This window comes from Rosa rugosa, chromosome 1 (assembly GCF_958449725.1).
Source record: "Rosa rugosa chromosome 1, drRosRugo1.1, whole genome shotgun sequence".
In the NCBI taxonomy this organism is placed as follows: Eukaryota; Viridiplantae; Streptophyta; class Magnoliopsida; order Rosales; family Rosaceae; genus Rosa; species Rosa rugosa.
In genome coordinates this window covers 68,787,293-68,923,295 of record NC_084820.1, presented here as the reverse complement: position 1 = coordinate 68,923,295, position 136,003 = coordinate 68,787,293, and the positions used below count along the sequence as shown (strand labels likewise).

The window sequence follows — 136,003 nt, the reverse complement described above, 5'->3', positions numbered from 1 at the left end:
TTCCTGTATAGAAAAAGAAATGTAAGAGTTGAGTAAGTAAGATCTTATTGAAAAGTAATGTTGTGTTGGAACAAAGTAATTGCCTCCCTTATTCTAGAAATCAATCTCTAGAGTGGTAATAATATCATAAACCTGATATCAGAGTCTTTTGCAAATTGTAGCACTGCTACAATTTTGAAAAGGTTTTGAAATTAACAGCTTCTGCTATATAAAGAATGCATTTGCCTTCTTTTATGAGGATGGCGTCCCAGCTAGTTTGGGCACCGTGCCCTTGTGAGAGTATAACTACTGCTAGTGTTTTGAGATAGAAGTCAAATGCTGAAGTTTGGCATTTTAACAGTGTTTATGAACTCAGTAATATATGCTAGTGCAGTAATACACTAATACTCACTGGCATAAATGTGATTCTCTATAAAGCTGAGCAAAATCTAAGGCAAGTTTGGCTTCTGCAGAAGGACTCGTGACTTTTAACATCCATGTTGCTGGGTTGTAGTTATCTTTGATTTTTGGAACCCCAGAAATACCCTGCAACCAAAGGGAGGTAAAAGGCAGAGTTGACAGAATTGGCATGTGGAAATAGATGTTCATAAAATTGTATGTGGTCATATAAGTCACCTCAAAGTATTGGATAAGCTTACTCGAATCTTGACCCAGTTCTCCACAGTATATTACTTGTCCTCCTCTTTTCATCAAAAGAAGCTGTACAAAGTTGATATTAATCAAATCACTTTATTTCTTGTCATAATATAGATATTATTCTCAATTACTACAATGAACTCATAACTTTTAGATTTTCTGAATTACATTAGTCAATTACCTCATCGAAAGCTTCAAATATGTCAATACTTGGCTGATGAATAGTGCATACAACAGTCCTCCTTGTACTGACAATATTTTTCACAACTCGCATGACTATTGCAGCTGCTCTGGCATCTAAACCAGACGTGGGTTCGTCCATGAATATAACAGATGGATTTGAAACAAGCTCCACTGCAATTGTTAGCCTTTTACGCTGTTCAGTTGATATACCACTACCACCTGGTATGCCAACTAACTCGTCTTTGATTTCATCAAGCTCTATCATTTGAAGTACTTCTTTCACAAACTCCTGATAAATTAATATGTCAGTTGGAAACATTATGCGATCTTCTATGATCACAGGACTTCTCTTACTCTAGGAAATTTTTGTGCATGACACTATATTGTTACTTCAGAATCCAATTCTAAAGCATTGGTAAATAAATTCCATTTGGATAATTAAGTCTAACAAGACTAGCACCAGGTCTAGGTCTTAAATTGAACTATGCTGTTTGGCATTCATACTAAATGCTTTGTATGTTTAAAGGGACTTACAGCTCTAGTATTTCTGTCAATCTGGGATGGCAAGCGTAACCAAGCTGAGTATGCTACTGACTCTTCTACTGTAAGCTGTGGAGAATGTATGTCACTTTGCTCGCAATACCCAGATATTCTTGCATATGTTTCTTGAACTTTTGGGTACCCTCCAATTCTAATGTCTCCTTCAATAATTCCACCAGTTTTTCTTCCAGAAAGAACATCCATCAGTGTCGTTTTTCCGGCTCCACTAACTCCCATCAAAGCTGTGAGAATTCCAGGTCTAAATGCACCAGTTATATCTTGAAGAAGCTGTAGTCGATTTGGTGGGAAACCTTGCTCTCTCAGTTTCTGGAAATATAAGGGTGATCAAATTGATTTATATCCAACATCCTTAGAAACAGGAATTCATATTAATGCAGTTACCTGGGGTGTATCAATATAGTATTTCACTTTCTCAAATGATATAGTTATGGGCTCAAACGGCAACACCATGCCTGCAGTTTAACAAACCACTACGCAACGTTGATATATAGCATGTTTACTGATACAACAGTCTAACACGCAGACAATATTTTTATTAAATGAGTTCTTCAATGATTTGGAGTACTGGAAAATGCTATCTCACCTGCATTTGTAGATTCTGAAGTAATAATGTCAGTGTCTACACTAGTTACTTCTTTTTCTTGACAGGAATTATCTAAAATTTCTTTATTCTTCAGACGGGAGAATCTTTCATGAGAAATGATAGTCCGAGAACTCCCTGGAGCTGAAATTCAAATTTCAAACAGGTTAGTATCTAAAGAATTTATGGTCAATACTTAGATTTTTGCATATTCTTTCTTGTATGTGCATAGGTGGAGGGAGTTACCCTTTGAATAACTGAGTACGCATGTGAACCCAAGGTTGAAAACCATCCAAAATCCAAGTAAAGCTCCTAATGATATCCAATAGAAGTATTCACTGAAGTTTAGACCCCGGTTAATTAAAGCTTGCTGGCCTATAGTAACATTGGAAGATAAAACCTGTAAGGAATTACAATAAGCGATATTAACACTTAACATATTAAGCTACACTAATCTGATTTAAAATTAATGAAAAGTAGTAGTTCTGCATCACCTTTTGCCACCTTGGAGCATGAAATTCATTTATTGAAGCACCTATTTCTGCAAATGCCAATGGAGAAACCCAAAATCCCCATTCCAACCAAGGAGGTAGAGAAGCTGCATTAGGAATGTGCTTATTAGATTGACTGAAATCCACATATTGCTAAATGATACTCAAGCCATAAATAGCCTCCCTTACATTTTGGAATTATGAAGCCTCCAAATAGAAACATTACTATTAAAGATAAAAGACTGACAGATCCTGCAACAGAAGGATTCCGGACCAAGGATGCAATCAAACGAAATAGTGATATTGCTACTTGATGCACGAGGAACAGAAGAATAAATTGCCTGAAGAACCTGATATTATTGATAACAAAGTTTTAGCATGTGACAAAATCAGTTGTGTCAAAATAAAGGTTTAGCCTAGGAGAACATACCTTTCAGGTTCAGGACTGTAACCAATCACATAATAAGTAAGGGCTGTCCAAAGAAACGCATCTAGCAATGAAAATGGAATTTTCAGGATGGCAGCCGGAATAGAATAAGCCCATGCTGGGTAGAAGTAGATATCTCTTTGCTTATAGAAGACTGCTAGTCTAGAGGCAGTCATTGATACCTCTGCAGTTCCATTGCATAGCAGTCTAAGTAGAGCATAAAACAAAGAACCCATGTAGAACTTTGCATGGATCTCGTCGACTTTCATCCATGTACGTAGAAACATTGTCATTGTTACTAGTGCAATGACCACAAGCTGCACAATGAAATGAGCTAGGTGTGAAAGGTTGATCAATTTAAGTGGGGTGTCTTTTTTTTTTTCCCTTTTTTTTTTATATATTTCACGAAATGCCTCCAGTAGCTGTTACCTGTGCTGATTTGAATACATGAATAAATGAGTTTCTCTTCATGAGAAGCCATTCTCTAGAAAGGCATGCTTTGAATAGTTCCCATTTTCTCAGTGAGTAAATGTTGAATGACAAAGCATGTTTATGGCACACAGATTGATCAAAAGGCTTGCAAAGCTCCTCTTCAAGCTTCTTTCCGACATGGAAGTCCTTAAACATATTTACGAACTTATCAATACTAACATAACTGTAGGGTTGGTCTTTATGGTACCAGTACTTTGCTTGATCCTTTTGAGAAACCACCTATACAGAGAATTCACTGTGAAAATCAATACAGAGCAGATATTCTTGGTAATCTGACAAATTAAATTTGTATATACACAAGAACTCTTGCCTCTTGGAGGAAGTCAGAAATGCCTTTTCGTGGTGGGCTACAAAAACCACATTTCTGAAAGAACTCCACAACATTGTCAGTTGGCCCATGGTATACAACTTTTCCTTCAGCCATCAAGATAATGTCATCAAACAGATGAAAAGTCTCTGGAGTTGGCTGAAGAAGTGAAACCAAAATGGTGGATTCTGTTACATGAGTCAATTGCTGCAGACAAGTTACAATTTGAAATGTAGTGGAGCTGTCTAGGCCTGTTGATATCTCATCCATAAAGAAAGCTCTTGCTGGGCCAATCATCATCTCACCTGTTAAAGGAGAGTATTTTGAAACATTAGTATCTTATGAAAGAAAAAACATTTGGATGTAGTAGAATATGCCCAACTGACACTCGATTAGAATGCAGCAAGGTGGAGAATTTGCAGAACCTGTTGTAAGCCTTTTCTTTTGACCACCAGAAATTCCTCTTTGCATTGCGTCCCCTGCGATTGTATCAGCACAAATGTCCAGCCCAAGGATCTAAGAGAGAAAGAGAAACTGTTAAAGTGTATAGGAAAGACTTGGTCTTTGTGTTAATTTGTAGTTGATAACGAGGAATACCTTTATTATATAGTCTGTCATTAGAGATTTTTTCAACCCTTCAATTGAAATGGCCTGTTAATCAAGTTGTAGAGGCATTAAGCAAGAGATGGGCAAGTTGCTGCTTACTTGGAAACATGACAGGAAAGACTTAGAGCGTGACTATTCTCAAACTTCATACCTTCATATAAGTGTCAATGTCTGGTTCTGGGACAATACCAGCTTGCTTCTCCCTTCGAGCAACTTCTTTCATAATATCTTTAATTACAAAAAAAGCTTCTTAGTTAAATCAAGATGGAGAATCATGAAAATGTGGCCGGAAGTTGAAAAGAATGCCTACCAGCTCTGCTTCCAATGCCCTGGCAACGAGATGAGAAATCCAGTGCTTCCCTCACAGTCATCTCAGAAATATGCAAGTCATATTGACTTATGTAAGCTGATGTCTTCTGAGGAACAAACTCATTGAGCTTATAACCATTGTAGGTTATTTCTCCTTGAACCTAAAATTTTGTGAATAAATTTATCAGATTTTGGATTATATCTACATGCTTGAGCTCATCACTGTGATCAGACAAAAAAAAAAGCTCATCATTGTGAGTTTGAGTCCCACACAGAAGTTGTAGAAATGATATTTTCTTGCTAAATATTCCATACATATAAACTATGCTAGCTAATGCCTGTGTTCATAGTTAGAGAACCTTGAGAGATTGGTTATGTTTTCCTGCAAGTGCCTGTAATAAGGTTGTTTTTCCACAGCCTGGAGGACCAAGTAAAAGAGTCATCCTGCATAAAATGTAGATGTATTTAGACTAATCATCCTCCACACATCTCTTAGGTTTGTCGAAAAACAGAAGAAACCAACTTATCAAGCATGTTTGTTAGAAGAAAAAAACAAATTACCTTGAAGGCTTGATGATGCCACTGACATCTTTGAGAATTTTTAGATTGTATGCTTCAGACTTGCATCCAATTATTTGTGTCATGACCTGTCAAATATTTTGAATCTCATTCTGTATGTAGGACCCAAATCTTTGAGGTACATGGAAAGAAGTAGTACTCCTACTCTATTAGGTAGTTTTGAAAACATCAAATGTGATCCTTGTATCCCTTCCTAACTATTAATTGGAAACAATTTTTGTAATCCTTGATTTGCACAGGGTAAAATATTTTACACTTACAGAGAGAGAGCTTTTGAGCGTGTTCCATAGTGTTGGGAGGGGCTTTCCTTGAACTACTTCACATTCTGCTTCTACAAACAAATTTTGGTATCGTACTTCCACAGTTGGCAATTGCAGTCCCACTCTGAAAAACAAAGGTCAGTCAATTCAGTCCATAGCATATACATATTGGCAATGTTTTATACAAATTACTGTAATGATTATGAGCCGAACATTCTACAAATATTACTTACCTGTCTATTCTTTCTTTGAGTTTCTGTAAGAGGCGTTGATTATCTCCTTCTATTTCCTTGAGAAGTTTATCAATGAACACACGACGTTCCAGGGCTTCTAGCTTTGTAACATCAACTACCCTCTTACTCTTACCTTCATGATCATCGTCCTCCTTGTTACAACCCATGAGTGAAGTTCGAATACGTTCAAATGTGGGCAATCTTTCAATGGCAGCCCACTGCAGCTCAACTTCATCGTCATCATTCTCCTTCATGGACCTGACATCTGAAGTGCTCCTGAAACTTGATGCATGCTGATGAAAAGAAGTCCTCACACTTCTTCCTATCTCTGCAGCCAAATCCATTCCAACTTCCAAGGGGCTCTGCTGCTTCACCTCTTCCTACTGTGTTTGCTAATGCACTCAGATTCTACCTACATATAAGGAGTAAGTCATGGGAGCATTTAAACACTATTAAAAATTGGAAGCAAAGTTTAAAAAGTCAAAACTTTTCATATCGTTTTCTTCAAAATCTTATACAAAATCCTTTGTTAATTGCTATAGATACACATTACTACTTTCAATCAAAAGAACTTTTAGTTAGTTTGTTATTACTTTTTCTAGTTGGTGGCACAATCAAACAAATCATATGCATATGGGAGGGTCCAATTGCTTCAATTAAGCTTATTCTATATCCCATTAAGCCATCTTAGTTAATAATGGAAGTGAGAAGACCACACCCCTGCAAGCATGAGTAGTTCCACCCCTCATATTGTTTGTGTATAATGCTGATGCTGTACTGGAAGGAATATATAAACTACCTTGACTTTTGTGAAATGACAGTTCGTTCCTATTGTATGCACCGAGTCACTGAGATTTGCATTTAAGTAATCCTTAGTCTCCTTGAGGTGATTGGCTGGGTTTTGTAAATTTATCTTCGCCGTAATTGGAATCTGCGATTTGTATATTTTTTCTAAACTAAAGAAAAATTAAACTATAAAGATCCCTATGAAGATGCTCTAAGAAAAAATCAGTTCCAAACAAAAGTCCAGAAATTGGTGTGCTTGCTTGACTATTATAATTCATTCAATCTATTTTCTACTTTTTAAGATCAAAATATACATGCTGAGGGATGGTTAACAACTGAGCAATAACTGAGAAAATATATGCAGATATTTTTAGAAATCAGCACCACTTGGAAATGAGCAAGAAATATTGTATAATATTTTTAAAATCAATTACAGCCAACATGTTTGATTCGATGAAGATGTAGCTTGAAGGCAAATCAAGATTACTTCTAGCAAAACGACAAGGCTCGCATGAAATCTGAAATCTGAAATCTGTCATTTGATGTATTTGAGTTGGTACTCTAGAAGTGAGATTAGCCATCAATAATAGACAACTGAGTTCGATTAACATATTTCGAACTTAATTATTATAATTGAGCTCGTTTAAAATATGCAGTGAAAAAATATTCTCTTTAAGCTTTCATTGTTTAAGCATGCTTTATTTTGTTTTCGTTTACAACTAGCAATAATTTGCTATAGAGAATTCACTTAATTGGTTTAGGCTTAAGTTAGTTATGTCATGGTGTTTTAGATAATAATACCTGAATTGCCTCATATTGTGGCACATAATCGATGAACTTTTTTTTCATCCGATTCATCATTCATTCATATTCACGTCTAATTTGAATGTGATTTTCGTTTAAGTTGTTGATGGAGTCTTAATATGCTGAATGTGAACCTATTAAGTCCTTGTTTGGTTCACGAAATTTGAGTATTCAGAAAGTAAACTCAATCATTTCTTGTATTTGGAATGCAAATGGTTTTCATTTTTCAAAGGAAGGGAAAATGTGCAGGAAATTAGTAGTTCCTCCCCAAGGGATTCATTTTTCCTCATTTCTTTGTATTTATTACTCATTTTTCATTATTTTATTACTGTTTAAGGATATCTCTATTTGTGTTTGGCCCAAACTCTAGGTTACTTGACCTAGTGGTAATAGGGTTAAATTAGAAGGATCTAGATTCCTATTCAATGTACGATTACTTTCTTTGTGCGATTGAGATTCTATACATTGTAATCCTCTATATAAAGAGGTCACTATTATCAATGAGAATACACATCAAATTCCTCTCAAATTCAGTTTCTCTACAACACGTTATCAGCACGAAGCCCTAACCCTGAAAACCCTAATTTCGTAACCTTCAAAATCCTGCAACCACCGCCCCACATATCGAAGCCCTATTCCCAAGGAGCCCAGAACCGGCGGCGGAACCACCGGAACCGGCCCGAAAACCCCTGGACCGGCCATCGGAAAATTTGGACCGGCCCCTGCCTTGTGCCTGCCCTGAGCCTGCCCTCTGCGCATCTGCCGAGTCGCTGCCGAGTCGCTGCCGAGCCCTACGCACCCCTGTGCCTGCACCTGCTGACAGCCCTGCCGAGATCTGCCGAGTGCTGTCGACATCTGCCGAGAAGCCCCGCGGGCATCTGCCGAGTACTGCGCACCCGTGTGCCTGCTTCTGCCGACTGCTGCCGACAGCCCCGCACAGGCCCCTGCCGAGCCCTGCCGAGACCTGCCGACAGCCCCTGCACAAGCCCTGCATAGCCTCCGCATAACTTCTGCACAGCCCCTGCAAGTCACCTGCAGCACCCCCGCACAAGCCCTGCAGCAGCCCTGCACCAACCTGCCTAGCTCCGGCCACCAGTTTCCGGCCACTTTTCCGGCGACCTCCGGCGACCTTTTTCCGGCCATCTTCAACGACTTTTCCGGTCAAGATTTCCGGCTATTTTTCAAGGTAAACTTTTCTAAAAGTTCCCGTTTTTTAAGTTTTTCAATTTCTTCTTCTTTTCTCGGGGACTTCCAACATCCCTTCTTCTACCCCCCTTTCTTCTTCATAGGGGAGACCAAAAGCCGAACTGTGGGGGTTCGTGCTCACTCCGAGCTTAGAGCTTGTAGAGTCCTCCAAACTTAGAGTTTGTTGAGAAGAAAAACGATCGACCACTTACATCGTCGTTTCGATCTAATCCAAAACCCCCTCTTGGAATCGGATTTTCTTGGAAGCGACTACGCTCAGAAAATCCCTAATTTCTTGGAAGCGACTACGCTCAGAAATTTTATAGTTTTTCGTGGTAGCCTTTTTCGCTCCGAAACTAACCCTATTTTCTTGTTGTTTTTCAGGATGAGTAACCTGAACAAGTTGAGCTTCGCTCCACTAGAGACAACAGGCGCAGGATACCACAAGTGGGTCCGTGATGTGCGGCAGCATCTTAAGGCTGATGGGATCCTGAGTACGATCCAAGAGCCAAGTCAGGACGTGCGTACTCCTCAACAAGCTGCTGCTTTTGAAGCAAATAGAGCTACGAGAGAGGCGAATGAAGCCAAAGCCATCATTCTCATGACAAGGCACATGAATGACGCGCTCCAAAATGAGTACCTCAATGAGGAAGACCCAAGAAGACTATGGGTAGAACTCGAGCACCGTTTTGGCAACGTCCGTGATTCCCTGCTTCCAGACTTAGAAGTGAGATGGTCTAGCCTCCGCTTCTGTGATTTCAAGTCTGTACTTGACTACAATTTAGAAGCACTTCGTATCAAGTCTATGATGGAATTCTGTGGACAGAACATCACTGATACGATGTTGATCGAGAAAACTCTTTCCACCTTCCCCGTCTCTGCATTGATGATAGCCAAGAACTATCGGATTGATGTCAATGCCAGACGCATCACAAGATTTCATGAGCTAATTGGTGCCTTGAACGTAGCTGAAAAGCACGACAACATACTTGTGAAGAACTATAACTCCATACCCGTGGGAACCAAGTCAATTCCGGAGTCTAATTATAGTCGCGCCTCCAAGGGAGGACGCAAGGAGCGAAACCCTAAGAGTAGGGATAATTCTGGACATTCTGGTCCATATTCTCGCCCTAAAGAGGAAGGAAATCGCCAAGATAGGCGTGCACGGAACCGTGGAGGTAAACGTGTGAAGAGAGAGAGAGGCCAAGCCTCCGGTTATGGTGGTAACGCCACCAAAGGCAATAACCGTCTACAAAACGCTCCCAGAGCGCCTCGATCAAGGGAACCTGACCATAATGATGCTTGTCTCAGATGTGGATCAAGTGGACATTGGGCAAAGAAGTGTACTGCATCCCAGAACGTTGCAAACGCATACAAGATGTATCGTGAAGCAAGGGAGGCAAATTACATGGAACAAGAAGATCAAGATGGAGATCTCGATCTAAGGGTGGAAGACTACAAGGATCAAGACCCAGAAACTGGCGATTTTGATTAAGTCTTTTTATTTTCCAAGAGATGTAGGCAATTGCCATATTATTTTTATAGTAGATGCCAATGCTATTAGTCTTTCTTCAAAGTAGGCGTACTCAATGTGAGTGTGATGTCTAGGAAGGTTTTGAGATAAGTGGTACTTAAGTGAGCCTCGCTCCACCGACATCTCTCTACTGACCTGGTCACATTTACATTGGAATTACCGAAAGGAGTTCGACGACTACCATTGTTTTGCATTAACTAGTTTATTGGATTAGATTTTCTTTGGTTAAAGAAACGATGATGTAATTCCGTTTGGCTTATTAATAAAAGTTGAGTTCTTTTCTTTATGACTCCTTTTTAATTACGAGCTTTTCTTTTAGGAATGGATGAACTTCAATGTCTTGCGGATAGTGCGACTACGCACACCATTCTACGACATAGGCAATTATTCTTGGAGATGTTGCCTACATATTCATCTGTGACTACGATGGCTGGGCCATCAGGTTTAATTCAAGGACATGGAATGGCCCAATTCCTTTTGCCTAATGGCACCTTGATTAAAGTCACTGAAGCTCTCTACGCTCCTAAGGCAAATCGAACCTTATTGAGCTTTAAAGATATTAGAGCCAACGGATTCCATGCGGAAACGCATAGTGAGAACGGAATAGAATTCCTTTGCATTACCTCTAATGATTGCGGAAGAAAGCGCATCTTAGAGAAGCTTATGTGTCAATCTAGTGGACTTTATGTCACTACAATTCGACCTATTGAATCCAATAATGTCATAAGAGAAGATCTCTTGGATTCAGACACATATTGGCTTTGGCATGACCGACTAGGACATCCTGGTCGTGATATGATGCTCCGTATACTAAAGACTTCACACGGACATCCATTCTTCAGAGTGAGAAGAAGCAAGAATCGAAAATTGATTCCAGGACTTAGCAAGACCGCAACAATTGCAGCATCTGGAGCTGCAGCCGTCTTGGGGCGCCATAAGGCCGCCCAAGTCCCATGTGATGACGCCATTAATGGCGCCAACCATGAGCATGACGCCATGGTTGTTCCTCCTAGTGGCCATGACGCCACACACACCAATTTCCATGGCTCTAACGCCATAATGGGAGATGTAGTCACACACTTTGCTTCTAAAAGCGCTACAGACGCTCAGGCCCAACCAAAATCTTCCTTGGTTGCTTCTAAGGCCCCTCGCTCTTTCTGCATAGCCTATTCCTTCGGGAAATTAGGACCGAGACCGTCCTACGCAAAGGATCCCAAAATACTCATTCCGTTCTTACAGAGAATCCAATGGGATATCTGTGGACCCATTCAACCACCATGCGGACCTTTTAAATACTTTATGGTTTTGGTTGATGCGTCGACACGCTGGTCACATGTCGCGCTACTATCCACTCGAAATGCTGCTTATGCTAAACTCCTCGCCCAGATTATCCGTCTACGGGCTCACTACCCTGACCATCCTATTAAGTCAATTCGACTTGATAATGCTGGGGAGTTTACGTCGAAAACATTCGATGACTATTGCATGTCACTGGGGATTGATGTAGAGCATCCAGTTCCCCATGTTCATACCCAAAATGGTCTCGCAGAAGCCGCTATCAAACGACTACAGATGATAGCACAGACATTGGTTATGCGCACCAATCTCCCTGTTTCTACTTGGGGATATGCAATCTTGCATGCAGCGACGCTAATTCGTCTACGACCCACTGCCACCCAATCTTACTCTGCGTTACAGCTAGTGACTGGGTACGAGCCTGATGTCTCGCACTTACGCATTTTTGGGTGTGCCATTTATGTGCCTATTACGCCGCCACAGCGTACTAAGATGGGTCCCCAACGACGAATGGGTATTTATGTTGGATATGAATCTCCAACGATCGTCCGCTACCTTGAACCCTTGACAGGCGATCTCTTTACCGCTAGATTTGCGGATTGTCACTTTGATGAGACAGTCTTCCCATCGTTAGGGGGAGATAAGAACACATCTGTTCAACAGGAACGACAGGAATTGTCGTGGTCTGTCCCCACTATGTCTCATCTCGATCCCCGTACCGCACAGTCCGAACTTGAAGTGCGAAGAATAATCGAACTCCAGAACGTAGCAGACACTCTGCCTGATGCGTTTTCTGATGTTGCCAAAGTGACGAGATCACACATACCTGCTGCAAACGTGCCTGCAAGGATTGATGTCCCAACTACTGGACATCACGCCTCTCCTGTGACACCAGGAGATGGCGCCATTGCCCAACATGGCAATGATGTGGCATCTATGGCCGCAGGTCCCGCAAGAAAGCGCGGTAGACCGATTGGTTCGAAGGATACTCGCCCTAGAAAGAGAGCGAATGAGGCACAAACAAATCCTTTGATCATCGATACTCAAAATCCGTCCCATGAGAATGTTCCGGATTATGGTTATGTCCAAGAGACATCATTGGGGGACGCCTCAATGTCAGAACCTATCCCTGAGAACGTAGAGATCTCTGTTAATTACACTAGTGTACATGGGACGTGGGAAAGAAACTCCATCATCATTGATGATGTATTCGCGTATTCAGTGGCGCGTGAGATTATTGAGACCGATGACATCGAACCACGCTCCGTTGATGAATGCCAACGTAGAGCTGATTGGCCAAAGTGGAAAAATGCGATCCAGGCAGAACTTGATTCTCTAGCGAAAAGAAAGGTATTCGGACCGGTTGTGCCAATACCGCCCAACACCAAACCAGTTGGTCACAAATGGGTATTCGTTAGAAAGCGTAATGAGAAAAACGAGATTGTAAGGTACAAAGCTCGCCTTGTGGCGCAAGGTTTCTCACAACGCCCTGGAATCGACTACGAGGAGACCTATTCTCCCGTAATGGACGTCATAACGTTTCGCTACCTTGTCAGTTTGGTAGTTTCCGAAAAACTGAACATGCAGCTTATGGATGTGGTTACTGCGTATCTATATGGGGATCTAGATACAGAGATATACATGAAGATTCCAGACGGAATTCAGTTACCCAAATCAAGTGGCTCTAAACCACAGAGCGCGTTTGCGATTAGATTGAAACGCTCACTATATGGTTTGAAACAATCCGGACGGATGTGGTATAACTGTCTAAGTGACTACTTGATTGGAAAGGGATATGTCAACAATGAACTATGCCCATGTGTGTTCATAAAAAGGACAAGTTCCGGATTTGCAATAGTAGCGGTTTATGTCGATGACATGAACATAATTGGCACCCTTAAAGAGTTAAGGGAAACCGCTGAACACTTGAAATCCGAGTTTGAGATGAAAGATCTTGGGAAAACACGGTTTTGCCTCGGTTTAGAACTTGAGCACCGTAGAGATGGTATCCTGATTCATCAATCAGCTTATACCCAAAAGATCCTTAGGCGTTTCAACACTGATAAGATTAAGCCTTCAAGCACCCCAATGGTCGTCCGTAGTCTTGATCCAAAGAAGGATCAATTTCGTCCAAAAGATGACGATGAAGAAGTGCTAGAGGCAGAAGTGCCCTACCTAAGTGCAATAGGCGCATTATTGTACTTAGCTCAATGCACAAGACCGGATATCTCATTCGCTGTGAACTTGCTAGCTAGACATAGCTCTGCGCCTACACGACGCCATTGGACTGGTGTTAAAGATATCTTTCGATACCTAAGTGGTACGATCGATATGGGCTTGTTCTATCCCTACAGAGAGAAGATGGATTCGGACCCATCAAGTGCCAGGGACGCCACACATGGTGGACTGCGTCCCCTATCCCCATCCCAAAACGATATAAGTGTTTTGGAAGGTTTTGCTGATGCTGGGTACCTCTCTGACCCACACAAAGGTCGCTCCCAAACTGGTTATGTTTTCACCATGGGAAAGACCGCGATATCTTGGAGGTCTACAAAACAGACCTTAGTCGCTACTTCTTCGAATCATGCAGAGATTATTGCTCTTCACGAAGCAGTTCGTGAATGTATATGGCTTCGATCCATAGTTACGCATATTCGAAGCAATTGTGGTTTGAAGTCTACCACAGATGAGCCAACGAGCATTTATGAGGATAATGCTGCTTGCATTGAACAAATGAAGCAAGGCTACATCAAAGGCGACAACACCAAGCATATATCTCCCAAATTCTTCTACAATCAGCAACAACAGAAGCTCCTCAAGATCAAAGTGAACCAGGTTCGATCTGAGGACAATGAGGCAGACTTGTTTACTAAGTCATTGCCTAAATCCACGTTCGAGAAACATGTGGCAAGAATTGGCTTGCGGAAATTATCTGAACTCCCATGATCGTAGTCATCAGGGGGAGGCGCAGACATCAGGGGGAGATGTCTACATGTTCACCTCGAAACGTGAAGGGTGTGTTGTGCTCTTTTTCCCCTTCGACCGAGGTTATTTTTGTCCCACTGGGTTTTTGTTACTCGGCAAGGTTTTTAACGAGGCAACGAGAGAAGCACCGCGTTTGGACAACACAAGGGGGAGTGTTTAAGGATATCTCTATTTGTGTTTGGCCCAAACTCTAGGTTACTTGACCTAGTGGTAATAGGGTTAAATTAGAAGGATCTAGATTCCTATTCAATGTACGATTACTTTCCTTGTGCGATTGAGATTCTATACATTGTAATCCTCTATATAAAGAGGCCCCTATTATCAATGAGAATACACAGCAAATTCCTCTCAAATTCAGTTTCTCTACAACAATTACATTAATTATAAAATGTTTAACAATTTTCATAATAACTTGTCATATATTACAAAACATTGGAATGGAAAGTATCCAGGGAAAATTAAATTTCTCATCTCATAAAAAGATAAATGATTTATTTTACTTTACACAAACCAAGCCTGAAGAATAGAGAGAGAGAGAGAGAAGTTACCTTTTATTACCTACACCGGGAAAATTTGGGTGAAAATTTTCCCTTAATTTTGTTATGGTATTTGGGCCGTGGGCTAGTTAACCACGAAGGGCGCCTCCAAAAAAAAAGCAGCAAAGAGAGGGTTATTAGAAGTTTAGAACGAAGAACTAATCTCTTTGTTTTCTTCAACCTCATTGAGCACTAGAAGGTAATTGAACTCATTTTGACTGTCCTTAATTTTATATAAATCTATCGCTAATATCATGCTTCAATTCTGTATATTCTGTTTTCTTTGTGCTCTTGAGCTATTTTTCATGATCAAAGACTCAAACTTTCATATGTAAATGAAAGAAAAATTCATATACTTTTGCTCTCTTTTCTGCATCATCTGCGATTTAGGGTTACCATCTTACCATTTTTTAGCTAATTTTAGACGTACAGGCCCAATGTTAGTGGTACTGAAATAGGACGAAAGAAATTAGGAGAAACACTAGCTTGAACAAACTTTGAAATTGCCAAGTATGATTTGTGAGGCAGCCACTGCAAAAACTCTAGGGAGTTGAGAAACATTAGTACTTATTATCTTTTAATGATGCGAATAAGCTCCAAAGTATATTACAGCAATGACTTTGTAGTGAACTATAGGGAAGTTCAAGTACTCAACTTCAGTAACTGAAAGACATTATTACCTCCTCTGAAAGTTAAGTTTTTCAGTAGCAAGTGCAAACGCAAATGAGAAAACTAGTGGATATGCAAGAAGAACAGTTCCTACAATTCCTAGATCATCATAGTTGTATCCATAGATGGTTTCTAAGAAGGAACTGATAGTCTTTTCTTCCCCGCGGAGTACAATTTCCTTGTTTAGATCTCCGTACTGTGAAATGAGAATACCTTTTAAGGACCACGATAAAGGGCAAATCCAGTAGCCCCAAACCCACCATTTAGGAATGTTCTGCAAGAGGGACGTAAATTAAAATTCCAAATTTTATGCAAATTCTTTTTGTGTTGATTAAGTAGAACTAAAGATAGAGTTGACTTACTGGTTGAGGTATTAGGAATCCCGAGAACAGATTGAACATGGTGTAGCAGAAACTTGCTAATACTGAAGCCACTTGGAAAGTTGGGGTCGCAGAAGCAACCAATATACCGAAGTAAGTGAAGTAGAGCAGCGTACAAAACATAGCATACACATACCAGAATACTTTGTAAAGTGACCAGTGGAAACCAATCGATGGATATGTAATGGTCGAAAACAAAACTGCTTGAAAGAATACATAGGGAAGTTCAATGATCACCTGCAACATATGGAAGAGTTATGTAGAAATCTTTAAACTGCTGAAGCATGGCCTAGGAAAATGATTAGAACCATACCTGTGAAAAAGAATATGCCCATGAGGAGTACATTCCAGCAAACCTTTCTCGGTATACAACATTGCGCTCAGAAGTGACAAATGGTAAAACAGAGGAACAGTTACCAATTCCCATGCATTGTTGTAAAATAAATATTGATCCTAGAATGCTGAAGAACTCCTGTTCACCATTTCTTCAGAACAAAGATAAAAAGTTTTTCAGATGCTAAATATACTAGTCTCTTCTATGTTTAAGTGGGAATGTATTCTAAAACAATAATTAAACGAATGCAAGAAAGGGTGCTTATTCTTTGGGAAGTCATGCATACTTGACTTTTTGGAGGTGGTAGATGACATAGATTATCTGGTACATAATTGGTGTGGTCAAGCCAACATCTTTCCTACATGTCTAGGTGATGATTGCAGATTTTATATGCATTATATGGAAAAATACTATCAAATTGCTTACATTCTCTGTCCTTTCTGCCAAAGAAGTGCTCCAAATATCAAAGAAGATGCAGCAGTAATTGCCAATCGCCCCAGATTATATCTTGGGTTTCTCCAATAGGAGAGATGTCGCTTCCAGAGACATGCTTTAAATTGCTCCCATCCATTTTGTGGGAAGTGAGTAGGAAAATACAATTCCTTTGAGCCTTGTACTGGAAAGCTGAGTTCTCTAACTAGATCATTGTTCTTCCTGAATAGAACAAGAAATGTTCAAGTTGATTCAATAAGCTCTTCAACAATATTAAACAATGTTGTGTGGGGACAAACTAATTGCCTCCCTTTCTCTAGAAATCACACACTAGAGTGGTCTAATATTCTTACAGTCATTTAAAAATTGTAGCACTGCTAAAATTTTGAAAAGGTTTTGAAAATAACAGTAAAGATCTTTCTGCTATATAAAGAAAGCCTTTGCGTTCTTTTACATGGGCTGCATCCCAGCTAGTTTGGGTAAGGTGCCCTTGTGAGAGTGTAACTAGTGCTGATGTTTTGAGATAGAAGTCAAATGCAGGAGTTTGGCATTTTAGCAGTGTTTGTGAACTCAGTAATATATGCTGGTGCAGTAATACACAAATACTCACTGGCATAGATGTGATTCTCTATAAAGCTGAGAAAAATCTAAGGCCAGTTTGGCTTCTGCAGAAGGACTTGTGACTTCTAACATCCATGTTGCTGGGTTGTAATTATCTTTGATTTTTGGAACCCCAGAAATACCCTGCAATAGAAGGGAGTTAGAAGGCAGAGTTGACAGAAATGACATGTGGAAATAGATGTTCATGAAAATTGTGTGTTGTCATATAACTCACCTCAAAGTATTGGATAAGCTTACTTGAATCTTGACCCAGCTCTCCACAGTATATTACTTGTCCTCCTCTTTTCATCAAAATAAGCTGTAAAAAGTTGATATTAATCAAATCACCTTATTTCTTGTCATAATATAGATGTTGTAGAATCAGAAAATGGGCCATGCATTATATACTACATAAGAGATTATTCTCAATCACTACAATGAACTCATAACTTTTACAGGTGCACAATTACATTGGTCAATTACCTCGTCGAATGCTTCAAATATGTCAATACTTGGCTGATGAATAGTACATACAATAGTCCTCCCTGTACTGACGATATTTTTCACAACTCGCATAATTATTGCAGCTGCTCTTGCATCTAAACCAGACGTGGGTTCATCCATGAATATTATTGATGGATTTGAAACAAGCTCTACTGCTATTGTTAACCTTTTACGCTGTTCAGTCGATATACCACTACCACCTGGTATGCCAACTAACTCGTCTTTGATTTCATCAAGCTCTATCATTTGAAGTACTTCTTTCACAAACTCCTGATAAATGGATAGGTCAATTTGAAACATCATGCAATCTTCTATGATCATAGGACTTCTATTTCTCTAGGAAATATGTATTGTTAATAGTTAATACAGCATCATATTCTGTTCCTGGACGCTATTGTTTTGCTAAATTTCTGGTTTTAAGTCTAAAACATTGATACATAAGTTCCATTTGGATAATTAAGTCTAATAACATGCACTAGTACCAGGTCTAGGTCTTAAATTTGAACTATGATGTTTGGCATTCATACTAAATGCTTTATATGTTTAAAGGGACTTACAGCTCTAGTATTTATATCAATCTGGGATGGCAAGCGTAACCAGGCTGAGTATGCTACTGATTCTTCTACTGTAAGCTCTGGAGAATGTATGTCACTTTGCTCGCAATAGCCCGATATTCTGGCATATGTTTCTTGGACTTTTGGGTACCCTCCAATTCTAATGTCTCCTTCAATAATTCCACCAGTTTTTCTTCCTGAAAGAACATCCATCAGTGTCGTTTTTCCAGCTCCACTAACTCCCATCAAAGCTGTTAGAATTCCAGGTCTAAATGCGCCAGTTATATCTTGAAGAAGCTGTAGTCGATTTGGTGGGAAACCTTGCTCTCTCAGTTTCTGGAAATATAAGGGTGATCAAATTGATTTATATCCAACATTCTTAGAAATAGGAATTCATAATAATGTGGTTACCTGGGGTGTATCAATAAAGTAATGCAGTTTGTCAAATGATATACTTATGGGCTCAAAAGGTAACACCATGCCTGCAGTTTAACAAACCATTATGTAACATCAATATAGCAAAGACAGAGACATGATTTTTAGGAAACAAGTTCTTTAATGATTTGAAATATGGTAAAATGATATCTCACCTACATTTGTAGATTCTGAAGAAGTTATGTCAGTATCTACACAAGTTAATTCGTGTTCTTGACAGGAATTGTTTAAAGTATCCTTTTTCTTCAGATGAGAGAATCTTTCATGAGAGATGATAGTCCGAGAACTACCTGGAGCTGTGCAAAATTAAATTTCAAGTACAGGTTAGTATCTAAAGAATTTATGGTCAATTACTTAGATTTTTCAATATTCCTTCTTGTTGGTGCATAGGTGGAGGGAGTTACACTTTGAATAACTGAGTATGCATGTGAATCCAAAGTTGAAAACGATCCAAAATCCAAGTAAAGCTCCTATTGATATCCAATAGAAGTAGTCACTGAAGTTTAGACCATGGTTAATTAGAGCTTGCTGGCCTATAGTGACATTGGAAGATAAAACCTGTAAGAAAAAGGGAGCATTGATATGAACACGTACTTAACATATTAAGCTACACTAATCTGATTTCATTTAATGAAAAGTAGAAGTCCTGCATCACCTTTTGCCACCTTGGAGCATGAAATTCATTTATTGAAGCACCTAGTTCTGCAAAGGCCAATGGAGAAACCCAAAATCCCCATGCCAACCAAGCAGGTAGAGAAGCTGCATTAGGAATGCTTATTAGATTAATTGACTGGAATGCCACATATTTTTAAACAGTTCTACTGAAGTCACAAATAGCCTCCCTTACATTTTGGAATTATAAAGCCACCAAATAGATACATTACTATTAAAGAGAATAGACCGACAGTTCCTGCAACAGAAGGATTTCGGACCAAGGATGCAATCAAACGAAATAGTGATATTGCTACTTGATGCACGAGGAACAAAAGAATAAATTGCCTGAAGAACCTGATATTCATTGATAAAAAAAAGTTTTAGTAAGTCACAAAATCAAATGTATGACAAAGTAAAGGTTTAGCCTAGGAGAATATACCTTTCAGGTTCAGGACTGTAACCAATAACATAATAAGTGAGGGCTGTCCAAAGAAATGCATCTAGCAATGAGAATGGAATCTTTAGAATGGCAGCTGGAAGGGAATAAGCCCATGCAGGATAGAAGTAGAAATCTCTTTGCTTATAGAAGACTGCAAGTCTAGAGGCAGTCATTGATATCTCTGCAATTCCAATGCAGAGCAGTCTAAGTAGAGCATAAAACAAAGAACTCATGTAGTACTTTGCATGGGTCTCGTCGATTTTCATCCATGTACGTGAAAAGATTGTCATTGTTATTAGTGCAATGACCACAAGCTGCACAATGAAATGAGCTAGGTGTGAAAGGTTGATCAATTTAAGTGGGGTTCCTTTTTTCTTTTCTTTGTTTTCACAAAATGCCTCCAGTATCTGTTACCTGTGCTGATTTGAATACATGAACAAATGAGTTTCGCTTCATGAGAAGCCATTCTCTAGAAAGGCATGATTTGAATAGTTCCCATTTTCTCAGTGAGTAAATGTTGAATGACAAAGCATGTTTATGGCACTCAGATTGATCGAAAGGCTTGCAAAGTTCCTCTTCAAGCTTCTTTCCGACATGGAAGTCTTTAAACATATTTACGAACTTATCAACACTGATATAACTATAGGGTTGGTCTTTATGGTACCAGTACTTTGCTTGATCCTTTTGAGAAACCACCTATACAGAGAATCCACTGTGGAAATAATCAATACAGAGCAGATATTCTTGGTAACTTGGCAAATTTAATTTGTATATACACAAGGACTCTTGCCTCTTGGAGGAAGTCAGAAATGCCTTTTCGTGGTGGGCTACGGAAACCACACTCCTGAAAGAACTCCACAACATTGTCACTAGGCCCATGGTATACAACTTTTCCCTCAGCCATCAAGATAATATCATCAAACAGATGAAAAGTCTCTGGTGTTGGCTGAAGAAGTGAAACCAAAATGGTGGATTCTGTTACATGAGTCAACTGCTGCAGACAAGTTACAATTTGAAAAGTAGTGGAGCTGTCTAGGCCTGTTGATATCTCATCCATGAAGAAAGCTCTTGCTGGGCCAATCATCATCTCACCTGTTAAAGGAGAGTATCATGAAACTATAGTTTGTCATGAAAGAAAAAACTTTTCGATGTAGTAGAAAGTGCCCTATTGACTCTTAGTATCTACGTTTTTGTAGTTTCAGCAAGCAGAGGCTTATAGTAAATTTTTTGGATTCTTATTGATGCTATTCAGAGATGAGAACGGTAGGTTAGTAGCAAAGTGGGTAATTTACAGAACCTGTTGTCAGCCTTTTCTTTTGACCACCGGAGATTCCTCTTTGCATTGCATCCCCTACGATTGTATCAGCACAAATATCCAGCCCAAGGATCTAAAAGAGAAAAAGAAACTAGTAACAAATTCTCTGCTAGTTAGAGTGTAGAGGTAAGACTTGGTCTTTGTTTTTCTAGTTCGCAAGGAGGACTACCTTTATTATATAGTCTGTCATTAAAGATTTTTTCAACCCTTCAATTGAAATGGCCTGTTAGTCAAGTTGTAGAGACAGTGAGCTAGAGATGGACAATTTGCTGGCTACTTGATAAGATGACAGGAAAGAATTAGAACGTGACTATTATCAAACGTCATACCTTCATATAAGTGTCAATGTCTGGTTCTGGGACAATACCAGCTTGGTTCTCTCTTCTAGCAACTTCTTTCATAATATCTTTAATGGACAAAAGCTTCTTAGTTAAATCTGGATTAATAATTACAATGGCTAGATGTTGGGAAAAAAAAAAGTAGAAGAAGAAGAAGGCTACCGGCTCTGCTTCCAATACCCTGGCAGCGAGATGAGAAATCCAGTGCTTCCCTCACAGTCATTTCAGAAATATGCAAGTCATATTGACTTATGTAAGCTGATGTCTTCTGAGGAACAAACTCGTTCATCTTATAACCATTGTAGGTTATTTCTCCTTGAACCTAAATATTTGTGAATAAATTTATCAGAATTAGCGAATGAACTTAAGTCATATTCACTCGAGCTCATCATGGTGTTTCTGAGTCAGACACATAAGTTGTAGAAATTATTATTTTGTTGCTACATATTACATCTATTTAAATAATGCTAGCTTATGCCTCTGTCTTTTATGCAGTGGATTAGTAATTGATTAGAGAACCTTGAGAGAGTGGTTTAGTTTTCCTGCAAGTGCCTGTAATAAGGTGGTTTTCCCACAGCTTGGAGGACCAAGTAATAGAGTCATCCTGCATGAAATCCAATGTATTTAAATCCATTCAACTCTTAGTCTAGTCTAGAAACAGAAGAAACCAATTTTTTCAAGCGCTTTTGTATTGAAAATTTACCTTGAAGGCTTGATGATGCCACTGACTTCTTTTAGAATTTCTAGTTTGTATGCTTGAGGCTTGCACCCAAATATCTGTGTCATCACCTGTCAAACATTTTTCATCTTATTCAATATGGAAAGAAGTAGAACTCTACTCTGCTAGGTAGTTTTGAAAATACTATTATGTAGATATCAAATTAATGAACATTCCGGTCATTGAAATTTACAATTCACACACACCAAATTTGATCACTGTATCCTTTCCTATCTCTTAATGGAATTAAATTCTCATAATTCTTTATTTGCACAGGGTGAAATTCTTTTCCTGTTGGGATAGGAAAAAGCACTTACGGAGAGAAAGCTTTTGAGCGTGTTCCATAGTGTTGGGAGCGGCTTTCCTTGAACTACTTCACATTCTGCTTCTACAAACAAATTTTGGTACCGTACTTCCACAGTCGGTAATTGCAATCCCACTCTGAAAATCAAAGGTCAGTCAATTTAGTCCATAGCATATACATATTAGCTATGTTTTATATATAAACTGTAGTGACTAGTGATTATGAGCCGGACATTCTACAAATATTACTTACCTGTCTATTCTTTCTTTGAGTTTCTGTAAGAGGCGTTGATTATCTCCTTCTATGTCCTTGAGAAGATAATCAATGAACACACGACGTTCCAGGGCTCCTAGCTTTGTAACATCAACTACCCTCTTACTCTTACCTTCATGATCATCTTCCTCTTTGTTACAACTGGAGAGTGACGTTTGAATGCGTTCAAATGTGGGCAATCTTTCAATGGCAGCCCACTGCAACTCAACCTCATCGTCATCATTCTCTTTCATGGATCTGACATCTGAAGTGATCCTGAAACTTGATGCATGCTGGTGGAAAGAGGTCCTCACACTTCTTCCTATCTCTGCAACCAAATCCATTTCAACTTCCAAGGGACTCTGCTGCTTCACCTAGCCTCTTCCTACTATGTTTGTGAGTGCATCAGTTGATTCTTCCTATATATAAGGAGTTGTATATTGTGTGTGTAATGTTTATGCTGTACTGAAAGGAATGCATAAACTGCTCAATTTGACTTTGTAATATGACAGTTCGTACCGTACACTGAGTATGCATTGGCTGGGATTTTATCAAATGATTGCGGTTCACAGGGATTCTATCATTGTTTTATATTCAAATTCCTGAATGAGTTGCTAGCATGAATACATGATATTGCAGGGTAGAAAATGAATACACGATTTGTAATCGTTTATTGTATATATGAATGTAGTTGGTTAATGTGTTTCCAGCAAGCATAAATTAATATGCCATGTTTTCCTTCTTTGAGTTCTGTAATAAATCAAGTGATTATCTTTATTTGTTGCTTGCTTAAAATGCTTTACCAGTTTATAAGGCCTCCATGACAAAACTCCATAAAATGGAGGAGGTTCTTGCCTCCTTGCTTGACTATTAGTTTCCATAAAAATTCATATGGCCAATTGAGAAAACCTTTTATGTTTATTTGTATGATTAAAATACACTACAAAGAAGATGCGCACGGGATCTTTAACGACCTAACGAATAAGTTTTGACTGTCAAACTTTTCACTTGTTGGCTGTCAAACTTTTCATATCTGTCAAGCATTTAAAGATGTTGGCTGTCAAACTTTTCATATCGTTTTCATTCGGAATAACCAAGAAAATCATATGCAGATATTTCTAGAAGGCCACACGATTTCGAATTTAGCCGGGAACGTTCTATAATAATTGATTTGACAGCCAACATCTTTGATTCGAGCTTGCAGGCAGATCAAGACTAATTCTTATTAGATTTACACATAAAGTAGCTAAGCAATTGTTTATTTTCTCTCAAATTAGAATACACTATTCTCACTTGTTTAACAAAACGAGAAGGCTGATGAAATCTGGATTGCGTGATTTGATGCATGTATTCAAGTTTTGGTATTCCAGAAGTGATTAGCAATCAGTAGTATATAGACAGTTAAATTTGCTTGTAATTTATTTTCTTTTACGACTACCAATTGCCTACCACAGACCATTGGTCACTTGATTAATTAATTTAAGCTTAAGCTAGTTATCTCATATCAATTTAGCAAATAACACGAGATTGAGAGACGTCCACTATGACTTATGAGAATATACACACTTGAGATATATTGTCGCACATAATCAATAACCTTCTTCATTCAATTCCATATAACACTTTTCAAAAACCACAAAGTACCACATAAATGTAAAAGGTGGAGAATTCATCCAAACCCACCCGAACAACTAAGAGAGTAATTGAGCGGCAACAAAAAAATAAAGGCAGGTTGGAAGGGGAAATATCCCTTGTATGACTTTAGAGGGAGTCTACTCTCACTGAATCTGTTATAAATTTCTTGGGGTTAATTTCAATCAAGGTTATTATATATTGCTCTTATCAATTATTAATTTCCTCCAAAATTTCACAATCAAATTTGAAGCAAATGTTTCACTAACAAAAAAAAATACCATATATAAATTATTCTTATTGATCATTAATTTCCTCTGAAAGCTCGAATGTAACTAGAAGCAAAATATTTTTGGGGCCGTGACCACTTACCCAATTTCAGCTTAAAAATTGCTCACTTACTCCACTAAGAGTTTTTTAACCCCACTTACCCAATCTAACATCTATTGACAGTTTTGCCCCCGATCATTAAATTGAAAACCATCTCTCTCTCTCTCTCTCTCTCTCTCTCTCTCTCTCTCTCTCTCGCTCTCTCTCTCTCTCTCTCTCTCTCTCTCTCTCTCTCTCTCTCTCTAAAATCTGCCTCCTCACCCAAACCACCGTCGTCGGTCTGGCAACAGCTCCCTTGGTGGCTTCTCGGCCATCACCGCCGACCAATCCATCGAGCCCAGGTAGGTCCTCGAGCCCAAGCGCGTGAACTGCCGCGTCGAGTCCAATGACTTCGAAAAGGCCACCGCCGACTGTTACTTCTGGAAGCATCTCGCGGAAATCGAATACCTCCACCTGTTAATGGACCCGAAGGACTTTCTCCGGCTCAAGAACCAGTTGAAGATCAAAACAGTGGACGATACAGAGTCGTTTTGCTTTAGATCGAATGGACTGGTGGAGATCACCAGGCTATCTAAGGACTTGAAGCATAAGGTACCGAACGTGTTGGGAGTGGAGGTGGACCCGATGGGCTAGCCAAGGATCCAGGAGGAGGCGATCTGCTGCAGGCGATGCAAACTATCAAGTCGGCGGTGAAACGTTTCTTCTTCGCGTACAAGCAGGTGCTGGTGGTGAAACGTTTCCTACTTTTCTGGGTGGCCCAATTTATTTATTTTTTCTTGGTAAACTGTGAGCTCCAAGAATGGGGAAGGAAAAAAAAAGTGAACATGTAGAATTAAACATATAAATTGATCAATTGTGTTTGTGGTGTATTCATTTTGGTTTTGGAAGTTTATGCAACTCACTGGAGGGCAATAATATGATTATTGGGGGGCAATAATATGAGTATTGGGGGGCAATAATATGCATATAAATTGATCAATTGTGCCTGTAGTGTATTCATTTTGGTTTTGGGAGTTTATGCAATTCACTGGAGGGCAATAATATGATTATTGGGAGGCAATAATATGAGTATTGGGGGGCAATAATATGAGTATTGGGGGGCAATAATATGATTACTGGGGGGCAATAATATGGTTACTGGGTATTATTAGAGGACAATAAATTCAGACTCCGGAATCCGGTCACCAGTCCGGTAGCCGGATTCCTGATTCCGGTGACCGATCGCCGGATTCCTGATTCCGGTGACCGATCGCCGGATTCCTGATTCCGGTGACCGATCGCCGGATTCCTGTCATTGGTCGCCGGAGTCCGGTCACCGGTCGCCGGAGTCAAGCAAGGTCTCCAATGACTTCTTTCTCAAAGTGACAAAGAAGGAGAGGGCAAAATTGTCCCAAAAATAAATAAAAATGAATTAAAAAATACTAAATTGAGTATTAGGGAAATAATCTCTTAGAGTGTTTGGGTAAGTGGGCAATCTCTTAGAGTGTTTGGGTAAGTGGGCAATTTTTAAGCTAAAATTAGGTAAATGATCATTTCCCCAATATTTTTTTCTCGTTTTTTAGTAGCTCAGCTTCTACTCAATTGTTTTATAACAAGGACCAATACGATTTACTCCAAAAGCTTACATGTGTACAAGAAGCACTTTTTCTCATTTTTTTAGTTGCACAGCTTAGTACTGAACTGTTTTATAACAAGAACGTGACATAATCACATACTAGGCATGCTTCACATATTAGGTATGCTAGACATGAGACATACTTTTAGCCGATATGAGCTATAACGCTGCTCAAAAATGGTTCATCATTGTAGATCTGTTGGCTAGTATATGCCAATAATGACCAACGCCAACCCATCATATACTGAAAATCCAAACCATTGTGTTGAGAGATTTGCAAAGTTAATGACGTATGATTCAGAGAGACGAGTTATGGTATTGTGATGTTTATCATACACTCATTTTATATCTACTTAAACAAAAATTACAATTTATATGAATCAAAATTACAACATTGAGAACGAAGTTACCATATTCATTTACACTATTTACATATAATTAAAACAAAATTACAACATTGACAACAAATTTGTTCAAAAACTTGTAACAATGTTGTAGGTGGTGTAATTACCATTAATAAAACTAAGATTACACAAAATATGACTTGAGTTACTATTTTGACAACAAATTTGTTGTCATATTTATAAATTTGTGTATGATATACGGGTATGTATTATAAAATTTTCCTGATTCAGATCATTCAATTCCTAACATCTCCACTTTACATTTGTAAGGTTAATTAGTTTCCATGAATTAAAGAAAATATTAAAAATGAATTTATAGATACACATCATGCAAACTGCATTTATAAATGCAATGTCAATCTTCCTCCAACAATTGATTAACCGTTCACATTGATCTCTAGCTTATTATTGAAACAAGCGAATGTGCATGCCGGGACACTAAACTATCAAAATTGTGTAACTTTCAACGGTACCAAATCATGAAAGCAAAAGGAAAAACAAATCAAAAGAATGAATTTAAGAAATTGACTCAAACAATGAATAATTATTACTTCAATTGTCTGCTTCTAGAGCTATTTCACACTAGCTTGTTAGACTGAAGCATGCTGCTGCACTCTTGAGGTCGTTCTGGGAGACATGTTCTAACGACTGCGTGGTAGTACCCTTGAAGGCTGACTCGGCACTGCACGTATACAAATTAAATTCATGAGATGTTTAACATTAAAGCATATCATAATTGTAATCATAATATACAATGATCTACCATTACAAGCAGTTTGTCTATATTATCGTATTGATACATTAATGCACTGAATGTGACCCCTCAATAGTTAATACTAAATTATATATATACACACACACACTCAGAATATATACCTCGATTCACAGGCTTCCTTAGAATCTATATACGATTGACGATCATCAGCAATTGTATCAAATGGAATGTCATCATAATCATGAGGAACATCCATTTCTTGTTGAATAGGAAACCCTTGGGATGTCATCAAATTATGTTGAACAGCCACAGCATCAACATTATTGTTCCCATAATAAAACTGCTGAACCCTAAGAGGTTTTACCACACTATCATTGTCATCGATGTAAACCCCATTAATCCCATTCGCCAGATACTCGTTCGCCATCAATGACATCCCACCACCACCGGCGCTGCTACCGGCGGCAGAATTATACTGATGATATTGGTACTGCTGCTGGTAGAGCTGCAGCGCCTCGTGGTCGTTTGTTTGAATCCCTAATTGCAACTGCGAAGATGGACACGAAGGTGAATTGTACTGGTACTGGCACTGGTCCCGGCAGATGGCGAGATGGGACCGGACGTACCGGATCTCATCGAAGGCTTGCTGGAGTTGGAATGTCAATTGGTTGATGATTCCCATGCACCCGGTGACGGGAAACTTGGCTCTCATGTTGGATTCGTAGATAATGGATCGCATCGCCTCTTCTTTCTGCTCCGGGTGAGTCTGCTTGAGGATCTTCATAATATTTGAAACGCCGTAGAGGCGGTGAGCGTTCTGGAACATTTTGGGCTGGTCGGCTGGAAAATGAGGGGCGAGATCGCAGTCCTTGGTGCACCGTCGTCTCTGGTATTTGCACGCAGCACAGGCCTGGCTTGTGCCTCCTTTGATCGTCATGGTCGGAAAATACGAGCATTCATCGACTGTTTTGATTATCATAAATCAAAAATATTCGAAAATTCAAAGAATGTTGTGGAATTGAAGCGATATATAAATGAAAGTGGAGATCTAAAGAGATGGGTAGATGAAAATGGGGTATATATGTGGCTGGGTTTATTAGCTAGGTTTCGGTGGTGATCGATCTGGATTAGAATGAGCTGACCAAGTAAAATTTGAACGTTTCTCTATTCAAAAAGGTGGATCTTGTTTAAACTGAATTTTAAGTATCTCGGAGTCATATGTGTGCGGCAGTTGAACTTACGGTTTAGCTTAGACGCACTGTTTGGTCATTTTTGTTTCTGTATGAGTTAAAATCACTAGTGTGCCCTAGCTTCTTTGACATTTTTGTGGAATAGAAGTCTAGACCTATCTAAAATAGTTAGCTATCCACTAATTGTAGTTAACTCGACCAAAAGAACGTGGTTAATATTTAAGGTTTGTCTTTCCCGTGACCTATATGGTCTTATAAAACGTGCCACAAGGCTTTGTTTTGCTGAGACAAGTTTGAACTGTGGCCTCAATTTTTAGGTCATATATATATAGGGAATTTCAAATTAAGAATTATCCTAGTTATTTGTTTTGGCAAAAAATAAGAACCAAGTATATGTATAATTTTAGAACCAATAGAAGTCTAAAGAACTTCCCTTCTCTAACTTTGTATCCAAATTAAAAAAAAGTAAGTGGGATAAGGTAATACCTTAGTTAAGTGTGATCTATAAGACGATCGAGAAATTCAAATTTCATGGATGGCCGTGATTACTTGACTAAATAGGAGTGGTGAACTACATGTAATTAACTAATTATATAGAGTGAACCAGTTTATTTGGCAAAATTGTAAATACTTGACGACAGTAAATTGCTAAAAAATTTCAAAATAATTTGGTAATACATACTGATGGATATGTTTTTTTTTTTTTTTTTTTTCACATTTTATTTTTAAAGAGGATCAAAGGGTTTCACTCCTGCCCCCATGGTGACTCGAACCCATGACTTCGTACATAGGTACTAGGTAGTAGGTACTGATGGATATGTTAATAGTACTATAGTTGTCACATTATTTGGTCAGCTAATACGATTGATGAGAATGATATAAATTGTATAATTGACACGCGTGCGGAAGACGAAATTGAAAAATAAAAGATGATTTACTTGAGCTAGCTAGCCAGAGTTCACAGATAGACATATAACTAAAGATGATTTACCCGAGATTTTACGATTCTAATTAGTTAAAATATCTGAGAACCACAAATTTCTATACGTTGTAATTAGTTGTCAACTAGTTGTCACACCCCAGTCTAACCCCATATATATGAAAAGACGTGTGTTCATTTCATTATTAATCCATCATAACCATCCTTTCATCTTCAACCCCCACCACCTCAATTTGACCACCCTAATTTGCCCTTTCCTCCGTTCCAAAAATAACCAGAATTTCTACTTCCGATCCGGCTAAAGGCATAACTATTTTCTCCGCACGAAAAAGAAAAAACAGTTACAAGAAATCGCCTCTTCGGCGAGGAAATACTTTCTCGTTGAGAGTAAAGATTTCCTCACTAAAGAAATATTTCGTCGCCAAAAGTAGGGATTATAGTTTCGTCTCTCACAAGTCTCTGACCTAATAGCCTTCATCATCGTTGTTTTGGAGCACAGATTAGGGCCCAGGTTTTTGTTATGGAGTTTTTCAAAAAAGCCAAGGTCGTACGTTTCCGGAGCCACCACAACAAGTACCTATTAGCCGGCGACGACGAAGAGTCCGTTTGGCAAGAGCGTGAGGGACACGTGAGGAACGCAAGATGGAAGGTGGAGATCAACGAGAGCGGAACAGCCATACGTCTGAAGAGCTGTTATGGAAAGTACTTAACGGCGTCAAACACGCCGGGACGACTGGGAATGAAGAGCAAGAAAGTGGTGCAGACGCTGCCAGAGACGTTGGATTCGACCGTTGAGTGGGAGCCAATCAGAGAAGGGTTCAAGGTGAGGCTGAAGATGGCAGGCCATGGCCAGTTTTTGAGAGCCAATGGGGGTGTGCCACCGTGGCGCAACTCCATCACGCATGATACTGCTCACCGGAGCGCGGCAAAGGTATGGGGGTTGTGGGATGTGGACGTGGTGGAGATAGCCATGGATCAACTTCCGGCCCCACCGAAGAAAACAAAGCCGGATGGTGGTGATTCGCAACAACCGGACGCTCCGTCGGAGATTGACATGACATGGTCGGCGCCGAAACAAAATTCAGATAGTAAAGAGAGAAAAATAGGCCGTGGAGTAGTTAGAACCAATGATCTATACTCTTGTTTTTCCATGTGTACTTGTCCAACAGTTTATGATGAGAAAGGATCAAAACAATCTTAATTTGTATGTATATATGGCAAACAAATTAATTTGGCCCAGATCTCAATGCTTTTCAATCTTGGCGAAACATTATGAAGACCTTCACCATACAATCAAAAAACTAAAGCAGCCTTTTGGATTAGTTTACAAAGTGTTCGAGTGTATATTCGTATTCTCTACGTACTTTTAAAAATTGACGTGTCTTAAAACAGTTACATGCAATTAATTTAAAAATAAATAATATATAAAATTGATCATATGGTCTTTTTTTGAATCAAACCCAAATAGGGTGTCAATTGTATTCATCACATGCCAGAATGACCATTACATATTTACATACCATTCTGCTGCCTTCAACTAGACAGATCAAGAAAGTGTGGTACATAGAAATAGGTCCACTCATTATACATTTAATCTGTAGAGACTAGCGTAAATCCTCCTTCAGTACTACTCCAGAGGCACTAGAGACACAAAAAATGCATAGATCCCTAAAAAAGAACTTAGGGAATTATTGAAAGTAAAAACTACTAACATAGGATCCCTAAAACAAAGAGAATTTATATGGGCCTAGGGCAAAAACCCTACAAGCCCAAAATGTCAAGCCCAAGGCAACCCAAGGAAGAGGTCCACACAAGGTTCAACAAGCCCAGCATGGCCCAGTTTCCATCTGCCTCCCATCGCCTCACCACAGCTCCAGGCTAGCGCCACCCCGACCTGCGCCACCACGCACCCCACCGCCATGACAACACCGCCACAGAACCCGCACCCGTACAACCCTTGATTTTGGTAAACCTAAGAATTATTGATCATATGGTCTTTGTGATGTGATGAGTATAAAACTATATATTATTTATGGAAATAGATTCAGTTGTGTCTTGTGTGAAATCATATGTTCTTTGTGATTTCGGTAAACCTAAGAATGAAATCACACAGGAACGACCTCACCAAATTTGGATTGAATTTAGGCTGCATATCCGTGTATTGAGCTAGTGTGTGATGGTGTTGGAGATCACTATATACATATATATATATATATATATATATATATATATATATATATATATATATATACATATATATATATAGACATATATATATATATATATATATATAGGATTTTTCTCAGGTAAGGATGTCCTTAGTTTTTCTTATGGAACGGATTTACTGTTTTCACCCACTTTCCGATCACATTTTTACATCTTAACCGTTCAGTTTTTAGGTCCTAATGTATGAATCACCTCTGCAAAATTTCAGCCAATTTGGTGATCGTTAAGGCGTCCAAAACTGCAATTTACACGAACGAACCGAATCTGTCGAACCGGAACCGTTCGTTTACATTGTTGTAATTTGCAGTTTTGGATGCCTTAATGATCACCAATTTGGCTGAAATTTTGCAGAGGTGATCTATACATTAGGACCTAAAAACTGAACGGTTAAGATGTGAAAATTTGATCGGAAAGTGGGTGAAAACCGGAAATTCGTACCTAAGAAAAACTAAGGACATCCTTAGTGTAGCCGGACTGTATATGTCACGCCCCGAATTTTGAATAACACATTCAAAATCCGAAACATGAATTAAACAACTTAAACAAATAAACGTTCTGAATTCTTTTCTCAGAAACAACTCCACCACTTACACAAAATTTCCAAATCGGTAAACTTCGAGTTAATTATTACAATTCCCTCTTACAAAGTAAAATTGTAAAACTCTAAACGAGCATAACGAACCTCACAACATAAAATCAGAGTATCACAAGCAGCTACTCTACACAGCTCGATCACCTTCCTGATTCTCCTGTCCTGTAGGATTACCCGCTACACCGTTTGAATAGTGTACCGGGAATTGCAACAACACAAAACCCGGTAAGCTTTTTGCAAAGCTCGTATGAGTAAACAAGAAAGAACTGTTGATTTATTAAATTACAATTCAAGTAAAATTCAACAGTATTACGTCTGCAAAGAGACATCAAACCACTCATGGAAAACCACAAGGAATACATTTTCACAATCCTCAAATCACAATACACCACACTGGTCCTGCAAACACCCAACCCACATAACACCACTCTGGTCCATCCCAATAACACGTTAGAGCTCTAACTGCCTCGTTACCTCTGACACCTTGGCCTAGGGTCAAGCAACGGCAAAAATACTTCGGTTAACACTATAACCGTCGCGCTTTGGACATCCCCGTCCTCAGCACCATATACTTCGGTTAATAATAAACCGTCGCGCTTTGGACATCCCCGTCCTCAGCACACAACTTCGGTTAATAATAAACCGTCGCACCTTGGACATCCCCGTCCTCAGCACACAAACACTCCGGTTATCCTTAACCGTCGAACTTCGGACACCTCATCCTCAGAACCTTACATTCTCTAACTCTATACATCCTCCAATGTAAATCATGAATATTAACAAGAACTCATCAATCATGTTCATCACATATAAATATGGTAAGTCACATGTCAATTCATAATAATTTAATCACCCCAATTTCCACACTCTTCAATGTCACACCATTCACATATAATCACGTAAATATATATATACGTAATTATCCGCTCAGGGATAATCACTAATACTAACTATAGTTCACATGCAATAAAACCGAGAAATTCATTTGTATCGTAAAAATCATTTTACTTACCCATGGACCGTAGTTGATCAAGTCCATATGATTTTAAAACAAATATTTATTCCATAAATATTTTCACGCAATTACGACAAAATAAGGTAATTAAATTTATTCGGTTCGTAATATGAACCACGTGAGGTTTACTCACCTCTAAATTCCCGCTGCGTCTTCTTAACAGCTCAAAATACACTTTCACGAATCGTCCGCCAAATCAAACCGTCGATCACCTAATCAGACATGACCTTAACTTAGCCAATAACTCAAAAACAAAATCAAACGACAATCCAACGGTCGGATCGAAATTAAATGATGATCCAACGGTCGGATCCTCACAGATCGCCTTTAGGATCATCCTCCAAAAATCATCACGAAGATCCAACGGTCAGATCTTCCTGAATTGTCCTTACTAACATCTCCGCTAATTTATACGAAAATCCAACGGACGGATTCTCACGAATCGCCTCCCTAATCACTGTTTAGCAATTATACGAAGATCCAACGGTCGGATCTTCGCCCATGACCACACAAAGCCACTGGGACAGTCATAAGATCAACATATCAAAACTACAAGTCCATCGGACGGTCCGATCTTCACATATCACAAATCGAACGATCGAAATCGATCGAAATCGTAAAATTCATAACTTAATCATATGATATCCAAAAATTGTGTATAATATATCAAAATGATCGTATTGAAATATAGAATCTGAAAATGTACAGAAACCATATTTTTGATCCCCGGAGGTGGCCGGAAAGGGCCGCCGGAGTTAGTGGCAGAGCCGCCGCCGACCACCACCAATGGTGTCGGGGCCGGGCTGCTCTTCTTCCTCTCATCATGCTTGACAACTTTCATAACTAGCACGAAGTCTGAAAATGACCGGAAGGAATAGAAATTACCTCAAACCAGTCGGTTGGCCGGAAAAACCCAGAAACCGGCGAGCTCCTAGTTCGACGTAAAAACTGCAACTTCAGGCCTCGATACCTTCTGGAAAGTTGTTCAGATCCTCACTCTGAGTTCACCAGTTCAAGAAACACTCAAAACAACGTCCTGTAGCGCGAGATATATCGATCGAAGCTTCGGTTTTCGATTTGATCGGGTCTGGCTTCCAGCCGCCACCACGAGTAGCGCCGCCGTGCAAGGCCACTTCTGGGAGCTTCAGGACGTTGAGGCGAGTTCGGGGATGAAGTTTGGGGGGAATTGGTGGCCGGAAACACGAGGAGGATGAGTTAGATCGTTTTCGGGTGCAACCGGGTTCGAGCTGGTTTGCCAAACCTTGAGGCTGTGCCGGGGAAAAAGACGACGTCCAGTAGGTAGAGCAGCCTCAGGCGAAGCCAAAGGGAGTGATCCGACGTCTGGAGGTGGTTGATGGAGGAAGAACAGAGTTAGAGAACTAATGCTCTGTTTTTTTTTTGAAGTGAAACAGAGTGAGTGAGAGAGAGATGCTAGTCTGCTTGTTAACTGTCACCAATTATGCATAAACAGGACAAATAAACACATCTCCGAGCTTTACTCCCTAAAATCAGAAAGTTGTCTGCCCCCTTTTTCCTTTATTAACAGTAATTCCACTAAGAGTTGTTAAAACAGGTTATTACAATCTACCCCCCTTAAAGGAATTTCGTCCCGAAATTCAAGCACCCAATTCCGCAAAGAGCTGTGGATACTTCACTCTCATGTCAGACTCTAACTCCCATGATGCATCGCCCTCGTCATGATGACTCCACAACACCTTCACAAGATTAACCTCCTTCCTACGAAGCTTCTTCGTAGACCTATCTAAGATACGAACAGGTTCAACCACAAAGGTTACATCCGTGTTTACCTCAATCGTACCATGATCAATTACATGGGACTCATCTCGGACGTACTTCCTGAGCATAGACACATGAAAGACATTGTGTACACCAGACATGCTAACAGGTAAGGCAAGACGATATGCCACTTTCCCAACCCTTTCTAGAATCTCAAAGGGTCCAACATACCTTGGTGCGAGTTTTCCCTTCTTGCCAAATCTCATTACGCCTTTCATAGGTGAGACCTTCAAGAACACGTAATCACCCGTCTCGAACTCAACTGGTCTTCTCTTTAAATCTGCATAACTCTTCTGTCTACTTTGTGCTATTTGGATCCTATCCCGAATAGTAGTGATCTTCTCTGTAGTCTCCAGAACAAGTGCAGGACCAAAGAGTCCCTTCTCCCCTACTTCTGTCCAACAGATAGGAGTTCTACATGGCCTACAATAAAGAGCCTCATACGGGGCCATGCCGATGCTGGCGTGATAACTGTTGTTGTAGGCAAACTCTATCAATGGTAGGTGATCCGCCCAACTTCCCTTAAAGTCCATCACACAAGCTCTAAGCATATCCTCCATCACCTGATTCACTCTCTCAGTTTGCCCATCTGTCTGTGGATGAAATGCGGTGCTCATAGCTAAAGCTGTGCCCAATGCCTTATGGAATCTACGCCAAAATTCTGAAGTGAAACGAGCATCCCGATCAGAAACAATTGTAACAGGCACACCATGCAGCCTTACTATCTCATTCACATACAACTTACACAACGCATCCCCTGAGTAAGTTTTTGCCACAGGAAGGAAGTGTGCAGACTTCGTCAATCGGTCCACAATCACCCAAATTGAGTCATAACCTTGCCTGGACCTAGGCAATCCAGTCACAAAGTCCATGGAGATATCTTCCCATTTCCACACCGGAATCGGTAATGGTTGTAGCATCCCTGCAGGCCTCTGATGTTCTGCCTTCACTCGCTGACATGTAAGACACTTCGACACATGTTCCGCCACATCCCTCTTCATTCCATACCACCAAAATTGTCTTCGTAGGTCCATATACATTTTAGTACCACCTGGATGTATCGTGTATCAAGATCTATGAGCTTCCCGCATGACCTCCTCCTTGAGGTTATCAACACTTGGAACATACAATCTTCCTCGAAATCTCAACCCCCCATCTGCTCTAGTAGCCCACTCAGAAGGGCCCTCCACATTAGGATTAGCAGTCATCTCTGCAATCCTCGCCTGGGCAAACTCATCAAGTGTCTGCCCCTGAATGATCCTGGAAATCAAGGTAGACTGTAAGGTCATACTACCGAGAAAGATTTCATGTCCACCTCTTGTGGGCATAAGGTCAAATTCGGATGCAGCTTCCAACATGAGCCACTCCTGTACCATAAGCGATGCCATGATTACTCGGGGCTTCCTACTCAAAGCATCTGCCACTACGTTGGCCTTTCCAGGATGATACTCCAAAGTGAAATCATAGTCTTTGATGAGCTCCATCCATCTCCTCTGCCTCATGTTCAACTCCTTTTGGGAGAATAGATATTTCAGACTCTTATGATCAGAAAAGAGTTCGAACTTCTCACCATACAGATAGTGTCTCCAAATCTTCAAGGCAAACACCACTGCAGCTAGCTCTAGATCATGAGTGGGGTAATTCCGCTCATGAACCTTCAGTTGTCTAGAGCCATAAGCAACAACACAACCATTCTGCATCAACACACACCCCAAGCCTTGATGAGATGCATCACTGTAGATAACTAAACCACCACCGCTAGTAGGAATAGTCAACACTGGTGCTGTAGTCAACCTGGTCTTCAGCTCGTTGAAAGCCTTCTCACATTCATCCGTCCATAAAAACTGAGCGTCCTTCCTTGTCAATTTGGTCAAAGCTGAAGCAATACCAGAAAACCCCTTAATGAATCGCCTGTAATACCCTGCCAATCCAAGGAAGCTACGGATTTCCGTAACGGTGGTAGGGCGACTCCAACTCATCACCGCTTCCACCTTCGAAGGATCTACCGAAACTCCATCCTTCGAAACTACATGACCAAGGAACATGACTTCCTTCTGCCAAAAGTCGCACTTCTCAAACTTGGCAAACAATTTCTTCTCTCTCAGCGTCTGTAGTACAATCCGCAAATGCTCCTCATGCTCATTAGACGACCTTGAATAAATCAAGATGTCGTCCACAAACACCACAACAAATTGATCTAAATAAGGACTGAACATACGGTTCATTAAGTCCATGAATGCTGCTGGTGCATTAGTTAGGCCAAAAGGCATGACAAGGAACTCAAAATGTCCATACCTGGTCCTGAACGCCGTTTTCGGAATATCCTCATCCTTCACCCTTAACTGGTGATATCCAGATCTCAAATCAATCTTTGAGAACACAGTAGCCTCTCTAAGCTGATCGAACAAGTCATCAATCCTAGGTAAAGGGTACCTATTCTTGATGGTCACCTTGTTCAGCTGCCGATAATCCACACATAATCGAAGTGAATTATCCTTCTTCTTCACAAACAGCACTGGTGCACCCCAAGGAGATACACTAGCCTGTATGAACCCCTGAGCCAGTAATCCATCAATCTGAACTTTCAACTCCTGAAGTTCAGCTGGAGCCATCCGATAGGGTGCTCTCGATACAGGGGCAGTACCTGGTATCACATCAATGGAGAAGTCCATTACCCTTTTTGGAGGCAACCCTGGTATCTCCTTAAACACATCAGCATATTCTGAAACTACAGGAATCCCTGTAATCTCAGAAATACTACTCCCTGACTCAATATGAGCCAAAATCCCTGCCCTCATGGCAACGTCGGACCTCAGACAACGGTAATGAAACACTGGTTGTCCAGGAATACGGAAGGACACAATCATCCTAAAGCAATCAATCAATGCATGGTTCGGGCTCAACCAATCCATACCCAAAATCACATCATATGTGTGATCCGGAATCACAATCAATGATGCAGAGAACTCTCTACCACCTATCCCAATAGGGCAATCATCACAAAACATATCCAGCTCAAGAGACACACCCAGAGGTGATGTAACACATAATGATCTAGTAAGAGGCATGACAATCAATCCCAACACATCCACTACTGAACTAGATATGAAAGAGTGAGAGGCTCCCGTATCAAACAATACTCTAGCAAGATAGTTATAAACAGATAAGGTACCTTCCACCCCAGTGCCTCTCTGACCGATTGCAAAGACTCTAGCTGGTACTGGAGGTAAGAGCCTTTGCTGATTACCTTGTCCTCCAACACGGGGTCGAGTACAGTCCTTGGCAAGGTGTCCAGTCTGTCCGCAACGAAAGCATCCCTTAGCCCTGGGTTTAGTGCAAGCCCTAGAGAGATGACCCAACTCATCGCAGTTATAACATCTCACAGGCGCTGCAGCTGCAACTTGTCTGACAGGTACGGCCCGAATAGGAGGAAGAGGAGCTGCTGCTACTCTAGCTGGGGCCTGATGGTGGAACTGAGTCTTTTGTCTCTTCCAGTATCCACCCCTAAAGTCTCTGGATCCACTGTTACCTGCCACTGCCTTTCCCTTTCCCTGAAAATCCCTCTCAGCTGTTTCCTTCTCCTTATGAATCAAGTTCTGTTGCTCAATGATCAGAGCCTTTGCTAGAATTTCCTTCATGACCTTCAGTTCCAAAATGGCCACATCACGCTCAATGGAAGCATTCAACCCCCGCTGAAACTTCTTGGCCAAATCCTCAGCATCCATTGATTTCACAAACCTATATAGCCTAGAGAACTCTGCCTCATACTCTGTCACCGTCATCTTCCCTTGTGTTAGTGAGAGAAACTCCCGTTCCAATTTTTCTCTCACTGAAGCTGGAAAGTACTTCTCTCGGAATAGTCTCACAAAACCATCCCAAGTCAGGGTGGTCACATCAATGGTCTTTTGCATACAATTCCACCACACCCTAGCCTCACCCTTTAGCATGAAAGTGGCTAACTTCCTCTTTTCGATCTCATTACAGTCCATCATCTCAAAATAATTCTCCATATCCTCGACCCATTGATCCGCCACCATGTAATCCATGCTTCCATGAAACTTGGCTGCTCCCAGATGATTAATGTCTCTAGCCAATCTCAACAGACGACCAGGGTCAGCCATTTCACCCATGGGCGGAGTAGGTTGTACACCGATAGAAGACTCTACATCATCATCATAAAGCTCCTCTATGGGACGGAACCTGTCTCTATCACCAGTTCTACCTTCTCTTACACCCCCACCACGACGTCTAGGCCCACCCCTCGGAATTTCCATTACCTAGGAAGCATAGTATGTTTGGTTAATACATGTATAACACTCAACATAGTATAAGTCAATACTAGTCCATATTAACCAAGTCGATACTACAAGAAAAGTATTCACGTTCCTAAGACTACTTAGCGGCCTAAACGACTCCTAACACTCACACATACCCAATGACTTAGCCAATACCGAAGAGCACACGATGGGGATCCGCTGCAGACGGGCCATCACTCGGAAAGTATTGACACATCACCAAATATGCACCTTACGCTCTGATACCAAACTGTCACGCCCCGAATTTTGAATAACACATTCAAAATCCGAAACATGAATTAAACAACTTAAACAAATAAACGTTCTGAATTCTTTTCTCAGAAACAACTCCACCACTTACACAAAATTTCCAAATCGGTAAACTTCGAGTTAATTATTACAATTCCCTCTTACAAAGTAAAATTGTAAAACTCTAAACGAGCATAACGAACCTCACAACATAAAATCAGAGTATCACAAGCAGCTACTCTACACAGCTCGATCACCTTCCTGATTCTCCTGTCCTGTAGGATTACCCGCTACACCGTTTGAATAGTGTACCGGGAATTGCAACAACACAAAACCCGGTAAGCTTTTTGCAAAGCTCGTATGAGTAAACAAGAAAGAACTGTTGATTTATTAAATTACAATTCAAGTAAAATTCAACAGTATTACGTCTGCAAAGAGACATCAAACCACTCATGGAAAACCACAAGGAATACATTTTCACAATCCTCAAATCACAATACACCACACTGGTCCTGCAAACACCCAACCCACATAACACCACTCTGGTCCATCCCAATAACACGTTAGAGCTCTAACTGCCTCGTTACCTCTGACACCTTGGCCTAGGGTCAAGCAACGGCAAAAATACTTCGGTTAACACTATAACCGTCGCGCTTTGGACATCCCCGTCCTCAGCACCATATACTTCGGTTAATAATAAACCGTCGCGCTTTGGACATCCCCGTCCTCAGCACACAACTTCGGTTAATAATAAACCGTCGCACCTTGGACATCCCCGTCCTCAGCACACAAACACTCCGGTTATCCTTAACCGTCGAACTTCGGACACCTCATCCTCAGAACCTTACATTCTCTAACTCTATACATCCTCCAATGTAAATCATGAATATTAACAAGAACTCATCAATCATGTTCATCACATATAAATATGGTAAGTCACATGTCAATTCATAATAATTTAATCACCCCAATTTCCACACTCTTCAATGTCACACCATTCACATATAATCACGTAAATATATATATACGTAATTATCCGCTCAGGGATAATCACTAATACTAACTATAGTTCACATGCAATAAAACCGAGAAATTCATTTGTATCGTAAAAATCATTTTACTTACCCATGGACCGTAGTTGATCAAGTCCATATGATTTTAAAACAAATATTTATTCCATAAATATTTTCACGCAATTACGACAAAATAAGGTAATTAAATTTATTCGGTTCGTAATATGAACCACGTGAGGTTTACTCACCTCTAAATTCCCGCTGCGTCTTCTTAACAGCTCAAAATACACTTTCACGAATCGTCCGCCAAATCAAACCGTCGATCACCTAATCAGACATGACCTTAACTTAGCCAATAACTCAAAAACAAAATCAAACGACAATCCAACGGTCGGATCGAAATTAAATGATGATCCAACGGTCGGATCCTCACAGATCGCCTTTAGGATCATCCTCCAAAAATCATCACGAAGATCCAACGGTCAGATCTTCCTGAATTGTCCTTACTAACATCTCCGCTAATTTATACGAAAATCCAACGGACGGATTCTCACGAATCGCCTCCCTAATCACTGTTTAGCAATTATACGAAGATCCAACGGTCGGATCTTCGCCCATGACCACACAAAGCCACTGGGACAGTCATAAGATCAACATATCAAAACTACAAGTCCATCGGACGGTCCGATCTTCACATATCACAAATCGAACGATCGAAATCGATCGAAATCGTAAAATTCATAACTTAATCATATGATATCCAAAAATTGTGTATAATATATCAAAATGATCGTATTGAAATATAGAATCTGAAAATGTACAGAAACCATATTTTTGATCCCCGGAGGTGGCCGGAAAGGGCCGCCGGAGTTAGTGGCAGAGCCGCCGCCGACCACCACCAATGGTGTCGGGGCCGGGCTGCTCTTCTTCCTCTCATCATGCTTGACAACTTTCATAACTAGCACGAAGTCTGAAAATGACCGGAAGGAATAGAAATTACCTCAAACCAGTCGGTTGGCCGGAAAAACCCAGAAACCGGCGAGCTCCTAGTTCGACGTAAAAACTGCAACTTCAGGCCTCGATACCTTCTGGAAAGTTGTTCAGATCCTCACTCTGAGTTCACCAGTTCAAGAAACACTCAAAACAACGTCCTGTAGCGCGAGATATATCGATCGAAGCTTCGGTTTTCGATTTGATCGGGTCTGGCTTCCAGCCGCCACCACGAGTAGCGCCGCCGTGCAAGGCCACTTCTGGGAGCTTCAGGACGTTGAGGCGAGTTCGGGGATGAAGTTTGGGGGGAATTGGTGGCCGGAAACACGAGGAGGATGAGTTAGTTCGTTTTCGGGTGCAACCGGGTTCGAGCTGGTTTGCCAAACCTTGAGGCTGTGCCGGGGAAAAAGACGACGTCCAGTAGGTAGAGCAGCCTCAGGCGAAGCCAAAGGGAGTGATCCGACGTCTGGAGGTGGTTGATGGAGGAAGAACAGAGTTAGAGAACTAATGCTCTGTTTTTTTTTTGAAGTGAAACAGAGTGAGTGAGAGAGAGATGCTAGTCTGCTTGTTAACTGTCACCAATTATGCATAAACAGGACAAATAAACACATCTCCGAGCTTTACTCCCTAAAATCAGAAAGTTGTCTGCCCCCTTTTTCCTTTATTAACATTAATTCCACTAAGAGTTGTTAAAACAGGTTATTACAATATATATATATATGTATGCAGGAACCAAACATTGGGATCAGATATAAAACTCATGAGTGAATGTCTATATTTAGAGAGGGTCTCTCTTAGAATAAATATGGCACAAACTTGGCAGCTACTTTGACTAATGTTGAAACTTTTTTTTTTGATCAAATAAGAACTTCATTAATAATGAACTGCTTATACCGAGTTTTAGACTACATCTCTTACCCAGAAATGGCCTCTAGACTTCCCACTGGAACTCTAAATACTGACTCTAAACTTGCACTACAACTGTATGACAAAGACAAAAAGCACAGGAGCAGTGAACCCTTGACATCTCACCTCTCGTCCAGCTAGTAAGAACTCTAAAACTAGCCAAGTCACTTGTGTCGACACTAAACTCACCCACCAGAGTCCTCCTGACCAGCTTTTGATCAACCAAGCCAACACTCATTGTGACCTAAACTCAACCAAAAGGATTGCCGGACTTTCAGACCTGGGACTAAAGAAAACCCAACACCATCACCACCATATTGTAGACACCATCCATCCACCACTGCTCCAAAACGCCATCGCCTCCGACCCGATCCCAGATAGGAAGGACCCACTAGAAGGCCAAGGATGATTGTCTAGCCAGACTGTTTCGCCACCGCTGCTGACCCAACTCCAGAACAGGAACGATCCCCGAGACCGCGACAGAGAAGATCGTCTCTGCCACACCTTTAGTAGTGTCTTATTACCAACAATAAAATAAAACCAGACCCGAAAACACTAGTAACAGCCAAGCCCGCCACCACGGCAAACCCGATCCACCATCGCACCACCACCAGCGGCGCCCCATCCACCACGATCTCCACCTAACAACCAATCAAACAAAAAGCAGCCCAATACCTGAATCCAGGCCCATGACCAAGCCTAGACCCCATACGGACTGCTCCAGCCCATTAGCAAAACCTGCTCTGCCCTTTCGTCCCTACCATCGTTCCACCACGACCGCAGCGCCTCCACCGGCGTACCACCACACCCGACATAAGCGAGGAGGAGGTTCTGTCAGTGCCCACCCCCGCCATCAGACCCCGACTACCATCAACCAGGCATCGCCGGCCAAGCCCCACCCCCTCCACCACCTCGCACCAGCCTCATCACGGCCGCCTCCAACGACAGATCGCCCATCGCGCATCCCAAATCTGATCCATGAAGAACCAGATCCAATCCGAACTACCCCGCGCTGCCACGGATTTGAGGCCGCCAGTCAATCTCCGATATCGCGCCGATCCAACTCGTTCCAATCCACTCCGCATCAATCCAAACCCCATTGATCTAAGCCAACAACCCCCCACCGATCCACGCCGTAGACAAGCACCGCAAGTCCAGAACCAAACTCCGACTCCCAACTCGGCCTTCCTCTTCCAAATAGCCACCTCGAACACACCAGACTCACACAGAGTGGACAAAGCCCGTCCGACGACGGCGCAGGGCTTGCTCACTTTTTCTCTCTCTATCTAATGTTGAAACTTAAATTGCTTTTTGTGTATTCTAAAAAAAAAAAAAAAAATTTGCTTTTTGTGAAAATCATTTAGTAGTACATTTTTATTCATCGTGCATTCTAGCTAGAAAATATTTTTTTTTTTTTGACAACTGAAATCTTTGTCAAGAAGTGAGTGAAGTTGGATTAATAGTCGCCAAACTGGTGCACAACCATTGACCACCTCTCGACTTCCAGCATTTGCGTTTTCCTAAACTTTGCTATCTAATATTAACCATGTGTTGTCATCAAAAAAAAAAAATATTAACCATGTGTCAATACATCTCCATAACAGTTTCAGTTTCAGTTTCATTTTTTTTTTTTCACATGTGGCATCACCTTATAAGAGCGTTGGTCAGAGCAGCTAGCTTCCACCATATCCGTAGGATATCTATTTTTGTGGTAAATGTCTTTCCTTTTCTTGGACAATCTCAAAATGAAACCAAATTGAGTTCGGAGTCGTTCTCCTCCGGTTTTTGGACGTGTCCTCGGCGTTCAGCTTAGGGTTCAGCTGCGCTCGAGGGCACTGGTCATTTGCCTCTCCTACTCCACATTAACAAACACATCCTTCCTTAATTTCCAATTATTGCATGCATATAAGAACATCAAGCAACTCACTGATTTGCTTCATATAATTCTGGTACACTGCAAGGAAGGTAAATATATACAAACAAGATTCAAAATTCCAAACACAAATCACTCATTTTCAATAGTAATCTTGTTCAAACATATCATGTTATTGTTTCAGAGCGCGTCGGACATGGAATTTTTCAGAAATGCCAAAGTGGTACGGTTACGAAGCCACCATGACAAATATCTATCAGCAAATGAAGATGGAGAGACTGTAACACAAGATAAGGATGGAACAGCCACCAATGCTAGATGGACAGTGGAGTTTGTTAACCATGCAGACACTCTGCGTTTCAAAAGCTGTTACGGAAAATACCTAAAGGCGTCAAGCTTGCCATTCAAACCAGGCTTGAGAGGCATTAACAAAGTCCTGCAAACCAAGCCAAGGAGATTGGATTCTTCTCTGGAATGGGAGCCTGTAAGTGATGGATATCAGGTCAGGCTCAGGACGCCCTACGGTCAATTCTTGTGCGCCAATGGGGGCGTTCCACCTTTGAGAAATTCGATCACGCATGACGCCCCTCAAAAAACTGTGAGGCAGGATTGGATTCTATGGGATGTAGATGTCTTAGAGATGCGTTCAGAAGATGATACAACAAATGATGATGCAGAATCTTCACAATCAGAAGAACCCAGATCTCCACCGGGAGACATTAAAATGCCTTTAGGAAAACGGGACAAAATTCGCAAAGAAGTTAAAGAAAATGTTACTCGCATTTCTGATAAAATATCTTCGATTAAATCGAAAGTAACAGTTAAGGTGAGTCAGAAGAGGCGGCCGCCTAAAGTCCAATATTTTTCCGATAAGAAATAGTCCCAGTTTTCTATCTAAGCATTTTAAATGCTATGACAATGCATGTACGATCGGGGTGAGAGTTGTTTGTTGAAGATAGTGCTACATTAATTTTTTTAATATTTAAATAAACATCGCAAAATCTCAAATCCAGCCTCTGCCTCATCCCAATAATGAAGGGTGAAGATGTAGATTGGTAGGCAGTTTATTTACACATCGATTTGTTCACGCCATCGTCCTCTTCGATCTAAACAACATATCAAACTCAACTTCTTAATTACATTCTTACAAAAAGAACCTAATTGTCTCTTGCATGCATTATTCAAAGAAAAAAAAAACTGCAATGTTCATGTGAACCATAGAATTGAAACACTATGACTGTGCATAGAATGATGTCAAAACATTTGATTTATTCCATTAAAGCCACAACCACAGCAAAACTACCAGTTGCGTCCGCCCTTCATATTGACAACGATAATAGAAACAATCACTATTCATTTATCAATGGTAAAATTATCAGAAGGAAGCTATGAAAGAAAAATTTATTCCACTCATCAGGCTAGCTACTGCCGGTTTTGTAGGTTGTTCGTGATTCTTCTAGCAGCCTTTCATTGCTATGAGCAAGAATCTTGGTCATATGGATATCCTTATGGCCGGCAGAGGCTCTCCACTTTCACTTCCTAGTCCTTGATTGTTGAAGAAGACTCTTAAATCTTGATTGATACGCTAAATGGTCGTATTGAAGTTCCATGACGGATCAAATTCTTAGAGATTTTCTCACATCTCCTTTTGCCATGTTTGGAGGAAAGTCAATTTTCTGGCTAACAGTTTAGGTAATTTATGTCACCCTACTCCTATTGATGTCCTTTGGCAGCATCAATTGCCCTTATTCTTGAGCTCCGCCTTCCAATTTGATCTTTCTGGGGGCGGATATGCTCGTAGTTTTAGTTTGTGGTTTTGTGGGTTTTCTTTGTTCAATTGAAGAAAAAAAATTATCAACATAAAAAATGGAGACAAAATGATACAAATTATAAAAATTCTTCAAAGTACAGCAGTAGCCTTTCGTATGACAAACACCTCTCGATTTTTAGTTGGGTATTTTAAGTAACAATTTAAACTTCAAATATCCCTATATGGACTCCTAGAGATTTTTTTTACTAAATACCAGCTTCTCAACACATGCTAACGCGTATGTCAGTAAGAAGTTGTTTTGTTTGTTTTTTTTTTTTTTTTTTGTGAATTAGGGTATATGTTGAGATTTTAAATTTTAACCTTAAAAGGTTGTTTGGTTGGTGGGAGCCAACCGAGAAATTTTTAGGTGCTACAGTCAAACCAGCTAGGATTGCCAGCTGGTCTAACGCCCCAATAATGTTTTGACACGTGGACTTTTGCATAACACAAATAAAAGGCAGTTCTTTTGTGAAAGGACCCTTTTGGGTCTTCGTTATCATCGACCTGGGTTTTGTCAATGGCTACCGATGCATATCCTCATCTTGCTTATCCATTAATTGAGGTTTCTTTTGCAAATTTGGTGGAAGCAATTGGAATATGGTTCTTTGACCAATTGGAATTGTATGCACACCATTGCAGTTAAGGCTTTAAACAATATATTTAAACTGGATTTGGTGAAACTCTGCATCTACAGGTGAATGAATTTAAGCCTTATTGATTGGATTATTATTGTTTGTTTATCAAATACCAATCAACACTCGTATATCCCTATTGTAATTACTTTCTATATTGGACCAACTTCTTGGAGTTATATTTGACAATTTATCGTCGATCTCATTCGATGTATTGGTACGAATCCTGCAAAGAATAGATTTTGGTGTTGTTGGTCACAACAGCCATTGCTAAATTGTATGACTGTTTCAAGATGATTTTGAGGAGAACTAGATATTGATCGCGACCTGGTGTTGAAAAGGAAATAAAGAAATGGAGGTTGGAAGATGACGATGAACAAAGCACAGAGAGAGAGTCCAAAACTGTCTTTCTACAAATATTATAAGTTAATTAAATATTTATTGAGTCCACGTGTCAAAACATTACTGGGGCTCAGACCAGCTGGCAATCCTAGCTGGTTAGACGGTAGCACCTAAAAATTTCTCTATTGGAGGATTTAATTAGATGAATTACATATGTATTACGGGACAATCCCATGCATAAACAATGGAATCAATCACCTTATCCGTACAAAACCACCTCCTCCCTATTTCCAGCAATTGCTTTTAAACTAATTTTTCATTTCCTTATTAAACAACTAGACTCCAAACACACCCTATGAGCGTGGGTAATTATGTGGGAAGTTATTCCACAGAATGTGGAGAAAATTGCTGCTCATATTTCATTTTTTATTTTTGATTTTTTTTGTTAAATTTTTTTTGTTTTTCTTTTATTTGTGAATTGACCATTTTGTTTTTCTCAAATATTTCAGTTCAAATGTTTTTTAATATTTAAGGAATATTTTGGTAAAATTTTTCTGTTTGGCTGACAAACTCTCTTCTCTTAATAATAGTATAGATAACCATCCCTAGCCTTAATATATCCCCCTCACAGTTTTTCCTCAACTTCCTCAATCTTTGGTCACCTCTGCCTCCAATACCTTCCGGTCATTAACAAGTTAACATCCGCCACAGCTTCCAATTCTTCCATTGAAATTCACATCATTCTTACATTTGATTCAGACAATTATATGTCTCTAAGTTCGATCTTTGTTGTTCTGTGCCTAATTACAGTTATGGATTAATGTTAATGCGACCACCACGCTATGGAGTTTTTCAAAAGAGCTAGAGTGGTACGATTGCGAAGCCACCATGAAAAATATCTATTAGCAGAGGATGATCAAGAGACTGTGTGCCAAGATCGTGATGGAACGGCGAGGAATGCTACATGGACAGTGGAGATTGTCCAAAGTGGAACAGCTTTACGTTTGAAAAGCTGTTATGGAAAATACTTAACAGCTTCTAACATGCCATTCCGTCTAGGATTGAGAGGCAAGAAAGTCCTACAAACCCTGCCAAAGAGACTCGATTCTTCTTTGGAATGGGAGCCTGTAAGGGAGGGATACCGGATTAAGCTCAAGACACCCTATGGTCAATTCTTGCGTGCAAATGGCGGTGTACCACCTTGGAGAAACTCCATCACCCATGATGTCCCTCATAGATCTGCAAGACAAGATTGGGTTTTGTGGGATATAGATGTTGTGGAGCTTAAACGTGATTCTCCAGAACATCCATCAATGGCTGCGGCACAGCCCACTCCTGCAAGGGCACAATCCCCTCCTGCAAAGGCACAATCACCTCCTGCAAAGCCACAGTCCCCTCCTGCAGCGCCACAATCCCCTCCTGCAGTGGCACAACCCCCTACTTCTCCACCACCTGAATTACCTATAGAGATTTCAGAATCGAGCTCTCCGACTAAGATTGAGCTTAGGTCTCCCCAACTTCTCCAAAAAGAGGTTTGTAATTTTTAGTAACAAGATGACTCTATTTTGTCTATATTATGTGAATCTGTGTGGTGATAAATTTTATGGAGTTGATGGTTGTTGTTCATTCTTTAAATGTAGTCAAGGAAGTCAATTGATCATGGTTCGCCAAGGAACAATGGAAGAATGATCTTCTATCATGTAGCAGATGACAAAGGAGAAGCCCATGACGATGGAACAGAAAGTGTTTCCTTTTCATTCAAAGGTAGTGAGGTAGAGGCGTTGAAGAAAAGGTTGAAGGAAGAGACAGGGCTCGAGGAATTTGAAGTATGTTCACGCAATCCACTGAATGGCCAACTTTACCCACTTCGCTTACATCTTCCTCCAAACAACCATGATATGCATGTTGTGGTGGTTCCCTCCTTGAGTCCTTGACCGAAAGGTTAGACATTTTCAAGGTCTTAACAAAACCTTGCTATGTCTGGTCTTCCCTTACAGATATAAGCTAGATATTTATGTCTACGTGCAGCTTCACCCTTTGAAACGACAGAGAACCGCAAACTTATCTTTTTCTTCACAACATATCTGAACCGAAAATAGATCACATAACTAGCAATAGTAAAACAAAAATTTATGTACCTTGAGGTTTCCTCTTATATTGAAGTTGGTTTAACATTGATTGTCTTGTGCCCTTCACAGGATCTGAATCATCACCGGACTGAATTCACACTAGTTGTCAAGAACAACAGAATGATACCCGCTTATTTCGTAGGCTCAGCTTCATACCGTGTAAATGGTGAGGCAGATGGATTAGTAACTTGTTCATATACACCGCTACATCTAGAAGTAGCACATCTTTTCTGCAAAATCCTTCCCACCTAATTTATCAGACAAGTAGAGCATATAAGACAAACCTCATTTAGCACCTAATTTTAGTTCAATTGTATGCTTCGTAATGTCACTTTCAAGTTTATAATTGAGACACCAAGTGAAAGTATATGCAAGTTAACCATGAGTAGTCATTGTTGTCGAAAATTTGCAACCAGAATTGTTGCTACTGAAGTATATACCAGAACCTTCAACTAATGTAGAAGGGGTCCTGAGAATGTCAGGAATCAACAAAACTAAGAGTTTTCGAGATGTTGAAGAAGAAGCACGATTGTATGGCAAAAATGAATCCCTGAATACAATGAACAACTACGTAACTACAGCTAAAGTTCTTTTATATCTGTTTAACTAATTTTACAGTTCCTGAAATGAATCAGCTGATATTAGATCCAACATTGTACAAATCTGAACACGATGTGAATGGGATACATCTCCTGAAACAAACTCATTAACCTTCCCATCCACCTCTAGCATGCTGCAGCCTGGTGTCTTCTTGATTCCATTTTCACCAATCATCTTCCTTATCCTAAGTGCATCTTCACTTCTCCGGGCACCTAAATAAATGTTTGATAACTGAACATAAGCACCGACTTCTTCTCCCCTGTCATCATTTGCTAGCTGTAGAAGTTGTTCGACAGCAATCTCTGCAAGATCTACATTATTGTGGATACGGCACCCACTCAATAAAGCACCCCACACAGAAGCAAGCGGCTTCATGGGCATTCTTCTAATAAGCTCAAATGCATCACTTAATCGACCTGCTTTACACAGCAGGTCTATAACACAACTATAATGCTCGTGTTTGGGCACAATCCCATATTGAGCTTTCATGTTGTCCAACAGAGCCTTGCCCTTCTCAAGCAATCCTGCATGAGTACAGGCCATCAGTACTCCAAGAAGGACAACACCATCAGGCTTGATTCCATCATCTACCTGCATTCTCTCCAAGCAAGAAATTGCTTCTGCCGCATAACCATGCACTCCAAACGCTCCAATCATGGCTGACCACGACACCACATTCCTTTTCGCCATCCCCTCAAACACCTCCACGGCCAAATCAATACAACCACACTTGGCATACATATCAACAAGCGCCGTCCCAATAAACACATCAGAATCCAACCCTTTCCTCTTTGTAACATACTCATGAATCCACTTCCCCTGCCAAAGAGCCCCCAAATGAGCACACGCCGCGAGCCCCGTAGCCACACAAAAATCATCAGGCTCAAACCCACGCACCAACATATCCCGAAAAACCCTCAAAGCCTCAGAAGCCAAGCCACACTTCACATACCCATTCATGATCACATTCCACTGTACCATATCTCTCTCAGAAATTTCATCGAACACCTTGTGTGCATCCCCTAAAACCCTGCATTCCACATACAACCTCACAAGCGCAGTCTGAACATGAGCATCCACTATAACCATCCCATTCTTGACCACCCAACTATGAATCTGCCTCCCCGGAACAATCCAAGCGCAATTTACGCAACCCAAGATGACGAAATGAAACGTAAAATTATCGGGTTCTAAGTCGCTCTGGTTTAACATAAGCCGGAAGTAATGCATGGCCAGATAAGGCTCGGAGCTGGTGGAGTGGGCCCTGATCAGGGTGTTGTACATGTAGGTGTTGGGGGTCTGGACTTGGTTGAAGAGGAGAGAGGCGTATCCGAGATTGCCGGAGTCGGAGAGCGCGCAGAAGGCGATGAGTTTGCTGACGGCGTAGTTGTTGAGGTGGAGGCCGTGGGTGATGAAGACGGCGTGGCTGGGTTTGAGGATGCGCATGTTGGTGCAGCGTTGGGCTAAAGACATGCACCGCTTCCATGCTTGGATTCTGGTGTAGACCAGTTGCTTCATATGCGTCTGCTGCATTCTGGGCGCGCGCGCGCGCTATTGTGTGAGCAATCCAATTCAAATATTTTTTTTTTTTTTTTTTTTGGGTTAGGGCGGATTCCAAACTTTTTTTCAAAGCAAAAAAGATGGTTCAATCCTTGTTTAACAAATCAAAATATTGCGTGGTATAGAGCATCAATGACCTTCTTTTAGATGATTTAATTGTTAATTAAATATTTATTTACATGTTATTTGAACCTTAACAGTTGACCTCTAAAAAGCATTGAAGTTCTAGAGTATTGTGAAATTTTTGATCGAGACATGTTAGATGATTAGATAAACCAAGCGTGAATAGTTTTCATTTTTCAAGAACAAATTGGAAGGGGCTTGGAACAGATTTTGGTAGTTGCGAAGTCTTTGAATGTCAAATATTTTGCTATAACACACGTCTTTTGGATTTGTTCAAACAACCTAAAATATGTTCCAAGCCATCATTGGAGGGGTTCAGAAAAACTGTTGCTGGAGCGAAGCAATTACCCATTCAAACTAGGTTTCTACGATGGGTTGAAATTTGGCCCAATTTATGCCAAAATCTCTTATGTCTTTCGATCACAAATCACTTTTTTTCAATCTCTCGAGATTTTATACACGGTGTTAAGGAAGACCCTACAATCTCACAAAAAGTAATAACATAATCTTAGACACTAATTTTTTTCTTTTTCTTTTTTGAACCTTTTTTTTTAGTAAATGAAGATTTCATTAATCGCATGCCCAAACGGCACTTACAAAATTCCCAGAGACGGGAATCATGCACCATTCGCTTAAGACATCGAAACTCACTTAAACAAGGAGCCTAGCAAACTACAACATTACCATACAAAGAGATTTCAAAACTTCTGTTGCCAATGCGCTCAATTGCGGTGCGTCAGAAGCTTCTACTATCAAGATGTAAAAGAAAACATCATAATCTGCAGGCTAACACCACCTAACTACACCCGTTAGTGCTCATTAAGTAACTAACAAGCATAGATCCCTAAAAAGGGTTATTGAAAGTAAAAACTTACTAACATTCTACAGGCCTAGGTCTAACACTTGGCCTAAAAGACAAAGCAATAACCTAAAGCCCAACTGGAAGAAAAACAGCCCAAGACTCAGCAGACCGTCCCAGCAAAGGCCCAGACACCCTAGGTCACCGCCGCCACCACGGTCACCACCACCAAAACCAGAAAAACAATTGTGGCTCCTTCCCACAACGCCGCCACCCACGAGGCTGAAACAGAATCGGGCAAACTGAAGAAGATCCGAAAATCTAAAGGGTTCGGACAACTCAATCCCCAAAACCGCCACAACTCCAACCGATGTCATCGCCGCTAGGATTTGTACCAAAAGCCGTTCTGTGAATCAGTGCCTACAACCACCATAGCCATGAAACCGCAAGTCTGGAACTCCATTCGACTTCTCTGCTGCAATCTCCAAGCCCAACACTCCTATAAGGCCTTAGGCTTGCAATAGAGAGCAACACTCGTCCAGCAGCGTGAAGCATCACACCATCAACATGGCCAAGGCGACCTCCGATGATGGGGCGCCGCCGCCGGACGAGAAATACCTTTGCGAGGTTCTGGAAACCAAATAGAGGTGCCGATGGTCTTCGTAGGAAGAGTTTGAGAGTTTTCCTTTTCAAACCATTAAGTAGCCATTAGTATGTAGTATAGTAGAAGTTGGTTCAAAACTGCAAACCAATAGCCCAAAGACCAACCATGAACCCTAAAAGCAACCATATTCTATTGCTCAAACAAGAGTTGTTTTGCCTAAAAGTGTAAAAGAAAATTCTTCAAAGGCTTGGAATATGTTTTTTTTGCAGTTGGAAATTAATTTCACACATTTCTATGCTCGTAATTGCATTCTAAACATTAGAATTAAGCTAATCTCCAAACAAATTAATATGTAATTAATCAATTTTTGTTTATATATAAAAAATAAGCGCAGATGTGGATTTTGAAATAAAATGACGCGAAAATGGTAAAAATTGAATTTTCGATGAAATGACGAGATGGTAGATATCTTAACTAAGCAATTAAGCTTAATTGATTAATTAACTAATTAGTAATTAAGCTTAGGGAAAATGCCTCTTTACCTAAATTCTAGAGACATTAGCCCCCCAGCTAATTATTAGTTTTCACCACCAGATGTCTATTTTGTTTCCTAAAACCCAATGAAGTTTTTATTTTTATTTTTTTAGGACTATTTTGCCCTTACCTATTTGTCACATAAATAGAGAAAGTGGAAGAGAGAGATGTCATAGAAGACTTTGCTAGAGTTCGTTGTAAACCTTGCCGGAAGCCGGTCACAGGACCTCGCCCGAGGTCACTAGACTTCACCAGAGATCCCCAAAAAGGTCGTCGGAGATCTCATAAGTCACCGAGATGTCGCTGGAGACTTTATTGTTTGGTTTTAGTTTTAGTTTGCAATTCATTTAGAAATTCACAAATCCGAACAAAACTCTACCTTTCATTGTGCACAACCATCACGAGGCTCTTAGTTTTGAACTTTTGATTACGCTTTGGTGAGAATAAAAGCCGAGCATTGCTAAGGCTTGGTGCCTTACATTAGCGTTTTTGTTTATTTTATTTTATTTTTATTTTTTTCTTTGGTTGTTTCATGTCTATCATGTCATCTGATTCTACAGATTGTGCAGATACAGCCCAGATTGAACCTATCAACTATAAAGTGGCACTGACCATACCTCAATGGAAGCAAGTAATGCAGCAGGAGTTTGATGCACTGCAACAACAACAAACTCGGACCCTTGTGCCTCTACCTCCCCATAAGAACTTAGTATCATGCAAATTGATTTTCAAACTAAAGAGAAATGTTGATGGCTCGATCTCTAAGCACAAGGCCAGGTTAGTTGCAAGGGGGTTTAGTCAAGAATTTGGTGTCGACTATGAAGAAACCTTTTCTCCAGTGGTTAGACATACAACTGTTAGGCTTATTCTCAGTTTGGCTGCTCACTATGGTTGGAGATTACATCAAATGGATGTTAAAAATGCATTCTTACATGGACAACTTAATGAGGAAGTGCATATGTCTCAACCTGGTGGTTTTGAAAGCTCTCAATTTCCTTCACATGTTTGCAAATTACAGAAATCACTCTATGGATTAAAGCAAGCACCAAGGGCATGGAATGAGAGATTTATTGCATTTTTGCCATCTATTAGATTTAAATCATCTCATGCAGATCCATCTCTGTTCATCAAAACATCACTTACCTAATAGGTTTATCTCTTACTTTATTTTGACGATATTATAATTACTAGAGACAATGAACAACTAATCTCAGAGGTCAAAGCTACTATCCAACAAGAATTTGATATGAAAGATTTAGGAGATCTACACTTCTTTCTTGGTTTGGAAATTCAATATGTTGCAGGGGTTCTCTTTCTTTCTCAACATAAATATGCTAAAGACTTGTTACACAAGGCTGGAATGGATGCTTGTCATACTCATCTTACACTCTGCCAATCTGGAATCAAATTGCTCAAGGATGCTGGTACACCTTTATCTTCTAGTGATATTCCTCATTTCAGGAGTTTAGTTGGCTGCTTGCAATACTTAACCTTCACAAGACCTGACATTGCATATAGTGTCAATACTGTGCATCAGTTCTTACATAATCCTTCAGATGTTCATCTCAATGCTGCTAAACGGATACTTAGATATGTCAAAGGCACTATGCATCATGGCATTTTATTCAGAAAGCAATCATCTACTGTGCCTTTGTGCCTGCAAGCCTATTGTGATGCAGATTGGGCAGGAGATCCAAATGATAGAAAGTTCACAACTGGATTTGTTATTCTCCTATATAACTCTCCAGTCTCATGGTGTAGTAAGAAACAAATTGTTGTCTCCAGGTCTTCCACATAGGCCGAGTATCGAAGCATGGTTGACACGACATCCGAATTACAATGGCTCAAACACTTACTTACTGATTTACAAATTTATCTTCCTCAAGTACCTACATTGCATTGTGACAATATATCTGCCTTAGCACTAGCTTCTAATCCAGTTCATCATTCCAAGATGAAACATGTTGAAGTTGATGTTCACTTTACCAGAGATAAAGTCAAGGATGGTTCCATCACACTTCAGTTTGTCTCCACTCAAGAACAACCTGCAGATATTTTTACTAAAGGTCTCTGTTCCCCTCAGCATTCATACTTGTGCAGCAGCTTGATGGTTGTTTCACCACCCATCCAGCTAAAGGGGGGTGTTAGTGCAAGTATAGTAGCTTAAGCAGTAAGAAAAGCTAGTTAGAATGGTTGTTAGCTAATTCTCAGATGAGTGACAAGTGTCATGTTTCTGTATGTTAGATTAGGTCTCTCTCTTACTATAAATACCTACACAGCTGTAATAATTTCATTATGTCCAAAATCCAATATAACAGAAATCTGTTTTGAGATATTTTCTCTCTACTCTTCGTTTTCTTCATGCTTCCCTTCAGAGTAAGTGGCTGTATGGTTTAGTTAATTCTCTATTTTTTTTTATAATGGTTTTAGTTAGGGCAATGATATAGGGCCTCAATGAGGCCTAAAATTTGTGGCCTCAAATCCTAGGTGTCATGCCATGTAAACAAATACAAATTTTATTTTCAATTCCACATGATAAATCTTGCCACATCATACTATTGCAACACCAATTTTACCATTTTATATTTCATTTTAGATGTTAGGGGATGAATCAATTATATTAATGAATTAAATTAGGTGACCAAAAAAAAAAGATAAGCTATTAATTATGTATTAATTTAAGATATGTCTACAAATTCTTTGACAAATATTTTTCTTCATTTAATTAAATTATTTGCTATAATTTTTCTTTCCAAATAGCATCAATATAGTCAAGAAATAGGCATTAACTTTTCTTTCAAATATTGATTAATTTCATCCAAAAAAATAGCATTAATAAATTGAATTTGGAAAATACGTATGTCTAAATTAAGAGGTAAGAAAAAATTCCAACAATTAATTATCATCTACAAATCTAAATATAAGGGAAAAAAACAAACAAAAAATAATAAACTCAAATATAACGTGCCCTAACTACATAAAGAGAGAGAAAAATGAACAAAAGAATATATATAATCATATGAATATGTATTTTTCACATTATATTTTCAAAATTTACAGGAACCCAACAAAGGTTGAATTCATATACATATGTTATACAAATCTATTGATCGAGTGTATGTGCAAATCTAGTGACTGAATTACATGAATTTTTTTCTATTCTTGATTGAAGAAAAAAATTGTTGTTTAAATCTAAGCATGAGTGTAATGAAAAGAAAAAATGAAAAAAAAAAACAAAATAATTTTTGTTTAGAAGAAAGCCAAAATAACTTAGATTTATTATATTTTGGAAGGATAAGATGGTCTTTTTCTCAAGAATTACATGTCATGATTTGATAAATTGGTAATGTGTGTAGGTGACATGACATGACACCTAAGATTGAGGCCACAAATCTTAGCCTCAATGAGGCCACAAATCATTTTCCTTTTAGTTAATCCTTGAGCAATACAAGTGGGTTCTGTTTCATACAGAGTCTTGCATGTGAGCTCACATGGCAACCAAAAATTTATTTATTTATTTTTTTTTTTTTTGAAAAGGGCCGGTGCGGCTGCCCTCACGCCTTCATTAATGAAACTGTCGAATACAAGGGGGGGACATTTAGCCTAAACCCCTGATTACAATAAGCATAAAGAGTACGACCCGAAATGATATCAGGAAACTCTACAAAAAACATGTATTCAAAAAAGCACCAATTAGCAAAGAGCGCACTACTGGCTTCTCCATTTGCTTTAACATTGCGGTGACATAACAGAAAGATCATACCAAAAATTTATTTTCTTACATCTTCGAAATTATGCCTAGATGGTAAGAAAGATCATACAACATTTCCATGACGTGGAAACCAATCACACGATTTTTTTAGCACTAAAAGTAACTATTTTTCAATTTTTCTTTTTAGCAAACTACATATACCCCCTTGATAGGATTTCAAAACACAAAAAACTCCACAACATTTGGTTTTGAACATTTAAGGACAAAAGTTTACACTTAAGGACAATATGCTCTCCACTTGCCACATGTTATGAGTTAATTTACTTTTTTACCCTTAACTACTTATTTTGACTTGTAATCCCTTTATAAGGATTAAATCTTACAAATAAGGACAATCTGCTCTCCACTTGCCACATGTCATGAGTTAATTTACTTTTTTACCTTTAATTACTCATTTTGACTTCTAATCCCTTTATATTACTCTTTTTTTTTCCGAGAATAATCCTTTTATGTTACTTTTTTTTTTCCTTGAGAATAATCCGTTTATGTTATTTTTTTTTCCCCTTAACTACTCATTTTGACTTCTAATCCCTTTATATTACTTTTTTTTCTTTTTCTGAGAATAATCCCTTTATGCTACTTTTTTTTTCTGAGAATAATCTGTTTATATACTTTATATTACTTTTTTTTTTCTGCGAATAATCCATTTATGTTACTTCTCAAAAGCAAAAAAAAAAAAAAAAAAAAAAAAAAAGACATCTTTCTTCTACACGTTGCTAAGAGAAAGAATCTCAGACCTCACTCTCCTACTACTCTCATCTCATCGCCTAATCCTACTATTGCACTCGTCCAATCCTGCTACTGTACTCGCTGCACTCATACTCGTCAAGTTCTGCTACTGCACTCATCATCGCCTAATCCTGCTACTGCACTCGTCCAATCCTGTTATTGCACTTGTACTCTTGTCCTGCTACTGCACTCGTCATCGCTTAATCCTGTTACTGCACTCGTCTAATCTCGCTACTGCACTCGCTGCACTCATACTCGTCCAGTTCTGCTACTGCACTTGTACTATTGTCCTGCTACTGCACTCGTCATCGCTTAATCTTGCTACTGCACTCATACTCGTCCAGTAACAGGAGCAGTAGCAGTAGTAGTAGCACGAGCAGGAGCAGTAACAGGAGTAATTATATCATTTCAATTTGAACAGTAGCAGATCATATCATTGATAGTAGCCGATCATATCATTGAACCAAATAACAATCCCGCTACTGCACTCATACTCTTCCAGTTCTGCTACTGCACTCGTCATCGCCTAATCCTGCTACTTCACTCGTCCAATCCCGCTACTGCACTCATACTCGTCCAGTTCTGCTACTCGTGTTCTGCTACTGCACTCATCATCGCCTAATCCTGCTACTGCACTCATACTCGTCCACTTCTACTACTGCACTTGTACTCGTGTTCTGCTACATTTTCTTTTTCTTAATAACACACAACTACATTCTTGTACTATGCTAAGAACATCAATAGGTTCAAATGCAACCGAAAAAAAGCATGAATTGTATGCATAATATAACAAGTAATAGCAGTAGCAGAAGCAATTAGATCTGTCAATTCATGAATGAAATTGAAGCCTCCGATTAAATCTCGGGTAGCAGAAGCAATAGCAGTAGCAGGAGTAGGATTATGAGCAGTAGCAGGAGCAGTAACACGAACAGTAGCAGTAGCAGTAGCAATAGCAAAATTTAGAGTTTCAAGGCACATATAGAAATAGGTAAATACCCAATGCCTATTCTGCACCATGCTTTCAAATACCTTTATACTATGGTAATTAACAATCATTCTACTATGCCAAAAAAAAATAAAAAACCACGAAATTGTGAACCATACTATACAAATTTGTCAGGGATATGTAAATCCCTTTCTGTCCCACCCTCCAGGGGCTTATTAGTTTATTGCTCATGTTATTGCACGTAATACTTTCCTTCTTCGCCTATTTGACACCTAATCCTCCACACTAATACCATTTACTTCTTCACGTTTCAAGATCCCTCTTCGTTTTCAGGACCATCTCTATTTAATACTTCTACTTTAGAAGGAACCAAAGAAGAAAAGCCATGACTACCTTGCTGATTCACTTGGTTCTTCTAAGCTTTACCTTGTTCCTGCTCTTACCATTTTCCCAGTCTGCAGATGTTAAGTATTGCGGTCAGTCTCTCTTTCACTTTGATTTCTTTCTAACAATTTTCTTTGTTCCTTTTCTAGTATTTTCACCTCCATTTCGGTCTCGGTGCTTTTGCGAACCAGCCTTTGATTCTCGATCGGGTTTCGGCATAGGCTTTCCGGGAGGCGTATCGGATTGTCCTCTGGAACTTGTGCTTCTTCCTCTTCTCTTTGTACCTCATCACCTCGCAATCCACTCCGCTCAGCTGAGTCGTCGTCGCCGGAGCAGCGGTTACGCCGGATTCCACGCCGTTGTGGTTCACATTTCGGATGAACGAATATGAAATGCCGGACAATGAATTTCCGTCGAGAACAACTCCCACATCAAAAGAGGATGACGAGACCTGAAAATCAAAAAATTTAACTGCAAAATCATTATAGAAAATCCAAAAATTTGTTCAAGCAAGAACAAAAATGAGCAAAATGAGCGTTTTGGGGCATGGGGTTTCTGTTTTGGGGTTCTAGGCTTCAAGTTTTAATTTTGGGGGTTGGGTATTAAGGCAATGCGCGTAAATTTTGATAAAAATTAAGTATTTTGGTCATTTTACATTAAAATTGGGAGTCAGGATTGCATCATTTAGCTTTTGGGCCTGGGCTCATGTCCTTATTTGTATAAATCTTTTTGAAAGTGAGTTTTCTGTGTTTATATCTTTGGTCATGTGCTACTATGTAATTTTCTATTTTCTTTTGTTGAAAACCTTGAAAAGGAATTGTTACAGACATCTCACACATCGGAGCCCAAAAGCCCACAGCTCAATAGGCAACGCCTGATGGAGCCTTACCCCAAGGTCCAACGGGTTTCCACGTATTACTGCCACGTCACGACCCCACCATAACATCCATGCTCCCACACACACTTAATAGTCTGTCGTCGTTCATCCATACCAACAGTTCAGTCTAAACAAAAATATACAGAAAGCGCCTATGAGGTATGAGCCTCCCTTTGGCGCGCTTCGTCCTTCCCTCTAGGCTCTTCTCAGAAGCCGCAACTACCGGAAAACGTAACGGTCGTCTTATTTCAACCCTCAAGAAAAGGAAATTTACTTCAGCTGCCACCCACAGAGCTCAACACAAGGTATAACACCAACATCATTTCTCAGACTTTTCATGTTCGTTTTTTATTTTTTATTTTTTATTTTACTGATGGAAATATATATATGTGAATTATTTGATGGGTAGGCAGGTGAAGAGGTATTGGTGGTAGTTGGAGCTGGAGCAGCTGGGGTTTATGGAGCAATTAGAGCTAAAACCCTGGCTCCTAATCTCAATGTGGTGCTCATTGAGAAAGCAAGGCCCCTAGCCAAGGTTTTGTTTTGATTATGTATAGTTTTCATGTTCTGATCATTTCGCATTTGTTTCGGTGTCGATTTGATTTGTATGTATCTACAAACTTAGGTGAAAGTTTCTGGGGGAGGAAGGTGCAATGTGACAAATGGGCATTGTATTGAAGCCATGGTAATACATACATGGGTTTTATATTGAAATTTGAGCATTTTTGATGAAATGGTGTTTAGAGTGATGATTTTGGGTCATAGATGTTGGCAGAAAATTATCCGAGGGGTCATAAAGAATTGAAAGGAGCGTTCTTCAACACGCACGGGCCGGTGGATACCATGACTTGGTTTTCTGACCATGGGGTGGAGCTGAAGGTTGTGTATTATACCACATGTTGTTTTTGCTTGAAATATATTTGTTGTGCATTTTATAATGTGATCTCAACTGATGACAGACTGAGGATGATGGAAGGGTGTTTCCTGTCAGCAACAGTTCGTCTACGATTATTGATTGTCTCATGTCTGAATCGACGCGGTTGGGAGGTATGTTTTGTCCACCAATTGCATGACAATTGCTATTAGATTATATTTTGTTTTGTTTACATTCTTATGTTTCACATCTAAGATTGTCTGCTAATTTTGATACCAAACTATTAAGCTTTTAATTGGAATTCATATAGCAGACTAGTTTCCAGGATGTTAATGTCATTAATCACCAAGTATGTTGTTGTTTCATAATGATAACTAAATGATCTTGTATACTTCTTCCTCAGTCTTATAATAATTTTGTGGTATCCAAATTATGATGCTTGAGTGGCGTTGTTCTAATATTAACTTGCAAGTTGTTTCTGCTGAAATTTGTGTTCCTCAACCAGTTTCTCTGCAGACCGGAAAAGCTGTGATAACTGCATCTCCTACTGATGGTGGAAAATTTCTTCTAGGCATTGAAAAGCGTACACCCAGTTCTGTTGAATATGTTGAAGCTGATTATCTTTTGATTGCCAGCGGTAATGGCAAGCAGGTTGTGATTAACTGTTTTTCCTTTGTGTCGTGACGTTGATAGGTTAATTTCATGACATGACTTTGTTCTTCTTACAGGGTTACAGTCTTGCATCTCAGCTTGGTCATTCAATTGTCGATCCCGTACCAAGTCTATTTACTTTCAAGATTGAGGATCCACAGCTGGCCGACTTGTCAGGGGTAATTATCTTCATAATAATCAAGTGCTTGCAACATATCAAATGTTAACAATCATTGTCTGATGCCTGCTGTTGCTTATATAACATGTAGAATTAAGAGAAACAAGCTTTTCTGTGGTTCTTAACCTTTTCTTTTAACATTCAGATTACATTCCCTAAAGTCAAGGCAAAGCTGAAAACAGAGAATGCCCAAAGGAATATACCACAGCTTACACAGGCATGTTTTATTTTGTTGTCAGCATTTCATATTTCAATAATGCATGTGTCATACAGAAAAGTATTTGGAACTGTAGGTTGGACCTGTGTTAGTCACACACTGGGGATTCAGTGGGCCAGCAATTCTTCGCTTATCTGCTTGGGGTGCCTGTGTTTTATCCTGTACAGGTTACAAAGGCAAGGAAATTTCTTCTTTATTGTTTATCCACTCATTTTTGTGCCCACATTTTTTTTTTCTTAAACTTTGACCGTCTTTTCTCAACTTGGTAGTGTTTGAATGCAGGAACTCTTATTCTGGACTTTACACCTGATGTGCATATAGAAGATGTGAAATCAATCCTCACACAACACAAAAATAAGTTTGTGGTACTCCTTTATCTTTTTACTTTCTGCTGAATTTATATTTTTCTGTTTAACTAAAGGGCATTGCAGAAGTGGAGCTAGTCTGTCTGTGGATTGGTGGATTGTATATATTTGAGACTAATAATTCAAAATGCTTCCTTAGTTCAAAATATAACCAGCATATATAAGTCAGCATTTAAACGAGAACAAATAATTATTTGCAAAACTTTTCTGTGAAATAGTGACGACATATGCCTCAAACTTGAACTTTTTAAAGGTACAAGTTTACATGATGAAACTTGATATAGTCTTCTTAACAATTTTTATTAGGACTTCGACACAATATGATTTTTTTTTTTTTTAAAGCTTCATGGTTCCTTGTATTACCATATGCTGTGTCTGAATTAACAATTCTCTTGATTGTTGCCTATACCCCTGCAGAAGCAAAAGGTAGCTAATTCATATCCTACAGAATTTGGCCTTGTGAAGAGATTTTGGAAATATATATTGGGTCGCCAGGTTTGATATTTTTTCAATTTCTAAGTGTGAACATGATATATTGTAGTTTAAAAGAGAAATTAGCATGATAGATTATCTTTCCAATTTTTCATGGCCAGGGTTTACTTGGTGATATCTTGTGGGCATCCATCTCAAAGGACTCATTAGTTTCTATTGCTCATATGCTAAAGCACTGTGACTTTTCTGTTAAAGGAAAGGTATGATTCTGCAAAACTAATCAGCAAGACCCCCTCTCTCTTTTTCCTTTAAAATATAAATCTTTCAAAATTTACTGATATATATGCTTCTTTGGTGAAGAGTCAATATAAGGATGAATTTGTCACTGCTGGTGGTGTTCCACTTTCTGAGGTCTGTCTGTCTGTCTCTCTCTCTCTGTTCTGATTCATATTTACCATTGGTAATTAATTATGTTTCTTGCTTTGGTAAAGATATCATTGAACACAATGGAAAGCAAAATACAGTCACGCCTATTCTTTGCAGGGGAGGTAGTTGTCATTCACTATTATTTTCCCCTTTATAAAAAAAATAGAGTTCACGTGTATATTCATGCTGTCCTACTTGTGTTACTAAAACATAAAAAAAATTGCAGGTATTGAATGTTGATGGGATAACTGGTGGTTTCAATTTTCAGGTAAAAATCCTGTCCTATAAATGAAATGACATATTACTGTCACACAAATATGCTGTTGGTATATAACTGTAGTATGCTAGAATATCAATTTTAAATTTCCAGAGCTCTACTTGTAAATGAACTCTATCCAAGGTCAGGGAGTGATATGTTTTTGCTATGGAAATATATGCATTGGGTTCCATAGTCAAACATTCTACTCATAACAACCATTACTAGAGGATTTTCATGTAATATCTAGATAAAGTGGTCTTTCAACCTTCTCCCCCAATTCTTTGACCTTTTCAAGCATGTTACATACGTTTCTTTCTTTGTTTGGTAACCGAAATCGCAACTGGCATGGTGCACTAGTCAAAGAGGAAAAAGTTAAAGTATTAACCATGGCATCATTTGGTTTAACATCATGTCAATTGTCGGTCCTGCCTTCCAATTTAGAATTTCATATGTTTAAGCCTACATCTCACCATCTGTTATTTGTTAGTTTAATCGTTGCTCAATTCTCACTGGACTGTTTTGTTTATGTTGCAGAATGCTTGGTCTGGGGGATATATTGCGGGAACTAGTATCGGTAAACAAGCGGTTAGTGCTAAACTCTGTGAGGCGAATTCAGTAAGCAATTTCTAGTGATGATAATGGGAAGACTTGGGACACAAGTATTTGCTAACCAGTGCTGACCTAGTATAGTTGGTTAAACTACCAAATGCTCGTTTTTGAAGTACCCTGTTTAACATGTGAACCCTCCCAACAATATTGTTAGCCAATCTTAATCGTGAACAAATATGTCGACCGACTGCGTTCAATGAACAAATGGACGTTTCTGCGTACAGTATGCTTCATGTTCATGATTTTGAAAGGTGCATATACTAAGGTGAATGGTCGACAAAGTTAATTCTCAATCGATTGCCTTTTTCGCTTTGTATAAAGAGACATTAGTAGCTGTCGACTTCAGTAGCTTGTACATTCTACAGTTCTGCTAAAATTGCTTCCTAGTTCCTACAATGTACTTCATGCATGACCATGCATGCTCTCCCAGAAAGTCGCATTCTGCCCTCTCTACAGTTCAAACTACTGGACCCTGTTCTCCGATCCTGTGCATGCTATTGACTGTATCGACGATTACGAGTGTTGTTGGCGGCGAAGACGACAAAGTGGTCTTGCCACAACTACCGGCTACAGTACCTGAGCCCCGGTAGCAGGAGCCATTCCTTGACTTTTTGACCACGTTGCACTTTGAATCCGTAAGTCTGTAACATGATATTCTCGTGCCTATTAATTTTGAGTTTCCATCTATACTGACTAGTCAACCTTGCGGTCCAACAAAAAATTCCCTGGGCGGTCTGGCAATTGACCAAATGGCCCTTAGACAAGCAAACAAAAAATTAAATCTACAAGGATTTGGTGTCCACACCTCAGTGTGTTTCCTGCCTTTGGATTTGTCCCTATCTTATCATGAAATCCAAGTTCGCAGGTCCAATGTTTGTGTATCATCACTATCATGTGTGATGTGCCCACAAAAAAAAATCTTGGATTCTCACCATTAAATAGTGAACTCATAGCCTCAGGTTTTTCTGCATTACTACAACATAATATTATTCTATAATTTCGATTGAAAATTCTTCTACTGGCCATGAGCATTTATTAGGTGATTTAAGATTGTAAGTTCTATTTATAGTTAATTATTATTAATATTTTTTTTTTAAAGTGTATTTGATGTCATCCGGTCGTTCATTCATGTTGATGTAAGTGCACGTCGGTGCTCTGAATCATCTCCCTAAATTTTAAGAGTTCAACTCTCAAGAGTTGCGCACACATGAGAATTGAATTTACATATGACCTCAAAGAAATACTCTATGCACAAGTAGATTAGCTTAACTTCATCACAACTGATACATGACTGCAGAATTATAGAGAGCTGATCTATTGTTGTAAAGAGTCGTCTACTTTTAATATAAAAACTTCCCGTCCTGTTCCTTTTCTTAAACATTAGATATTAGATATTTATAGGTCTACTTCGAATAGAAAAACAAGACCAAACAGACGATCTGAAACATCAAACCTACCAATCAAATTACTGATAATAAATTAACTCATCCATCAATCAAATCAGTGAATAAATTAACTTACCAGGTAACGCAAGACTCAACCAATCCAACACCACATTATGTCCACATCCCATACTAGTAGTTACGCACATATAAGGTTAAACAAACAAAAAGATGGACCACCATCCCTGAACCCAATTTGGGCACAGTGGAGGACACAACGGAATGGAAAGCATCCAAGAACTTTCCACGTCCTAATCCCTTTCTCTGCATATGCATATTCCAGAATCCTGGAATGTCTATCTCCTACTCTCCTCCCCCCACCATTAAATTAAAATTATTATTAGTTTTCCATTTCCATTTCCATTTCCCCCGCCTATATTTATTTTCTTATTCCGGAAAATTTCTGCTCCACTATCTCTCCCTGGCCGTTAAAGCAACCTCCCCGCCTCTCTCTCCCATATTTCTCGTGACGACTCAACTCAGCTCAACTCGCCCGAGTCGGCGCTCCGAGTTTTCCTCGCCAGATAAGCTTCAACACTGGCATGCTATAAATACCGGACTCTCTCTCTCTCTCGAGTCGGCGGTGAGGTTTTGGATTCTCGAAGCCGGGAAGTGAATACAGAGTGAGGGAGATAATGGAGAAGAAGATTAAGATTGGGGTTTGTGTGATGGAAAAGAAGGTGAAATGCGGCTCCGAGGTTCTCCTTTTCCTTTTTGCGCTTTCGCTTTTACTCCACCGCCGGAAATGTAAGTTCCGATTTCGCAATGTATGGAATGCAATGAACGTTCTCAATTCTCTGTGTGCAGGTGTTCTCGGCGCCGATGGGGCAGATTCTCGAGCGCCTTCAGGAATTTGGCGAATTCGAGGTACCGGAAGGAATTTGAATCTGTATCCTAGTTTTTTTTTGGTTGAGATTGAAGTTTTTGTGAAGGTGAATGTGTATGAAGGAGCGTTATAGTGTTTGTGATATGATCATGATGCAAAATAGTTGTTTGTTTGGTTTTGATTGATTAGGAGTCTGTGGCGGTGCCTATTTTCTGTGTTTCTTATACTTGATTTGAATCTTCCGCGTAGATTACACATTTCGGTGACAAGGTCATTCTGGAAGATCCGGTTGAGAGGTAATTTCGACATGATTTTAGCAGTATGTGTTTTCGAGCATTTTGTGATTGCGAATGCGAAACGGTGAGAAATGTGTGTTGGTTTTTGTGCAAAAACTTCTGACATGAACAGTTACTGATGATGTGACTTGGTGACTGTTTCGGTACATGAATGTTAAGTGATTAATGCGTGCGGTTGTTTGTATGTTTCAGCTGGCCGATTTGTGATTGCTTGATTGCCTTCCATTCCTCTGGCTATCCTCTGGAAAAGGCTGAAGCATATGCTAATTTAAGGAAGTAAGCTCTATGTTTTTCATGTACAGATTCTACTTTGATCCATCTTTCTATGTATGATACGTGCATGTATTTACTGTATGCACAAGTTTTTCCTTGAGTTAATTGATTGGAGTATGATGTACTTTGTCCTTTCTAATTCCAAGTTACCAATTTCTACTGTTATATGTGACACCTTTCTATTTAAAAACAAAGAAAAAAAGGGTTGGTCTGTACTATTTTTTTCTATATGTATCCATGCTAGTGAGAAAGTTTTATTATTATGTTTTTTAAGGTTCAGCCATTAAAAGACCTCTTCACATATTCTCTTCTATTCTGTGAATTCTTGGGCAGTTGTTTAATACTATGTTTGTATATCTGTAAGGAACAGTATTTTCTGATTATCCATTCTTTCTATCCAGACCTTTTCTTGTAAACGAGTTGGAGCCGCAACACCTTCTTCATGACCGAAGGAAGGTATATGAGGTATGCTTCTGAAATCTTATTGTATCAAAAGGTGATACCTCTCCTCTTTTAATGTTTCCTACAATATTTGTTAGAAAATTACTATGTCTTCATGTATGAACTTAATGTTTCATTTTCCTGTGTGTTCTCCTGGTCGGTTACTGACTGGAGAAACCTTAGTCAAGCACCTTTGCATCTAGATCCAAGGGCAGAAAAAAAAAAAAAATTTAATGTTTGAGTAGATTTGTGTTCACTGTTGGATGCAGATCCAACAGTGATTGACCAAGGTTGCCTAGTAACTGACCTGGAGAACTCTTCTGTTCTTTTATATTCCCTATTGAGTATATTTTGTTTATAAAAATGGAATGTCAAAAGCTGATGCATTACTTTGGTGCATTGAAGCGTCTTGAAATGTTTGGAATTCCTGTTCCGAGATATGCCCTTGTAAATAGAGAAGCACCATATCAAGAGCTTGACTATTTTGTTGAGGAAGAAGATTTTGTTGAGGTTCATGGTCAACGTTTCTGGAAGCCATTTGTGGAGAAGCCTGTTGAGGGTCAGCTTTTTACTTCTGCTGATAAATAAGTTATTGTGTCCAAGCTGATTTTTTTTTTTTGTCATTTATTTTGGTGCACAAGTATTCTATGGTTCTTTCTTGTTCAAACCTTGTTTTTTGCTAAATCCTTGAACCAAGATACTATTGTGATGAGTTTGTTGATCATAAGGTTCTATATTTTTCTCTCTTTGCTGCTTTTGTGTTATATATATATAGTATATAATACTACAGTTACTTTGTTCTCTGCAATTTCTCAATTCGACTCTGTTTAAGCTTCGCGTCAATTTTCTGATGTTGCTTTTCAAATCAAAGATACTGACACTTGTGTTTGCTTCTATGAAGGGAATGATCACAGTATAATGATATATTACCCTAGCTCGGCAGGTGGAGGAATGAAGGAGTTGTTTAGGAAGGTGTGTTGCAACTGTGCATTACAGGATATAGCTCTAAAAGAGAGTTTATGTTTGTGTGCATGTGCATTTTTGTAAACAAGTATTTGAAGCCAATTTAATATTCTACAAGGTTAGGAAGGTCTTGGTTGTAGTCTGTCTAGATTTACTTTAATTGCATCTTTCTGCCGAAACCAAACTTACCCACTTTGTGGTCAAATGTATTTGCGGGTACTCTTGACAATTGAAAATGAAAAACTGGTTTTAAATATGTGTACATGGGTCAACCTTACTATATGTTAGTCATACATAGCTATCAAGTAAAATATGAGCAGTTTAGTTTTCAACCTTCTGACGTGTAATCATAGCATTTCAACTTGCAGATCATTCATAATTAGTTTGATATTGTGTTTATGAGTTCTATTCTATGTTCATTGCCAAGTTCATCCGTAAATGTTTTTGTTGTCTGATTTAGGTTGGTAACCGATCTAGTGAGTTCCATCCAGAGGTGAGAAGAGTGAGACGAGAAGGCTCCTATATATATGAGGAATTCATGCCAACTGGAGGCACAGATGTCAAGGTTGTATGATTTGGGTTTGCGTTCGAGATCTTTCATATTTTCTTTTTTTTGAAACTAATAAGATAATGAGGTTAAATGTTTCAGAAAACTTCCCATAGAATAAGTGAAATGCACTTCCGTTACTATTTTGCATCCCTCCTTTTTTTTTTACCTGATACTTAATCAAATAAATGGTAAACATTTCAATTACCATGCCTTGATATTACTGACAGCATGGAATGGGGGCTTCCATATGAACTGTTGAAAAGTATTGCTCGCTATTCTATCAGCACATATTTCCTGCTAAATTTTTGACATGCTCCAATATATATATGCTTTGTTATATGAAAAGTGTAAACTAAGAATGGGAACTGTAAGACATGGCTTTCCTCTGTCCACGATACATCCTGCCCTCGTCATGCTTTTATCTAAATGAATATGGGGGCTTTCTCTTGACCCTCAAGCCATTTCTGGTTTGTTTTATTCCCTCGTTTTGTCAAATTAAAGATAAACTTTTTCCGGAGTATTGTTGTTATACCCATGCTAGATTAGTGAATTACTTTTCTCCATGGTAGTTTCTGCAGACATTGCTATATTTATGCAATCATTCACTTTTGTTTCTCTAAATAGTTGTTTCTTCTTGTCAATTAAACTAGGTGTACACGGTGGGCCCTGAATATGCGCATGCTGAGGCAAGGAAATCTCCTGTTGTAGATGGTGTTGTCATGAGAAATCCTGATGGCAAGGAAGTAAGTACTACATCCAATGGAATTTTAGATGCTGCTAACAGGAAATACCGGGGTGAAATGATGCATTGCTATTATTTGATGGGGGTCAAAAGAATGATGTTAGCTTGTTAACTAATCTGACAGGTGAGATATCCTGTTTTACTGACACCTACGGAGAAGCAAATGGCAAGGGAGGTCTGCATTGCATTTAGGCAAGCGGTATGTAATTTAGATGTGGTATCGACTATTGTAACTTCTGTTGTCATGATATTCTCATTTTCTTATTAACTTCTGTCGTACTTTGGGTTCATTTTCAAATTTATTCATTGCTTGCAGGTTTGTGGGTTCGATCTTTTACGTTGCGAGGGACGCTCCTATGTCTGTGATGTGAATGGATGGAGTTTCGTGAAGAATTCCTATAAGTAATGTTTACTGTTATCTTTCTAGTTATTTGGTTGATGAAGGTGTTCTAATGCTGATTTTTCTACTGTGTTTTCAATTTTCATTAATACTTGGTTCATTTTCCTGAATGGAATATGAGAATTCACGAGGAGAACAACACCAATTAATATCAGCAAACAATAAAAGAATTCAAATATGATATTTTAACTTTGAACTAAAGTAGCTCTTGGTTTGTTTAATTCAATATTTCCAATTTATTTTCATAACCATATCTTGACATATTCAAAACTCTATTTCTTATAAGATTTAAAGTTATTTTATTTCATTCCATTTACCTAACCTCATTAGAACTTTTCAAAATGGCTTGTTTTCTGTTCTAATATGTTCTGGTGTGATCTATTTCAATATAAAGTTCCCAGGCAACAACATTCAACCTTACCAATGTCACAAATGTTTTTTTTTTTTTTGGAAATACAGGTATTATGATGATGCTGCTTGTGTGCTCAGGAAGATATTTATAGATGCTAAAGCTCCTCATCTTTCTTCTGTAATTCCACCAACTTTACCATGGAAAATCAATGAACCAAGCCAACCTTCTGAGGGGCTAACTCGCCAAGGAAGTGGAATCATTGGCACATTTGGGCAGGCTGAGGAACTACGTTGCGTAATTGCCATTATTCGTCAGTATGTATCTCTCAGTTTCTTGACTTCTTATAGTTGAATTCCTATTTTCCCTTCATGTCTCTGTTTTTCTCTGGCAGTGGTGATAGAACTCCCAAACAGAAAGTAAAGCTGAAGGTTACCGAGGAAAAGCTTCTAAACTTGATGCTAAAGTACAATGGGGGCCGACCTAGATCTGAGGTGATCTATTTCTTCTTTTAGAAATTTTTGCTGTGTTTCACTTGACATATCCTATAAACTGACCATTGGTGCTGGTTCTCATTTTGTAGACAAAAATGAAAAGTGCTATCCAATTGCAAGATTTGTTGGATGCCACACGGATGCTTGTACCTCGTTCTAGGTATCGATTTTTACATTGTCACTGTTTTAATTATTGTGGCTGATCAATGTCATTCATATAAAACTTGCATTCTTCTACTTTTACCTTTCTTTATAATTCACTTAAACTCATAAGTCATAACTTGATCTATGTGCTAGCTGGATCTTTTATCAACACACTTAAAGACATATTGACTCTTTACATTGTCTAGACCAGGTCGAGAAAGTGACAGTGAGGCAGAAGACATTGAGCACGCTGAAAAGCTTCGTCAAGTTAAAGCAGTGCTCGAGGAGGTAATTTAGTCTCTCTTGAATTCGTCTTTTTTTTATTTTAAATGTTTTCTCTTCCCCTTTAGTTCCTCCTAAGTTGAATTTACATTTTATTGATTCGGGGTTCATCAGTATCTAGGGCATTTCTTATAATATATCACTTGTGTGGCTAATTTTCATGCCACTGTCAACTAAAAGTGATATTTCTTCTAGCCTAATCCTCTTACTTCCACCAACTAGAAGAGGATTATTCACTATTGTTGTTGTTGTTGTTGTTTGTTTGGCAATTCACTGTTTTGTTGAATTTGCATTATTTTCATAGGAGAGTGATCTGTTTCGCTTTACATATTATGAGTTATATGTGATTAATATATAGTCTAGCAGCAAGAATGTCTTGAATCTTGATGCATACCAAAATAGATACATATTTATATCTTCTTTACTATGTAAATAATATTTGACATGCTGTTATACTACTTTATGGTTATAATCTTGTGCTGTTTTCATGCATGTGTTTATCAAGGGGGGACACTTCTCTGGCATTTATAGGAAAGTTCAGCTAAAGCCGCTGAAGTGGGATAAAGTTGCTAAAAGTAATGGTGAAGGTGAGGAAGAACGCCCTGTTGAAGCTTTGATGGTTCTTAAGTACGGGGGTGTCCTTACACATGCCGGCAGAAAGCAGGTATCTATTACTTTTTTTATTATTCATACGTTTGATCAATAATCTACAGTTAGTATACTCATTTTTTATCATTGTGTATAACAAATGACATTTTTGAGAACCCTCATTGTCATAGATGCATGCGTATTATAATGTTTAATTTTTCATACGCTCACTGTTTTAATCTTTCACTTGTTTGCAGGCTGAGGAACTGGGTAGATATTTTCGGAATAACATGTATCCAGGTTATAGTGGCAGTTCTTTTCGTCTTATTACTGTACATCAGTGGACACATATACATCAAGATTTCGTTTTGCCATTTATTCTTTTTCTTCAATTTTTTGCTGTCAGGAAGATGGTGTGGTTACTTGCAATTAGCTAGATTTTATTACTAACTGACTAGGGGATGTTCTTTGCCCAGAAAAAAAGAAAGAAAGATGGGATATGGTTTGTACTCTTGTTTTGTACGCTGTGTTAAACTGTCATGCTTGTTTTTATTCAACTAGTGCATCCTGAGATCTTCATGTGCACCTCAAAATATTAAATCTGTGATGTAGTAGTAGTAATTAGCTTGCTGTATTTTCATCCTGTCACAGTGTGGAAATATTATAAATGTCTTTCCAACTCGAGCTAGTTTATTTTTACGGATGAAATATCTTATGGCAACTACATAGTTTCACTCATGTGGGCTACTCATTTCATTCAAGTGCAGTTCAGAAGTTCTAAAAAAATCCAGATGATTATTTTCCTTTAGTTGTTAATGGTCTAATTGGGATTTAAATTTTTTGAGGATTAAAAATAAAAAATAAAAAATATACCATCTGTTTTTACTACAAGGTCACTCATGATGCAACTTCAATTATATGTATTTTCCTTGGCTACTTCTCATGATAAATTTTTACACAATTGCAGGTGAAGGTACTGGCCTGCTTCGCCTTCATAGCACCTATCGCCATGATCTTAAAATCTACAGCTCTGATGAGGGCCGTGTGCAGGTATAGCCTCACCAGTGTTACTAGTTTATATGGTGTGTTACACTATTTACAAAAACTTTGTTTGCAGATGTCTGCAGCTGCATTTGCCAAAGGCCTACTTGATCTAGAAGGGCAGCTAACACCAATCCTGGTATGACTCTCTAACATTGTTGGTGCTCCTTTCGGAAGTTGAGTTTGCATGACTGATTTTATTCCCTCCTTTTAAGGTTTCTCTTGTTAGCAAGGACTCCTCTATGTTGGATGGACTTGAAAATGCAAGTGTTGAGATGGAGGAAGCAAAGGTTTGTCTTGTTTTTTTCACAGGCTAACGGGGAATTGGAAAACTGATAGTTGTGATTTGGGAAGCTTCTATTACAATAATAATTGAGAAATATATGCAGGCTAGGTTGAACGAGATTATAACTTCAGGTGTAAAGACAGCTCAAAGCAATGGAATACCTCCTTGGATGGCTGATGGAGGGGGACTGACACCAAATGCTTTGGAGCTTCTACCTGACTTGGTAATTGCATTCCATTTGCTCATCTACATATTGAATAGGTCCTCTATTTTTCATAGTAGCATGATAATGTGTAAAATCCAAGCTGTGGTAGGCAATCTCAAATGTTGGAAAATAGATTTAAAAGTAATAAGAACGCAAGGTAAGCTTTATATCATCCTGGCATTGACTTCTACATCCACTAGAGTTCAGTCACCAAGTGTGGTATGGACTGGTTTGATATATAATTATATATGCCTAGGAAACTATAATATGGACTATATTCTTACTCTTGTTTCATCAAAGAAAGGGGACTGAACTATAGACTTTAGGTGGGATCCCTTACCACCGATTAAGGAGATATCATCTAATTGAAGAACAACCACCTGGTCCCACCCATCTCTGTCCAATCTGTAAGCAACAAAACCCATTTATCTTTGTTGAATGAGAAGGAGCAATATATAGCCATAAACAACTTTCACGTCTTTTAGTCCCTCTTCAGTCAGATCCACCTGACCTCTCCCTCTGCTCTCCAAGAACTACATTTGCCGTCGCAGTATTAAAACCAACAACCAAAGCCATTACTGTCTTAGTGCCATATATGATTGGACCTAAATACAGAAAAATTATTCTTATTTGAGCATTTGCACTCACTTCTAGCCTAGTCGTGCAATATGGTATATACTTGCAATCGTTTCTTTTCCTTTCCATATTCTAACAATTATTTCATTGCTATTGTCAGATTGCACTATACTAAATGTTTCTTAATGTATCTTATATAATTTTTAGGTAAAGTTAACTAAGAAGGTCACTGAACAAGTAAGACAGCTAGCCAAGGATGAAGATGAGGAACTTATGACAAGCTCATATGACGTGATACTTCCTTATGACCAAGCAAAGGCCCTTGGTAAGACTAACATTGACGTTGATCGTATTGCTGCTGGATTACCCTGTGGTAGCGAGGGATTCCTGTTGATGTATGCTCGTTGGAGAAAGCTTGTAAGGGACTTGTACAATGAACGAAAAGAGTAAGTGTTACCATCTTTTTCTATTTGAATGTGGTTTTGTTTAGATAATTGCATCTATTCATTTAGGCTTAGAACGTGCAAGGATTTTTGATGTTCTGGAATCTCTTCTTTGCATCAAAACTGTTTTAAAATTGACATTTGAACTTTCAAATACTATGAAATTTTTTACCAATCAAATGGTACCAAGTGAAAAAAACTGTAAGAATGAGTGAATGCTGAAAATAAGTTATATTAACAATGAGACTAATAATAATTTGGCATTGTGGATTTACTGATGAATGTCCTGCATCATTTACTGGCAGACGGTTCGACATAACGCAGATCCCAGATGTTTATGACTCCTGCAAGTAAGATTTCATTTATCGTCGCTTTTAGATTATAAACCAAAAACCAAATTTATGCAATAGCTATTGGTTGTATTTGACTACATTGATCATAACTGTCTTCAAACTATTAAATGGATTTGAAACCTGATTTTGCTACAAACTGAGTTTTGAGGAACCTTGTTCATGATCATGTAAACACTATCGTCTTATGTTTGCTTATTAAAATTAAATCAAATACATCGATTAATTACTGGCCTGTGCCATTATGGTCTTGTAATAATCTTGGGCTGTCTTTTTACTGAATAACATTTTATCTATATTATTTGTTATCACGTGACAGATATGATCTTCTACACAACGGGCATCTGAATTTAGACGGTCTAGATGAGCTCTTCAAAGTTGCCCAGGTACAGAAATTAGGAGATGAGAATGATATATCATAGCTGTGCCCTGGACATGTTATCCCTCTTCAACTTATTTCCAGCTATCCTGCAAAGTCTTTTTTAATCATTTTGCCTTAGCTATAGAAAACATCATTCTCCTTTCAATTAAAAAACTCTACAATTTCCTTCAGAAATTTTTTGTTTTAAGCTTTTACAGGAGGTGGACCTCTTATAATCATATGAAATGCTAGAATACGTGGGTTTATATGACAGTCAGCCCAAGTCATTTTCTGGTATTGTAATTGCAGTTACTTGCTGATGGTGTCATCCCAAATGAGTATGGCATCAATCCAACACAGAAGCTCAAGATTGGTTCCAAGGTATGCTGCCAGGATTTCCCTTTCAGATTACTTCTCATGTAAACAGAAAGAAAAAAAAAATTGAAGCGTGTTGTTTTAGTCGTAGAAAGAATATGCATATACGAACTCTTGTTTCTGGCTTTTCGAAGTCACGTCATGTCTTTAAGGAAATAGACCAGCCCCAAGACGTTGGTCTCTAACCAAAAAAGTAAATGCTTGAGCTTGAGAAGCTCCGGGTCCAGGGAATATATACATCCACCCTTGTTTCTCATCAGTCAATTTGCTTATTGTACACTGACCTGTTTAGATACCTTGTCTTTGAAATCAAATTAAATCTTTACTTTCTATTGACATGCCACTCTCTGTCTTTTCATTCAGATCGCTCGTCGTTTACTGGGTAAAATAATGATTGATCTGAGGAATACTCGTGAAGAAGCCATCAGCATTGCAGAACCAAAGAGTACTCAGGATGAACCTTTGAAGTTAACAATTTCAGAGAAAGACGATAAGGAATACCACACAAAGCTTAATGTGAAGAATGATGACAGAAAATGTAGCACAAGTGATGTACCAAAGCTTCACAATAAGAATGAAGATACGAGGAGATCTAGTATTTCAAGTGAGATATCAATGGATCAGGAGGATGATGATGATAAAGAGATCAAATATCGTTTGGACCCGAAGTTAATATACGACCTTTTCTATTTGTTACTGTTCATTATCTTTACCATAATATTCTTAATAACTAAAAAAATCATCTTTACTGTATCAGGTATGCAAATGTCAGAACACCTGAACGTCATGTTCGAACACGCCTTTACTTTACATCAGTGAGTAATTATCTTTCTCTCTAGTTCTATATCTGAACATAGTAATTCATGCAAGTTAATATGAACTTTTGGATTGATAGGAATCTCATATCCATTCTCTAATGAATGTTCTCCGCTACTGCAACCTGGATGAATCTCTTCAAGGAGAGGATGGCCTTGTTTGTGAAAGTGCTTTAGAGCGTTTATACAACACTAAAGAGCTTGACTACATGAGTTATATAGTGCTGAGGATGTTCGAGAACACAGACGTAAGTAATTTAGTTTCCCGTGTTAGATATTGCTACCTGGTTTATTAGCAACTTTGTGGGAGTTTACATTCTCAGAACCAGTGTTATAAGACTCATCTACATTTACTGGTTAAATATGGCAGAGTGATGATGTATTGGTATTAATTTGGAGAGATTATTCTTATATTTGTTATACTGAAATTGCAGGTAGCCTTAGAAGACCCAAAAAGATTTCGTGTAGAAATGACCTTTAGTCGTGGTGCAGATCTATCGCCATTGGAGGTAATGCATCATCAAATATACTACACTGAATAGAAATAAGTTGTGTGAGTTGTGTCCAGAGCAGTAAGTTGTGTAAGTCCTTGCTCTTCAGGAAACTAAGTTGTGTCTTGTCTCTCTCTTGGCAGAAAAATGACGGTGAAGCTGCTTCATTGCATCAAGAGCACACACTGCCGATACTGGGTCCAGAGAGGCTGCAAGAAGTGGGATCGTATCTCACATTCGATAAAATGGAGAAAATGATTCGGTCATTTGCTATGCCAGCGGAAGATTTTCCTCCACCATCAACTCCAGCAGGATTCTCGGGCTATTTCTCGAAGAGTGCAGCAGTGCTAGAGCGCCTGGTAAATCTCTGGCCTTTCCATAAGCATGCTAGTTCTAATGGAAAGTAGCAAACACCTCGCGACTACCACCACACTACCCCTTTTCCTTTACTTTCACATTCTTTTGTTGTTTTCATATTGCTATCCACGCAACTTTGGTTGGTTGAACAACCGAGGTCAATTTTGAGAACTGGTAAAGAAATTTTGGAAGCCTGAAAAGGAAAAATGTTGGTGAAGGTAAATATTCTGAGCCTAGAGTGTTTTTTTTTTTTCTCCCTTTTTTTCTTTTCTGGTATTACTATCAAGATAAAGTAAGAAAATATAAATGTCTAACCACAATTTAAAGGTGGGGTTGAGCATGTTCCCACAGTGCGTTAGAATGAGGTAGAAGACTCTTGATCGTGGAGATAAAGATGGTGATAAAGTTTGACACAACTGCATTGCTGAGAAGAATGTGGAAAGAACTTTGAATTATATTCCCGTCGAATTATTCATCCTAGACTCTAGATGTTTCCAGTTCTACTAGAATAATTCCCACCCATTAATATGCGAGGCAATGTGTCAATCATACAAAATCCCACCGATTTCTTTTTCGGATAATTGGAGCACCGTAGCGAAGTGTACTCTAGAATCGATTGGAAATGGAATGATAAAAGGAGTCATTCCCTGATTCCCATATTTGACAAAGAGAATTACAGAGCAGTGGGTGATTGCTGAAACCATCGCCATTGTTGATGGCTGATCAATGGCATGTCACACCATCTGCAATCATGAAGTGCCAAGTCTCCTAACCATACTCATCTAATTCATTTCGTTTGGTATCTTTAGCCATTGTGTAGGTCTGTGATTCTACCTAGTTGGTAATCTGTTCTACGTTTTGTGAAGTACCAATCAGAATCTGGTGATGGTGTGGCGATGGAGCAAAAAAAAAAAAAAAAAAAAAAAACTATGGGAAGAAAAAAGGGAAAGGAAGAGATGTCTTCAAAGTTGAGTTTTAGACCAGTCACCAAACTGGACTCTTCTTTCACTGTATTGTGACTTGTGGAGCATTCTCTTCCCCATCTTTTTTTTTGGGGGTCTGAAACTGTCATTCAAGTCATAATTGCATCACAATTACGGAGCATAACAACTGGGGGGGGGGGGGGGGGGGGGTGTGGTGGGGATGACAAAAACAAATAGTGCAAGAAAGATGGTTTTATTATCAGTTAATAGTTTGTGTATCCTTATATCTTCTTTAAAATTATATAATAAGTGAACGTGACTCATACAAATTACGTATTTATCTTATCAATTGATATCATTGTCGACTACAGAATTGTCTAACGGTTCAGCCCCACCGCCTCATTCAAAATTCTACACTCGTTTATCTTAACCAAGTCCCAAAATTTCCAAGGAACCATTCAGATGTTGCTTGCACCATTTCCTTCTCTCTCTTATGAATGGTAGTAGCATCACGTCAACCTCAGTTTTCTCTGACTGGTTAACGTACCAAAGGATAAGAAGAAACGTAACAAACCATCGTCAAACAACTGAACAAGTAGGACACTAGTAGCTTCCAATGACGCACAACATCGAACACCTGTAAGTTGTATCAAAAAAAAAAAACACCTGTAAGATTATCGGTTATATAACAATGGAAGAATTTAACACACTAGTCACTGCCCGCCAACTGGCGCCAAGTACCCTGTAAGACCCTGACAAACAGTTACCGCTAATAAACTTTCATAATAAGTACAAAAAAAGTTTAATCAGTGAGTGAGAAAGACAGTGCGCTCAGTTTTCTCTGTAAAGTTTCTAGTTCTGTAACTCCTTTTGCAGAGGACCTGATAGGTTCCGAGATGGATGAGAAAGCCGAAGCGTTAGAGGCGGTGGTGAAGGAAGCTGTGGATTTGGTACCAAAACAGAGCAACCTATCTCTCTCTTTTTTTCAGGTTTTGTGGGTTTTGCATGGTTGGATTCTGAAGTGACTGTTTTGGTTTCAGGAGAACGTACCCATTGAAGAGGTGTTTCTGACCTTGAGGTGTGACGAACATGGACTCACATCTGAGGCTGCTCAGCAGAGGCTGACCATTTTTGGGTACAACAAGCTTGAGGAGAAGCAGGTCTGCCTTTTGTCTTCTATTTTCCTCTGAAGCCTAGAAGAAGATTTTGTTTCCTTTAAAAATATTATTTGGCCTAAACTATTTGTAAATATTTATTTCCCTTTTTGGGGTTTTGGATGGTTTTATAACACAGGAAAGTAAGGTTCTGAAGTTCTTGGGGTTTATGTGGAACCCTCTCTCATGGGTGATGGAAGCTGCAGCTATCATGGCCATTGCTCTTGCCAATGGAGGAGTAATTTTTTTTTTTCAATTCTTTTTTAGTAATTTCTTGGTTGTCTCTGTTTTCTTTGTTAGCCGAAGTTGTAAAGAAAGAAATAATAAAAGATTCTGGTTGGGTTTGGCTTCTGTAGGGAAAGCCTCCAGATTGGCAAGACTTTGTTGGGATCATTACTCTGCTCATCATCAATTCAACTATAAGTTTTATTGAAGAGAACAACGCTGGAAATGCTGCTGCTGCTCTCATGGCCCGTCTCGCCCCCAAAGCCAAGGTGTGGAACCCAATATCCTATGCTTATGCTAGCTTTGATCTTTGTCACTGTAGCTATTTAGAGTTGTAATGCTTTTATACGTTATAGTGTTGATTTTCTGGATGAACATGCATGTCATGGTGGTTTTTAGTACATTATTTAATCTGTCATGTTGGTTAGGTTCTCCGAGATGGGAGGTGGAATGAGGAGGATGCTTCCGTTCTTGTTCCTGGTGATATAATCAGCATTAAGCTTGGGGACATTATTCCAGCAGATGCTCGCCTCCTCGATGGTGATCCACTGAAAATTGATCAGGTGCTTTAACAATCACATTTTCACAAGATTATTTGATTGAATGGAGCTATTTTTAGTCTAATTCTTTGCATTTGGTCTTTGCAGTCTGCACTTACCGGTGAGTCACTTCCTGTGACCAAAGGCCCTGGTGGCAGTGTGTATGCGGGTTCTACATGCAAACAAGGAGAGATTGAAGCTGTGGTGATTGCCACTGGTGTTCATACCTTTTTCGGCAAGGCTGCTCACCTTGTTGATAGCACGAATCAACAGGGACACTTTCAAAAGGTATGCTTACACTAGGATGATTTTCTTTCTCCCAAGTCCAAACTTTAAGTAAAGAGTTTGATATTGTAGGAATGGGGATTGAGTTTCTCTTGTTTTTCCATATGCTATATAGGTCTTGACTGCAATTGGGAATTTCTGTATATGTACTATCGCTGTGGGAATGGTCGTAGAGATCATAGTCATGTACCCAGTTCAACACAGAAGTTACCGACCTGGTATTGACAACCTGCTAGTGCTACTTATTGGAGGAATTCCCATTGCAATGCCCACAGTTTTATCTGTGACAATGGCTATTGGTTCCCATCGCTTAGCTGAGCAGGTTAGTTGCAGTAACTTTTCAATTTACTATTAGCTTGTCAAGCTTAGGAAGGTTAGAATTAAGAGCTGATGTAAATGTTGCAGGGTGCTATCACTAAACGAATGACGGCAATTGAAGAAATGGCAGGCATGGATGTTCTTTGCAGTGACAAAACTGGGACTCTGACATTAAATAAGCTTTCAGTTGACAAGACTCTTTTAGAGGTTTGCTGGTGTTGTGCTGTTGTTATTGGGTTCTAAGCTTTCTTATATTGTAATACCTGTTCCAACTTGTTTCGTGGATTTATTTGTTTAGGTCTTTGTTAAAGGGGTGGACATAGATACTGTTGTTCTAATGGCAGCTCGAGCTTCACGAATCGAAAATCAAGATGCTATAGATGCTGCTATTGTTGGAATGTTGGCCGATCCAAAGGAGGTATGATGACACATACAATAACTGGAACTTTCTCCAATACTATATTTTCTGTATTTGTTTTTTCATGTGGTTATTATGCCTACTCGCTTCTTCTTTGGACTATTAAATAGGCAAGAGCCAATATTCAAGAGGTGCACTTCCTTCCATTCAACCCAACTGACAAGCGAACAGCTCTTACATATATTGACCTTGAAGGTAAAATGCATCGTGTCAGCAAAGGTGCACCGGAACAGGTATGAAAAGATCAGCTACCATCTTTGTGGTTTGATGTTTTTAGAGCTAATTGTAGTAATTCATACCTGTGATTTGATGATTAGATTTTGAATCTTGTACCCAATAAATCAGAGCTAGAACGTAGAGTTCATGTTATGATTGATAAATATGCGGAGCGAGGACTAAGATCCCTAGCAGTAGCATACCAGGTAATGTTAGTTATCTTGTCATGTCTGGTATATGTTTTATGTCATGTTCTTTATGGCTATTTATTTGCCTCCTTTTATCACTATGAACAGGAAGTTCCAGATGGAAGGAAGGAGAGCCCAGGAGGGTCTTGGCAATTCATTGCACTCGTGCCTTTGTTTGATCCTCCTAGACATGACAGTGCAGAGACAATTAAAAGAGCATTGAATCTTGGTGTGAATGTTAAGATGATCACAGGTGATCAGCTCGCAATAGCGAAGGAGACAGGACGCCGTCTTGGTATGGGAACAAACATGTACCCCTCATCAGCTCTTTTGGGACAGAAAAAGGATGAGTCACTTGCTGGCTTGCCAGTTGATGAGCTTATTGAAAAAGCTGATGGATTTGCTGGTGTTTTTCCTGGTACTCTTTTTCTCTTATCTTTGGTTTTCAGTTGTCTTCAACTAGGATAGATAGTCTATTACTAAGCTAAGCTGACATAAATATGCTTCAGAGCACAAGTATGAGATTGTGAAGCGTTTGCAAGCAAGAGGACATATATGTGGGATGACCGGTGATGGAGTTAATGATGCTCCTGCTCTTAAAAAAGCTGATATTGGCATAGCTGTTGCTGATGCAACTGATGCAGCTCGAAGTGCTTCTGACATTGTACTCACAGAACCTGGCCTTAGTGTCATCATAAGCGCTGTACTAACTAGTCGAGCGATATTCCAGAGAATGAAAAATTACACGGTGAGCCTGGTTCTGAATGTGCCAAAATAGTTCAAAACTTAACTGGTAATACCAACCATATCAAGTAACTTGATTTGTTTTCTGTTGCAGATATATGCTGTTTCCATTACAATCCGTATTGTGGTAAGTTGGTGTCTTGCACCTTTGGTTTGGTTTTGATTCAATGAACATGCTGCAATCTATGCTCCTTGTGTAATAATACATTGACTTCAGTTTACTTAATCTCATCTATGACAGCTTGGTTTCATGTTATTGGCACTCATATGGCACTTCGACTTTCCACCCTTCATGGTTCTGGTCATTGCTATTCTTAATGATGGTTTGTATTCACCTTTAATTTACATATGAATTCTCAGAGTTTCCAATGAATTTACATCTGTACATTTCCTATCCACCTCATGAATGACATTTCTTCAGGTACTATCATGACAATTTCGAAGGATAGAGTGAAACCCTCTCCTCTGCCAGACAGTTGGAAACTAGCAGAGATCTTTACCACCGGTATCATCCTTGGTAGTTACCTAGCGGTGATGACGGTCATTTTCTTTTGGGCAGCATACGAAACAGACTTCTTCCCTGTAAGTGTATTTTTCTTGTCCTTTATGGATCTTGCTAATAAAGGGTATTTTCTGGACTTAGTTTCTTGCTTACACTGTCATTTCCAGAGTAAATTTGGGGTTTCAAGCCTTCATAAAAAGGATAACGACAGCTACAGGAAGCTTGCCGCTGCAATGTACCTGCAAGTGAGTACAATCAGTCAGGCTCTCATATTCGTCACACGAGCGCGTAGTTGGTCTTTTATGGAGCGTCCTGGTCTATTACTTGTATCAGCTTTTGTTATTGCTCAGCTGGTGAGTGAAAAATTTGGTTATAGCTTATATATTGGTGCTTGAATACTTTGATTATATTGGGAAAACATCAGTTTATCAATGCTCAATCTCCTTCCTGAGCAGATTGCTACACTCATCGCTGTCTATGCTGATTGGAGTTTCGCTGCGATAGAGGGAATTGGGTGGGGTTGGGCTGGTGTTGTTTGGTTATATAACCTCGTCTTCTATCTGCCACTTGATATTATCAAGTTCTTCATCCGATATGCACTGAGTGGGAGAGCTTGGGATCTCGTATTTGAGCAGAGGGTATGTACGATAGGAGCAATATCACTCTAGTTTAATGGAGTAAAAACTATTTGGTGTTGCTCCGACCCTTCTGGTTTACCCCTAAATTTGCAATTCTGTGCTTTGCAGACTGCCTTCACAAGGAAGAAGCATTTTGGGAAGGAAGAAAGGGAGCTCAAATGGGCTCACGCGCAGAGGACTCTCCACGGTCTGCAGCCACCGGACACCAAGATGTTCGGTGAACGCGCTTCTAACACAGAACTTAATCAGATGGCCGAAGAGGCAAGAAGACGCGCTGAAATTGCCAGGTACAACATTTCCTAAGCCTTAATAACATCGTAGTATGGTAGTGTCAGTCTTGTCGATAGTGTGATACAAAAACATGAACTTGTATGGTGTTTTTGCAGACTGAGGGAGATGCGCACCCTGAAAGGGCATGTCGAATCAGTGGTGAGGCTGAAGGGCCTGGACATCGACACAATTCAGCAATCATACACGGTCTAAGATACGATCAATTTCGCTTATGGTTTGCAGTGGATCATAGTGTTTTGCTTGTTCCTAGATCATGTAATATGTGTATGCTTTATATAGTAAGTAATGCCACAGAGACCAACAATAAACTTGAATTTGATAATATGAGTTTTTCGAATCAAACACAGAAAGTTGGAACACTTTTCAGTAACAAATAGTAAAATCACAAACTGAAATACTGAAATAAACTTAGCTTAATCAAAGTGAACGGTACTTGTCAACCTTCTTCTCAAGCTCATCTTTCTTGGCACCAACAACCCGATCCACCTCCTTCCCGTTCTTCAAAAGCACAAAGGTCGGCATTGCCTGCACCCCAAATTCCTGAGACACATCCTGTTTCAACCAAAATCGAAACAAACACACAATCAGTATCCAAAATCTATGATCACGAAATTGAAAAACACATGAACGATAGAGAGGAGATTGAACACACTGAGAGCTCGTCGACGTCGATCTTGGCGAAGTCAACGTCGGTGAACCTATCCGCCATGGCGTGGATGGCCGGCTCTATGAACCTGCAGGGCCCGCACCACGACGCCGAGAAATCGATCACCAGCTTCACAGAGGACAACAATTCAGAGTCAGAATCGGAAAATTCAGATCCCTAATCTGAGAATGTGAAGCTCAAATTTTTGCGGTTGAAGAAATTGAAGGGAGTACCAGTTTGGAGGTGTCCTTGATGGAATTGAAGTGGAGCTGCCACCTGGCGGATGAGTGAAACGACGTCACCCGAGAGTCTTCGGATGAGGAGGCTGAGGCCTCCGCCGGCGATCCTCCGAGCAGGCTTGACAGAAACGATCCCATGCTTTCTTATCTCCTTCTCCTTCTTCTCCTTCTTCTTTCACTCTCTAAAGTCAAAGCTGAATGACCGATTTGATGACGATGCTATCTGTATATGGTTGCGGTGTATGGGTAGTTTTGTAAATTTCGTAGAAAACTTTTTCCCACCAAACACTTCCGTAAGCATTCCTTTACCACAAGTGTTGGTTGCTATCAAAAACCTCAGGTTCACGGTTACTTTGCTAAAATGGAACCGGAATACTTCGCTTCTTGTGACGATAGCCATTGCCGAATAACGGGTACCGATTCCGATGGAAACTTGTTCATCAGGCCACCGCCGGTAAGCCTCGCCTTGTCCGACCACTTGCCAATACCCAGACCTGAGAGACGGTTCTAGTGTAAGAGAGCTAAGGAACTGAGCCCGAGTAATAGGGCACATCTCCTATAGACATTAGGATTCAACCAGCAACTACTTCAATCTTCACTCTAACTAATCGATGATTAGATTAGTTCTGATCAGTTTATCAAGTGCGGACTTACTAAGGCTTAATCAATAACAATCAATCTCCAATTCCATCTATTTGTATTATTACTTGGCGCATCACAAAATGCACTTTAATTTGGAAAAAAACCTCAACTTGAAGTTGCTTTAGTTTATAATTATATTGCTAATGTACAAGCAACAAATCTCACCTAAATGCTAAATTTCTCCAGGTCACTAAAATGGGACTGGAACACCTTGCTTCTTGTTCACAATGGCCATTACCAAATAACGGGTACCCATTCCGATGGGAACTTTTTCGTCAGAACCCTCCCAGAAGGGAGCCTCACCTTCTCCAACCAGTTGCCAATACCCTGACCTGAGAGATTCAAATTGTTCCTCCCTGCAGTTCTGTAATAATGCTTCCACTCGGAAATTTATCCCAAGAGAGCCAAGGAACTGAGACTGAGTAATAGGGCCATGAACAGACACATCTCCTGTAGACAATAAGATTTAAGCAACAAATTCAATCGTCAGCCTTCAGTTTCACCAATCAATAGAAATATGATACTGAAAGTAACACGATGAGAATCATGAGATGTCGCACCTGAAGCTTCCTCAGCAGAATGCCTGATGGAAGCAAAATCAACGTAGGCACTGAGATCAGCTGATCCTGGATCATCTAGAATGTCAACAAACTTATGTTTCCGAATTGCCTGAAACAATTGAGACATTGCAAAAGTTAGGAAGCAGCCAAAAAATCTCATGGCTCACATCTCAGAAGACTAGCAGTACTAGCAATGGTAAGGTAACAGACCTGCAGACTGTCAGAGACTACTCCATTCTGACCATAATCAATTACAAGAGCACCACCCCCATCAGAAGCAATTCTATCAACAATACTTTGAGTCAACTCCATTGATGCAGGGCAAACCTCAACATGATCAAGCTTCGCTATTTCTTCCATTCCAGCCCATTTGCAGCGTTTTGCCAGATAAAGCGTTGCTGGTGTAGGCTGTGAAGAAAGAACAAAACGGAACCTAAACAATGTTTATGAGTAATATATAACCCATTTCTCTTGAAAACACTAATTTGATCAGACATAATATTACATCCTTACTTTGAATCTTCTGCAACATCCACCATTTTCTCACACCAGCCACGAGAAGCCCTCTGGAAAAAAAGATTAGTAAGTGAGATTAAGATGATACGCAGAGAATGACCATTTAAAGACAAATGTTAGAAAAGACCATACAAACCTGAAATTGATGAACTGGTAAAGCATCATAAAACTCATGGGCGATGATAATAGATGGCACTGGCATGACAGTGAAGAAAATTATAGTAAACAACATTAGTTGTCAGGGAAGAAAAGAAATCGTCATATTCAATCTTCCCATACCATACACCATCCTAATAATATGGTAAGAAAAATTAAAATAAGTTACTTAGCTTCATAATGGCCCCATCATAAGAACACAATGGTTACCATACACTTATCAGATAATCACATTATGTTATGAACCAAACATTAATATGAATGGTGTAAATCATGTAGGATTAATTGAGTTACTTTTAGCATGCTGTAATATTTGAACAGACAGTGAGGTGAAAATAATTTGTCAAATAAGTAAAGAGACATAATGTATCTCTTATCACATGATATCTGGGGCATAATGTATCTGTTATCACATGATATCTGCATATCCTATTTGCTTCTCAAGATATACTCTTAAAAAATTTGAAACACAAGCTTCTATAAGAGATATACTCTTAAGAAATTTGAAACACCATTGGAAATCAGCTCATCTTTCTTTGAATATCAATCATATCATAACCACTCACATCCTGAAGGAACCTGGTCGAATGTGGCATGCCATGACACAGGAGTTTTAGCCAAAGTGCTAACAGTCCTTTTCTCAGCCGTGTCAGCCATACCCTCTTCATCTACACATTTCAGGGCCTGGTGCTGGAGCTTCTGTAATGCAGGACTGCACTCCACCATGTGTACATGCAACGATTCAGTGAAGTTCTTAAACTTCGACGCACCCTACACAACACAAAAAGTAAACAACAAAACAAAATAAAGGCATTGTATTTCCATTTCTATAGAGCATCAAACAAGAAACTCAAATGAGGGCAGAACCATTTCATACCCGAAGAAGGTCGGCCATGAGAGTTCCTCTTCCTGGACCTAGCTCTACTAGGTTCATTTTTCCTGGCTGCCCCATCTGCTCCCACAGAGACATCGCCCAAACACCAACCATCTAAAAATCAAATAACCAACAGAACAAGAAATCATGTTCCTCTCCGAAAATCACCGTAACAAAAAATGCTAATCAAATTCATAGATTCCAGGAAATGTGATGTATCAACAATTGAGAATTCTATGTACCTCCCCAAACATCTGGCTCACTTCTGGAGAGGTGATAAAATCACCTCCGGCTCCAAACACATCACGGTTCATATAGAACCCAGCTTTCGGGTTCGTCAAAACCTCCTCCATATACTCAGCCACCGAGATTGGGCCACCGCGGAACTGACCCAAAAAAAAAAATCACATTGTCACTCGGATACCAACAATTACTGTTTAGTCTATGATGATGATGGTGGTGGTGGTGAATTAGAAAACAAGAAAAGAACGAACCTTGATGATGCCCTTGAGGTGCTTGACGAGCTCGGAGTCGGAACAGGGTTCATGGGAATGCTCTGCCATAACAGAACGAAAAAATCAAGACCCGATACTGAAAACTAATTAGCTGCGTAAAAAGGGGAGGTAGGATTTACCGAGGGGATTGCATAGGCCGGAGCGGTCGATGGAGATGGTGGCAGAGGGTTGGTCAGGGTTGTCCTCCAAATGAGTCTCTGGGATTTGGGGTGAAGAAGAAAGTGGACGATAACGAAGTAAAGGAGGTGGAGATGGTGGAGTGAAGTGGGCACCGGCAAGGCGACGAGTAGTGGAGGCTTGTAGGAGTAGTCGTCTCAACATTTTGGGACTGCTGATGGGCTCTGCCGGACCGGAGTGGAAGTGAAACCAACAATTTGAACTAGCTACCTCACCACAAGACACAAGTTTACAAGTTACTGTATGTACTGAGTGCCTCATGAGTCGGAACAGAGGAGAGCTTTCAAGTTCGGGGATGTAGCTCAGATGGTAGAGCGCTCGCTTAGCATGCGAGAGGTACGGGGATCGATACCCCGCATCTCCATTTTTTTGGTTTCTTCTTGATTTTGAGCATATAAGCATCGGTAGTGCAAATGACCCGACACGAGACCCTTAATAACAAGAAAGTGTACTTGATGTTATCCAGCCTATTTATGTTGGTGCAAGTGCTTATTGGTCTTTTGAATGAAAATTCACACTCTATTTTACAATCCATAATTCATGTTTGTTTTTTTAGTATTTTAAAGTTTGTCTTTTTGTAAAAATAAAATTTAAAAGTGTGAATTTCATTCTAAATAAAGAGGGAAAGAGTGTGGATCGTAAATTCAAATCTCTTTACAAAAATTCAGTTTATAAGACACTCAGTTGTTTGACTTGACAACTACTTATTCTCGTATCATAGCATAAGTCAACTTATCTTATAAGCTAACTCGTACCAAAATGGCCCTAACCTAGGCATGAACACCAAATAAATGATCGAAATTGTGCGACTTTCTCATAATAAGTCAGTCACCAAACGACAAGTAAGTCACAAAGAAACCGGACCAAAGGTCTCGAGTGATTCATGCCACTATGCCAGGTGTGCTTCGAAGGAGCAACGACCTAACTATACTCCCGAATAAGCTAGAGATAGGTTGTCATGAATATTCTCTTCTACAGAGGATCGACATTATCCATGACGCCAAAAAGCATAAGTTTCTAAAAGACAACTTGTGTTCTCTATAAATACCCAAACTCATTTCAAAAGGGAGGTACGTCCTACCTCAGACATTGAGAATATGTCAAGATGAATATTCAAACAGACTTGGGCGTCAGAGGGTTTTTCTAACCTCAGTGTATTCTTATGCAGGTCTCCCAGTCTCATCCCAAATGTATATAGTGTTCATCCCCAGCATTGTGTTGCTTCTCGAACAATCAAAATATGTTGGAGAGGAAAGATCCCACATTGGAAAAGTGACAAATAAAATATAACTTATAAGTTAGTGGATCTCACCCAATTGTACCGAGGCCTTTTGTGATTAAAACCCAACACCTATCGGGTGGTTAAGTTGGGACAGTATCGATACAATGGTGGGCCACGGGCCACGCTCGTCGCTGTTTAACATGGTATCAAAGCGGGTCGCTCTTCAATACGTCGCCATCATGGACCCGGATATGGGTTCATTCATTAATTGATTCACCAATCTCCTCTCCAATCATGGACCTAGTTTGGGTTCATTAAATTGGCCATCGGAAGTTTCCGATTGGATTATTGCCAAGTGTCTGATGTGGGCCTTGGATTGTTATGTGATTGGTCAAGTCTCTAATGTGGGACTTGTGACCCGATTTCCAATGTGGAATTGGGTTTGTCAATTAATTCCACGTGCATACCTAGAGTTAGGTTGCACGTGAAGGGGCGTGTTGGAGAGGAAAGATCTCACATTGGAAAAGTGACAAATAAAATATAACTTATAAGTGGGTGGATCTCACCCAATTGTACCGAGGCCTTTTGTGATTAAAACCCAACACCTATCGAGTGGTTAAGTTGGGACAATATCGGTACAATGGTGGGCCACGGGCCACGCTTGTCGCTGTTTAACATGGTATCAAAGCGGGTCGCTCTTCAATACGTCGCCATCATGGACCCGGATATGGGTTCATTCATTAATTGATTCACCAATCTCCTCTCCAATCATGGACCTAGTTTGGGTTCATTAAATTGGCCATCGGAAGTTTCCGATTGGATTATTGCCAAGTGTCTGATGTGGGCCTTGGATTGTTATGTGATTGGTCAAGTCTCTAATGTGGGACTTGTGACCCGATTTCCAATGTGGAATTGGGTTTGTCAATTAATTCCACGTGCATACCTAGAGTTAGGTTGCACGTGAAGGGGCGTGTTGGAGAGGAAAGATCTCACATTGGAAAAGTGACAAATAAAATATAACTTATAAGTGGGTGGATCTCACCCAATTGTACCGAGGCCTTTTGTGATTAAAACCCAACACCTATCGGGTGGTTAAGTTGGGACAATATCGGTACAATGGTGGACCATGGGCCACGCTTGTCGCTGTTTAACAAAATATTGCTAGAACAATCTTTTTGATCATCATCGAAGATGTACTCGACATAGAACAAGGCGCTAATTCTAAGGCATCACATACATATAAGTAGCACAATCACAACCATGTCCATACCAGTCCCAAGCTCAATTGTAAAGCTCAACAAGTTTACAGTTGGCAAAACCTAAAAAGTGAATCTCGACCACACGAATTGGTAACCACAAGTAGTGTAGCGTGTGAATGAAGGCTTGTAGAGTAGACCGATAATAGTTCATTCTACAATTGTCTGATTAACCAAATTTCAGCCGCGTTAAGAGAGTTTGATATTTCATAGTCGGTAAAAATCAAGCTTGGGTGACGACTAGTGCACCAAAACCAAATTACCAATCCGCTAACCTCATGAGTTCTTTGCCTTAAATTATTGCTGATTTTATCTTAGATCTATGAATGAGTTGACCTCCTTTCAAAAAAAAAAAAAAAATTGAACTATAATAATCAAAATACAATAAAAAAAAAAATTACTATAGCTTTATATAGAACGCTTTCGTACTCCAATAACACGACCCATAAAACAAAACAAACTATAATCATGGAACATAGAATCGAGATTTTCAATATCCGCACAACCGGTAGTAGAAATACTATGGGGAAAAAATGACAAAATTTGGTTTAAAAAATAATAATATACTTAAATGCCTAGTTAAATGCATAAATTATTTCCCTGCAATGAACGTGGGGGATGTAGCTCAGATGGTAGAGCGCTCGCTTAGCATGCGAGAGGTACGGGGATCGATACCCCGCATCTCCATTCGTTTTTATTTTAGACAATGTTTTGGGCAATTGGTACATGATCATGCTTGTTGTTACTCTTCTGAATAGGACAAGCATGTCCCTTTTGATCGTCATGAATGTAGTGGACATAGAACAGCAACAAGCTGCTAGCAATGGCGAGACAGTACATGAGCACAACCACAGTCACGTTCATGAAAGTCCCAAACTCAGCTGCAAATCCCAACAGCACTGCAGTTGGCAAAAACCACAGAGTGAACCTCAGCAGCTCTTTCTTCGTCGACTTTTCGCCCTTGGGCAGTTGACTGTACACTTCTACACAGTTATGGAGGATGAAATAGGACGCGTAAACGAATGCGAGGAAAGCGAGCAAGGTGGTGTCGTGGTGCTGCTGCGCGCGGTACATGGTTGTGAAGGTTGTTATTGTGAGGTTAATGAACACAACGGACGGCAAGCTAATAGTAAATTGAGCATCACGTGTAGGAGGGGGGCAATATTTGGTGTTGCTGGTAGGGAGGGCTGGTTTTGTGTTTGGCATTTTGTTTGAGTTGGTGTAGAAGTAGGTAGCAGAGGAGTTGAAACTTTGATAGAAAAATATTGAGTGTTGATTGTGTTGTGTGAGATGAAGGATCCGGGTTTGAAACATTTATATGGGATTTGATTATATGTGAAAAATTCCTGGAAGTTGCCTAGGCAGCACCCAGAAATTCAGTATCAACAATCAACTAAGAAGGTAAGAAGAGACTTCCAGCATACTCGTTGGTCTTTTCAAGGAAGTTTTCTCTACCTTTCCTTGTTTTTTCTCTCTTTTAGACTTTGGGTAGTTTCCCGTTGTTTCTGTAATTTTACAGAAAAAGAGACTAGATGACCCCATCTAAAAGACATTAGAGGAAAAGTTATTTATCATAGAACGGGCTTAGTTTCGGTTGAGGACAATGAACACGGTAGGTTTATTGGCTCGCTCAGCCGAAGTACAAACGATTTATTGACGTATTAAGATGTAAGTTTGTCCCGTATATTTGTGCATAGTCTGTTAATCAACTAAGTAATGCATTTATAGTTTTATGCCGAGTGTGCATAAAAAAATTATGTGACCTAATAAGTAATGCATTTGTAGCTTCATATAATTTTTTATAGTTCAGGCCCTTTAGTCTGACGTTTGTTATAAGTGACTCATAATGATTTTCGTTTTATATTATTTATATTATATTATTACTCGTAACTGTTGAAACCCGTACCGTTTCTCCCCCGTCCGACCCGGAAAATAAATCGAATAAAAAAAAAAACCTTCTCTTTTACTTGAAAAAGTTGAAAATTCTGTGAGCTCCGGCGGATCGCAAACACAAGGAGATGGCCGGCGGTGGAATCAGGCAGGTCAAATTGGAGCGAGAGTGCGAACTCAGAATCGAAGTCGAACGACGCACCTCTCAAGCTCCGTCTTCTCAATGGCACCGCTGAGATCTTCAGCACCGAGCTTCCCCCTAAAATCTGGCTCACCTTCCCGCCCAGGCGCAAATTCGCTGTAAAAGGCCCCACCTTTCACTTCAAAATTAAGCATTTTTTTTTTTTTTTTCACTTTGTAATTGAATGGTGATGTGAATCGACTGGTTAAGGTGTTCACTTGGTATGGACTGACTATGGAGCCACAATCGAGATGGACGGCACCACCGAAACGGATTACACGGCCGATGAGGTATTGTATAATTTGTTTAGTCACGTTGTTCCCAATTGTGGTGTCATGAATTTGAATGATGGAGTTTGGGCAATGTTGAATTTTTGCAGACGCCGAATATCAGCTATGTAAATTAATGGGCACGCTAGCTGTGCTGGACGCCCGGCGAAACCGTGCTAAAACGCTGTCGTCTGATGACCTCTCAGGCTCAGGCCTCAGGTAATGCAAGTTTATTGAGCAGAAATGGACCAATTATGAATTATTGCAATTAGACAAATAAAGGAACTATTTCCTGGCAATGAACATGGGGATGATAGCTCAAATGGTAGATGCATCTCCATTAATTTTTTTATTTTTTTTTATTTTAGACAATGTTCTGGGCAATTGGTACATGATCATGCTTGCTGTTACTCATCTGATCATGTCCCTTTTGATCATCATAAATGTAGTGGACATAGAAGAGCAACAAGCTGCTAGCAATGGCGAGACAGTACATAAGCACAACCACAGTCACGTTCATGAAAGTCCCAAACTCAGCTGCAAATCCCAGCAGGACTAGTGTTGGCAAAAACCACAGGGTGAACCTCAGCAGCTCTTTCTTCGCCGATTTTTCGCCCTTGGGAAGTCGACTGTACACTTGCACACAGTTATGGAGGATGAAATAAGAGGCGTAGACGAATGCGAGGAAAGCTAGCAAGGTGGTGTCGTGGTGCTGCTGCGCGCGGTACATGGTTGTGAAGGTTGTTATTGTGAGGTTAATGAACACAATGGACGGCAAGCTAATAGTAAACTGAACACTATCTGTAGGATGAGGGTGGCAATTGGTGTTGCTGGTAGGGAGGGCTGTTTTAGTGTCTGGCGCCATTCTGTTCCGATCGAGTCAGTTCCTAGCTAGCAGATAGAGGTGTCGTTGATGAAAGAGAAATGGATTGTTGATTGTGTTGTGTGGTATGAAGGATCCGAGTTTGAAACATTTATATGGTGATTACATGTATGTGAAGATCGAATTCCTGGAAGCAGCTCAGAAATAAGAAAGAAACTTCCCGGAACCAGTCGTTGGTCTTTTCAAGGAACTTTTGTTCTTTCTTTCAGACTTTTGGTAGTTTCACCGCTGTTTCCATAGTGACTGTTCCCGAAACAGTGTAATGACGGTTTTGCCCTCGATTTTTTCCTTAACTTACGGCCCTGCCATTCGTAAGTTTGCTTTGAATTTTTTCCTCTCTTGGAATGGTCTCGACACTCAACTAATAGAGTCCATGTTCTCCTGACTGGTCATCCTTTTTCTTGGTCTCCAAAGTGATCTTCAAGAAACTGAGCTCATTTGATCAATTCAGAATATCCGGTCGAACCGACACCCATTTAATCAAATCGGGGGATTCGATTGAGCTATCAAAGATTTTTGAGGGATTGAGCTCCTGGTAAGCTTCTTATTTGGTTGATTGGTTTTGAATTGAATTTTTGTCCTTGGAGTAAGGATTAGGACACTGATGAACTTATTTGCTCTGTTTTCGCACCAAGTCACTAGATTTGATTCTGCATGTTGGGTGATACTCTGCATCCAGCCAGCAATCTACTTATGTATAATTTGTATTGTAACGTTTGCCTTGCGAATGATCTAATTGGTTTATGAACTACCACTTTCTAATGTCATTTGACCGGTAAAGAATATTAGCCCCCCTCTCCCTCTGAATCTAATACGACTCCTATTTAGCCTGTAACTGTATAGGATTACATGCATAAGATGGGGTTTATTGGGTGTTATTGATTTAATCTTTATTGTATTAAAGTATGTTGCTTTTCTGTTTTTTGGTGGTTTTTGTGGTTTCAGGTTATATATGGGTTTGATGATGCAATGGCCATTGGTTATAAACAGACTGTTTGCTTTGTAAAGGTTGTCAATATAAAGAGCTGGTTTCAATTGAATTTGGCTCATGGACTAGATATGAAAAGTGAAGCTTGAATGGAAGTGGGTTTTAGGTTTGATATACATATTAGCTGTTGTATCTATTTGAATAGCTTGATTTTAACCTAAATTGTTCAATTTTTTGATGGGGTTTTCGTGTGCAGGATTTCTATGAGGGTCTATTTCAGGAGCTGAGCAAGTATACACAGATTGAGAGCTTGAATATCTGTGATAATTTGGCTGACCACATAATTTGGCTGGCCACAGACTGATCATGAGAATTGTCAATAAGATGTTAGTATGCTAAATTTCGAGTGCATTGGTCTATTCATCTTGAATTCGCTTTTGTTGTATGTTAATAATGGCTTTTGAATTTGATGCATGTGAAGAGTGCATACATTGAAGAGGCATCTTCCTTTCTCCAGTCAAGAGGGATTGCATGAACTCAAGAATATTGCTGTTAGGTTTGAGGAGAATATTTATACTGCTACTACTAGCCAAGTACTTTTGGTTTCCTGATCATCTATGGTACATGTAATACACATGTGTTTGTGTGTGTGTATCATAATGTAATGACTTGGATATATAATGTTTCTTCATGTGTAGGCTTCTGTCTCTTTTTGTAGTTGGATTATCTATAAAGAATTTCTCTGAAGATGCTCACAATGGAGACGAAGTCTCAGAACACAATGGCCAATTCTTTATAAAACAACTCTGCTGACAAGTACTGCAAAGAATTCTCTATTCTAAAGCTCTAAGTCTCAAGATCAACCTTTATCAATTTTCATAGATGAAATGGATTTTGAAAACACTATGCAGCACTTAGGTATCTGAAACTGTAATAGAATACTTTATCTGTGTAATTTGTCTGATTAATATCAAGGTTGCGTTCTAGGTAACTCTGCTGGGACTGCCAACCAACTAAATCTGGTTGCTGTGGCTGAAATTGAAAGATAAAAGACTCCATGATACAACATCTCAGAGCTGCAAACGATAAACTTCGAGTTGATTATGATAAGAAGTATTGAAAATTGGAAGAAACCACCAGAGTGTTGGGATTGGCCTTAGATGAGGCAAATGAAAAGAAAATAGATGAGGAGCAGATAAATTGTGTGTACGAAGAAGAGATTCAAGGCCTCAAGGGACATCTAGACAACAGTGTTGGGATTGGCTTTAGATGAGGCAAATGAGAAGAAAATAGATGAGGAGTAGAAAAAAATTGTTAACAACAAATCCCATGGCATAGCGTGGGCGCTTTTGCTAGTTTTAAATGCTAGTTTTAAAAAGAGGCACTAGTTGATGGCCTCATCTTATAGAGAGGAAACATATTCTATTAGATAAAAATAAAAAGGGGCTTAGTTTTGGGCTTTTGGCCAAGCCCAATCAACATCGTAGGTTTATTGGCTCGGTCCAAACACTGACACAGACCCTTTATTGACCCAATAAGATGTGAGATTATCCAGCATGCTCGTGCATATGACATATTAATCAACTAATTTGCACACTTATAATGAGTGTGCATTCTCGCTCACTATTCAATCGAATGTAAATTTCAATTTATTCTACACAATCGAGCAATTCTAGAGCTAGTGTACACAAGATGACAAGATAAGAAAGACAAATCTCGATTACAAGAATCGGCTACACAACTCGTGCAATGGGCAAATCAAGACTTGTAAATCTATGCAAAATTGAGAAATAACTAATATTTTTATTCTAGGATCTTCTACCAACCAAACATCGCTAGTACTAGAATGACCGATACTTTTGGAGTCTTCGATGAAAATCAAACTTGAATGACTACATTTTAGTGAGAATCAAATTTGGTTCGTTTTCAACAAATTACATGTGAATGGCTGTTTGGACATTTTGAGGCAAACAATGGCATGTGTTTTTCATTGAACCCGTACCCGTTTCTTCCCTGACCCGACCCAGAAAATAAAACGAACTTAAACCCCTGTGCTCTTTCACTTGAAAAAGTTGAAAACCCTGTGAGCTCCGGCGGATCCCAAACCCAAGGAGATGGCCGGCGGCGGAATCAGGCAGGTCAAATTGGAGCGGGAGTGCGAACTCAGAATCGAAGTCGGCAACGACGCGCCTCTCAAGCTCCGTCTTCTTAACGGTACCGCCGAGATCTTCGGCACCGAGCTCCCCCCTGAAATCTGGCTCACCTTCCCTCCCAGGCTCAAATTCGCCGTAAACCTTCTCCATCTTTTGGATGAGCTTTTTTTCTTTTCTTTTACTTAATACTGTGTAACTGAATTTTGATATATGAATTGACTGACTGGTTAAGGTGTTCACTTGGTATGGAGCCACAATCGAGATGGACGGCACCACCGAAACGGATTACACCGCCGATGAGGTATTTATAATTTGTTTTAGTCACCTTGTTCGCAATTGTGGTGTCACCAATTTGAATGAATGATGGAGTTTGGGCAATGTTGAATTTCTGCAGACGCCGAATATCAGTTATGTAAATGTGCATGCTGTGCTGGACGCCCGGCGAAACCGTGCTAAAACGCTGTCGTCTGATGACCCTAATTCTCCTCAGGCTCAGGTAATGCGAGTTCATTGGGCAAAAATGTATATTTTGGTGGCTAGAAATCATGGGTTACTGTAATCTTTGCTATGTGCATAACTGCATATACAAGGCTAATAGGATTTTTGCGTGGTCAGGGACCGAGGGTGATTGTCGTGGGACCTTCAGATTCTGGGAAAAGTACATTGTCGAAAATGCTGCTTAGTTGGGCAGCTAAGCAGGGATGGAAACCTACTTTTGTCGACTTGGATATTGGACAAGGAGCTATAACAATTCCAGGATGCATTGCTGCTACTCCTATTGAAATGCCTATTGATCCGGTGGAAGGGATTCCCCTTGACATGCCCCTCGTTTATTTCTATGGGCACACAACTCCCATGTATGTATTTGATTTAGCATTTTCTGTCATTATTAGCCTATGTCAAAGTAGACTAGTTTCTTAGACGGTTGTTGCTATTAGTCATTACATCTTCTGAGTTTGTTGTTTTCCAGGAGCAATGTGGATTTGTACAGAGTGCTTGTGAAGGAGCTTTCTCAAATGGTAGAGAGACAATTTACTGGTAATGCTGAATCTCAAGCTGCTGGATTGGTCATCAACACCATGGGATGGATAGAAGGTGCCGGCTATGAGGTATTTAAGAGTTCTTGGACCTACAGGGGTGACTATTGATTAAATAAAAAACGACTGTGATTTTAATATATTCAAAGTTCCGGTTTGATAGTTTCTTCTTCTTTATCTTTCTTGCAGTTGCTTCTTCATGCAATTGACACATTCAATGCTAATGTTGTCTTGGTTTTGGGTCAGGTAAATCCTTCTAGTCCAAGTTCTTTTCTTGTCGTACTTAAGTCTTAGTGAAGTCTGCTACCTTCTTTTAATCTCTCACGAACATCCTTTTCTGTTCCATTTGCTTTTTTGGGTTGAGTTTGTCACCAATTCCGTTACCTTTTAATTATATATTTTTCTAAAACATTATACTTCTTACAAGTGTTATAGTGCCCTAAGGGAAACTGACAATGCAGATATTTCTTCTATGCAGGAAAAGCTTTGCAGCATGCTCAGAGATGTATTAAAGAACAAGCCCAACGTGGATGTTGTTAAACTTCAAAAATCAGGGGGAGTTGTATCCAGGAATGTAAAATTCCGTCAAAAATCCAGGAGTCATAGGATAAGGGTAAGTTTATGTTGGAAAGTTAAAGGAAAAAATCCAACAGTATCATCTTTTTTGTTACCAAATTAAAAAAATGTGTAGCCAGTTAAATCTCGTGCTATTGCTCTTTCTGTCATAAGGCTCATATATACTGATACTTCTAACAGGAATACTTTTATGGCCTCTCAAATGATCTCAGCCCACACTCTAATATCGCAAATTTCGGCGATTTATCCATCTTTCGAATCGGTGGTGGGCCACAGGCCCCTCGTTCAGCTTTGCCAATTGGTGCCGAGCCTGCTGCTGACCCTACAAGAGTGGTTCCTGTAAATATTAACCGTGATTTGCTCCATATGGTTCTCGCTATTTCATATGCTAAGGAGCCTGATGAAATTATCTCTAGGTAATCTCATAGCCATGTTTGACTAAAGTTGAATCAGTAGATTCTGTATTGGAGGAAGTGCTTACTTTCCCCCATTACAAGAGTTAAAATTTGTAGTATTTCTTCCCTACCTTTTCCATCTCTAAAGATGTGAAATTTGACTTTGATACATTAGATTAGAATATGTGGAATCTCAAAGATTACAATATATATATATGCATGTTCCTTAACAACGAATTCTGTGTGCAGTAATGTTGCTGGATTTGTCTATGTCACAGACATCAACATTGAAAGGTTTGATTTCTGAGCTATATAGTGACTTGCTCAAATTAGTTTAAAATTCTGGTTTGTTTATTCTTACCAAATATATAACATTTCAGAAAGACAATTACCTACCTTGCACCAGCCGCTGGCGAACTTCCAGGCAAATTTTTGATAGTAGGAACCTTGACATGGCTTGAAACATGAAGCATTTCAAAAAATTTCATGACTAAAAATGCAAAGACAGCTGTTCAGGTTGATTGCTATGGCTTCTGGTGAATATACATTACATGTTTTATGGATGATGAATTCAGTGATCGAGGTAGAACCAGACGAGAAAGGTGTAACCAGCAACGATGCTTCAAGCATGTTTAACCGACTATTGTACTCTTGGATTAGTCGTCGATTAAGTATCATTTGCACCACCTGTAGCTTGAGATAGTTGTGTAAGGAGTATAAGAAGTGAACTTACCAGAGAGTAAAATGGTTCTGTAATTCCCTGTAGCTACTCTTTCGTGTTCATGAAGTTTCAATGTAGTTAAACTGCTATCTTCTTCTTGTTAGGGTTTCCATTTTTACTGTGAATCTCGTGCACTAAGTCCTGTTTGTTCTAATAATTTGATATTTTGAGGAAGAAAATATGCTTCGGAGGGGGCCACCGGGAAAGTCCATGGCCGGCTAACTGCAAACCACTAGGTAATCATTGACAATGATTAGGTCCCACAATAATTAAGGTTCCTGTTATTTACCAAAGAAAAGTAAGATCCAAGAGTAGTTAGATTATTTCGTTTAATTTTTTAACACCCATTTCTTCTTGGGGAAAAATTCTTCCCTTTCAAAGAGGAGACTTGTTTTTTCTTCTAATGGAGGAGGCTCTTATGCGAAGGTTTCTACAAAAGGTGACATTTACAAGGAAATGGTTTCTACAAAAAAGAAAAAATGATACTTGGGGTTGAGGAAGAAGCACTGTAGTTGTTTAATAAATGGTACACTAAATTCTATACGCGACTATAGGAGAGCTTTAAGCAATGCTATACGCTCTAACCCCACACTAATTCCCTTTGGACGGAGAAAATTGTCTACAACTAATAATATGTTGAAGGGTTAAATATTGATGCATGTAAAATTAGGTTGAGATGCGCCAGATGATTGAATAGTTTAAAGACTGAGTTTAGGATGAAAATAGAAAATTCAATGCAATGATCATATTATTGTTAACAACAATGCTATGTGCTATTACATTTTTCTCTTGAAAAAAAAAAATACTATGTGCTATTTCTTATAATCTTAAATGACGTCTCAAATAACGTCAAACAATATGTTATATGACTTAAAATCTGAGACCGCCGGAGTTAAACTCAATTGATGACAAATACACGCACTTATGACAGTAAACAATGTGACTGACGTAAGATTTAGAATCTCCGATGTGATAAGGGTTGCCATCATTAATTCTTATAATCAGATAGTTAACTCGTTTTAAAACTGATTGGATAGAGATTTGATTTGAAGAACAATCACCTACTTTCACAATAGTTTAATAGTATACTAGCCTGCCCTCTTATCCTAAACCCACACTCCATCCATATTAAAATACGAAGAAGAAGACAAACCAAGAAATTATAGGCCAACATGACTCTACTTTGCATTATTGCCCAAGTGTGCTCCTTCTATTTGCCATGTTCAATATGAAATTGGTTCCATAAATAAAGCAGAGTTAACCAAACAAGCAAAATTCTCAAGTCCAATACTTTTTGGGTGATTAGATGTTCGGAATATGCCAAAGTGGAGCACTGTGAAAGAAGAGAAAGAAGAAAGCTTTTTGTTTTTCTTCTTCTTTCTCTCTCCTGCCCGGCCTGCCCGCCTCCTCTGTTTTCAAGCCGCCCAGCCTGCCCCAACAGTGAAACAACTTTTCTCTTAAGCAGCAGAGTCCTCTCTTTCCACGCCTTCTCTCTCTATCTGTGGCCTTTTTGACCATTTGGGTCTGATACTCTGATTCAAATTCAGCTCCAACTCACATTTCTGTGAGCTTTTTTTGGGTTGCATACAAGTTGGTTTGAAATGGGTTTTGTTTGGTATGTGAAATTTGTGATGGGTTTGGTAAAGGTGGGAACTTTTTCAATTTTGACCATCTGGGTCTGATTCAGTTTGAGTTACAACACACATTTCTGTGAGCTTTCAGAGTTTGTGGTGAGGGTTTTGGGTTTGCATTCGAAAGGGGTTCTTTGTGGTATGTGAAATCTCTGGGTCTGTGAGCTATGGGAGTCTGAATCTGGAAGAGTTTGTAAAGATGGGTTTGTTAAAGGTGGAGACTTGGGATGGGAGCAAATCAAAGGGAAGGAAGAAGAAGAAGAAGGATGAGGCTGTGGAGGAAACTGGGTGTTGGATTAAGTTCTCTTTTGGGATTTGCATGCCTTCTTCAAGATCCAAAGTTGATAGCACCATGACTGGGACTACTATATCTTTTGGTAATTTGCTACTGTCCTTGTTTTTCTTTTTTGGCAAATTCTTGTCAAGCTGCATTAATTTCGAGGATGGGGGTTGTTCTGTTTTTGGGCAATAAATGTTAACATCAAGGTCCATGGAAATGGTTTTAACTCAAAGCATGTTTGGTGGTCTTAAATTTCATTAAGCAAAGTATAATACTCCATCAAAATCAAATCTTTTCACTCTAAATCTGTATAATTTAGGTTAGGAAGACTGCAAAGTATCAGAGGCCGAGGGTTTTTATGAAATTTTTGTCTAACAACCATGAACCAAGTAGTGAAGTTCGGGCATTTACTGATTTTGCATGTTGGACTTATAATTGATATGACTGATTGATTGCAATTAGTTAGTGTATTAGTTCTAATTGATTTACTAGCTATGTACTTGAATAGGTAGTGTCTGGCATTTATTATGAAGTTCCTAACTAACAGGTGATGCCAGATACCAACATCTTTCATTCAAGTATAGTAATATGCATCATTCACTGACATGTCTTGGATCTTATGTAAATCAGCGGAAACTAAATCTTCAAATGAAAAAAGTAGAGATCGAGACCTTACTCGTGGAGGGTCCTCTACAACTACTAGTAATGCTGGAAGTACTACATCCACACCCTATTTCAGTGAGGAACTGAAGGTTGCTTCTCAGCTGCGGAAATTCACATTTAATGACCTTAAGTTAGCAACTAGAAACTTCAGACCGGAGTCTCTTCTTGGGGAGGGTGGATTTGGTTGTGTGTTCAAGGGCTGGATAGAGGAGAATGGAACTGCTCCTGTGAAGCCTGGTACTGGGCTTACAGTCGCAGTTAAGACCCTCAACCATGATGGACTTCAAGGTCACAAAGAATGGCTTGTATGACTTCTTCTCTCCTGTTTTTTTACTATATATTACTTCCCAACTTAGTGTTTATATCATAATCTTGATTTCTTTGTATTTCAGGCTGAAATTTATTTTCTTGGTGATCTCATCCATCCAAATTTGGTAAAATTGATTGGTTACTCCATTGAAGATGATCAGAGGTTGCTGGTTTATGAGTTTTTACCGCGAGGAAGTTTGGAAAACCACCTATTCAGAAGTAAGCAACTGTTCCTTTCATATTCTCTAATTTTACTGCATGTGTATTGGAACTAGCTCTTGTAAATACTAACACGTTGGCATGCATGAGTCGGATGTAGCTATTGAGTTTGTGTTGTAACTGTATTTATCCTGTATCTAATGATCATTGGTAAAAACCATTTTGCATGGTGAAGGGTCCCTGCCACTTCCATGGTCCATTAGAATGAAAATTGCACTTGGTGCTGCAAAGGGTCTTGCCTTTCTTCATGAAGAAGTTCAAAAACCTGTCATATACCGTGACTTCAAAACATCTAATATCCTATTAGACGCGGTAAATTACTATGGCTGAGCAAAAACTTTCTTTCATTTCTCTGCTCCTATTGCATTCTGAAAGTGGATATGTTAATTTAGGATTACAACGCCAAGCTCTCGGATTTTGGACTTGCCAAAGATGGTCCTGAAGGTGATAAGACTCATGTGTCTACGCGAGTCATGGGAACCTATGGTTATGCAGCCCCAGAATATGTGATGACTGGTGAGTTTGGTAGTAATCATATTTTTGGTTTTGGTAATTACTTATACTCTAAGAATGCGAACCACCAGTTACTGGTGATAGACAAATTATATTCATTTGAATTTATTTTTCTTTCAAATGTTAACTAACTTGGACTTGACTTATCTCTCTTACAATCAACCTCTGATAATGTAGAGGTTATAGATAGTTTACTAAAGTTTCAAGTCCATCAAATATGCAAAAACATAGGTTATTAAAAGTTCAGTACTTGGTGTTTCTCAGGGGTCTTTAGCTGTTCATGAGTAATCACATACCAAGGCCATATACCTTTATACTTTTGTTATGTTGCCTGATCATGAACTGACATTACCTTATAACATGGTTTTTGATTCAGGACATTTGACATCAAAGAGTGATGTCTACAGTTTTGGAGTAGTCCTACTTGAAATGCTAAATGGAAGAAGATCCATGGATAAAAATAGACCAAATGGGGAACACAATCTTGTGGAATGGGCGAGACAACTTTTTGGAGACAAGAGGAGGTTATTCCAGTTAATTGACCCCCGGCTCGAAGGCCATTTTTCAATCAAGGGTGCACAAAAAGCTATCCAACTGGCTGCCCGCTGCCTCAGCCGTGACCCAAAAGCCAGACCAATGATGAGTGAAGTTGTTGAAGCCCTAAAGCCTTTACCAAGCCTCAAGGACATGGCCAGTTCTTCGTATCACTTTCAAACCATGCAAGCAGCTCGTACCAGATCCAACTTGAATGCTAAGAATGGCATTAGAACACAAGCAATCTTTGTACCGAGGAATGGACAACCGGTAAGGAGCTTGTCAAGCCCAAAGGGTCCTCCTGCTTCTCCATGTTATCCTCAGAAATCACCTAAACCTAACTCGAAAGAATGACATATGGCTTTAGTTTTCTGTATGCATATTATCTTAGATTTGACTATCCAATTGTGACAGCTTCTTCAAATTGTTTGGTCAATTATAGCACAAAATAAGTTTTTCCTTTCCCTTTCTGAATAGTTCTATTGCTGTGTACTTGCCAGCATCTGACTCTGTTAAATGAAGGTAAAAGCCTCTTTGCATGTATGTATGCTCAGTTCATTGATCAGGCTTAGTAAAAGTAAATAGTAATTCTTCCACCCCCCAAAAAATGTATAATTACTCGGTGGTAATTTCTTGTCAACTTTTTCTTTCCTGTTGATTTCACATCAAGATTTGAAGGCGGAGTTTACTCTTGGATTGAAGGGGGAAAATGGAAATTTTGAGAAGTGCAGTATTGATGTGTCACGCCCCGAATTTTAAATACAATTAAAATCCGAAACATGAATTATACAACTTAATAGAATAAACGTCCTGAATTTTTTTCTCACAAACAACCACACTTCACACCTCTCAATATTACAATAAATCAAATCCTCAAGTTAATTATTACAACACACTCTCACCAAATCAAATTGTAAGGCTCAATGAGCTTAACTCACCTCACTATTACAAATGCTGTAAAACTATAACAAATACTCTAACCCGCTCGATCACCGCCCTGATTCTCCTGACCTGCAGGATTACCCGCTACACCGTTTGAATAGTGTACCGGGATTGCAACAATACAAACCCGGTAAGCTTTTTGCAAAGCTCGTATGAGTAAATGAAAGGATTGCACGATTTAAAGTAACCAAATCGACTCAAGCATAAATTTAACTCAAGTATTTTCTTTGCATAATAATTGAAGTGTACAACGTCACTTCAAGCATCAATCAACTCACATCTCAACATGACTACTCAAAAACAAACAACTGTTTACTCAATATATACTCACAGGCTTATGATTTATTTATATAAATCATCCCATGCAGTATATTATACTTACAGGCTTATGATTAATTAGATTAATCACCCCATTCAGTATATCATACTTACAGGCTTATGATTAATTATATTAATCACCCCATTCAGTATGTCATGTCATACCCAAGGGCATATGATAACTCGTTTATCCCCCAAGCAGTATGATGGCAGACAGACTAGAGCTCTAACTGTATCGTAAAGTGTCACCTGGGCCAAGGTTCACCTTACGAATGACTGCTTTTCTCAATTCACTCGACTCCTCATTTAATTCATCTCAACGACTCAACTATCGCACTTTACTCAATTACCCATTATCATAGACAACACAACATCTAAGATAAATCACATATTCCAAAGGGTAATGCTCAAAATATAACTCAGTAAATTACACCATCCAATATATATTCCACGTAAATATATATATACGTAGTCACCCACACAAGAGTGACCACTAATACCAACTATAGTTCACATGCAATAAAATCTAGAAATTCATTTTTTTATAGTTAAATACATTTTACTTACCTATGGACCGTAGTCGATCAAGTCCATATAATTTAAAACAAATATTTATTTTCATAAAACAATTTCCACAATTTCTCAATTAAATAAAATCACCGAATTTCGGTTCGTGAATGAACCATGTGCGATTTACTCACCTCGATATTCCCGCTGCGTCTTCAATTCAACACAATACACACCGAAACCGCTCACCCAAGGAAGACCGTCAATCACCTAGTCAAACATGACCTTAACTTAGCCAACAACTCAAAAACATACTCAAACAACAATCCAACGGTCGGATCGAAATTAAATGATGATCCAACGGTCGGATCCTCACGGATCGCCTTTAGGATCACCCTCCAAAAATCATCACGAAGATCCAACGGTCGGATCTTCCTGAATCGTCCTTACTAACATCTTCACAAATTTATACGAAAATCCGACGGACGGATTCTCACGAATCGCCTCCCTAATCACTGTTTTGCATTTATACGAAGATCCAACGGTCGGATCTTCGCCCATGACCACACAAAGCCACTGGGACAGTCATAAGATCATCATATCAAAACTACAAGTCCATCTGACGGTCCTAACTTCACAGATCACAAATCTAACGATCGAAATCGATCTAAACTTAAAAATTCATAACTTAATCATACGATATCCAAAAATTGCGTATAATATATCAAAATGATCGTATTGAAATATAGAATCTGAAAATGTACAGAAACCATATTTTTGACCCCCGGAGGTGGCCGGAAAGGGCCGCCGGAGTTAGTGGCAGAGCCGCCGCCGACCACCACCAATGGTGTCGGGGCCGGGCTGCTCTTCTTCCTCTCATCATGCTTAACAACTTTCATAACTACCATGTAAGCTGAAAATGACCGGAAGTGGTTGAAATTACCTAAAACAGTCGAGGTGGCCGGAATTTTTTCCAGAAACCGGCGAGAATTTGCAGAAGTCGGCGAAGCTCCGATCAACGTAAAAATGTCCTCCTTTCGCTTCGATTCCTTCAGGAGACTTGTTCAGAACTTAAAGACGAACTCACTGGTTCAAGAATCACTCAAAACGAAGCTCTACAGCTCGAGATATCTTGATCGAAAGCGTCGGTGGCCGGAAAATTTCCAGAATCCGGCGAGCTTGAATTCCGACGTAAAAACTTCAATTTCTCGCTTCGATCCCTTCTGAAGAGTTGTTAAGAAACGCAAGGAGAACTCACTGGATCAAGAATCACTCAAAACAAAGCTCTACAACTCGAGATATCGAGCTCCACAGTCCAGTTTCGATCTAGGTCGGGTTGAGCTTCCAGTCGCCACCACAAGCCACGCCGACGTGCAAGGTTACTTCTGGGAGCTTCAGGAAGTTGAGGCGAGCTCGTGGATGAAGTTTGGTGAGGATTGATGGCCGGTAGCTTGAGATATCAAGCTTGGAACCAAAATGAGCTCAAACCGGCCTCGTGTTCCACCGTCGTGTACGGTTCAAGAGCCGGCGAAAGGCTACCACCGGCAGCTGCGCAAGGAAGAAGTGAAGGCGTGGGACGTGGTCTAGGGTCGATCGATGGCCTATGGAGCGAGAACGAGCTTGGAGAAGTTTGCTCTATTCTTGGATGCTTTCGGACGAGAGAGAGTGAGAGAGAGGTCGATAGAGAAATGAAAAAAAGAAACAGAATGATGGCTCTCCGACAAGAGGAGGACCGTTACAGCTAAAGGGAGGGGTGAGAAAACTAAAGGAAGGGTGAAATGTTTGTCTTTGATTCTTTCACGAGATGGTATTATTCCTCTATCGAGGTTCGTATTATTCCTTCGACGAGTTTCGTACAATTCCTCTAACGAGGTTATTACATGATGTCATTCCTGAATTAGTTTACTAGTATCAAATATTAATCACAGGAAACTATTCTACCTAACGAACCTAACCCTTGTGGATGTAGACATTAAAACGGATCCTGTTTCTGATTTAGACTGAAAGTCACAGGAAATCATACAGCTTGCTCAGATTAATGAAGTAACTACTTGCATCAAATACTATCTACGGAATTTACCACATGGCAGTCTTGCTTCTCTTATCTAACAGGATGTCAAATCTGCAACACTAAAAAGAGCCACCATCTGCGGCAGTTCTGATCAGTATTTTCTGGTAATCTGGTTGATAATGAAGAATTACGCTGTTTATAGGTATATATTAGCATATTATAGGTAGTCCAAAGGAACGAGGAATACAAGCCTAGGTCCTAGAAGGATAGGTAACGCATGAAAGGTCTCTTCCAAGCTAGGAAAGTAGGAATAGTATTGTACAATTTATTTGATAAATATACCTAAATTATCATTGTTAAAAGAGACGAGAAAATTAAATTTGAACTTTGAAGTAAAGGAAAGAATTTACTTACATGAGACGTGTCAATGTTAGATTTATTTGAAAAAAAAAAAAAAAAAATTGGAGCATCACTCTTACAGCCGACGCTCATTCGTCATTTCGTCGGTAAAACGTGCACAGTGTATTCAAAAAGTTCAAAGCAATAATGTTGTCATTTCCGGAACCCTAGTGACTATACTGAATATTGTTGCGCCTGCCGATCAGTCTACCAGAGTCCATATATAAAACTGGAATTAAAGATCGAGAAGCAAAACAAGAAAGAGATCGATCGATCGATCATAACAAAAGAGTTTATAAGAAACAGTTGCGTTGTAAGGTATGGCTATATATACAACTCTATTGTCTTACATATTGTTTGGTTGCTCAGAAAATTTGAAGAAGAATAACAAGAAAGAAGCTTCTTTGATTCTTTGGATATTACTCGGTGTATTCTGAAATATATCATTGTGGCCTTGATACATACATGTTGGTCATGTGGAAATGATTTGAATTCCTCATATCAAATAAAATCTCAACTAAGTTATTGCCAACTATATAAACACTGCTCTTATATTTGCATCTACACTCCTTCATCTTGTTTGTGGTCTCATTTTGAATCATAATGTTTGAAATCAGAAATGAATAAATTTCTTCATTGCCTGCATGTTTTCTTAATCATTTTTCTGAATTGGTAGACTAACAGTAGTATGTCATATTAGACTAGCTGCAGATCAAATTGAAGTATGGGTCTAGTATTTGGCTGTTTGCAAGTGAAGGAGTCGAAGGTTGCTGTGAGGGAACATTTTGGGAAGTTTGATGATGTGCTTGAACCAGGTATTCACTGCTTGCCTTGGTGTTTTGGGTACAAGATAGCTGGTGAGGTATCACTGCGTGTGCGACAGCTCGAAGTGAAATGTGAAACCAAGACTAAGGTTTGTTCCCCCGAAATTGAGTAATGTAGATGTTTTGATCAAAGGACTCCCGGAAGTGATGGACCTCTCTCCTTCATGATCAAGGGGAAAAGGCCACATTGATCGTATCACTGAGGAGTTATTCTCATCTAGCTAATCCTCAGTTTTACATATTGTTCTAAATAAACTTCTACCTTCAGCAGGGTTGTGACGTACATAATATAAATTCTTTTGGTCTTGAATTGATTTGCTATTTAACATTGGCTTTTCCAGGATAATGTATTTGTCAATATGGTTGCATCTATTCAGTTTCGTGCATTACCGGAAAAAGCAGAGGATGCTTTCTATAAGCTAACTAACGCCAATGAGCAGATTCGAGCCTATGTTTTCGATGGTAGACAGTTACATTCTTTTCTGCAGTAGTGTTGAAAATGTCATTGGTAAACTAAACACTGAGGCTAGCTCTTACTGTTTTATTAGCAGCTAATATTTTTCTATCGACATTCAGTTATCAGGGCAAGTGTACCCAAGCTGGAGTTGGATAATGTCTTTGAGCAGAAGAGTGATATAGCAAAAGTTGTTGAAAAGGAGCTTGCAAAGGTAATACAACTATCAATTACTTCAAGAAATAGATGTTTAAACAGATTTTCAGAAGCAGCAAAGTTAACCATTTACTTAACAGGCAATGTCTGCTTATGGTTTCGAAATAGTCCAGACCCTTATTGTTGATATTGTGCCTGATGATCGTGTCAAGAGAGCGATGAATGAGATCAATGCAGGTACTCTTGTTGCTTATGTGTAAAAATATGTTACAAGAAACAATTTGTACCTAATCTGGTTATATCTCACTCCATATTTGTTTTGATTTGATATATCACTATGTGTCAAAACAGCTGCAAGACTGAGGGTTGCTGCAATGGACAATGGAAAAGGCTGAAGCAGAAAAAATTTTACAGGTCAAGAGAGCTGAAGCAGAAGCAGAGTCCAAGTACTTAGCAGGGCTTGGAATAGCTCGCCAGCGCCAGGCCATTGTTGACGGGCTGAGAAATAGTGTTGTTCTATTCTCTGAAAATGTTCCTGGAGCATCAGCCAAGGATGTCATGGACATGGTTCTACTGACTCAATACTTTGACACCATGAAGGAGATCGGAGCATTATCAAAGTCATCATCCGTTTTCATCCCCCACGGGCCAGGTGCTGTGAGAGACGTTGCTTCGCAGATTCGAGAGGGTCTCCTTCAACCCGATTCTGCTCAAAATTGAAGGCATCTACAACTTTAGAATAGCAAGTACTAGCTGGAAACTTGACTGTTTAGGTTTCACTTAAGATGCTAGCTGCTCATATTTTTCATGCTTGAATTTTGGTTTTCTCCTGGGTAACACAATATCGACAGTCGTCAAATTTTGGTTGTCTTCTAGTATTATGCAACTCACCATGGCACAAATGCACAATGACAACTTAAGCAAGAGTTATGGTCCTGCTATGAAATATCCTAAAAGAAACAAAAGCATGAAAGCATTGCCAATGTATTGAAGGGCCACTTTAATTTCTAATATCAAGATGCAATAAGGTCATATCATGATGAAAATCTATTGGTGGTTAACCTTTTTTTTTTTTTTTAAAGGGGTTTGAAACCCAGCCTACTGGGAGGCTCAGCCCCACACCCGGTTCCATTTATTATATTAATATTAGAGTTTTGCATCGAGGGGGACATAAAACTTGAACCCCGAGCTACATAGAAACAGTTACATTGATCCTCGTAGAGAATATCCTGAATAATTGCAGGTATCGCCTCTAACCACAAATCATCAATATCGCATCTAACAATTTTAATGAGAAAGTATAGTATAATATCACCAAACTTTATCTAGAGATACTAGTTCTGGAAGGTTGTTTTTTGTCGCAATCATTCATTATTGCTTTCTACCTACCCAACTCAAGAATCTATATTCACACTCTCTATAATCTATCCTAAACAAAATTTTCATGATGTAAGGCTATAAGCTATTAGAAGAAACAAATACCATCAAAATTTCAAAAAAAAAAAAAAAAAGAATTTAAATTGATCAAAAAGAACAAAAAATTGAGTCCTAAAGCGTGAACTTCCTACTTTTCATTGAGGTGGAAATTAAAACATTTCAAACCTACTTGGTCCTTCATTTCAACTTTCCCAACTGTCGAGTACCGAACTGCAATTTCTCACTTTTTTCTGGTCTTTATCTGCAAATTTCTCACTTTTTTCTGGTCTTTATCTGCAAATTTCTCACTTTTTTCTGGTCTTTATCTGCAAATTTCTCACCCACCACAGTACATGCTACAGGTAAAAAAAAAAGAGTTAGCAAGAGTTACAAATGAACTCTGATCACAAGGGCACTATCGACATTTCCCTAGTCATCCTTGCTTTCTTGGAGAAGAGGCACCTCCATACGTTGCCCACGTCAGCGCACAAGGGCAAATCGGTCATTTTCTCACTGAGCTCTTATGCCAGTGTAGTGTGCTCTCTCTCTCTCTCTCTCTCTCTCAAATATATAAGCAAGTTTTTCAGTGCTAGAATAGAAAGAAAGAAAAGCAATTTCAAGAAGAAGAAGAAGAAGAAGAAGCATTTTGCTTTGTAAGGTAATATGCCTCTCCAAGACTCCAACTTTGCTTCTTTCTCTATTTGGTAGCTTCAGAAATTTTTATTAATATGTTCTTATGCTAGATCCTTTGATGCCTATTTGTTCTGTTTTCCATGTAATTTCTCTTTTGGTTGATTTCTTTCATGTAAAAATGAAATGGGGCTTGAAATTTTTGTGAGAAATGAGCATATTGTTCTTCTGGTTCCAAAGAGATGTGGAAAACGAAGTCACACAAGTAAAAATTTGTGTAACATTTACAGAAGAAGAGAAAATGTAAAGTTTTTCTTTGTTATTTGAGTGGATCAGACTTGTTATTGTTCTTTATCATCATGGAGAGAAAATCCATCTTCACTTTGAGTCACTTGTTTGAATTTATTGCTTAAAATGTAAAATTCAATTTGATTTTTTTTCTTCTTTTTTTTTTTTCACTTTGCCTAGCTACTGTTGTTGTTTGTTTTGTAATTCTTATTTTGGTTGGTTATTTTCTGTATACTAAAATGGGGCTGTTTGTGTTATCTGAAATTTATGTGACTTGGATGAGGTAATTGTCATCTTCTGCTTTGAGAAATCAGCATATTGTTCTTTTGGTTCAAGAGAGAAGTGGAATACCAAGCCACAGAAGTAAAATTGACATTTATAGAAGAAGAGAAAATGTTACGTCTTTTTAAGAAATGAGGGCTTTATCACATGGAAATACCTCTTAGTTTTTCATTTTCTTCGTTCTATTAGTAATCATCGCAGAGAAATCCATCTTTACATTGACTCGCTTGTTTCAAGTTCTGTTCTGATTTCAGAGTTATGCTATATATTTTCTTGAGATCTCATTCTGGGTTTGGGATGTTCTTTTCTCTAGATGGGTTTTAGTTTCTAATATTTCTAGTATTAGTTGCAGAATTGAAGTATGGGTCAAGTATTTGGTTGTGTTCGAGTGAAGCAGTCAAAGGTTGCTGTGAGGGAGCGTTTTGGAAAGTTTGATGGGGTGCTTCAGCCCGGAGGTCATTGTGTGCCTTGGTGTTTCGGATATGAAGTAGCCGGTGAGGTTTCACTGCGTGTGCAACAAATTTGGTTTAAATGTGAAGCCAAAACTAAGGTAATTTTCACATTCTTTACTTACATTCCCGTAGTGATGTATTTGGAACTTTAATGATATTCTCAGATTAATTTGGCTATTTGACATTGGCTTTTCAGGATAATGTGTTCGTCAATCTGACTACATCTGTTCAATTTCGTCCATCAGCAGAACAAGTAGAGGATGCTTTCTATAAGGTCAAGAACACCACCCATCAGATTCAAGCCTATGTTTTCAGTGGTAAGATACTGTTGATTGTTCTACTGTTAGAGAATGTGGTTGGTAAACATTGCTGCATGTACCAGGTTATGAGAAGCTAATTGTTATTCTGGTATTTTTCAGCTATCAGGGCAAGTGTAGCCAAGTTGGAATTGGATGCTGTGTTTGAAGAGAAGAATGGCATAGCAAAAGCTGTTCAAGGCGATCTTGAAAAGGTGAACAACTAATAAAAGGCTAGATTATACTCAAACATAATCTAAGAATTACCAACAGTATAACCACTTGTGTTTTTGTTACAGGCAATGTCTGCTTATGGTTATGAGATGATTGAGACCCTCATTGTTGATATAATGCCTGATGATTCTGTGAAGAAAGCAATGAATGAGAATGCAGGTAATGTACAATTATGGTTCATGTGCTATAGTACCTCTGTGTTGTATATCTTAAAAGAAGCGTGTAAAGTCTGTTACAAGTAACAGTTTCTTATATGGTAATATCTCACCCTACGTGTCTTAATTGGTCACTAATTCTTATCTGGTAATACATGGTTAGTGTGTTAAATTAGTACCTTTCTGTTGATAGCTGTTGATATATCTTAATAGATGCATGTAAGTTTTGTTACAAGTAACAGTTTATGTGATTTTAAATGTCTTAATTGATCACTAATTCACTCTGATGTTAAAACAGCTGCAAAGGAAAAGCTTGGCACAGCTCACCAGCGCAAGGCCAATGAGGAGCTTTGAAGCCTTGAAGGACAGTGTCATTGCATCATCATGTTTGCTGTTAAAGTAGAGTACTACCAGTCTATTGGGATGTTTCACCACCCTTTTATATTTCTTATCATGCTTGGATGTTAACTAATGAAGTGGCGTAACTAGAATCTATTGGGGTGTTTCACCCATAATGTTTTATATTTTGGCAGTTGCTGGATGCTGCGAAAACTAATTTGAGTTTTTACATGCTTGGATTTTCTCCTTCAATATGTTCTCTTAACTTTGGCATGCATGTTTAGAATCACTTTTGGCGATGTTCTTCACATACACTATCGAGGCTGCCAAACTAAACCATTTATGCCAGTGTGTACCATTAAATTCCTCTCTTCTGCTCTTCATACATCTTCCAAATTCTCTTTCAACAGCCACTACTAAACCATTTATGCCAGAATGTACCATTAAAATCCTCTCTTCTGCTCTTCATATATCTTCCAAATTCTCTTTCAACAGCCGCTAAACCAAAATGTCCAACACAATCTACTTGTATAACCAAATCCACCGTATGTGTTCATGGCGAGGGACGTGGCTTCTCAGATTTGGGAGGGCCTCCTTCAAGCTACGCTATTCTGCTCACAATTGTAGATATAAAGCTTGTACATTACATCAGGTTGCTGCTCATATGCATAAGAAAACTTATTTGATGAATGACCAAATCAAAGATTTCCATTTGGTGCTGTTAGAACTTCCTCATTGTTACCCTTATTCCTCTTGAGTGAAGCTTTGTTTTTTTTTTTAATGGAAAAGTTCTAATTTTGGATAGTGAACTTAAGATCATGACACAATGATAATCTCAAATCATAACAACTTTCCATCCTTAAACAAAACAAAAACAAAAACATATACGCATTTCTCATTTAGTGCGCAATAATATTATTCCTTAATAAAAATTTATCAGTATTCACAATTTAGATGAACTATTCTATCGCCAAACTCTAAAATTTATTTCCCGTCACAATCATTCATTAATTATTACTTCCTACCCAACCCAAAAATCTCTATTCATACTTTATTTTCAACATTTTTCATGAGATAATCATCCCAAATTTCTCCAAGATCCTACCCTTTTTTTTCTTCTTCCTAGACTTCTAGTCTTTGGCATTTACTCACTAAAATCCAAAACAGAGTTTGCCCGCAATTTTCACCCACCACAAACCCACTGCAGTATTACATACTGAGAATAGGCAAGGAACAAAGTTTCTTTACGAATGAAAATGGAAAAGCACTCACTGCCTCTTCTACCATTATTGTGAAAGTGAAAGTGAAAGGAAAACAGAACAGATCAAGGGCATTCTCGACTTTTCACTCGTCTCAGTGACTCCTACTTTCCCTCCTTGTCTTCTAGGAAATTTACCCAAATGCCAGTACTGGCCAAGTCAGCATAGAAGGGCATATTAGTCATATACCCACTGAGCTCTAGCCGGTGTTGCTCTTAAATATCAGCAATTTTCACTTGGGCACCAAGAAATAGAGGCATAACAATTTGCAGTTAACAGTCAGCAGTGCTCACTTTGCAAGAAGGTATGTATGCCCATACAACTCTGTTTTCTTTGTTTGGTTCTGAGAAAAATTGAAAGAAGAAAAAGAAAAAGAAAAAAAGTTGGATTCTTTAGTGGATTTTGATGCCTACTAGTTCTATTTTTTGTGTAATTTGAAATGGGTCTTTTTGTGTTCTCTGAAATCATTCTATGTTCCTTCTGGTTTTGTGCTTTTAAGAAATGTGCATATTGTTCTTTTGGCTCAAAATGGAGATGAATCAGAGATTTGAAACTTGTAAATTCTATGTATTTTAAGAACTGAAGGGTTATTGAAATGGGAATTCATCTTTGTTCTGACTCATTGCTTGAAGTTACGTACTGCCTAAAATATAAACCCTTTTCTGATATTTATCGGAGTTTTGTTAGATGGGTTTTTTTCTCTATGATGGAGATAAATTTACTTGATTTCTAGTCTGATAGTACTGATACTTGTGCAGAAGTATGGGTCAAGCACTTGGTTGTATTCTAGTGAAGGAGTCGACAGTTGTTGTGAAGGAACATTTTGGGAAGTTTGATGATGTGCTTGAACCAGGGTGTCACTGCTTGCCTCGGTGTTTCGGATACAAGGCAGCCGGTGTGCTATCAATGCGTGTGCGGCAATTCCAAGTTAAATGTGAAACTAAGACTAAGGTTAATTTGCACATTCTTTCATTGCATTTCCTGTATCATTTATTGTGTTTTGAAGTTTGATGTAGTATTTGCCTCGAATTAGCTTTGATGATATAACATTGGTTTTCAGGATAATGTGTTTGTCAATGTGGTTGCATCGATTCAATTCCGTGCCTTACCAGAGAAAGTAGGGGATGCTTTCTACAAGCTCACTAACACCACTGCTCAGATTCAGGCCTATGTTTTCGATGGTAAGCATTGCTGTTTGCTTATACGAGTGTTGGTGAATCTGGTTGGTAAATATGGTTGCTTGTACTAGATTACTAGATGCTAACATTTTGCTATTCTTCAGTTATCAGGGCAAGTGTACCCAAATTGGAGTTGGATGCTGTGTTTGAACAGAAGAGTGACATAGCAAAAGCTGTTGAAGAGGAGCTTGAAAAGGTGACACTGATAAACATTAAGTTGTACATGTCTGCATAAGCACATTCTGAGTACCATCAATCTAAGCATATACATTTCTGTTACAGGCAATGTCTGCTTATGGTTTTGAAATCGTCGAGACTCTCATTGTTGATATTGTGCCTGATGATCGTGTGAAGAAAGCAATGAATGAGATCAATGCAGGTAGATATATATGGTTCATGTGCTAAATTCAGTACCTGTGTCTTGTGTAGGCACCAAATAATCTAAAAGGAGCCCGTAAAAATGTACATGTTTGCTAGCATCACTCTTGTGTTAAAAGTGAAAACCTAATGCCATCCATTTTGAAACACCATATGAACAAAGGGGCTTCTTGTTAGCAATAAAAGCAAGCTTGTTTTGAGATTGTTTTGGAATGAAAATTGGATAACATGCAACAGAAATACCCTATATGAAACTAGTCTACTTATAGCATTAGACAATTTACTTGTTTGCTACAATTTGTTGCAAGTTACATAAAGGAAAGCTATATGCAGTTCAACAATCTGTGATTAGATACATAGTTGCTCACTTTCTATTTATCTTTATTAAACAGCTGCAAGACAGAGGGTTGCAGCAAAGGAAAAGGCTGAAGCCGAGAAGATACTACAGGTCAAGCGAGCTGAAGGAGAGGCAGAGTCCAAGTACTTGGCAGGGCTTGGGATAGCTCGCCAGCGCCAGGCCATTGTTGACGGGTTGAGGGACAGTGTTCTCGTCTTCTCTGAGAATGTTCCTGGAACTTCTCCCAAGGATGTCATGGACATGGTGCTGGTGACTCAATACTTCGACACTATGAAGGAGATAGGAGCATCCTCAAAGTCAACATCTGTCTTCATCCCACACGGGCCAGGTGCTGTCAAGGACGTTGCTTCCCAGATTCGAGAGGGTCTCCTCCAAGCTGATTCTGCTCACAATTTGAAGGCATAAAACATCTGAAGATTACTGCTTAGTTTTTACTCCTAGTTGTTGGTTGCTGATCGTAGGCTTATGTGCTTTGGTTTTCTCGGTGATGGTACACAGTAGATGCTGATGGATTGCTACAATACTTGGATATTATGTTCTTGGATAAAAGAATCTTGACTGGGTTTCATGCTTTTATTTCTGGGTTTCATATATATATGCTGCTTTTAATCTTTCAGATACTGTGTTGTTTTCATCTTTTTAGCTAAACTCAGAATCAACCAAGTTGCTATGCCTGAAACGCAATGTGCTTTTTGGCTGTATGTAGTAGAAAGATACCATTCCAAGACTCTGCCACAACTCTCCGGTCGAGCTTAACTCTCAAGAGAATCAATTCACGAGGCAAATGCGACTGCCATGTACACGTACTATTTATTCTACTTGGAATGAGCAATAACCGAAATCTTAAATAGGGGCCTATCACCTTCAACACAACAATTGGTAAACAATGACACACTGCAAGATCAATAAAACCAAACTAATTCATCACAGTTATCATTGTGGGAGGGGGAGAGACCAAACCAAATTGGCAACAAGTCTAAATTTCCCGATTACTTGACCATCCTCTGTTAACAACGATGAAGGAAAAAAGTACCAAAACAACATGAAAAATCTTTATTTTTACAACCAAAAAACAGTACGACTCCCTAACATGTTGACTTGTTCAAGCAAAGGACACAAGAGAGGAGAGACAACCTACACTAGCACTATCTCAATGCTCTCCCTCCCTCGGTCAGCAATAAGCTCCTTCTCATGGCTTCAGAGCCAGAGCCAATCCAATCTTGGCGCTCTTCTCAATGGCTCTGGTATCTACCTCTCCAGAAACAGTAAAAAATGATTTTGGGCGCCACTCATGCTGGATAAGAGCATTGGCCTTGCCAAAGTTGTTCACACGTCCCTTGACAGTGGTCAATGGATCCAGGGCATGCTGAGCACCAAGAGTGATGGTATTCTCACTGTTGGCAAATCTGTGGGTAACCTCAGCTCCTAGAGCAGTGTTTTGTTCGGGATAGACACTGTGATAGTAAGATGCACTCACCACATCACCTTTCTCGTTCCTGCATCATTAAGAAAATCATCATCACAGTGGATCAATGATACGACATAAAAAACAGTGCATCAATGATACAATAAATGACTCAAAATGTAAGCTAGGGCAGCAACATGGATTCTATCTGATGAGAGGAATTTCAGTATAGAGAATAAATTTAATTCATCTTTGGTTCAGGGGAAGAACGAGACAATAACTAATATCAAGTAACATTCACTCACAAACAGATGATAATACTTACAGGTTCAATGACGCAATGAGATCTGCATTGGAGAAGCTCAAACCAGCATTGCATTTGGTGAAATTCCCAGTTTTGGTATCAAATGACACATCAGTACCAAGAGCAAGAAGGTTAGTTCCTAGAACACCAGAGAAGTTGACAACAGGGTTGGCTGTCAATCCAACACTGGTGCTTATCCCCGCATAGTCATGCAAGTACTGGAGTTCCGCCTGTTGACAATCAATCATTTATTAGAGGGTAAATCTACAGCCATCCCGATGTTCAATATAATGTCTCAAACCACAGAGGAAGTATATCCACATAAAAGTTTTACTGCATATCCTCAAACTTAATGGAAAAACCTGGCATAACATTCTTACCTTGCCTGACCTCTGATCAGGAAGTTTGAAGCTGAGAATTGCCTTGAGGCCAGGAGCAGGTTGATCAATCGTCACAGTGGTGAGAAGCTGTCAGCAAAACAAACCATTAGTAAGCTGACTTTTTCCAAGAAATAGATGTACTACAGTTTATAAATACTTCCACCACTCAACATACGGATATAGCTTATAAGTAAGCAAAAGACCTTATCACAAACAAGAGAGCTGAACAAAATATTATCCAGAACCAGAAGTTGTTCTATGCATCAGAATGAATTCAGTAGCAACAAGAATAAACAATGTGATTCTTACATTGGAGTCAGTGTCAACTTTGACATCGGTAGTGATATTTTTGTTCTTCAACTGAGTAGTAACATCAGCCAGTAACAGCTCACCCTTTTTTGTTCCTGAACAAGTGATAGCCTGCAGAAACGAAGCAGTAAGAGTAACTACCAGTAAAACCTACATGGTTAACATAGCGCTACTATGCTCAAGCAAAAGGCAAATCACATAGCACCTCACATCGACCAGTTATAAATGAATGAATGAGCTAATGCATCAAGTAGTTCAGCTAGAAACTTAACGAAATCTTTTGAACTCAACAAAATATACTAAAACCAGTCAAGAGGCTGCAACAAATGGACCTTAATTCATAAAACTAGTAGAGTAATCACTATCACAAATTGTCCATGCAATTCTGCTTTTAGGTAGTTCCATATATGCATCAATCAACCAAAAATTAACACTCGGTGCTTCAATTTCACTAAACATATAGATGATAAACGCAATCCAAAACTGGAATATGATAACAAATCACATAGACTACGAATACGAGCTAAAATACACAACCGAGATTCAAAACCCTAACTTTCCACAGATCACAGAGCAAAAGAGACGAAGAACTAACCACTCCAGTGGGACTGTAGGTAGTGACGGTGAACTTGTGGTCGCTCTGGTAATCCTTATACAAGAGATCTACAAAATTCAACAACAAAAACACACAGATTCAGCAACCAAAACCCTCGCAAACTCAACCTAAAATCTTCATCCAGAAATGTAATAATTCAAACGAGACAAAAGTGACGAACCTCTGGCTTTCTTGCCGATCTCGGTGTAAAGACCTGGACCTTTGGCCATTTCGTCGATCGGAAAATGAAACCGGAAAACGAAGCTGCAAATCGGAGAGAGAGCTGAGAGAGAGAGAGAGAGAGAGAGAGAAGGTGATAATGGGAGAGAGCGATGTGTGATTATATAGGGGCGCCGATAAACCCTATTTTCGATTTCCACCTTTCTTTTCGGCCAGTATTTCCGATTTTCGGGTCCGGGTTTTATTTATGGATATATCCTGTCCGTCGGATCTTGATCTTTCTACCGTTGGATTTTGATTTCAGGGTTTTTTTTATTAAATTTTAATTTTATCCACGTAATACTTTGCGTTTCGTCCAAGCTAGTCGCTTTCTTTATGGGCCATGGTGGCCAATTTGACTAGATTATCCTCTTTTTCTTTGGCAAAAAGAAAAGTTTTTTCTTTTTTCTTGGAGGAAAATAGTTTATGTTGGGTTGTGAGACTGAGAGGTGGTGAGAAAGCCAAGAAAACCCAATCCAAAAATTTAATAAAACTTTTACCAAAAAATAAAATAAGAGTTTAACAAAATGATCATGTGTCTGGTGTGTATAGTATACTATCATTATTTTGAGTCGAATCCAAAAAAAAAAAAAAACACTCTGAGAATTATAAATTTTGCTTTTCAAAATAATTGTCTCATTAGTAATTTTAATTTTGAAGATACACAAAATTTTGAATCTGCGAGAATTCAGAGTTGCGATTTCCTTTCGAGACTAAGAAGAAGTAAGAATAACCACTCTAAATAATGAAAAGAAAGAGAGATTAGCCTTCGAGAGACATTAATTATAGTTGAGGTAATGAGAGTTTTTGTACAAATTCACTTGAAGTGTTTCCTTTTGCCAAAAAAATATAGCAAAGTTGCTTAAAAGTGTGTCCATTTTGCTTTGGACTTTGGAACACAGATAAATCTTTTGAGAAATTTTAAATACACACCCTAAACTACTTAATACATATCCCTATAATTTTATATTTCAAATCAAATTTTATAGGTAGATTAAATGACTAAAATAGACATATATCTATTAGAAGAAAAGTAATCATAATCATATATTTCTTATATTATTCTATAATAAACACAATAAATTTCTATACATGACATCCTCATTTAAAACAAGAATAAAGTTAGAAATTAAACCATCTAATTTAAATTTTCCTTAAATAAATTGTAATTAAATGGGGTGAGAGACCATATGATTTAGAATTTCAAAAAAACCCTAAGCGCCGCTATGGACGCCAGAAACCCTAAACCCCGCACCAAAACTGCCGCACGACAGACTCGCGCTGCTGCTACCCCAACCATGGATGATGTGACGGCCTCCTTTGCGGCCTCCCTCGCCCTTGCTACGAACGAAGTTGTTGATCTCTCCCGATCTGCAAACTCTGCTGCACGAAGAGGTTCGCAGGCATATCTGCTTGCACGGCCGCTTGCAGCCAAACCTGCTCCTCTGCAGGACCTTCGACGGTTCTTTCGTCGTGTGTGGGTTCTTGAAAAGGATTTTAAAATCCAAGAGAGGCCGGAAAACAGGTTCGTCATTGCGTTCGATCTCAAACGAGATCGTAACAAAGTGTTACGTGGAGGGCCTTGGCGCTTCAATCAAGCCCCGGTTGTCATGCAGGAATATGATGGGATTGCGCCGCCCCAATCGGTGGCCTTGGATGCTCTGTTTTTCAGGGTGCGTATCACTAATATACCACCTCTCTTTGAAGACAAAGACACCATACGAGACATTGCAGCCATCGCTGGTAAGGTTATCGAATTGGATAACAACCTGTTTGACGCTACGGGAAAAATTAGGGTTAGGGTTTCACATGCCCTCTCCAAACCTTTCTTTCTCAAGAAGCAAGTGAAGCTGGCCCCAGGAGTTGAAGAAGAAATTGGTTTCTTCTTTGAGAACCTTGTTGGTAAGTGCAACTATTGTGATTTGATTTTCCATGGGAATGGTATTTGTCCTGCTATAGATGGAAGGACTCTTCCAAGAATGGACGTCAACCCGATGCAGAGAAAGCTGGAGATCAAGGGTCCCTCTATGAGTTTTGCACAAAGCCAGTTTGCGAATGGATTATTCCAATTCCAGGGACTCCAGACTCCGGTCTTACCTTCAATTGCACGGTCTCTCTTTCACCAGAAAGAACAGGGTGGACGTAGGCCTGTAATTCTACGGGGTTTGGACAACAGATCATCCTCCAGTAAAGAAGAGGAGGATACCACTTTGGCCTTAGTCCCCATTGAGGAAACGACTTCTTCTAAGCGTGACAGACAGCCTTCTGATTATCAGTCCCCAAAGAAGCTCAAGGTGATTCTGCCCGAGTTGTTCAACCAAGTGGGCAGCGCTGAGGCTCCAACAAAAAAGCTGAAAATGCCGGAGTTTAGCTCCAAATTTAATGCCCGATCCCTGGGTTTGATTGAAGCTCCGGGAAGCATTCTGGTACCTACGTCTGAGAGGGATGGTACTGCTGAAACAAAGAAGAAGCGTGGAAGACCTCTTGGCGCAAAGAACAAAAACCCCCCAAAACAAAAGAAAGTTGCTGAGGCACAGGAAGCTTGCTTAGTTTTCCTCACAAAACCTCCTAGCCCTAGTGTCAAGGGCAAGGAGAAAATTTAGAGTTGTTTGTTTTTCTTTGGACTCGGCCTATTTCCTATGTATTACTTTCATAGTTTATAGGCTTGCTTTTAATAAGTGAGCATGGGTGTTCGTTAATGAGTGGTACTAGTTCTATATACCACGTTTTCTTATTTGCCCTCTGTTTTTCAAGGCAGTGGAAAGGTATGTAATGTACTGCTCTAGCTTGAGACTATTAATGAGAAATGTTGAATTTCATTCAAAAAAAAAAAAAAAAAAATTTAGAATTTCAAAATCAATGGCATTAAATGTTTTTAAAATATATCGCTTTATTTCCACTTTTTAGTCTCTTTTTTTTTTCTGAAAGTTATGATTAGTCAATTTATTATATAACATAATACATCGCAAGTATAAAACTTTGTAATTGTTAATTTATTTGACCATCCAATAACAACTTCGTAGTTCCGGCATTGTGTAGAAACTACTGATACAATTTTGGTTGAATGTTCGACTCAAAATTTTATAGATCAATAGGTTGTTTGGTGGATGAGAACTCAAATAATACAAAATCTATTTCTAAGGATCTATTTGAAGGGAACAATAATGAATCCTTATGGATTTCCCAATAACTAACACAAGTAATGAATATGGTTAATTATATATACTAATCAAATTAAATAGTAGCCTTAATGTAGTTAAATAATAGTTTATTTCATGGTTTTTTCGTTTAAGGATATTTTAGATAATTTGGGTTGGTATTTAGTAAAATATTAGAATGAGAAAAAATTAAATGGTAGGTGTATTGAGTAAGGAGTGTGTATTAAGTAATTAAGGGTGTGTATTTAAAACTTCTCAAATCGTTTTATTAAAAAAAATTGCATAGTGGATAATTTGAGGATGAAGTAATTTTATAAAGTAACACAGGAGGGAAGGCTGCAAGAACTGAAAATTATCAATCATGTGGAAGCTTCAATAACCGCAAAATAGTTAATGAAGTTGACCACATTAAATCTTTGAGAAAATTAATTACTGAAATTTTAGTTAGAAGTTAAATCTCATTTACTTCTGCATTTGCTCATACTAAATATCATGTTAAACCCTGTTAGCTGGTAACCAACAAATATCAAGTGCAGTGTATGAAAAAATTTAAGACAAAAAACAATATATGATAAATCGTATTGTTAAATGAAGTTCATTTAGAAATAAAAAGGCAGCCAACCTTTGAAACGGTGTGAGTTCTTGTACTCTAAAATATATTTAACACATAACTCTAGCTCAACAAACTTGTAAGCAAATCAGAAAGCCACGTGGCAACATCAAAGAGGCACCTTATCCACCCACTCAAGCTCAAAGAAATTTATGACATTTTTTTTTCCTTTATATTCCTAAATAACCATGGTGAATTTACATTACTCTAATCTTCTCATCACATCCATTCATGTGTAGAAGTATACTTACCATCATATTACATGTCAAATAAATTCTTATAGTTAATTTGAATGAGTATCAGACATTCCTCAATCTATTATATCCTCATCAGTTAGACCCCAATTTGATTTATAATCCCAGTAGGAAGTAGTAGGCCAATGCTATAGGCAAAGCAATGAGCATGCCAAAAATTACTCTGCAACAAAAACAAAACCGGATCATCTCAGAAGTCTCAAACATATGCAAAAAGTGTGATGCAAGATGAACAAAATCAACTTTTAGGTTTAAAATAAGTCCGGGTTTGATCCCTTCCAACGTAATCAAAAACTTACGCGGTGCTTAGAATTTCTGGATGCACATTATATTCCTTGGCGAAAACAAAAGGAACAATTCCTTGAGGAAGAGCTGCCTGCATTAAATTACAGGACAATACTTTTATATCTCCTTCATAAAGTCATAGGTTGTAGAAAGAAAACAAAGTAATATATATATATATATATATATATATATAGAATGTATGCACCTGCACGATTGCTATTCTCAGAGCTCTGCCTCTTAGTCCTATTGCAAAGGAAGACAGTGCCATTACAGCAGGTCCAGCAATGAACTTAAGTCCCATGGCTACCGCTGTCATTCGTGTTCCGCAAGCTATTATACTAGGCCGCGACGCCATGAAAAGGCCTAATGACATATCAAGCAAACATATACTAGATTAAATTCATGTTCATCAAGGGTTTTGGTTCATAATGTCATGCCAAGAAATTGCTGATGTTCCTTCATACCTAAGCTGAATGTTGCCATACCAAGTCCTCCATTTGCCAGTATCGAAATTGATTGCGTAACAATTTCTGGCATTTTCACTCCCCATCTGCAAGAAATATATACATGAGCCATCAAAATTGATGAAAGAAATTCATGCCTAATTGGCTATACAAACCTCATTATGATTAACTACCTGAAGTGTATGCCAGCCCAAATTAGACTCAACATTGTTGCATGAGTGTTGGGGTTGGCGAAAAGCTTCCTCCCAACTGTCAATAGAATAGATTTCATTTTCTTTGGATTTCTGGGTCTTTCTTCATCCTCTGCTTCGTCTTTCGATTGTGCTTCATTAGGGGCCTCCATCTCCTCTTCAAATCAAACCAGACCACCGAAGTTTTGCAGAAGTTAGAATATATCAACATAAGTTGAAATAAGAAGCAAGGCATTTATGAGTTGCCTGAAGACATTTATAAGCAAGGCATTTATGTGTTGACATACCGTTTACAGGCAAAGCTTTTTGCCTGAAGTTGTAGTAGCATTTCAGACCAAAAAATTTATCGGCTAAGATTCCAGTTGTGAATAATACAATTAACATCTAGAGAAACCTGAATTGTATTCAGGATCTTTAGAAGTGTGTTTGTGCTGTTACAGCTGCACGTGTGCCATATTGTTCATGCTTCTTTTTTTATATTCTTAGACAAAAATGCAATTTTGAATGTGCCTAACCTGCAGTTGCTTCTGATGAAGGTGTCACAGAAGCTGCCTTTGCTGCTCCAAACTCAAACAGAAACAGCAACAGATTGTACCAAACTAAGCTTTGTAAGACAACTATCTGACTAACAAGCGCGCCTGCTTCTTCACCATACATGGCCTTCAAAAGTGGAATTCCAAGGATCAATGTGTTAGGCAAGGTGGAGAGAGAAAGACCTGTGATGATGGAATTCAAGCCACCATGGGAGCTGAATTTAGTGATTGCTGTCAGTGCCAAGAAAACAATTGCCTTTTGTAGACCATCCGAGAGAATGAGCTTGAGGTTCATTTTGTAGGGGTTATTGGCAGAAATCACTTGAAATGACAGCAATGGGATTGAGAATTTCGCGACAAACTTGTTTATGCCAGAACATTGTTCTGGTGTGAAAAGCTTCCACCATTTCACAGAAACATAGGCTAAACCCATAGCAACATACAAAGGAACAGTTGCTGCCACAACATGGTAGACATCAATTAGGGAAATCATGGTTTCTGGAGAATTGAATATAGAAAAAAATTCTCTAGCTCACAACTGTTTATACATATTCTTGCTAATGAAAAATGATCTCTTTATATGGTTTTCATGAGAAGTCTTATATGCTTTGTTTCTTGCTTTGTCAGATATGAAAAGTTAAGGAGAGAATGCCTGGTTTTGTGCAAGCTTTTTCAAAAGCTTTTCTTAATCCCCAGAATGACCTTAAGTTAAAACACGGTAGTTAAAAGCAAACACTATGTACATAGATTTTATTCCCTGATTTGATACTTGACTATTACCAGTATTTGATTATAAGAAGCTTCTTTGTAATAAGTTAGTCAGGGCATAAATGTCATCAAACTTTAAAGGTAGATTCCAGCTTAATTTCTTCAGGTGATGTTCTTTAGGCAAAGGTGGAGCTAGCAAGCTATAACTATAGGCTGACATGGTAGCTCTAAAATCTTTCCTGTTATGCTTTCCCTTTTACAAATTTATATTTCTTTTTAAGAGAGAGCCAAACACATTAATTATTTCCATACCCAAAAATCCAAATAGAAAAATGTAGTAGTTTAGTCTAGTCAATGAGTGTATTTTCTAATTTTACTTTGGAGGGATTTTCAAATCTAGCTGTGTATATAGGAAGGAAATGAACTGAAGAATAAAGAAGTAAATTGCAGGTGAAGTAATTGAACTGCAGAGTTTATTAACAGTTTGAAGGAAGAATTTTGCTATATGTGGTCAAAAGTGTTAGAATAAGTGTTGTTGGGGAATTTGCTTTACAAAATGCTAGAAATTTTTCCCAAAAATGATCATTATCTCTTTCTTCAACTTGTCTATGAATATTGATCGAGTTCCAAATTGTTCGATCAGTTGTTTTCGATGTTTCTTCACATGAATGCACAATGGAAACATCTTTATGAAATCTAAAAGGTGGGTGAATATATTATATATCTCTGTTGCGTTTGCATATATATTCCTTTCCTGCAGAGCATATTATAGCACAGCTAGCATTATAAGTTGCTTAGTATAAGTGCTTTTAGTTAAGGGCTTATTCTGCAAGTGCTTCTCAACTAATGCATACCTGTAAATTCTATAATGGCCGGCCTCTTGCAGTTGAAATTTTAAGTGATGAATCTGAAGTATACAAAGAATAAATTTTAGAATCCATCAATGTTTTGTTCATTGAAAGAAGGAATGTATGCTCTCTGTCTGATATCAAGTTGTTTAAAAGCAATATGATATTATATCAGACTGCAATGGTTTTAGTTATATTTCACTAGCTATCTGGTTTGAACTTCCTCATTTGAGGTAGAGCCCAAGAGGACCAAGACAAAGTTGTTCCATCATCTATTCTATTTACATATAGTTGTTGTAAGCTAGCAAAGTGTCTTTTGATAACCTTTCACTAGACAATGTAGAGCCCAAGAGGGCCAAGACAAAGTTGCACTTTCTTATAAAGAGTACCTATAGTGTTACGGATTATGTTTTATGTTTACTTGAGGTTGTAGCTAGTATTTAAGATTTGGCTTGGTTAGCGTTTTAGAGGTTTGAAAATGAGAGGAAAAAAAAAATATATATATATATAGGCCCGTTCCAAAGCGGACGTCCATCTTCTGCAGCGGCGCGAATCAGGCCGGAAGGAGGCATCCCAGACAGCTTCTGGGCAGCGATCGAGGTCGGAGGAGGTTGAGATTGCAGGTTTCTGGGCAACGACCTCACCTGCAACTGCAGGTTTCTGGGTTGCGCTGCAACCACGTCGCCGGCGACTCCACCAACTGCAGATCGGTCCGTCCGACCCCTGGCCTCCGTCTAAGCAAGTGTCACGCCCCGAATTTTGAATAATAAATTCAAATCCGAAACATGAATAATTACAATTACAAAATCCAAATCTCGAAACTTCGAGTTCATTATTACAATTCACTCTCACAAGCAATATTGTAAAGCTCAAATGAGCATAACACACCTCACAACGTACAATTGCTGTAAAACTCTAACAATTGCTCTAACCGCACGATCACCGTCCTGGTTCTCCTGTCCTGTAGGATTACCCGCTACACAATTTGAATAGTGTACCGGGAGTTGCAACAACACAAAACCCGGTAAGCTTTTTACAGCCAGTATGAGTAAACAAGAAGAACTGTTGATTTAATAAAATACATTTCCTTTAACTCAAGTATAGAAATGTAGAAACATCACAATTACAATGATCACCACAAAACCACTTCACTTTCTCACTCTCATATATATATATAAATATATATATATATATAAATATTATACACTTATGAGTCACTCCCCGTTACCCTCATAAGGTCACTCAACATTTGGCAGACAGACTAGAGCTCTAACTGATCGTTTCCACCTACCCGGCGCGAGGGCGTGGTTCACGATTTAATGCTATTAGTTTCCACCTACCCGGTACAAGGGCGTGGTTCACTAATAGATGCCATGGTCACCCCCGTGACCTATTGATCTCCACAGATCAATATATCTCAACAAATCAACAATTTATTGTTTCTCAACAATAAATTTAATACCTCTCACAATATTGTTGCTTTTCAACAATAAACTCAACACAACCATAACAGTACATAATATCTCACAATTTCAACAATACACATTATTTCACATAAATAATATATATATAGATAGACATTCACACAGGAATGCCCATTAATACCAACTATAGTTCACACAATGACGACAAAAATAAATTAATTAAAAGTACTCGGTTCGTAATATGAACCACGTGAGGTTTACTCACCTCGATAATCCCGCTGCGTCTTCAATTCCGCTCAAAATACGATCCACAATCGTCCACTAACTCAAACCGTCAATCACCTAGTCAGATACGATCTTAACTTAGCAATCATTCATAAACCACACATATACGGAAATCCAACGGTCGGATTCTAATTTAATGATGATCCAACGGCCAGATCGAATTTATATGATGATCCAACGGTCGGATCCTCACGGATCGCCCTTAGGATCATCCTCCAAAATTATCACGAAGATCCAACGGTCAGATCTTCTTGAATCACTCTAACAAACATCTCCTCAAAATTATACGAAAATCCGACGGTCAGATTCTCACGAATCGCCTTCCGAATCACTATTTCACAATTATACGAAGATCCAATGGTGGGATCTTCGCCCGTGACCACACAAAGTCATCGGGACAGTCATACGATCAACATATTCAAATTTGAAGTAAATCTGACGGTCGGATCTTAGCGGATCGTAAACCGAAGATAAAACGTAAAAACGTTAAATAGTAACGTCAAAACATAAATCCACTATTTATCAACGTTTTCTAAAATGACCTTGTAATATATCAAAACGCTCGTAAGGATGCGTAGATCATCACCTAGATAATAAAAACTCGAAATATGGTCGAATACGCCGCCACAAGCGGCGGTCAGTGGGTGGTCAACGCGGCGGTCAACGAAGGTCAACCACCTCCGATGCAAAAGTTGTCAACTACAAACTTGTTCAAAATGACGAGTTGATCCACTTTCATAACTAGCATGAAGTCTGAAAACGAAAGGAAGTAGTCGGAAATTACCTAGAACAGTCGAGGTGACTGGAAAATTTCCAGAATCCGGCGAGAAACTGCAGAAAACGGCGAGCTCCAATTCGACGTAAAAACGTCAATTTAAGGCTTTGATTCCTTCTGAAGAGTTGTTAAGAAACTCAAGAAGAACACACTGGTTCAAGAATCACAGAAATATATGATCTGTAGCTCGAGATATACCGATCGAAAGCTTCGGTGGTCGGAAAAATTCCAGAATTTTGCAGAATCCGGCAAGGCTCGATTTCGACGTCAAAACTTCAATTTAAGGCTTCGATTCCTTCTGAAGAGTTGTTAAGAAACTCAAGAAGAACACACTGGTTCAAGAATCACAGAAATATATGGTCTGTAGCTCGAGATATACCGATCGAAAGCTTCGGTGGTCGGAAAAATTCCAGAATTTTGCAGAATCCGGCAAGGCTCGATTTCGACGTCAAAACTTCAATTTAAGGCTTCGATTCCTTCTGAAGAGTTGTTAAGAAACTCAAGAAGAACTCACTGGTTCAAGAATCACTCAAAACGACGTCCTGTAGCTCAAGATATTTGGATCGATAGTTCCGGTCTCGTTCTTGGCGGGGTTGACTTGTAGTTGCTGCTACGGGATGCGCCGCCATGCAAGGCTGCTTCTGGGGGCTTCAGGAGGTTGAGGCAAGCTCGTGGATGGAGTTTTGCGAGGAGTGGTGACCGGTAGCTTGAGATATCAAGCTTGGAACCAAATCGGGGCTGGACGAACCCGGTCTCTTCGCCGCTGCTTCCGGCTGTGCCGTGACCCAAGACCGCAGCAGGTAGCTTCGCAAGGCTGAGACGAAGCCACTGAAGGTTGTCCGGCGTCGATTGATGGCAGGTGGAGGAAGGAAAAGAACGGAGAGCGTTTGCTCTGTTTTTGTGTTTTTCGGACGAGAGAGAGAGAATGATTTCGGACAAGAGAGAGTTATGTTCTGTTTCTTCAATTATGCTCTGGTGTGGTCAATGACAGAAGCTGGGGCATAACGAATTATGGGTAATCATGAAAGCTAAAGCATTACAATCATGAAAAGTAAAGCACCGGTAATCATGTTTTGCTTTGATTAAAAATCACGGTTATTACAATCTACCCCCCTTAAAGGAATTTCGTCCCGAAATTTAAGCGTAAGTCAATACCTCTCGATTAAGGTTGACCTAACCATAGAATCTCCCATCTTTTCCAAATCTGTAGTAATCTACAAAGCCTCAGCTCTTTGTATAAAAATACATTCCCATGGCCACTAAATCCTTTCATCACAAACGTAAACTCACACAACAACTGCTCAACAACACTCCACATCACATACACAAAATCGTCACATGGATCATCTCATAGATCCTCACATAGATCTTCACTTAGATCATCACTCTGTACTGGCATACAAGCACAGTAAACACTCCCACAAAGTGTTTCGCTACTCAATTAGCATCACGGTAAATCTCTATAGTAAAACTCAAGCATGCACCATTCTTCACAACAATAGAGATGCATCACTCAAAACAATCATCCCCAAAAGCACGCCAATAAATTATGTCACCCAGTGATGATGACTTGGGCTTGCTCAATCCTTGGGCTAAGCACTAGGGCTGGCCATTTGGGCCTGAAGAAATCGGACCATCCACATTTCGAACCGGCCCAAACCAATTTGGGTTTAACATTTGGGCCTACTATTCGGGCCGAACAATTGGGCTTACCATTTGGGCCTACCATTCGGGCCGAACAATTGGGCTTAACATTTGGGCCTACCAATCGGCCGAACCAAAAGCATTTTGAATAGGCCCAACCAATTTGGGCTTACTATTCGGCCCACAACTTTTTAGCTCGGCTACGGTATGAAATTGTACATACCGTAGGTATACCGTATATACGTATGCATACCGTACAGACCGTATATACGTATATATACCGTACATACCGTATATACGTCCGTATATCAAGCATATAAGAGATCCAAAAATATTTGTAGGAGGTAAGGTTCGAACTCCCGACCTCGAACACGAAGGTTTTGCTCCCAACCACTGAAGCAAGAGCTGCCTTCATTAATATATGCTCACGTGTTATATTTATTATGTCATAAGCGACATAAATAAAATAATGGGGGAGGCAAGGTTCGAAACCTCAACCTGCCGCACGAAACCTTTGTCCCCCAACCATGAATTAGAGTTTGATTAAAATAGAAGACCAACGTTAAATTAACAAATCAATTAGGCCATTAGCATTAGTGGCTCCAAGCTTGGGCAGGTGAGACTTGAGAGGACTCCCCACCCTTTTCCCGGGGGTTTTTATAATCCGGAAGGGTTGGCGGTACGTGGGGATGGATCTCACGTAGCACAAGCTGTGCTTAATATAATGTGTACAAATGTTATACTTATTATGTCATAAGCGAACATAATAAAAATAAACGAGAGGCAAGGTTCGAACCTCTCACCTCTTGTACAAGAGCTTTGCTCTTCAACCACTAGAGCACCAGCTGCTCTCTTTACTATCCATGCAACTCCCTTTATTTATTCTATCATAAGCGATAGAATAACAACAAACTGTCGGTACACTCCACGTGCCACGACACGTCTCTTCCGTGATTTACGGAAAGCAAATCACTTTCGGCTAAAGCTGTCTGCCACAGCGTCTCGAGGTTCGGCCTGTCCCCTTACACGCTCAACACGCGCCAACAGCTTTTCCGGGTTTCGGGGCGACTTTAATCCAACGCGTGGATTCAAATTCTGAGATCGTTCATCCAACGGTGGAGATCTGCTCACCTTGTTCTATAAATAGGTGCATTCTGGAGAAAAACTGTTCACTCCAAAAGAAAAGAAATTTTCTTCCGAGCTCAAGTCTTTCTCTCTCAACTCTTCAGCCTTTCTCTTCTCAAATCCTTTCTTCATCAATTTCGATCCTTCTCTTCTGATCTTCTCTCCCATCTAGTTGATTCAATCCCATCTTTCCTCTGAACTTTCAGATCTTCAATCTTTTCCTCCAAATCTTCAATCCTTCTTTCTCAGATCTTTTCTTCCATTTGAAGATTCGATCTCATCTTTCCTCTGAGAATCTCAGATCTCCAATCACTAGTTCAACAACTCCAATCCTTCTAACAAAATCTCCCTCAAACACTAAACCATGTATTCCTCGATTTTCACATCCTCTCACTCCATGACCCAAGAGCCACGAACTCTGCAACTAATGGAGCTCCAAACCCCGCAACAAATGGAACCACAACAACAGCAACCAACAGAGGAGGGAGGAAACACCCAAGCAGCTGGAAGTAGTGCCAACAGTAGTGCCAACATGGATTTCTGGCGAAGCCGTACCAGGTGGATTCCTACTCCAGAACAAATAAGAATCCTCAAGGATCTTTACTACGTCAAGGGATTTAAGTGCCCAACTACAGAGCACATTCACGAGATCTGCCTCCAGCTGAACCAGTATGGACATGTTGAGGGTAAGAACATTTACTTTTGGTTCCAGAACGTCAGGGCTCGAGAGAAGCAGATGAATAGGTGTAATCAGGCTGCTCCAGTGCCCATGGGAACTAGTTCTCTTGGTACTGGTGGATCCATTGATCTCAATTTTGGGTCCACTGGTTCTACTGGTGCTGGTGGATCCATCGACATCAATTTTGGGCCAGCTGGTGGATCCATTGACATCAATTTTGGGTCCACTAGTTCTACTGATGATGGTAGATCCATTGATCTCAACTTTGGTTCCACCTATTCTACTGGTAATGAAGGATTTCTTGATTTAAATTTTGTTTCATATTCTTCCTCACCCTTCAATACTAATACCAGTACAACTCTTTTGTCACAACAGGAGGACGAACATCCTTGCAACAACGAGGAGGAGATCACCAGGAGGTTGAAACTCTTCCTCTGTTCCCCGTGCACGGCGAGGACGTCTTTGGTAACCCGAAGACTACATCCGAGGAAGGTAGCGTATTTGGTTACTATTCTGGTGGCTCAGGCGGTTACAACAGTGGCTCTAACGTTTCTCTTGAGCTCAGCCTCAATCCATCCGGAGCTGCTGACTAGGCTTAGCATAGCATAGTCCTCGTTTTCCTTTTTTTTTTTTTTTTTTTTTTGTAATATAAAATCAATAAGATGGTGTGCATGTTTTCCTTTCTTTTTGTTTAACCAACGACAACACCAAGGATCGAACCTTGGTCACCCAATACTATTTTCAAAACCATAAACAACTCTACTGCACACATATTTCATAATGATGCAATAAAAACAATCACTCAAAAAGAATCCAACAATCAATTAAGTCGCATCGAGGTCTAGCTAGTATCCTCTGAGTCAAACCAAACACAACAATTTCATCGATAGGATTAGGGATTTATAAAGCTAAACGCATCCTGAGTTAGCTAGGAAAAACCCACGTCTTTAGAGTTACTTTTACAACTCTTATAGAATCTCGATAATTCCATCTATCAATTGCTTCAACAAAAACTCACCACAATTCAATCCCTAACATTTAGCGATTCAGAATTCGAATCAAACTCCATATCACATAGTAATTCACTTGAACCACCATGGATACCTAACAAAGTCACTAAAATCAATATCCGAAATTGCGTTTAACTATATCACCTAAAATCAATCACCAAAGGCACACACTCTCATCCAACATCATTCACAAGAACTGATTCTAACTCTCCCAATTAATTACACCAAAATCAACTCCCTTGCAAAACTTTAAGTGTCCCGCCTACTTAAACTTAAAACACACAACAACTTCAAATTCACTGCAGTCCATCTCCATACTATGATCCAAAACTTAAGAAAACTAGTTCACCACACAAAGGCCACAAAATTCAATTTCATTCACTTGAACAAAACTATATTCACAAGTCACGGTCAGGTCATCAACCCATGGTGTTCAAATGAATAAATTTCAAATCCAGTTTTCCTTTTGAATCGTAACGTATCGTTCCAAAATGATGCAAGCAACATCAACCACGTATATAAGACACGTCTCGCGAACTCAATTCAAATTCCGAATCATCAAAACTACTACTAATTCCAATTCTACCAACAATCCTGATTCTGAAGGAATTATAGTACTCAACGACAACCCAAAACAATGGTCTCTCATCTCTAACCATCGAGCACAAAATAAAATTCTTGTCTCGCACCTTAAACCCTGCTTAACAACTTACAAGCACAAGGAAGAAGTAACCACAATAATTTCTTTCCTAACCTCAACCCTACTAATAAACTCCACAAGGACATCTCATTACAAAACAAGATATTTAATCCTTGATACGTACATCCCATCCAAACGTCTGTACGTCCAACTTAAGAAGACAAAATTTATAACAATTCATACTCGTATCCACACTAGGTACGTGCATAGGTCAACATCATGCCTTCAACCAACACTTCAACATCCAAAAGGACCTCACTTCCATAAAACAAATCTCACCGACTCATCAGAGTTAAATCTAGAGGTCTCTATTCCTCGAAGATTACAACCTGCGGAAACTAAATTTATTCTAATACGAACTTAGAAGACAACTCTACCGTCCTACAGACATACACGCTGTCTAGACCCCATACTAAGACATACCCAATGATTATACCAGTACCGAAGAGTATATGATGGGGATCCGCTGCAGACGGGCCATCACTCGGGGAGTACTGATTATCACCAAATATGTACCTTACGCTCTGATACCAAACTGTCACGCCCCGAATTTTGAATAATAAATTCAAATCCGAAACATGAATAATTACAATTACAAAATCCAAATCTCGAAACTTCGAGTTCATTATTACAATTCACTCTCACAAGCAATATTGTAAAGCTCAAATGAGCATAACACACCTCACAACGTACAATTGCTGTAAAACTCTAACAATTGCTCTAACCGCACGATCACCGTCCTGGTTCTCCTGTCCTGTAGGATTACCCGCTACACAATTTGAATAGTGTACCGGGAGTTGCAACAACACAAAACCCGGTAAGCTTTTTACAGCCAGTATGAGTAAACAAGAAGAACTGTTGATTTAATAAAATACATTTCCTTTAACTCAAGTATAGAAATGTAGAAACATCACAATTACAATGATCACCACAAAACCACTTCACTTTCTCACTCTCATATATATATAAATATATATATATATATAAATATTATACACTTATGAGTCACTCCCCGTTACCCTCATAAGGTCACTCAACATTTGGCAGACAGACTAGAGCTCTAACTGATCGTTTCCACCTACCCGGCGCGAGGGCGTGGTTCACGATTTAATGCTATTAGTTTCCACCTACCCGGTACAAGGGCGTGGTTCACTAATAGATGTCATGGTCACCCCCGTGACCTATTGATCTCCACAGATCAATATATCTCAACAAATCAACAATTTATTGTTTCTCAACAATAAATTTAATACCTCTCACAATATTGTTGCTTTTCAACAATAAACTCAACACAACCATAACAGTACATAATATCTCACAATTTCAACAATACATATTATTTCACATAAATAAT

At 39.2% G+C, this 136,003-nt stretch overlaps 20 protein-coding genes, 2 long non-coding RNA genes, 2 other non-coding genes and 1 pseudogene across 31 annotated transcripts in view; 14 read left to right on the top strand and 11 right to left on the bottom strand.

The window, feature by feature from the left end:
* Window positions 1–6,301, bottom strand: part of LOC133726438 (pleiotropic drug resistance protein 3-like) — a 7,833-nt gene extending 1,532 nt beyond the window's left edge. The window contains exons 1-20 of the mRNA XM_062153989.1: window positions 5,665–6,301; window positions 5,432–5,555; window positions 5,154–5,239; window positions 4,952–5,036; window positions 4,594–4,753; window positions 4,435–4,511; window positions 4,275–4,328; window positions 4,103–4,193; window positions 3,681–3,982; window positions 3,308–3,589; window positions 2,882–3,195; window positions 2,641–2,801; window positions 2,412–2,558; window positions 1,964–2,104; window positions 1,762–1,832; window positions 1,354–1,686; window positions 818–1,108; window positions 616–699; window positions 392–525; window positions 1–3 (exon numbers count right to left, since the gene is read on the bottom strand). The exon at window positions 1–3 is cut by the window's left edge and continues 225 nt beyond it. Of these exons, the coding sequence (XP_062009973.1) occupies window positions 1–3; window positions 392–525; window positions 616–699; window positions 818–1,108; window positions 1,354–1,686; window positions 1,762–1,832; window positions 1,964–2,104; window positions 2,412–2,558; window positions 2,641–2,801; window positions 2,882–3,195; window positions 3,308–3,589; window positions 3,681–3,982; window positions 4,103–4,193; window positions 4,275–4,328; window positions 4,435–4,511; window positions 4,594–4,753; window positions 4,952–5,036; window positions 5,154–5,239; window positions 5,432–5,555; window positions 5,665–6,008 (3,284 nt within the window). The 5' untranslated portion in view covers window positions 6,009–6,301. The remainder of the gene's footprint in view (window positions 4–391; window positions 526–615; window positions 700–817; window positions 1,109–1,353; window positions 1,687–1,761; window positions 1,833–1,963; window positions 2,105–2,411; window positions 2,559–2,640; window positions 2,802–2,881; window positions 3,196–3,307; window positions 3,590–3,680; window positions 3,983–4,102; window positions 4,194–4,274; window positions 4,329–4,434; window positions 4,512–4,593; window positions 4,754–4,951; window positions 5,037–5,153; window positions 5,240–5,431; window positions 5,556–5,664) is intronic.
* Window positions 6,302–15,466: 9,165 nt separating this feature from the next.
* LOC133746385 (pleiotropic drug resistance protein 3-like) lies at window positions 15,467–23,062 on the bottom strand. 2 transcript variants are annotated; one of them, XM_062174563.1, is made up of 24 exons: window positions 22,719–23,062; window positions 22,480–22,603; window positions 22,148–22,233; window positions 21,964–22,048; window positions 21,607–21,766; window positions 21,436–21,512; window positions 21,276–21,329; window positions 21,089–21,179; window positions 20,582–20,883; window positions 20,206–20,487; window positions 19,792–20,105; window positions 19,546–19,706; window positions 19,354–19,457; window positions 19,103–19,256; window positions 18,844–18,994; window positions 18,675–18,750; window positions 18,267–18,599; window positions 17,689–17,979; window positions 17,441–17,524; window positions 17,216–17,349; window positions 16,600–16,827; window positions 16,153–16,324; window positions 15,822–16,076; window positions 15,467–15,733 (listed from the first exon to the last, which is right to left on the bottom strand). In XM_062174563.1, the coding sequence occupies exons 1-24, from the start codon at window positions 23,060–23,062 to the stop codon at window positions 15,467–15,469; spliced, it is 4,329 nt and encodes a 1,442-aa protein (XP_062030547.1). The 2 variants fall into 2 exon arrangements, with proteins under 2 accessions (XP_062030547.1, XP_062030555.1); XM_062174571.1 differs by having other exon boundaries at window positions 18,675–18,745; window positions 18,854–18,994.
* A 3,936-nt stretch (window positions 23,063–26,998) lies between these two features.
* On the bottom strand, window positions 26,999–28,477 carry LOC133746377 (LOB domain-containing protein 27-like). Its single transcript, XM_062174553.1, has 2 exons — window positions 27,576–28,477; window positions 26,999–27,381 (listed from the first exon to the last, which is right to left on the bottom strand). Exons 1-2 carry the CDS (start codon window positions 28,391–28,393, stop codon window positions 27,282–27,284), a joined length of 918 nt encoding a protein of 305 aa, XP_062030537.1. The 5' UTR covers window positions 28,394–28,477; the 3' UTR covers window positions 26,999–27,281.
* A 1,348-nt stretch (window positions 28,478–29,825) lies between these two features.
* LOC133746365 (uncharacterized) lies at window positions 29,826–30,850 on the top strand. Its single transcript, XM_062174547.1, has one exon. It carries the CDS (start codon window positions 30,065–30,067, stop codon window positions 30,743–30,745), a length of 681 nt encoding a protein of 226 aa, XP_062030531.1. The 5' UTR covers window positions 29,826–30,064; the 3' UTR covers window positions 30,746–30,850.
* Window positions 30,851–38,327: 7,477 nt separating this feature from the next.
* On the bottom strand, window positions 38,328–39,448 carry LOC133733955 (uncharacterized). Its single transcript, XM_062161614.1, has 2 exons — window positions 38,422–39,448; window positions 38,328–38,365 (listed from the first exon to the last, which is right to left on the bottom strand). Exons 1-2 carry the CDS (start codon window positions 39,446–39,448, stop codon window positions 38,328–38,330), a joined length of 1,065 nt encoding a protein of 354 aa, XP_062017598.1.
* A 351-nt stretch (window positions 39,449–39,799) lies between these two features.
* LOC133746359 (uncharacterized) lies at window positions 39,800–42,275 on the bottom strand. Its single transcript, XR_009864094.1, has 2 exons — window positions 40,980–42,275; window positions 39,800–40,008 (listed from the first exon to the last, which is right to left on the bottom strand). It is a non-coding gene; the product is annotated as an uncharacterized LOC133746359 (long non-coding RNA).
* Window positions 42,276–44,361: 2,086 nt separating this feature from the next.
* On the top strand, window positions 44,362–45,588 carry LOC133746352 (uncharacterized). Its single transcript, XM_062174534.1, has 2 exons — window positions 44,362–44,592; window positions 44,685–45,588. Exon 2 carries the CDS (start codon window positions 44,697–44,699, stop codon window positions 45,378–45,380), a length of 684 nt encoding a protein of 227 aa, XP_062030518.1. The 5' UTR covers window positions 44,362–44,592; window positions 44,685–44,696; the 3' UTR covers window positions 45,381–45,588.
* A 2,292-nt stretch (window positions 45,589–47,880) lies between these two features.
* On the top strand, window positions 47,881–49,651 carry LOC133726435 (uncharacterized). 3 transcript variants are annotated; one of them, XM_062153983.1, is made up of 4 exons: window positions 47,881–47,978; window positions 48,095–48,816; window positions 48,925–49,225; window positions 49,483–49,651. In XM_062153983.1, exons 2-3 carry the CDS (start codon window positions 48,127–48,129, stop codon window positions 49,216–49,218), a joined length of 984 nt encoding a protein of 327 aa, XP_062009967.1. In that variant the 5' UTR covers window positions 47,881–47,978; window positions 48,095–48,126; the 3' UTR covers window positions 49,219–49,225; window positions 49,483–49,651. The 3 variants fall into 3 exon arrangements, with proteins under 3 accessions (XP_062009967.1, XP_062009968.1, XP_062009966.1); XM_062153984.1 differs by having other exon boundaries at window positions 47,926–48,816; window positions 48,925–49,241; XM_062153982.1 differs by having other exon boundaries at window positions 47,928–48,816.
* A 330-nt stretch (window positions 49,652–49,981) lies between these two features.
* Window positions 49,982–51,625, bottom strand: LOC133726434 (pentatricopeptide repeat-containing protein At3g28660-like). The gene has a single exon (XM_062153981.1). It carries the CDS (start codon window positions 51,544–51,546, stop codon window positions 50,026–50,028), a length of 1,521 nt encoding a protein of 506 aa, XP_062009965.1. The 5' UTR covers window positions 51,547–51,625; the 3' UTR covers window positions 49,982–50,025.
* An 8,825-nt stretch (window positions 51,626–60,450) lies between these two features.
* On the top strand, window positions 60,451–64,738 carry LOC133746345 (uncharacterized). The gene is made up of 16 exons (XM_062174529.1): window positions 60,451–60,646; window positions 60,751–60,876; window positions 60,967–61,026; window positions 61,107–61,220; window positions 61,301–61,388; window positions 61,721–61,866; window positions 61,944–62,045; window positions 62,190–62,261; window positions 62,338–62,437; window positions 62,544–62,626; window positions 63,044–63,121; window positions 63,220–63,318; window positions 63,419–63,469; window positions 63,550–63,606; window positions 63,711–63,752; window positions 64,278–64,738. The coding sequence occupies exons 1-16, from the start codon at window positions 60,503–60,505 to the stop codon at window positions 64,371–64,373; spliced, it is 1,458 nt and encodes a 485-aa protein (XP_062030513.1). The 5' UTR covers window positions 60,451–60,502; the 3' UTR covers window positions 64,374–64,738.
* A 1,282-nt stretch (window positions 64,739–66,020) lies between these two features.
* LOC133726430 (inositol hexakisphosphate and diphosphoinositol-pentakisphosphate kinase VIP1-like) lies at window positions 66,021–77,670 on the top strand. Of its 2 annotated transcripts, none has more exons than XM_062153975.1 (30): window positions 66,021–66,474; window positions 66,602–66,661; window positions 66,870–66,916; window positions 67,109–67,192; window positions 67,591–67,654; window positions 68,036–68,189; window positions 68,532–68,602; window positions 69,054–69,158; window positions 69,794–69,886; window positions 70,010–70,084; window positions 70,202–70,287; window positions 70,745–70,951; window positions 71,029–71,128; window positions 71,218–71,288; window positions 71,479–71,560; window positions 72,060–72,218; window positions 72,400–72,442; window positions 73,110–73,192; window positions 73,260–73,322; window positions 73,399–73,473; window positions 73,573–73,692; window positions 74,458–74,696; window positions 74,999–75,043; window positions 75,363–75,429; window positions 75,714–75,785; window positions 76,143–76,447; window positions 76,537–76,594; window positions 76,675–76,842; window positions 77,029–77,103; window positions 77,229–77,670. In XM_062153975.1, the coding sequence occupies exons 1-30, from the start codon at window positions 66,430–66,432 to the stop codon at window positions 77,490–77,492; spliced, it is 3,180 nt and encodes a 1,059-aa protein (XP_062009959.1). In that variant the 5' UTR covers window positions 66,021–66,429; the 3' UTR covers window positions 77,493–77,670. The 2 variants fall into 2 exon arrangements, with proteins under 2 accessions (XP_062009959.1, XP_062009958.1); XM_062153974.1 differs by having other exon boundaries at window positions 66,021–66,492.
* A 1,438-nt stretch (window positions 77,671–79,108) lies between these two features.
* Window positions 79,109–84,205, top strand: LOC133726431 (plasma membrane ATPase 1-like). Of its 2 annotated transcripts, XM_062153977.1 has the most exons (20): window positions 79,117–79,315; window positions 79,406–79,525; window positions 79,659–79,757; window positions 79,876–80,013; window positions 80,173–80,307; window positions 80,392–80,571; window positions 80,684–80,890; window positions 80,974–81,093; window positions 81,185–81,304; window positions 81,415–81,537; window positions 81,622–81,726; window positions 81,817–82,126; window positions 82,218–82,456; window positions 82,547–82,579; window positions 82,694–82,775; window positions 82,874–83,034; window positions 83,122–83,307; window positions 83,410–83,592; window positions 83,701–83,879; window positions 83,979–84,205. In XM_062153977.1, the coding sequence occupies exons 1-20, from the start codon at window positions 79,262–79,264 to the stop codon at window positions 84,073–84,075; spliced, it is 2,871 nt and encodes a 956-aa protein (XP_062009961.1). In that variant the 5' UTR covers window positions 79,117–79,261; the 3' UTR covers window positions 84,076–84,205. The 2 variants fall into 2 exon arrangements, with proteins under 2 accessions (XP_062009960.1, XP_062009961.1); XM_062153976.1 differs by having other exon boundaries at window positions 79,109–79,315; window positions 82,874–83,307.
* LOC133726433 (thioredoxin H2) lies at window positions 84,179–84,975 on the bottom strand. The gene is made up of 3 exons (XM_062153980.1): window positions 84,763–84,975; window positions 84,536–84,658; window positions 84,179–84,435 (listed from the first exon to the last, which is right to left on the bottom strand). Exons 1-3 carry the CDS (start codon window positions 84,904–84,906, stop codon window positions 84,301–84,303), a joined length of 402 nt encoding a protein of 133 aa, XP_062009964.1. The 5' UTR covers window positions 84,907–84,975; the 3' UTR covers window positions 84,179–84,300.
* Window positions 84,976–85,123: 148 nt separating this feature from the next.
* LOC133726432 (uncharacterized) lies at window positions 85,124–88,548 on the bottom strand. Of its 2 annotated transcripts, XM_062153979.1 has the most exons (11): window positions 88,151–88,548; window positions 88,011–88,072; window positions 87,759–87,902; window positions 87,520–87,630; window positions 87,209–87,413; window positions 86,623–86,681; window positions 86,484–86,536; window positions 86,181–86,403; window positions 85,971–86,079; window positions 85,576–85,860; window positions 85,124–85,262 (listed from the first exon to the last, which is right to left on the bottom strand). In XM_062153979.1, exons 1-10 carry the CDS (start codon window positions 88,467–88,469, stop codon window positions 85,601–85,603), a joined length of 1,545 nt encoding a protein of 514 aa, XP_062009963.1. In that variant the 5' UTR covers window positions 88,470–88,548; the 3' UTR covers window positions 85,124–85,262; window positions 85,576–85,600. The 2 variants fall into 2 exon arrangements, with proteins under 2 accessions (XP_062009963.1, XP_062009962.1); XM_062153978.1 differs by lacking the exon at window positions 85,124–85,262 and having other exon boundaries at window positions 85,452–85,860.
* TRNAA-AGC (transfer RNA alanine (anticodon AGC)) lies at window positions 88,500–88,572 on the top strand. The gene has a single exon. It is a non-coding gene; the product is annotated as a tRNA-Ala (tRNA).
* A 2,728-nt stretch (window positions 88,573–91,300) lies between these two features.
* Window positions 91,301–91,373, top strand: TRNAA-AGC (transfer RNA alanine (anticodon AGC)). The gene has a single exon. It is a non-coding gene; the product is annotated as a tRNA-Ala (tRNA).
* Window positions 91,374–96,817: 5,444 nt separating this feature from the next.
* LOC133726428 (protein CLP1 homolog) lies at window positions 96,818–99,857 on the top strand. The gene is made up of 10 exons (XM_062153973.1): window positions 96,818–97,125; window positions 97,223–97,291; window positions 97,385–97,486; window positions 97,606–97,847; window positions 97,961–98,099; window positions 98,217–98,273; window positions 98,506–98,640; window positions 98,784–99,019; window positions 99,248–99,292; window positions 99,379–99,857. Exons 1-10 carry the CDS (start codon window positions 96,952–96,954, stop codon window positions 99,464–99,466), a joined length of 1,287 nt encoding a protein of 428 aa, XP_062009957.1. The 5' UTR covers window positions 96,818–96,951; the 3' UTR covers window positions 99,467–99,857.
* Window positions 99,858–100,990: 1,133 nt separating this feature from the next.
* On the top strand, window positions 100,991–104,430 carry LOC133726427 (serine/threonine-protein kinase PBL34-like). Its single transcript, XM_062153972.1, has 6 exons — window positions 100,991–101,727; window positions 102,261–102,598; window positions 102,686–102,821; window positions 102,997–103,133; window positions 103,214–103,337; window positions 103,711–104,430. The coding sequence occupies exons 1-6, from the start codon at window positions 101,550–101,552 to the stop codon at window positions 104,220–104,222; spliced, it is 1,425 nt and encodes a 474-aa protein (XP_062009956.1). The 5' UTR covers window positions 100,991–101,549; the 3' UTR covers window positions 104,223–104,430.
* Window positions 104,431–104,665: 235 nt separating this feature from the next.
* On the bottom strand, window positions 104,666–106,863 carry LOC133726429 (uncharacterized). The gene is made up of 2 exons (XR_009854804.1): window positions 105,830–106,863; window positions 104,666–104,894 (listed from the first exon to the last, which is right to left on the bottom strand). It is a non-coding gene; the product is annotated as an uncharacterized LOC133726429 (long non-coding RNA).
* A 1,358-nt stretch (window positions 106,864–108,221) lies between these two features.
* Window positions 108,222–110,463, top strand: LOC133746331 (hypersensitive-induced response protein 2-like; annotated as a pseudogene).
* Window positions 110,464–111,408: 945 nt separating this feature from the next.
* Window positions 111,409–113,823, top strand: LOC133746315 (hypersensitive-induced response protein 2-like). 2 transcript variants are annotated; one of them, XM_062174507.1, is made up of 6 exons: window positions 111,409–111,553; window positions 112,448–112,645; window positions 112,744–112,864; window positions 112,967–113,058; window positions 113,143–113,236; window positions 113,531–113,823. In XM_062174507.1, exons 2-6 carry the CDS (start codon window positions 112,457–112,459, stop codon window positions 113,584–113,586), a joined length of 552 nt encoding a protein of 183 aa, XP_062030491.1. In that variant the 5' UTR covers window positions 111,409–111,553; window positions 112,448–112,456; the 3' UTR covers window positions 113,587–113,823. The 2 variants fall into 2 exon arrangements, with proteins under 2 accessions (XP_062030491.1, XP_062030485.1); XM_062174501.1 differs by having other exon boundaries at window positions 111,446–111,553; window positions 112,442–112,645.
* A 1,162-nt stretch (window positions 113,824–114,985) lies between these two features.
* On the top strand, window positions 114,986–117,482 carry LOC133726425 (hypersensitive-induced response protein 1-like). The gene is made up of 6 exons (XM_062153970.1): window positions 114,986–115,134; window positions 115,589–115,781; window positions 115,891–116,011; window positions 116,113–116,204; window positions 116,291–116,387; window positions 116,779–117,482. The coding sequence occupies exons 2-6, from the start codon at window positions 115,593–115,595 to the stop codon at window positions 117,147–117,149; spliced, it is 870 nt and encodes a 289-aa protein (XP_062009954.1). The 5' UTR covers window positions 114,986–115,134; window positions 115,589–115,592; the 3' UTR covers window positions 117,150–117,482.
* Window positions 117,483–117,620: 138 nt separating this feature from the next.
* On the bottom strand, window positions 117,621–120,082 carry LOC133726426 (mitochondrial outer membrane protein porin of 34 kDa-like). The gene is made up of 6 exons (XM_062153971.1): window positions 119,919–120,082; window positions 119,738–119,805; window positions 119,143–119,253; window positions 118,834–118,920; window positions 118,475–118,683; window positions 117,621–118,240 (listed from the first exon to the last, which is right to left on the bottom strand). The coding sequence occupies exons 1-6, from the start codon at window positions 119,965–119,967 to the stop codon at window positions 117,934–117,936; spliced, it is 831 nt and encodes a 276-aa protein (XP_062009955.1). The 5' UTR covers window positions 119,968–120,082; the 3' UTR covers window positions 117,621–117,933.
* Window positions 120,083–121,254: 1,172 nt separating this feature from the next.
* Window positions 121,255–122,638, top strand: LOC133733938 (uncharacterized). The gene is made up of 2 exons (XM_062161597.1): window positions 121,255–122,404; window positions 122,613–122,638. Exons 1-2 carry the CDS (start codon window positions 121,255–121,257, stop codon window positions 122,636–122,638), a joined length of 1,176 nt encoding a protein of 391 aa, XP_062017581.1.
* A 1,226-nt stretch (window positions 122,639–123,864) lies between these two features.
* Window positions 123,865–126,100, bottom strand: LOC133746307 (probable auxin efflux carrier component 8). The gene is made up of 6 exons (XM_062174492.1): window positions 125,434–126,100; window positions 124,901–125,075; window positions 124,728–124,813; window positions 124,469–124,626; window positions 124,278–124,354; window positions 123,865–124,141 (listed from the first exon to the last, which is right to left on the bottom strand). Exons 1-6 carry the CDS (start codon window positions 125,942–125,944, stop codon window positions 124,075–124,077), a joined length of 1,074 nt encoding a protein of 357 aa, XP_062030476.1. The 5' UTR covers window positions 125,945–126,100; the 3' UTR covers window positions 123,865–124,074.
* Between the last annotated feature and the right edge of the window lie 9,903 nt (window positions 126,101–136,003).

Bases quoted from the DNA above. Each gene is read 5' to 3' on its own strand.
- LOC133746385 (XM_062174563.1), bottom strand. From the start codon at position 23,062: ATGGATTTGGTTGCAGAGATAGGAAGAAGTGTGAGGACCTCTTTCCAC. The intron at 21,330-21,435 runs GTATGACGTTTG...CTTGACTAACAG, and splicing joins ACATTGACACTTATATGAAG to GCCATTTCAATTGAAGGGTT. The intron at 16,828-17,215 runs GTGAGTATTTGT...TGTTCTATTCAG, and splicing joins AGAGAATCACATCTATGCCA to GAAGAACAATGATCTAGTTA.
- LOC133746377 (XM_062174553.1), bottom strand. From the start codon at position 28,393: ATGATAATCAAAACAGTCGATGAATGCTCGTATTTTCCGACCATGACG. The intron at 27,382-27,575 runs GTATATATTCTG...GTATACGTGCAG, and splicing joins AAGGAAGCCTGTGAATCGAG to TGCCGAGTCAGCCTTCAAGG.
- LOC133746365 (XM_062174547.1), top strand. From the start codon at position 30,065: ATGGAGTTTTTCAAAAAAGCCAAGGTCGTACGTTTCCGGAGCCACCAC.
- LOC133733955 (XM_062161614.1), bottom strand. From the start codon at position 39,448: ATGGAAATTCCGAGGGGTGGGCCTAGACGTCGTGGTGGGGGTGTAAGA. The intron at 38,366-38,421 runs GTAATCAGCAAA...GCAATCGGTCAG, and splicing joins ACCCCGTGTTGGAGGACAAG to AGAGGCACTGGGGTGGAAGG.
- LOC133746352 (XM_062174534.1), top strand. From the start codon at position 44,697: ATGGAATTTTTCAGAAATGCCAAAGTGGTACGGTTACGAAGCCACCAT.
- LOC133726435 (XM_062153983.1), top strand. From the start codon at position 48,127: ATGGAGTTTTTCAAAAGAGCTAGAGTGGTACGATTGCGAAGCCACCAT. The intron at 48,817-48,924 runs GTTTGTAATTTT...CTTTAAATGTAG, and splicing joins CCCAACTTCTCCAAAAAGAG to TCAAGGAAGTCAATTGATCA.
- LOC133726434 (XM_062153981.1), bottom strand. From the start codon at position 51,546: ATGCAGCAGACGCATATGAAGCAACTGGTCTACACCAGAATCCAAGCA.
- LOC133746345 (XM_062174529.1), top strand. From the start codon at position 60,503: ATGAGCCTCCCTTTGGCGCGCTTCGTCCTTCCCTCTAGGCTCTTCTCA. The intron at 61,027-61,106 runs GTAATACATACA...TTTGGGTCATAG, and splicing joins GGCATTGTATTGAAGCCATG to ATGTTGGCAGAAAATTATCC. The intron at 62,627-63,043 runs GTACTCCTTTAT...ATACCCCTGCAG, and splicing joins AACACAAAAATAAGTTTGTG to AAGCAAAAGGTAGCTAATTC.
- LOC133726430 (XM_062153974.1), top strand. From the start codon at position 66,430: ATGGAGAAGAAGATTAAGATTGGGGTTTGTGTGATGGAAAAGAAGGTG. The intron at 71,289-71,478 runs GTATCGATTTTT...TACATTGTCTAG, and splicing joins ATGCTTGTACCTCGTTCTAG to ACCAGGTCGAGAAAGTGACA. The intron at 73,474-73,572 runs GTTTGTCTTGTT...AAATATATGCAG, and splicing joins TTGAGATGGAGGAAGCAAAG to GCTAGGTTGAACGAGATTAT.
- LOC133726431 (XM_062153976.1), top strand. From the start codon at position 79,262: ATGGATGAGAAAGCCGAAGCGTTAGAGGCGGTGGTGAAGGAAGCTGTG. The intron at 79,758-79,875 runs GTAATTTTTTTT...TGGCTTCTGTAG, and splicing joins TTGCTCTTGCCAATGGAGGA to GGAAAGCCTCCAGATTGGCA. The intron at 80,308-80,391 runs GTGCTTTAACAA...TGGTCTTTGCAG, and splicing joins ATCCACTGAAAATTGATCAG to TCTGCACTTACCGGTGAGTC.
- LOC133726433 (XM_062153980.1), bottom strand. From the start codon at position 84,906: ATGGGATCGTTTCTGTCAAGCCTGCTCGGAGGATCGCCGGCGGAGGCC. The intron at 84,659-84,762 runs GTACTCCCTTCA...TCCTCTGTGAAG, and splicing joins TCAAGGACACCTCCAAACTG to CTGGTGATCGATTTCTCGGC. The intron at 84,436-84,535 runs GTGTGTTCAATC...TGGTTGAAACAG, and splicing joins TCGACGTCGACGAGCTCTCA to GATGTGTCTCAGGAATTTGG.
- LOC133726432 (XM_062153979.1), bottom strand. From the start codon at position 88,469: ATGAGGCACTCAGTACATACAGTAACTTGTAAACTTGTGTCTTGTGGT. The intron at 88,073-88,150 runs GTAAATCCTACC...CTGTTATGGCAG, and splicing joins CGGCCTATGCAATCCCCTCG to AGCATTCCCATGAACCCTGT. The intron at 85,861-85,970 runs GTGCGACATCTC...TATTGTCTACAG, and splicing joins TTCTGCTGAGGAAGCTTCAG to GAGATGTGTCTGTTCATGGC.
- LOC133726428 (XM_062153973.1), top strand. From the start codon at position 96,952: ATGGCCGGCGGCGGAATCAGGCAGGTCAAATTGGAGCGGGAGTGCGAA. The intron at 98,100-98,216 runs GTATTTAAGAGT...TCTTTCTTGCAG, and splicing joins TAGAAGGTGCCGGCTATGAG to TTGCTTCTTCATGCAATTGA. The intron at 99,020-99,247 runs GTAATCTCATAG...TTCTGTGTGCAG, and splicing joins CCTGATGAAATTATCTCTAG to TAATGTTGCTGGATTTGTCT.
- LOC133726427 (XM_062153972.1), top strand. From the start codon at position 101,550: ATGGGTTTGTTAAAGGTGGAGACTTGGGATGGGAGCAAATCAAAGGGA. The intron at 102,822-102,996 runs GTAAGCAACTGT...TGCATGGTGAAG, and splicing joins GGAAAACCACCTATTCAGAA to GGTCCCTGCCACTTCCATGG. The intron at 103,134-103,213 runs GTAAATTACTAT...ATGTTAATTTAG, and splicing joins CTAATATCCTATTAGACGCG to GATTACAACGCCAAGCTCTC.
- LOC133746315 (XM_062174507.1), top strand. From the start codon at position 112,457: ATGGGTCAAGTATTTGGTTGTGTTCGAGTGAAGCAGTCAAAGGTTGCT. The intron at 112,646-112,743 runs GTAATTTTCACA...TTGGCTTTTCAG, and splicing joins AATGTGAAGCCAAAACTAAG to GATAATGTGTTCGTCAATCT. The intron at 113,237-113,530 runs GTAATGTACAAT...ATGTTAAAACAG, and splicing joins AGCAATGAATGAGAATGCAG to CTGCAAAGGAAAAGCTTGGC.
- LOC133726425 (XM_062153970.1), top strand. From the start codon at position 115,593: ATGGGTCAAGCACTTGGTTGTATTCTAGTGAAGGAGTCGACAGTTGTT. The intron at 115,782-115,890 runs GTTAATTTGCAC...ATTGGTTTTCAG, and splicing joins AATGTGAAACTAAGACTAAG to GATAATGTGTTTGTCAATGT. The intron at 116,012-116,112 runs GTAAGCATTGCT...GCTATTCTTCAG, and splicing joins TCAGGCCTATGTTTTCGATG to TTATCAGGGCAAGTGTACCC.
- LOC133726426 (XM_062153971.1), bottom strand. From the start codon at position 119,967: ATGGCCAAAGGTCCAGGTCTTTACACCGAGATCGGCAAGAAAGCCAGA. The intron at 119,806-119,918 runs GTTCGTCACTTT...TGAATTTTGTAG, and splicing joins GATCGGCAAGAAAGCCAGAG to ATCTCTTGTATAAGGATTAC. The intron at 119,254-119,737 runs GTTAGTTCTTCG...TCGTTTCTGCAG, and splicing joins CCTACAGTCCCACTGGAGTG to GCTATCACTTGTTCAGGAAC.
- LOC133733938 (XM_062161597.1), top strand. From the start codon at position 121,255: ATGGATGATGTGACGGCCTCCTTTGCGGCCTCCCTCGCCCTTGCTACG. The intron at 122,405-122,612 runs GTACTGCTGAAA...TTACTTTCATAG, and splicing joins ACCTACGTCTGAGAGGGATG to TTTATAGGCTTGCTTTTAAT.
- LOC133746307 (XM_062174492.1), bottom strand. From the start codon at position 125,944: ATGATTTCCCTAATTGATGTCTACCATGTTGTGGCAGCAACTGTTCCT. The intron at 124,627-124,727 runs GTATGAAGGAAC...ATATGTCATTAG, and splicing joins TATGGCAACATTCAGCTTAG to GCCTTTTCATGGCGTCGCGG. The intron at 124,142-124,277 runs GTAAGTTTTTGA...TTTTTGTTGCAG, and splicing joins CCAGAAATTCTAAGCACCGC to AGTAATTTTTGGCATGCTCA.